This window comes from Ascaphus truei, unplaced genomic scaffold (genome assembly GCF_040206685.1).
Source record: "Ascaphus truei isolate aAscTru1 unplaced genomic scaffold, aAscTru1.hap1 HAP1_SCAFFOLD_941, whole genome shotgun sequence".
Taxonomy (NCBI): Eukaryota; Metazoa; Chordata; class Amphibia; order Anura; family Ascaphidae; genus Ascaphus; species Ascaphus truei.
The window spans coordinates 1-143682 of record NW_027457280.1 but is presented as its reverse complement, the minus strand read 5'-3'; the positions used below and the strand labels follow the sequence as shown (position 1 = coordinate 143682).

The 143682-nt window shown below is 41.7% G+C and overlaps 1 protein-coding gene across 1 annotated transcript; it reads left to right on the top strand.

The window, feature by feature from the left end:
* Positions 1 to 47769: 47769 nt before the first annotated feature.
* Positions 47770 to 142935, top strand: LOC142486543 (uncharacterized). Its single transcript, XM_075585127.1, has 33 exons — positions 47770 to 47886; positions 48143 to 48216; positions 50341 to 50418; positions 50556 to 50688; positions 59803 to 60199; positions 80397 to 80480; positions 81628 to 81648; positions 83630 to 83704; positions 84166 to 84201; positions 84309 to 84371; positions 91813 to 91866; positions 92096 to 92131; positions 93035 to 93058; positions 94298 to 94351; positions 104287 to 104340; positions 104989 to 105021; positions 105111 to 105167; positions 108173 to 108226; positions 108956 to 109009; positions 109599 to 109652; positions 113423 to 113476; positions 114784 to 114837; positions 115036 to 115089; positions 115519 to 115572; positions 116630 to 116683; positions 119599 to 119643; positions 122604 to 122657; positions 122872 to 122925; positions 129995 to 130048; positions 130779 to 130850; positions 140046 to 140081; positions 140181 to 140225; positions 142669 to 142935. Exons 1-33 carry the CDS (start codon positions 47873 to 47875, stop codon positions 142720 to 142722), a joined length of 2133 nt encoding a protein of 710 aa, XP_075441242.1. The 5' UTR covers positions 47770 to 47872; the 3' UTR covers positions 142723 to 142935.
* Positions 142936 to 143682: the final 747 nt, after the last annotated feature.

The following is a 143682-nucleotide window of genomic DNA, read 5'->3' as shown; positions in this document are numbered from 1 at the left end:
ATTGAAAGTCTGAGGCGGCAAAGCCCGTTGTTTTCAATGGGGATTTAGTGAAAAACCGTGATTTCTTGTAGCGGAGATTTTTGTATTAAAATGGAAAATGATTTAAGGTGCATTTGTGTAACTCCGGTTCCGAAGGTCGTAGCACATCGCCTTTTGGACCATACGGTGTCCCAGTTCCGACATTTAGAACTGGGAAATATGGACCTGCTGGACCCAGCGGATCCGGATATTTTAATACATTTATGTTTTATGTTTAATACTGTATCCCAGGTATGGATAGAACCCAGAGGAAATTCTTTTGCATGCCAGGATAGCAGATAGCCCTAGAGGAGACCCAATGTCTAGGACTTAAGTACTGTTCAAAGGGTTTTGTCACCCTCCCTGTTTATTTGAGGGCGGAGAAGGCTCAAACCAGAGCAGTTTTTAAGTGTCCCATTTAACACCTTCCAACAAAGGTTTTCCTGCCAGAGATCCAAATGGGTAGACTGGCTGGCATTCCATTTGCATATGTGGGGCTACAGAAATGAGACCCCAGAGTTCTACTGCGCCTGTGCCAGCTAGCAGGGGGGCATGTATCAAAATGTGTTCCCACATTAAAGATTGGCTGGAGGTAATTGAAAACCAATCACAGGTACTTAATGTTAAGAATAGAGGGACAAAAGGTTTATAAACTGCTGTCCACCCTATATCCTTTGTCTTCGTTTGCTGATATGGTTACCTGATATCACCTGAATGATTACCTGATTGCTGAGAGAAAGGCTACATCATACTTCTCATTCCCCAACCCCTAAGTAAGTGTACTTCTTGTCTGTTACTGTATTATTCGTGTGTTCACCTATCCAAAGGAATAAATATACTTTATTATATCTAAGACTCGTTTCAGTTCAGACCCAGTGATAAATATATATCTGTTATATATATTTATGTGACCTTATACAGCCTGCCATAATCTCACCGTGACAATCATACACACACATACACATATACATATACAGTATACAAACACGTGCTTTATGGCTAGGGACAACCGTAACCATATGGCCCCTATTCTTAGAGAAAAAAAAAAAACTTATCAACACAAAATACAGAATACGCAGTAAATGTGGACGCTGTGCTGCTGTTCCTTTTAGCTCTATTTTTCTGCACTGTATTTGTAATTATACCGGGATGTATAACAACAATTGATAACAATATGTTTTTTTTTTTTATCATCCCTAATATTGGAAGTTTGTTAACTGGGTGTTAGCCTGACACATGAATACGTCATTTCGATACAGACTCCCTCTGAGAGGATATCATTATATGCATCTCATTTATATATGTTGTGAGATACAACATAAATATAATTTGGGTGTAATTTCAAAAAAAACAATTGGGATACCAAATAAAATGCCACTTTGTTTCAGGCAGATCAATCTAATTTGCCTTTAGAGTACAATTTCAAGGTGATATTGTAATGTTATTTCCCCATGGCAGTGTAATGAAGGGACGTGTCCAAGTTGAACCCAAGTTCAAGGTTCTAGCTATTTCCTCTGTTTCCTTATTTAAGTTAAAGAGGCAATTCAAGTGGCGCTTAAAATATATATTTTTGTTTTAATATATGTAGCCTTTGATTACCTTTATTGAAAACGAATTAGCTAAGCTGCCGGTCGATTCGTTCTCCTGTGATCGATCAGCTAAGATCCTGCTTCCCAGGGTTCACTAAATGGCTGCCTTTCAGTTTCAATTCAATCCTTCAGCCTAACTCAGCAGCTACAATGTATTCTTATATTACTAAGGTAAAATGTATTGTTACAGTTTGCAGCTCAAACTGCTGGGAATATTGGCAGCAAATGATCACAAACAGGAAAGTGTTGCAAATGTCTTGCACTGCTGGGGAGGTGGTATAAAACCTGCTATAGAAATCAAAAGATGCTCATTATATTAAAACTTATATATATAAAAAAAAATGGCATTAAGAGTTGAATTTAAAAAAATAAATGAATGTACTGTAGTAAGTATTATTTAATACTACAGAACTAATTTATTTAAAAAACACACGTATGGTATTGCTTGGATTGCCCCTTTAAAAGCAAGTGCATGTGAAATATTTAGCTAAAATGTAGTATCTATCAGATTTTTAGGAAGATAAAGCACAATTTAGGCTTTGTTAATGACAAAGCCCCAGGAGGTTTTCATAGCAAAATCGTTATTTTATTGTTGCACAAATATTACAATATTATATAACAGGCATAGACAAATGTTTTGCATATATTGGTTACATAGCAATGTTTTTCTTTAATAGACACCTCCTGGGGCTTTGTCATTAAATCAGGGATTGTACATCAAACTAGTTGACTTGAGGATTTCATATGTGCAGTATTTGTTAGCGAGAGGCATTCGTTAACAAAAATTATGTCTTCGTGACTTTAATGGAATTTAATATTAAATACATATTACTTGCCAGTATTTAAAATGCGCTATCTGCCTTTTTTGTAATGCTTTAATTATCAAAGCTTGAACAATGTGGAAACAATGAATAACGATGTATAGAAAACATCAGTGGTCTGCACGACAAGAGCATTACTTCGGTGTTCCATTAGAATCTATATATCTATTTTTGAAAACATTGTATGTCCCTGTGTCTAGGGGCAATCACATTGGACCTTTGGCCCGTCACTCCACCTCAGTCCAATGAGATGGCTCCCTTGGCCCGCCCGCCCCCGCACACCTCTCATTGGCCGGTGTGGTCTAGCACACACACACACACAGGCTACCACACGATGTGCACCAGCGCCACCTCCCGCCCAGGTAAGTAACTAAACCGCCGCCTCACACCCCTGCGCCTACAGCCTCCCCTCCCAGCTCACACCCCTGCACCTACAGCCCCAGCTCCGTTTTTGACCCCCCCAGCTCAGTTTTTGACGCCCCCCAGCTCCGTTTTTGACCACCCCCAGCTCCGTTTTTGACCACCACCCAGCTCCGTTTTTGACTACCCCCCCACCCCAGCTCCGTTTTTTACCCCCCCCCAGCTCCGTTTTTTACCCCCCCAGCTCTGTTTTTTACCCCCCCAGCTCTGTTTTTTACCCCTCCCCCCAGGTCAGCTTTTTACCTCCACCCCTGCTCCGTTTTTTACCCCCTCGCTCCGTTTTTTACCCCCATAGCTCCGTTTTTGACCCCCCCCAGCTCCTTTTTGACCCCCCCCCAGCTCCGTTTTTGACCCCCCAGCTCCATTTTGACCCCCCCGACACACACAGTGATGGACACACTGACACACACATACATGGACAGACATAATGACACACACAGGGACCGACATAATGACATACACAGGGACAGACACACTGACACACACAGTGACACCACCCCTTGCCCCCCGCCCCTGCCTTCCCTCCTCTCCCGTGCCTTCCCCCCACCTTCCCACCCCATGCCCCTGCCTTCCCCCCCTCTGACCCTGCCTTCCCCCCTCTGACCCTGCCTTTCCCCCCGCCCCCCACCCGCCTTTCCCCCCCGCCCCCCACCCTTCCCCCGCCTTTCCCCCCCACCCCCTCACCCTTCCCCCCACCCCTGCCTTTCCCCCCCCTCCCGCCTTTGCCTTTCCCCCCTCCCGCCCCTGCCTTTCCCCTGCTCCTCCCGCCCCTGCCTTTTCCCCCTCCTCCCGCCCCTGCCTTCCCCCCCCCTCCCGCCCCTGCCTTTTCCCCCTCCTCCCGCCCCTGCCTTCCCCCCCCCTCCCGCCCCTGCCTTTTCCCCCTCCTCCTGCCCCTGCCTTTCCCCCCCCCTCCCGCCCCTGCCTTTCCAACCCCTCCCACCCCTGCCTTTTCCATTCCCTCCCGCCCCTGCCTTCCCCCCCTCCCGCCCTGCCTTCCCCCCTCTCCCGCCCCTGACTTTCCCCCCCTCCCGCCCCTGACTTTCCCCCCCTTCCCGCGCCTGACTTCCCCCCCCTCCCGCCCATGACTTCCCCCCCCTCCCGCCCCTGACTTCCCCTCCCGCCCCTGACTTCCCCCCCCTCCCGCCCCTGACTTCCCCCCCCCTCCCGCCCCTGAATTCCCCCCCCCCTCCCGCCCCTGACTTCCCCCCCCCTCCCGCCCCTGACTTTCCCCACCACACCCGCCCCTGCCTTTCATGCACCCGCCGCCCATACTCCCGCCACCTCCCGCCTCTCCCCCGCCTCCGTCCCCTCCCCCCCTCCCGCCTCTCCCCCCTCCCGCCTCTGCCTTTCACCCACTCGCCGCCCACACTCCCGCCTTTCACCCACCCGCCGCCCGCACTCCCGCTGCCTCTGTCTTTCAGCCACCTGCCGCCTCACACCCCTGTGCCCCACAGCCGCCACTCTCACTCAACAGACACCTGCCACCTCTCACCCACCCGCCACACTCGATACACACCCGCCGCCTCCCACCCCTACGCACCCACATCACATGCCGCCGCACCCACTCACCACCCACCCGGCGCCTCCCGCCTCACACCCACCCACCGCACTCACACCCCTATGCACCGACATCACTGACCAGCCGCCGCCCGCACTCGCCAGACACCCGCTGCCTCACACCCTAGCGGGACCCCCACCCACAAACAGCACTCACTACCCACCCGCCACCCGTACTGAACACCCAGTCGACGCCTCACACCTCACATTTTTACATCACTTATGTCACCAAAATATACATTGTACTGTATACTGTTTTGTACTGTGTTTACAGTAAACCATTTTTAAACAACATCGTATTACATTTTCTTCCATGTTTCTTTTCAACATTATTATTCAACCATTCCACCAAATAGTCATCCTATAGTTACCCTATTTATAAATAATACTACCTATTATGGATTTACATCCCGGGCAACGCCGGGTATATCAGCTGGTGTCACTATAAAAAGGAGACTTCTACTTCAGCCTCTGGTCCCTAAAGCTAGAGATGTGTGTTTCATTGTAAAGAAAGTCACTCTACCTGCTTCCATAAGGGCCATTTTTATCCTTGGCAAAAATCACTTTTATTTGAATGGGTTAGTCACTTTATAGATGTAGTAAGTTTAATTGTACCTACTGATCATGCAGAATATCGCATTATAACACAGAATGTCACAGAGTTTCCATAGGATTCAATTGCAGGAATAACACAGAATATCACAACATATCTCAACACAATGCACCAGTTTGAGCAGTAACCCTAGCTACATCTGTATTTCTCTGTCTTCAATCATTCAACATTCAAATGACATTTTTAGGGGGTTACGGAGTTAGTGTGCGTATTTTGTGCTATTTACAGTGTGCTCTTGCAGTGTTGTATAAAAATACTCTATGCTTTGACTACCATATCCAGAATTGAAGCTCTACAACAGTGGTTTTCAACTTTTTTTGGTTAAGGAATCCTAGAATCATATTGTGAAATTCTGCGGAACCCCAACCCTCTCTAATAGCACACCTGAGATCAGATGCATTGCAAGGAACCCCAACCCTCTCTAATAGCGCGTCTGAGATCAGATGCATTGCAAGGAACCCCAACCCTCTCTAATAGCGCGTCTGAGATCAGATGCATTGTAAGGAACCCCAACCCTCTCTAATAGCACACCTGAGATCAGATGCATTGCAAGGAACCCCAACCCTCTCTAATAGCACACCTGAGATCAGATGCATTGCAAGGAACCCCAACGCTCTCTAATAGCGCATCTGAGATCAGATGCATTGTAAGGAACCCCAACCCTCTCTAATAGTGCATCTGAGATCAATCCTTGTAAGGAACCCCAACAGTATACTCCTTGAGAAAGAATACTAGCTGTTCGAAACGCGTGGGAGGAGGTTTTTCTTGTCTTGTCTATGGACCGTATCTGTTTTTATGTAGTTTAATAAAAGTTTTTTTTACTTTAACCTACTGGTGAGTACTTTACCCTTAAGGAGCGGCTGCCTTTTTTGATCCTTCACTTTGTTGCTACCACTTCCGGATCTGAGAGACGCCACGGAGGGAGGGTGCACCACGCAGGTGCACCTGAAGCCAGGAGGACGCAGGGGAACAGTGGCTGATCGGGAGTACGTTTGGTGCTCCACACTGGCATTGCTGGGGAGTTTTATTGCCGCTCTTCAAGGCTATAAACGCCCGCTACCCCGTCGCTTACCCCCAATATCAGGCTGACCTTAACTCCATTATGCTCCGTATTACTTACCTAATTCCTACTGTGTTATGGTTAAGCAGGTTTCCTGTAGATCTCCTTTCTACATTACTCTCTAACAACGTGTCTGAGATCAGATGCATTGTAAGGAACCCCAACCCTCTCGAATAACGTGTCTGAGATCAGATGCATTGTAAGGGAGCGCAATCCTGTCTAATAGTGTGCCTGAGATCAGATGCACTGTAAAGAACCCCAACGCTCTCTAATAGCGCATCTGAGATCAGACGCAATGTAAATTCCTCTGTATTTGGTAGTTCAAAGTAAATGAGTACTTCAGTATTAGGTGAAATCTTTTTTTATTTAGACTACAATTTGATATTATAAGACAAGCTTTCCAGCGTTCTCTCTCTTTCTCAGGTCAAGCAATAATGATATATGAAAGATTCCACTTGTTTAACACAGATGTAAAATCTAAGATATTGTTATCTTGGATTTTACATCTGTGTTAAACTCATGGAATCTTTGTAAATCAGAATGACTGACCTAAGGAAGAGAGAGAGGGAACTCTGGAAAGCTTGTCCTATTATATCAATTGTTATTCCATATACAAAAAAGGTATCATCTAATACGGAGGTACTCATTTACTCTGCAATCGCAATTGGACTCATTTTCAAATTACCTAAAATTGCAGGGAACCCTTTAGGGATGCCCACAGAACCCAAAGGGTCCTAGGAACCCCTGTTGAAACACATTGATCTACACAATGTGTGACGTATGGTAGGAGGCAGCTGCCTGATTAAATCCCTTGGATGGGATTCTTTGGAGCCTAAAAGTCACTTTATTCACACCCATAATCAGCTGTATTTGTAATATGTCTTACAATAATTTATGTAATTTGTAGCCAAATGGAGCCTTTGTTCTGCAATGAATCTACAGGGGGATTAGGCATTCTGTCAATCATACTTTAAACTGCTTTGCAGAGTGAATGCTGCCTAAATAATTATATAATCATACACATGCGTGATGTAAATGAAACGAGCTTTTAAACAACTAATGAAAAAACTAAAACTTTTGGTGGCTGCGGGGTCATGTAACACTTTGCTCTGCAGAAACATGAAGGATTAACTTGTTTCCTAACTAGACACGGCCTTGCATTGAAGTGTGAGTAAAGTAAGAGAATATATGTACATTTGAAGAGCTGCAACCTTTTCTTCAGGTCAAACGTTTCTCTTTGGTGAATGAGTGTGTGTAGCTACTATGCTCAATATCGGCCTAACTTTTTTATTAACTTCTTAAGTATGCATTGTTATACTAGAGTTGGTATACTGTGTATATTACTGGATGTAGCTCCAGAATTGCATACTGTACATAAAAAAACATGTCGCCAACAAACATAACGTTACTTAGAAACAGGTCTGCAACCCTATTTTTCACCATTATCTCTTAGATACTGCAGCCAGGGATACTGGGAAATTACATGCATATAAGCACAATGTGTCACCTTTTTCTTCAAATCCATTTTAGCATGGACCCCTATGTTAGGAGGGGGGTCACCTTTTTTAGTTTTTTTTTGTTGTAATTTTTTCCCCACCGTACCCTATGTACAGTAATGTGTGGTTGAAACCTAGATTTTCACGATCTTATTTTAATTCCATTACTTTCCTTTACATGCCCCCTAGTGGCTGAAATAAATAACAGAAACATTCATGGAACTTCACAGGAAGTCGGACAATCGATAAAAACAAAATGCATTGGCATAGTTTGTGTAATATTTTTGTCAGCAATCACTTAAAATGTGAATACTTAGCACAACAACATGAAACCGCATGTTTCATGTCATCCAGATGACCTATGTTTCCATTACATTGTAATATTACAGAACTGAAAATAATACAAATACTGTTTAAATGTACAGTTCCATTTTGTTTCATAAAACTTATTGATTGCATCAAAAATATTGTATTGCATCATTATTCAGGATTTTCTTTTACAAAACCCCACACTGGATGCTGAAAAAATATTGGTTCTTTTTTGACATGTGACTCTTAAAAATCAGTACAGCTTTTTGGAAGAAAAAAAGTTCTCTTTGTCATGGCATAAACATGAAAGAAAGGCAAAAGCTGCTGTTTTCTCGTCTGAATTAACACACACTTTCCCAGCAAGCTCATACCCCAACACCCATCACATTATATAAATATATATATATATATATATATATATATATATATATATATATATATATATATATATATATATATATATATATATATATATATATATATATATATATATATATATATATATATATATATATATATGTGTCAAAAGGAGTGCTACTGAGCGTGGCAAATGTATACAACAAAAGACAGGGGTGACCAATGCTACATCCAATTGACAAACCATAATGTGTATAGTAATGAGTATAAAGTTAATACCTCAATAATAATATTTTCTTGGTTATTTAGTTAAACCCTTTGGCCAAAGCGTCATAAGCCTGCATACCAACGCCATGGTATAACCAAATCTGCAGGTCCTAACACTACACTGTGAACCTTTCCTTTAACTCCGTATGAGGGGGAACAAACATAGTAGGTCGCTTCCATACAGCAAAATGGGAAAACCTCCCAAGTTAAAAAGGTTTTTAACTTGGGAGGTTTTCTCCCCCTCCCACATTTTTAACTTGGGAGGTTTTCTCATTTTGCTGTATGGACAGGACCTACTACGGTTGTTAATTCAATTTCTAACTGGCAACAGTTGTTTGGAGGTGGGTGGCCCATCCTCCAAGAGCTAATAATAATGATAAAGACCAAACCTTTACTAGGTCTTCTTTGAATCTGTTGGGATCTTAAGTGTATTGTTGTTTAAAGATTATACAACTATTGTGGTATAGGCTTGGTAAGAAACTATTTGAACTATATGAACAATATGCCCTTTATAAAACACATGGGGTCATGAACAATATGTTGCAAAATTACGGCGACTGAATTTTTAATGATTTAATTATATTGCTTTGGATTCATGATTTGCACAAGCCTCATAGCTGTCAGACTGATACATTGACCGTATAGTTTTATTAAAGCAGCATTTCATTCTAAATCCTATGTTTTTTTAAATAATCAGTTGTGTAGTATTAGATAGTACTGCATTTACACTGCGCCCCCCCCCCTATTTATGCCCTTGTTAATGATTTGAATGTATTAAGCGTCCTTCAGTTGCTATAGCAACTATTTTGGAAACTACACCACTTCCTCTTTTGAAATAGGCAGCCGTATAGCCATATTGTGTGCCCAGGGAAGCAGCATCTTCACTGATCAGCAGCTTAGATAATTGCATTGCCATAAAGGCAAGAGGCTGCTGCACGTATTGAAACAAAAAAACACATACAAAATTGGAAAAGAGGGAATGTCCCTTTAACTAACATAAGTCCAACCGGGACTGTGAGGGGGTCATAGCCGTCCTTACTATATGCAGATGCTATAACATAAGACTCTGAAGAGCTGAGCTTCACTGCTCATGGAGCCTGCACAGGATCTGCCAACAAGAGGTTCTATAGCAGCTAGGATTTTAAAAAGACAGCTGGCTTCTCTAAGACGGGCAGCTGATCAGGTGCGCTGTACTGGGCAAGCATCAGAGAGGAGGAGTACAACTAAATAAATGATAACAAATATTTATGATGAGGGAAGAAATGGACAAACTAAAACTTATCTATTTAATAATAAGGAGTGCAAATGTGAAGGAGAGAGAAAGATAGAGAGATGGAGAGAGCGAGAGAGAGACCGACATGCAAACCTGTGCACTGAGACAGATTAAAAGGATGTAGTGTAACGCTTGCGCTACCCACAAACAAGACACGATCCCGGTACTGAGGTGGGAAAGTAGGAAACCACGCACCGACAGCAGTGGAGCGTGCCTGGAATGCGGATTGTCAGCGTAGCCGGGTCTGGGTAGGAGAGAGTGGGTGAGTCCGTATACTCGCCGGAGTCTTGGGTTATAAAGAGCAGTGTAGTTGAAGTCCGTTAAGCCGTGTTCTGGATTGGAGAGTTGAGAATCGTCGAAGTCTGTGTAGCCGTGGTCTTGGGTTAGAGAGGTAATCGTAGTCCAGGGTAAGCCGAGATCGATATTCAGAGGAGTTCCAATAACAAGCCGGGTCGGTACACGAGGAGACAAACTGCAAGACAAGACTGGACAAGAGCTAGGCACAACTGAACTGTGAGGCACACAAGGCTACAATAGATTATGCTGAGCAATGCAAGAGAGTGTGAGCAGGAGATAGAGAGACAGAGCGCTCTCTCTCTCTCTCTCTCTCTCGATGGAGAGATGGAGAGATGGAGAGATAGAACAACATTAACATTCTCACGTCCGGTAAAGGAAGACTGCACTCTGATCAGTAAAGGCAAAAAAAAGTTTGTATTAAGCATCAGTACAAAATGAACAGGCCGCCCAATCCGACGTTTCGGTTCCGGAGTGGAACCTTTCCGAAACATCGGATTGGGTGGCATGTTCATTTTGTACTGATGCCTAATACAGACTTTTTTTTGCCTTTACGGATCTAAGTGCAGTCTTCCTTTACCGGACGTGAGAATGATAATGTTGTTCTATTATTATTATTAGAGACTGACACCTGTTAATGTTTTTGAGTGCAAGCTGAAATTTGTTTCTTTTTATATATATAATATATATTTGCCATTGGTTAACTTTAAGTCTTGGAAGAACTGCACCTTGAAGCATTCAACAGCCATCATTGTATTAACAAAAACTGAAGCAGCTCTAGTCAAGCATACAGATTGTCTGGGCATTGCAGGCACTTTCTGTCCTTAGGGTGTAATAACTTCCTGTGTTGTTTCCATCTGTCGTGCTTTTAGTTCAACTGAAGCAAAATTTCTGTTTCCATACCAGACAACTGCAAACAACCCACTAAGAACAAGCGTCAGCCCCTGAGAGGAGTCAGTTTCATGTAACTGTTCAACACAGTAACAATTATGCAAAACATAGAAATGTAGTGTTAGCAGAAATGACTGTCACAATAATAAGCCACAGGTAATAAGACTCAGATATTTGTTTACTGTCCAGTTTCATTTATGTAGTACAGTAGTCTGTCAAATAAATCATATTTACATAATTACATTTCCTCTACCTATTGTGATGTCTCAGTCACACTGCAGGGTCTTTTGTCCCATATTAAAGGCAGGAAAATGTAGGTTTCGCTTAACAGGGTTTATTCACAGGGCAAAACAAGGACACATAACAACAAATGGATCTAACTCCACTTTGGAGCTCTAACTAACGCATCTTAGTTACTCACTATAACTGGGAGAACTAAACTCTTGCCCCACTCAGAATGCTGCTCCTGGGCATGAACTGCAGTCCTCCTGCAGTCTCTCACTCAGGCTGTCAGCGTGTGAGCTTCCAGATCAGAACAGCAGCAGCACAGGGAGGTGTCGGGACTGCCTTTAATACTGCAGTCCATTAATTGGTGTCCGCTGAGGGGGAAGGATATACACCCAGGAAAGTGTTAGGTACTATATACCTCCCTTCAAACACTTCTCACTGAGTACAGCACACTAATATATATATATATATATATATATATATCTCCCACAGGGCACCTAATTATTACTCCTAGGACAAACAAACTTCTCTCACAACATGATTTCTATGTGAGGTAAACTACAAGCGGGTGGATATTTTCAAATCAATACCATCTTGAACATCAGTAAGCAACACACTACTAAAGATGTTTACTGACCAAAAAAAGTTTATATATATATATAAATAATAAAAAAAATAAATATATATATAAACCATACGATACCGTTTGTAGCACGAGATCAGGAGACAGCACTCTGGTAAGTTTGATCACAAGTTTTTGTATTGAAAAGACACATAAACCGACGTTTCGGTCCCCCAGTGGGACCTTTCTCAAGGTGGTGCTTTGCATCTCATCCCAGCCTCTGTCTAAAAGCTGTGTTTAAAACAGTATGCATTGGCTTGAGGATTTGCTTGTGTAATACGAGCTTGAGACAAAAGGTGGCACTGTGTGCTCATTTGCATGTCATTTCCCAGAATCCCTTGCTGCAGTGGAAGCGCTGTGTGCTGGGCGATAATGGGGAAAGATAGGTCTGCAAACCTGTCTAAGACATGCAAATGAACATACAGTAATATTTACAGTTGATATATATATATATAATCAAAAAATAAATAGATGATACCGTTCTGTGGCTAACGAAATGCTTTTATTTGTGTGAGCTTTCGAGATACACTGATCTCTTCTTCCGGTGATGTTACAATGAATGAAGCAAGCAAAAGGGTATACTTAAAAACAGTGTCTATTGGAATGTTATCTGTGCTGATCCTTCCACACCGGGGTATTTAATATTATTATATATATATTACGTATTTAATATTATTATATATAGAAAAAAAGAAAATACAATAAAAAAAAAGGGTGCTCAGGGAAATAAAATCTTACCTACAGCAGACACTGCGACTATTCTAACACAAACCTGTGGCAGTCGCCAAAAAGACCCAGGTACATTCTGAATACATACCTTAAAATTGCCTTAAACTAGCCCCAGCATTTCTGCATTGACTAATGGCCCATCAGATTAACAGCGGGGGTCCCCGGCAGTCCCATTCAAACTGAACTGAACTGGACCCCTGCCGTGTTAATCCTATGGGTCATTAGTCAATGCAGAAATGCCTTAAACTTGCCTTAAACTAGCCAGGTTACACCCAGCACATACCCAGAATGTAACCAGGCTAGTTTAAGGCAAGCTTTAGAATAGCCGTGGTCTCGTCTGTAGGTAATAGTAAATTAAGTGAAGTCCTCCAGCACTGACAGATTACTCAAAAACAGGCATACTTGCAAAAAAAATATTGTTTATTTTATAATATAATTATGGAAGGGAAGGGGAGGGTTAATTCCCACTTGTGATGCTAACCAGGAGTAGGCAATGTTTGATCATGATATAAAAATATAAACATCTTCATAGCATAGGACAGTTCATAAGACTCAGGATTCCAGATAGTCCAATGTTAAACACACTCTCATAGATTATGCCACTAGCCATATAAGTAAGTCTTATGTGGTGGTCTAGGTTACCGTGTGTGGGACTGATCACATAAATGAAGTAAATGGATTACTCACTGCTGACCTTGGGGATATCCTGGTCCTGTCCTGCATGCTCCTACCAAGGAACAATTGAAGAGAGTACAGGGAAAACGGCGGTGCATCTGCTGCTGCCGCTGAAGATTGGAAACCACAAACTGCAAACCACAAAATATCCTAGATGCAAAAATTTATTTTAGGGCATAGTAACAGCCAAAAAGAACACTGACGCGTTTCCCGTGGTATCCCACGCTTTATCAAAGAGTAAAATCACTTACAACGATCACATACTTAAATACCCACAATTCCCTCTTCTCTCCTATGACGCTGTGTAATTTGGGCCAATCGGAAGCGTGGGAGGCGTCACTCCCCTCTAGCTGGTGTAAGGAACATTAGCCTGAAGCAAACCCAGCTGTGCTTCACAGTGCAATTGCATGGGAGGTGAATGTATCCTCCCCTTGATGACGCATAATATAATTATGTAAACCACAAATAACAATAAAGAGATTCAGTTCCCCAATATAAGTATAAGTTGATAATAAGTAGTGAGAGAAAAGCACCTACTGCACTTCAACAAAATGCACACTAGTGATCTGTATGAGATAGTTGATTGTGTAAAAAATATACCTTTGTTATATACCAGGGGGGTGCAAACTTTTTTCCCTGCGCCCCCCTACCGGCGGTCCCCTCACTCCCGCGCCCCCCCTAACCCCCACTCTCCTGCGCTCCGGCGTCATGACGTCACGTTGCCATAGCAACGTGACGTCACATGACCTCGCGGCGTCATTTTGACGCCGCATTGCCATGGCGACGCAGGAAGGAAGCCGCCGGAGCCTAGGTAAGTGAAGGTTTACAGAGGCCCTGCAGCTCCCCCGGCACTTAATTTAAGTGCCTTCGGGAAGCGCGCGGGGCCTCTGTAAACCCCGCGCCACCCCGCTGGCAGTCTCGCGCCACAGCGCTGGCAGTCTCGCGCCCCCCGCCGGCAATCTCGCGCCCCCCGCCTGCAGTCTCGCGCCCCCCCTGGGGGTCGCGTCCCCCAGTTTGCGCAGCGCTGTTATATACAATTTAAAATAATATGCACGTTTAATAGAAGAAAATAAATATACAATTAAAAAGTCTTCTATATAAATCTAAATGAAGTGGGGGATTGTGTGTGTGGGTAATTGGGGAAGATTAGTTATCTTGGTAGTAATTAAGTAGTTGTTACTCAGGGTAATGTGGTGTATTTCTATTAATGATACAATTAATCCTCATATTTCCCTTTAGTGGGCTGTAGCAATATACTAGTACTACTTGTGCAGTTGTAACACTTGAAATACTTTTAAACCACTGCGTCAATTCTGTGTCTTTATTAATAGTATCTCATCTCCCGGCCAGCATTATTCTAAAGCTTTATTCTAAAGCCTGCCGGGTGTATAGCGGGCTAACCGCGGGGCTTCTCTCCGTTTAAAACGGAGTTTCCCGCGCGGCGGCCGCTTCAAAAGATAAGCGCTAATGGCGCTTACTATTGAAAGCGCCCGAGGCGCGGGAAAACCGGCCGAAGATAGCCGCGCGCCGGCCGCAGCTGTTTTTAAACTGCGGCGGCAGACGCATTAGATTTAAGCTGGCCGGGACAGTAATTGGTTAAAGTGAAATTGCTGCAGTGGCACTGTGTACCCTTTGATATATACAGTATGTATACTATGCTGTCTATTAGCATGTGTGCAAATTACTTACACTATATTGAGGTCGTTGGTGGTCTGGAGCAGGGGAGTGCAAATTTTTGAAGCTGCGCCCCCCTGTCTTCCCTTCCCCGGCTCTCGCCTCCCCCTACCTTGTATCCGCATCAAATGACGCAGCGCGGTCATGTGACGTCATTTGACGCGTGTGATGTCACGTCTCATGGCCCCGTGGCGTCATTTGATGCCGTGTTCCCATGGCGATGCATCACACAGCCGGCTAAATACCGGTAAGTGGAGTGTTGCAGGGGCCTCACGCGATCTCTCGGCATTAAACCGCCAGCGCCCCCCCAGATAAATCTCCCGCCCCCCCTTGGGGGTGCGCCCCCCAGTTTACGCACCCTGGTCTAGAGCATGGGTGTTCAACTCCAGTCTTCATGCCCCCCCACCCCTCAACAGGTTAGGTTTTCAGCATATCCCTGTTTCAGCACAGGTGGCTCAATCGGTCCCTGCTTCAGCACAGGTGGCTGAATCAAAGGTTCAATCTTTGACTGAGCCTCTGATTGAGCCACCTGTGCTGATGCTGGGATATTCTGAAAACCTGACCTGTTGAGGGGCTTGAGGACTTGAGTTGAGCACCCCTGGTCTAGAGTATCCGAGCGTGGTGATGCCAATGGACATGCATCACAGAGTGCTCTGGGGAAATGAGCTCCCACACGGGTTGCTGCACGATGTGTGAAACATTTGAGTGGATTTGCAAACTTGTCAACATTTAGACATGATCGAACAACCAGTGAAAACGTTGCAAACCAAGCATGTCTAGAGCATTGAAGAGTGCCACTATCTCAGGGCTTCCAGTAATACTACCGGAGCCTACTTACTTTAGCAATAGTTGGCAGCTTTCATAAAGAAATTGGCGAGATTGGATCACGTCGCGAGATAAATCACGTCGCGAGATAGGATCACGTCGCGAGATAGGATCACGTCGCGAGATAGGATCACGTCGCGAGATTTACCTGAAATTATTTTGCAGTAACATTTGTGAAGTTAACTGGGAAAACTCTGCAGCTCTCTCCATACTCCACTAATGTCCCATTTCTATATATTTGCTTGCATTGAGAGTCACAGAAGCTGATTGGAGAAAACAGCCAACTACAAGGAAATAATAATTACATATGTATACGGTTATATTTTTCTCTTTGAATATATCATAATCATTTTCTTGTATAGTGCTGCCATTGTACACTGCAGTGTGTATTTTTCTAGAGTTTCTGATACCCCCCATAGAGCTTAAGATCTATTTTGTTCTTCATGAGGCACAGGGAGATAAAGTGACTTGCCAAAGGTCACAAGGAGCGGGTTCTGTAATTTGAGCCAGGCTTCCCTGCTTCAAACTCCATGTCATTATTTGCAGAGGCAGTGTATTTAGTCACTGAGTCACTGTTCCATAAAAGTAACTTGGGACATGCCTCTATGCTGTGGTGTGTACCTTGTATATTGCTTGGATTGTGCATTGTTGGAGATCCCTCAATCCATTTTTTTTTTTTTAGGAAGTCAGTTGATACTCACAAATAACTGTACATCTGTATTTTCTCATTGACTATGATAATGCTGCCTTTTCAAACCAGCTTTTCATACTGTAGCTAAAATATTTTTGTACTGTGTCTCACAGCATCTAGCACAGAATGTGCATTGTGCAACATAGTATGAGCTGGAAAGTCTGGATGTGAGCAAAATTCAGAAAACAAAGTTTCATTCTGATGTTCTGCCCTGTTTACATTGGAATCCTACAAGCAGCTTTCCAGGCTTTAGACACTTCAGCTACTGTTTGCTTTTCTCTTCAAATAGAACTCTGGGACATGTTTACCACCTTCAAATGTAAAGAAGTATTTGTTGCAATCCGCCAGCAAAGGAATGGGCGGCAGTAAAAAAAATGTTTCTAACTAGGTACATTCAAAACAGGTTATGTATGAAACATTTTCTGTGATGACACACTGCCGTATCACGATTGAAAATACCTACATGTATATTTTTCTTTAAACCGTATAGTTTTACTGAGACTTGAAACACATTTCTTCATTGCTGGTCCGTCTGGCAGTGAAGGTTTACAACAACAGCGCTACCATTTCTAAATGTAAAAAAAACGGTGCCCTTCAGGCCTTATTTCGATGATGAGGATGTTGCCTATGTCAGTGAGGGAGGCCCACGGCTGGAGGAACGAGAGGAACGGCAGCCATCCAAAGTAGTTGGGCCCGACCTCTGGTTGCCTTGTCTGGCCACCGGGCTCCCCACAACCACCAGGCCCAGGACACTTGTCCCGGCTCTCCCCCCTCCTGTCGGCGACCCTGCACAAATCTAACACCACCATAACCACTTGTATTATATTCCATGGGGTTCCATTCCGTATAGCCATGGGGTGAACATACTTAGTTTTCATTTGAAAGGACTCCCTGACAGTTATCTGCCGGTGTGATGGACTTGAGCAAGTCTTTCTGTTTACCATATCTGGAGTGTAAGAGATGTGTGCAAAGGTATGCAATGGAGATCGTTTTTAAGGTGAATTTAAAATAAGGCTTTATTGCGCCTGTCCCTTTTAACTCAGCAAAACATATGAAAACAACAAACGCCTATCCCTGTTTAAGGGCTCATTTACTTCCCCAGTCCCTTTCTCCAGGGCTGGAGGGATAATCCCATTACCAGCCTATTTCCAAAAGTCTCAAGAGATACCTTAAAGCAGGTGGCCCTTCATGTCAGTCTCTGGTAGGTTCTTGGGTCCCCTTTGTCCAGGAATATAGGTCTTTGGGTGTCTTGATCTCAGCAGAGCCTTTCTGCTCAAGACCTCTTTCCTCTTGTCAGCACCCTTGTGTACTGAGGAAAATCTCCCTTCCTGTCTCTGAGGCAGGCTTTTTTGATAACTGTAATCAGCCAGGTGTGTTGGTTAATTGTCTACCAGCAGTTAACCACAACACACTGCTGCATTAGAGGCACATTTCTGAACAGGGATAAGTCCCCTGTTACATGGAGATTAATCTTAATAAGGAGAGTATATCAAATTAGATGAGCAGGAACTCTGTGAGAGTATTGCATTTACTAAAGAAGCAGTGGGTCTGGCACTAAAAGAGGATTGAGATAATGACAAATAATTTGAAATCCCACTATTTCCTCCTCTATTCATTGAGGGCTCTTTTTGGTCTGACTGGCTATCAACGGGATGACATCTCTACATGTGGAGTAGCATTGCTAAATGTGATCAAGTTTCCTGCCTCTGTGGACTTTGCACTTGCATACGCTGCATTTATTGTCAGGGAAGACTATGCTCCATCTATGTTTTTTTCGCTTTACTCCCTGGCATACAAATGCACAGCATTACTGGTGGTTGCCACCTTGCTTTAGCAGTAGTATCCCAACCACCTTGCCCTTCCTCTTCCTTAAGGCCAGGGCCATGGTCTAAAAGACCGTGCTGAGCCGCGCTGAGGGGAAACATCATCCCTATTGAGCACGGCTTTAGATGGCGCTTCCGGACACTTGCGCAGGCGTGCGGAGGCATGTGGAATTGCAGCCGACAGCACCATTTAATTTTTCCCGCTGAGGGAAGCGCAGGTCCGGTCACGTGACCGCCAAAAGCCAACGCAGTCCATGACGTCGGCGCCATGACGTGGTGCACTACCCCCGCCTGGCTCCCACCCGGCTCACAAGCGCGCTCGCAGACGCTCATGCAGGGGCACAAAAAAGCTCCTGCTTGAGCAGGAGAGCATGAGCGTCAGCGCTGCGAATGTCACCATGTCCGAGGCCTAAGAAGTGATGGTGATTTCTAGCTCCACAGGTTCAGAGTATTCACAATGCTTTACAGTGTCAGAGAGTTCCATTGTCATGGATATCCCTGTTGGGCCCAGGTTTACTACCACTACTACTAACTACAGAAACAAGTACATGCCGCTGCTCTTATTCTTGGTAATGGAACCCCCAACCTCTATAGGTGATAGTTCTCTGGTTTGATTTTGTGGGTTACCTTAGTAAACCCATATTTCTGATTATCCCAAGGAATGCCCCTGCACTGCACTAAGCATACTATGTGCTGTAGGAGGGGGCTACTCTATTGTCACTCTTTGTGATGACCTTGCAAAGATGATCTAGATTTTGCAAAGGCTTTTGATACAGTTCCACAGGTTGGTGTACAAAATAAAGCAAATTGGACTCAGTAATAATATATGCATCTGTATTGAAAACTGGTTGAAGGACAGACAACAGAGGGTTGTCATGAATGGAACTTTTTCAGGTTGGACTAAAGTCGTGAGTGGAGTACCTCAGGGATCGGTACTGGGACCCCTGCTTTTTAACTTGTTTATTTTTTTGTTTCAAATTTTTTTATTAGGCATTTATACATTATACATACATGTAAGCATATCTTAGCCTATTACAAGGTTTTTTTTTGTTTTACACATTAAGAGCCTCGCCATGTCTCCGATTCTTTTTAGTTGGTCCAAGAAGGATAGACGAGAGAGAGAGAGAAAGAGAAGAAGAAAAGAAAGAAAAGAAGGGGGGGGAGGTGGTGGTTGGAACCTGTTGTCCTTACTAAAGTCGTGAGTGGCGTACCTCAGGGATCGGTACTGGGACCCCTGCTTTTTAACTTGTTTATTAATGACTTTGAAGTTGGGATCGAGAGCAAAGTCTCCATCTTTGCTGATGATACTAAATTGTGTAAGGTAATAGAATCAGAGCAGGATGTAATTTCTCTTCAGAAGGACTTGGAGAGACTGGAAACGTGGGCAGGTAAATGGCAGATGAGGTTTAATACAGATAAATGTAAGGTTATACATTTGGGAAGCAAGAATAAACAGACGACTTACAAATTAAATGGGGATAAATTGGGAGAATCCTTGATAGAGAAGGATTTGGGAGTGCTTGTAGACAGCAGGCTTAGCAATAGTACCCAAAGTCATGCAGTAGCTGCAAAGGCAAACAGATCTTATTTTGTATTAAACGGGCAATGTATGGAAGGGAAGTAAACATAATGATGCCCCTTTACAAAGCATTGGTAAGACCACACCTTGAATATAGAGTACAATTTTGGGCGCCACTCCGTAGAAAATATATTATGGAACTAGAGAGAGTGCAGAGAAGATCCACCAAATTAATAAAGGGGATGGACAATCTAACTTACGAGGAGAGGCTAGCTAAATTAGATTTATTTACATTAGAAAAGAGGCGTCTAAGACGGGATATGATAACTATATACAAATATATTCAGAGACAGTACAGGGAGCTTTCAAGAAAACTATTCATCCCAAGGGCAGTACATAGGACTTGGGGCATCCCTTTAGGTTGGAGGAAAGGAGATTTCACCAGCAACAAAGAAAAGGGTTCTTTACAGTAAGGGCAGTTAAAATGTGGATTTCATTACCCATGGAGACTGTGATGGCAGATACAATGGATTTGTTTATAAAAAGTTGGACATCTTTTTAGAAGGGAAAGGTATACAGGGATATACCAAATAAGTATACATGCAAGGATGTTGATCCAGGGAGTAATCCGATTGCCAATTCTTGGAGTCGGAAAGGAATTTGTATTTCCCCTTATGAGATATCATTGGATGATATGACACTGGGGTTTTTGTTTGCCTTCCTCTGGATCAATAAGTAAGTATAGATATAGGATAAAGTATCTGTTGTCTAAATGTAGCATAGGTTGAACTTGATGGACATACGTCTTTTTTCAACCTCATCTACTATGTAACTATGTAACTATCTGAAGCTTGTAAGAGGGAGGCTTCCCCCCAATGTATATGAGGGATGTGTGCACTGTATATGAGGTCTTGTGATCAAATATGCTCATGGAACCAACACACAACTGAAAATTCAACTTTTGATATCATACAGTATATGGTTTTGTAGGATACATCGCAACACTGCCACAGAAATCCCAGCCTAAAAATGTTGTTGCAAAAAATGTGAAAATTACATTAGCCCCTTAGTAGTGAAAAGGTGATTCATGGAAAGTTATTCTTTTGAGAAAAGATAAAATACCTATGTCTACATTTCTTTGGGTGTATACAGGTACATTAAAAAAATACATACTTTAGTGGGGGGTATTTTTCATGCTATATGGGTGTTTGTCTTGCCATGGATGTCAAAATCTGAAGTTAGTGTGAATTTCTAAGAAAAAAATAGAACAGTTTTTTTTTTATAAAGATTCCTGGCTATAATTTATTTTTGGGAGAAACACTGTACCTATGTCTAAATTCCTTGTGGTGTGTACCTTCAGAAAATATATATACTTTCATGGGCTTGATGGTAGAAGGTAGTAATGTCTCGCCAATGATGTTGTGCACCATTTGCATTCCGCCCTGTAAAATTCATGTGTAAGCAGTCTTATGCAGTCTTATTAATGTGGTGAGAAAGAAGTGACCTGCGCTCATAAAATTGTGAATATTGTGCTCAAGTGAAAATATTACTCAGTGCAAAGTAAAACAGTGTTTGACTCAAAAATAGATTGTGATGAATCAAAATATAAAACCTGTTACTTCTGAAGCAGCTGTTAACATAAACAGCTATTTTCTTTTTTTTTAGTCAGTAATAGCAACAGTTTAGACGCTGCCTCCTGTGGATTTGAATGACACTGCACTGTCTATTTAGCAAAGTCTCCCAACCACAAAACTACAGTATAGGGGGAAAAAATCAAATGTATAGAGAAATAATATTTCAATAGAAAGCAATGGGATTTTTTCTTTCTTTGATAAGCCGTGTTTTTGCACCAGGTTTGACCTAGGTTCAGATGAGAAAACAAGGGAAGAAAAATTATTCCAAAACTATGCACTCAAAGATATACCATTTATTGACAAATATCATATACCAAATCAGAAAATTAAACACGTTATTATACTGTTTATATCATTTTAAATTATATAAATTAAAGTTAATTTTTTTTATTGAAGGAGAGAATAATTGTGAGCTTTCAACAAAACCTTATGTGATGCATTGTTTTCATATTTAATCAATTTTTACATTTTTTAAATCACAACTTTTTTATTTTATCAGTGATGTTGCATTTTGCTGTATAATTAGACTTTGCACATGTAATTTATTCGGGTAAGAAACCCCCCCAAAAAATATATATTAATTTTGGGTGGGGGGGAGGGGGGGTGGAAGGATATTTCTATTCAATACCCTCAACTTTTGGTAGGCTTGGTCTGCTTTTCATACTGTTTATGGAAATATTACAGTACACACACACAAACATGGTCTCTGGGATTGATAACTTTTATTACATTTTAAAACAATTTCTTACTAATCCTTCACGCTGTGAAAGCTGTAAAAATGTTACAGCAAAACATTCAGTTATCAAATGCTCTCCCCCGGGTAATATGGTATAAGATACATTTATACCCTAAAAACTAAAGCATACGCCCCTTGATGGGGTGTCTTGTATACATAATAATATATAATTGGATATATAATTCCAACTATTAAGAAAGATGTTTTCTTTAAGGGATGAATTGTATTAGAAATTCAGCGCTTGTACTACAGATGTCTATTGTTGCTGGAAGCACTAATCCCGTTGCAGCATTGATGTGGAGCGTCTCCCCAACTAACTCCTAAAGCAAGGTGACCCCTGAACCAGGGGTCACCTTGTGAAACAACAAGAAGAAAATGCACACAATGCGCACCAAGGATTAGAAATATTGTACAAAATCACAACCGTATGAATTTGAATTGCAAATATTTATTAAAAGGTAAATACCAAAATAAAAATGTGAAGGAAGCATAAACCGAAGGGATCCAACCCCACCTCAGTATAATGCTCACTATAGGGCTCAACACGAACGAACCCACACAATATTAAAAGAAAAAATCTCCCTAATATGCAGTGAAACTAAACAGACAACATAAAGGATAAAAAGACATAATTGCCCAGATCTAGGGATGTGGTATATACAGTACCCAAGAGACAATACTATTGCTGAGCAAATGCCTATCAAACTGAAGGGGGGGGGGGGGGGGGGGGAACTTACACAGGACGTGCGAGCGGGCTCCTGCTGTTTCACGTACAAGTGTCCGGACCACGCCAACTGCAGAGATGTTACCACCGCTCAGACTTCCTGCATGTCCCGTCTCAGCCTAACAGCATACGCGCAGAGTGACCTGTCGTAATCTCTACGCGTTTCGCACTACGTGCTTCGTCCTGACGGGGTCCTGTGTAAGTTCCAGGCTGTTATGAGGGGAAGCGAGACTGGACACAGCTGAGTTTTCTTGTAATCACAGGAGCTCTCTAATCCTGGGTTCCGCTCCTCTGATCACAAGAAAACGCCCAGAGTTAGAGAGACACACGCTGCACGTTTTGAAACATTTTTATGTTTCCGTTTCCGTCATCGTGTTGTGGATAGTTTATTCTTCTAAATAGTATATTCTGTGACATTATAGCTAGCAGTGGCATAGCAAGCCATGTGCGGGCCCCCGGGCAAAATTTCTGTATTGTTTGGCAACCGGCACTTACTACTGAGATCAACTGTTTCCTACCGCACATACGGGATCAGCTGTTTCCTACCGCGCATACGCGATCAGCTGTTTCCTACCGCGCATACGCGATCAGCTGTTTCCTACCACGCATAAGCGATCAGCTGTTTCCTACTGCGCATACGTGATCGGCTGTTTCCTATCGCGCAAACGTGATCAGCTGTTTCCTACTGCACATACGCGATCGGCTGTTTCTACCGCGCATACACGATCGTCTGTTTCCTACCGCGCATACGCGATCGGCTGTTTCCTAACGCGCATACGCGATTGGCTGTTTCCTACCGCGCATACGCGATCGTCTGTTTCCTACCGCGCATACGCGATCGTCTGTTTCCTACTGCGCATGTGCGATTGGCTTTTTCCTATTGTCCATACGCAATCAGCTGTTTCCTACTGCACATGCGCAATCGGCTGTTTCCTACTGCGCATGTGCGATTGGCTCTTTCCTTCTGCACATGCTGGCTTCTCGTATGCATGCGCGATCGGCAAGCTCTGATCACACATGAGCGACTGGCAACTGCCGATCACGCATGTGCAGTAGCCAAGTGACGGTTGCGCATGCACAACAGCACAAATATGCACTGTTAACACTAGAGAGCGGGCCCCCGAGAGTGCGTGTTTTAGGCTTAAAGAACTGAATGTGGAAAGGGCTCCAGGTTTGGTTGGATTGCCTTCCACCCACAAAGGATTACATGTCATCTTACATTGGACACCTAGTAGGGGAGATGCTATTACCCCTGGGTCGGCAGGAAGTGGTAAGGTGGAAATCATGGTCCTTGGGCTCGGGTTCAGCGTAACCTGGTATACCCCCTTTTTTCCCAATCTCCATGTATTGGTTAAGTTAGTGTTAATAAAAGCTGTGGCCAATTTCCCAAAACCACGTCATTATTTAAGGGGGTCAATTACGGGTATGTTTGGAGGGTTATTTTTCTTCCTCGGAACCCTTAGGAGGTCCAGAGTGAAGTACTGTACACCCCTACTGGTTTGCAACAAAAAATACAAAGTGAGGTTAGTTTTGATTGTTTTCTGCACTAAGAAAGACATGTTCTGTAGATTTCTTTCATCTAATAGATATTACTTTGGAGTTCATCATGGACTGTGCAAGAAGAAGTGGTGCTTTTCATTTATGACCAGGGCAGATGATGTAGAGAGTTTATCTCCTGCTTGGTTGTTAATACTAGAAGATTTGTTCCTTCATTTCATGTACTCAGTAGGATCTCACATAGTTTTTATTCTGTGACCTTTCACAGTAAAGCTTTTTCTGTTTTACAACCCAACACCTGAACAAATTGGTGAGATCTGTGGGGGGTAGTGTGTCTTTTTACTGCGTATGTGTTTTTCATTTTAACCCTTTGCAGTAATGAAGACTTGTTTTTTTTTTTGCAGGTAATTGTTGTTACTTAACCGTTTCAGTGTTAAAGGCCCTCCAAATCTGAAAGGGTTTACCCCATATTGAAGAATATTTACCAAGCCCCAAGAAGTATGTCTAGATGCATAACAGACATTTTTTTTTAAATCGCTGCCCAAAGATATTTAAAATCTGTAAAAAGTTTGATTCATGTGACACAAATCAATTAGCCAGGAAGATGTAAGGCCCTTGGTCAATATTCTTTGCAGCTACCTTATTATGCTGGAGAAGATTTCAGACCCATTCATTTGAATGGCGCTTAACTGTTCTTCAGCAGTGAGAAACAGCTTCACAGCATATTAAATAAGAGCCCAAAGTGCCAGCCACAGATGCAGAGGTTGACCCATCCCCTCATTATACAGCATGCTTATCATATATTATACTGTATCTACTTCTTTACTGCCCAACCTGCAAACTGTTGCAGCCACTGCAAGTTACATAATAAATAGCTTCACCTGTTATTGCACCTGTAACACAGGATAGCGTGATATTCATGGTGCCATATTTAACGTGAGATTTAATATTTTTGCAAGCGTAGAATGTGTGTAATAACGGTTGATACTTTTGTTTATTAATGATAAGAAGGGCATGTTTAATATCCTTGTATTAGCATCAACAATGGCAAAAACACGCATTTTGCCATTTGATAAGAACCCAATAAGTAAACAGATAATTGTGGTATGATTAACATTTTAAGGAAGCATATCCACCTAATCTATTTTGACATACAGATATTTTAGGCTTCATACAGTTATTTTATTTTTCATCCTTATGCAGTGGCACTTGGGGATGTCTGACTTAAGTCACCCAATAAGTTATATGTCTATGCATCCATGCGAAGAAAGGTACACTTTGACACACCAACTTTTTTTTCATATTTAAAATAACAATTGTTTGGTAGTTTACACCACCTCGAACCTCGCAGAGATCTCGACACAGACCAGAGAAAGAAAAATTGGTTTGCTAAATGTAATAGGGTAACTCCTCCATAACTCTTCCTACTGACAACCTGATGCAAATATTGCACAACTGAAACAAAGTACATTACATAAAGATACATGAACACACAATGAGACATGCCTCTCTGAGATTGCCTTGATACATGGAGCCCTTAAGCATTTCAGCTATTTTTCAAATACTTCTCATTCCCTCTATTTCCTGCTTTCATTTGTCTTAATGTACAAGCAATTTATATTGCACTAAAGAGCTCACATTCAAATATACACAGTTAGGGCCATCTTAACAACATTAGGGGCCCCCGGGCAGTGCACGAGGCACTGCCTACACTGTCGCTCCCAGCTCCCCACGCGCTCACTAGCAGCAGCAGGCACCGGAAGTGCTGCACTGCTAGGCTGCGAGCGGTTGTGACGCGGGCCGGGGTGCCGGGTGGGTGGAGAGTGAGCAGAGCCGGGGTGCCGGGCGGATGGAGAGCGAACGGAGCCGGGGTGCCGGGCGGGGGAGAGTGAGCAGAGCCGTGGTGCCGGGCGGGGGAGAGCGAGCGGAGCCGTGGTGCCGGGCGGGGGAGAGCGAGCGAGCCGTGGTGCCGGGCGGCGGGAGAGCGAGTAGGGTTGCCAGGTGGCTTGTCCAAAAATACTGGACACAACTGTGAATGGTGCGACACACTCGAGAATCGTTGGTGAGGATTGTTTTAGGAAATAGAATATGAAATAGTGCCAATTGGTGCTGTTGTGCAATGCTGCTGTGATGAGAGCTGAGTTATGGAGCCTTTCTGAGAATTTACAATGGTGGTTATTTTTAATAGATCTTGAAAATGGGAAGACTGTTAGTATAGTAAAAGAAAAGTGAGGGTGATTGAGCAATTAAAACAAAGTTGCCAGTACTGTATGTACTGCCTGTCACCACACACACACACACACACACACTGAGACATCCACTCACTCACACACTCACTCAAACACACACACACTGAGGCACACACATATACAGACAGGACATAGGACACAGACAGAAAGACACACACACTGAGACACACACTGAGACACACACACTGATACACACACACACACACACACACTGAGACACACACACACACTGAGACACACACATATAGACAGGACACAGATGACAGACACACACTGAGACCACACACACGGCCTCACCTCTCTGCTGCATGCTTTTCCTCTGCTCTTTAGCCCCACTCCTCAGGCTCCTGCCACCTCCCGATTGGCTGAATTACACAGCAACACCAATCAGAAGCTGCCCAGCCCCCTAGCAGCAGCAGCCCTGCTCTATCCCATGTCCGGTATTATCTCTCATATTTTACCGGACAGAGTAACCAAATACCGGACACCTGACAACCCTAAGAGCAAGCCGGGGTGCCGGGCGGGGGAGAGCGAGCGGAGCCAGGGTGCCGGGCGGGGGAGAGCGAGCGGAGCCAGGGTGCCGGGCGGGGGAGAGCGAGCGGAGCCGGGGTGCCGGGCGGGGGAGAGCGAGCGAGCCGGGGTGCCGGGCGGGGGGAATGTGAGCAGAGCTGGGGTGCTGGGCGGGGGAGAGCGAGCGGAGCCGGGGTGCCAGGCGGGGGAGAGCGAGCGGAGCCAGGGTGCCAGGTGGGGGAGAGCGAGTGGAGCCAGGGTGCCGGGCGGGGGAGTGCGAGCGGAGCCAGGGTGCCAGGCGGGGGAGAGCGGGCGGAGCCGGGGTGCCGGGCGGGGGAGAGCGAGCGGAGCCGGGGTGCCGGGCGGGGGAGAGCGAGCGAGCCGGGGTGCCGGGCGGGGGGAATGTGAGCAGAGCTGGGGTGCCGGGCGGGGGAGAGCGAGCGGAGCCGGGGTGCCAGGCGGGGGAGAGCGAGCGGAACCAGGGTGCCAGGCGGGGAGAGCGAGCGGAGCCAGGGTGCCGGGCGGGGGAGTGCGAGCGGAGCCAGGGTGCCGGGCGGGGGAGAGCGGGCAGAGCCGGGGTGCCGGGCGGGGTAGAGCGAGCAGAGCCAGGGTGCCAGGCGGGGGGAATGTGAGCAAAGCTGGGGTGCCGGGCGGGGGGAGTGCGAGCGGAGCCGGGGTGCCGGGCAGGGGGAGTGCGAGCGGAGCCGGGGTGCCGGGCGGGGGAGAGCGAGTGAGCCGGGGTGCCGGGCGGGGGAGAGCGAGCTAGCCGGGGTGCCGGGTGGGGGGAGTGCGAGCGGAGCCGGGGTGCCGGGCGGGGGAGAGCGAGCGAGCCGGGGTGCCGGGCGGGGGGAGTGCGAGCGGAGCCGGGGTGCCGGGCGGGGGAGAGCGAGTGGAGCCAGGGTGCCGGGCGGGGGGAGAGCGAGCGGAGCCGGGGTGCCAGGCGGGGGAGAGCGAGCGAGCCGGGGTGCCGGGCGGGGGGAGTGCGAGCGGAGCCGGGGTGCCGGGCGGGGGGAGTGCGAGCGGAGCCGTGGTGCCGGGCGGGAGAGAGCGAGCAGAGCCGGAGTGCCGGGCGGGGGAGAGCATTTGTGGCCACGCATGGGCCGGGAGCATGGGGCCCCCCGATGCTGTGGGGCCCCTGGGCAACTGCCCAGCTTGCCCATACATTAAGACGGCCCTGCACACAGTCTATAATATTCTATACTATTTGTGCATTTGTTTTATTTGTTTACATATATACCCAAATACCATGGAACACAAACGTTTTATAGACAGGCTCAAGCCTAACTGCAGAAAACATTACAGGGTTAGGTTATAAAGCAGCTCTGAGAAATGCCATAGTGGTGTCCATATTAATGAACCACACAAATATTATTTAATAAAACATGGGTTATTTATCAAAATCTCTTGGCTACAAAACTGGGTTAAAAAAAATGACCATACACAGTCTTAGCAAGCTCAAACCCATCTTTCTATTTAATCAGCAGGTCCTTGTACATACGTGAATGAGTAGTCTATTGAGATTCCTTCCCCCAGGAGAGAGGTGAAGATTTTTGCTGTAGTAACAAGCATTGGGAAGTGTGTATATATATTTTTTGCTTGCAGTTTATATTTTTGATTTTTTTCATTATTTATTAGGGCACTTCTGATTTGTAACCAGTTTTAACTCTACTTTCGCTCACACATACAGTAGCACATACAGTGCTCCTAAATGTTAACACCATTGACATGTCACGCATCCCATGCGATTGGTTATATTATTGGTTGTTTCATCTTTTCTGTATGCAGTGGAAGAAATACAAAAGACTCAGTATAACATTGGTCGTGTAGGAGCAGCAGATAGGGTGGCACCTTGATGTGGTTGCAGGATTCAAATGAATTGAACAACATGACCCATACTTATGTAAAGAAAAAACAAAGAAAAAAACAGATAGTAATGAGCTAAATCATTTTTCTCATTGGATGTGCATTGGGGGATTCTTTGTCTAAAAAAAAATTAAGCAAAAAAACTGCACATTGAAAACAATGGGACATTCTTGTTTGTTAAATCCTATGCAGTGTTTGCCACTGGTTTCGATCAATGACCCCCACCATTTCTCTGACCTATTAAACAGATAGATGATTACACAGTGAGCTACAGAACCAGGGTAGAAAATAAAAGTCAATTTGTGGAAATAAATGACAGTATGTAGTATAAGTGTGACTGGTATTTTAAAGAGGGCACTGTGTTAGGCCCAGGACATAGTGCACTCAGCGTCGCTGAGCCGGGCTGAGCCGCGCTGAACACAAAGCCCCTGCATCTGTAATCAGCGCGGCTATAGTTTCTCCCTCCGCATGCGCGCTGATGCGTGCGGAGGAGGAGAAACTTCCCCGAGAGCGGCAAGTTTGAAATTTGCCGCTCTGGGAAGCGGATTAGCGGTCACGTGACCGCTCCCATCCAATGGGGCTGCAGCCGGTTCCCTACAGAGCACTACAGAGCCGCCATTGTCTCTACAGAGCAGAAGGCAGCACCGATGTGAGTGTGTGTGTGTGTGTGTGTGTGGGGCTGGATCTGGTGCAGGGGTGCAGGGGGGTGGGGGGGGGGGAAAACGGACTGGGGCTGTGTGTGCATGTGTATGTGTGTGTGTGTGCATGTGTGTGTGCATGTGTGTGTGCATGTGTGTGTGCATGTACGTGTGTGTGTGTGTGTGCATGTGTGTGTGCATGTGTCTGTATGTGTGTGTATGCATGTATGTATGAGTGTGTGTGTGTGCGCGTGCGTAAATATATTTATCAAAGTTGCACAATGTTAATAAATAATTTATTCTCACAACATGTCTTTTTTTTTCATTTTTAAAATATTATATAACACACACACACACACACACACACACACACACACACACACACACACACACACACACGTTCCCCAGTGACACACAAACACACAGACCACTTCAAAGTGACACACACACATACTGACAGCTACCAAGTGACACACACACACACAGTGATACCCGCCTCCCAAGCGCGCTTGCTGTCTCCTCTGCTAGGACAGCAAAAAGCTCCTGGCAGAGCGAGCGGCAGCAAGCGAGAGCGAGCAGCAGCACCTAAGCGCTTACTATGTCCCAGGCCTTATGGTGTATTATACCATGTGTTTGTTCCAGTCCAAGTACTCTGAGTGAATGTCTTTTTCATGCAAGTCCATGGACAAAATGTTTTCCCTTGTGAATGATTGTTGGATTCCAGGCATTAGCAAGAATGTTCTCTTTGTGGCTCTTGTCCTACCCATGTAAAATATGTTTTCTTTAGGTTTACAGGAAGGAAAGGAAATTGGTCTTACACAGTACAACCATACTGTACCTCAAAGTAAAGAGAGACGCATTCACCAGCCTCAGGGGCGGAAATGTAGGGACATTAGTGATTTGCTGACCCCATGTAACTTCATGAAGGAGAGGTGGAAAATTAAAGAGAGGAGGATTGTGGGACTATTATTTTTTTCTACATATTATGTTTCACAGATACCTGCTCTGCTACAATATTTCACTATTTGTTCTTGCGCTTTTGTATGGTGCAAAGAAAGAACAAATTACACAATTACAATACATTTCTACCAACGATGTTTTTTTTTTTTTTTTTTTTAAGTTAGTGGCATATTGTATGCTTTCACTGGCTTGGGGAATAGTCCAGTGTTTACCTCCTACACAAATGAACGAGTCTCTGCCAAAAATGTAATTCATAATTAATTAATTAGACTCAGAATGGCCAACCTTTCAAGGCAAAACCATTGCAATTCCCAGACAAAAAAAAATCCATAATTAACAAATATTTTTTTTTTACATTTTTATCATCCTGGTGTTTTATTTTTGCACGAGAAATGCTCGAGCTTTGCTTCGATAAAAAAGCCCCTATTTAATATGCTGTGAAGGCATCTTCCTAGTGCTGGGGATGGGTACAATATCCCACCCATTCATTTTAATAGATCGGAACAATGAAGCTGAATTTATGGCAAATTGAACAGGGAAGATCTGTTAAAATTAATGTTATTAAAAAAAAATACCTTAGCCCTGATTACTGCAACTTGAAATTGCTGCAACACAGCACCACCATGTTGCATATTAACTATTTTGCTGCCAGACGAGCCTGCAAATCATGCACATCTGGCAGCAAAAAGGTTAAGTTGCAGGCCTGTATTTGTTGCTTGGAGTTGGGGGTTTGAGTCTGAAATGTAAAAGAATATTGAATACATGCGACAGAGTTGACATACACAATAATGAAACCAGAAGGTATAGGGGGTAGGAGACCACTCTCCCTATATTACAGTTCAAGTATATCTTTGTGTGTGGAAATATATTTTTTAAAGCCGCTGTAGGAGCTCTGCACAGAAGGCACATTTGTTGCATTATGTTGCAGACATGTTGGAATCATTCCACTTTCTGAGGTATGAAATGAACAACCATAAACCATACAAATTTACATTCCATTAATGTTCAGGCTAAGATATTTCTTTAAATATTCAGAACCCTCTTTTACCTTAAACAACTGTATAATGAATGGGAACGTTCAACAACAACCCAGCACTGTGTTTCACAGGAAGCCTCAAGAGAAAAGTGCTGTAAAGTATTGCCAGGTTTGGTTTGAGAGAAATTATGCAATTTAAGATGCATTTAGTCTCGGATACTCCTAATTTTTTCTCCACTTAGCCTCATACAATACCCTACTGGCAGAGCGTTTTGTCCTTCAATTACGCTAATGAACGCCTTTACTACATCTTAACAATTCACAAACGCAGTGTGTAGAATAGAAAGTTACAGACAGTCTTAAATGTGAGTTCGACTTTGTAAACTTATATTTTATTAAAGGTTTTATTGGGGGCGTGTATAGGGTACACAAATACAAAGGGGTTGGGAAGGGGTAATGATGGCATTCACGTATGATCGACATTTTTGACGTAAATACAATGAGGGATACAATCGAGCGTTTACAAAAAGGAGTACAGGTAAACCCCGTTATAGCGCGGTCCTCGGGGTCCACCCGAGACCACCGCGTTAGTAACTGGGTCGCAAAAAAAACAAAATGGCCGCCGCAAAATATAAATAAATAAATAAAAATGGCCGCCATGATCTGGGACTCCGCGCTGTCGAAGGGGGAGAGCTGAGATAATTCTCCCAGAGCCCAGCGTCGCAATGGCAGGCCCCGGACACCCCCCCCCACTCCCAGCAGCACTTACCCTTACCCAGCATCTGCAGCAGTTGATCTGTGCAGAGAAGCTGCGAGGGGGAGGAGAGCTCACGGGATGTCAGCTGTTTCTGAGTTCCCGGCCAGGGATCAGCTCCCTTCAATGCTCCCCCACAGCAGCACAGATTCAGGCCCGGCGTCGCAGCGCAGGCCAAAACAGCAGCAACCCCCCAAACCACAGCAGCGCCCCACAGCAGCGCCCCCCAGCAGCACCCCCCCCCCAAACCACAGCAGCACCCCCCCAAACCACAGCAGCAAAACAGCAGCACCTCACACCCCACAGCAGCACTTACCTAGCATCTGCAACAGTTTATCTGTTGCAGAGAAGCTGCGAGGGGGAGGAGAGCTCAGGGATGTCAGCTGTTTCTGAGTTCCCGGCCAGGGATCAGCTCCCTTCAATGCTCCCCCACAGCAGCACAGATTCAGGCCTGGCAAACAGCACCCACCCCCCAAACCACAGCAGTACCCCCCCCCCAAACCACAGCCGCACCCCCCCCCAAATCACAGCAGCACCCCCCCAAACCACAGCAGCAAAACAGCAGCACCCCACACCCCACAGCAGCACTTACCTAGCATCTGCAACAGTTGATCTGTGCAGAGAAGCTGCGAGGGGGAGGAGAGCTCAGGGGATGTCAGCTGTTTCTAAGTTCCGGCCAGGGATCAACTCCTTTCAATGCTCCCCCACAGCAACAGAGATACAGACAGGGAGAGGGGGGCTCTTTGAGCTGGTGTGTACTTTGAGCAAAGGGGGCTGTGAGCAGGGAAGGATACTGTGAGAGAGGGGGGGAATGTTTTGTCCCAATTTATGCCCACCCCAAAAAAAAAAATAATTAAAAAAAAACGGGAGCCACGTGAAAACCGCGTTATAACAGATTTCGCATTATAACGGGTCGCGCTATAACGGGGTTTACCTGTATCAATAAAAAGGAGGATGAGGTGATTTGCATAATTTGGTTAAGAACAATAATTTAGGAATAAGGATCATTGTTATCTATTATCAGAAAAAATATATCTGTATGTCTTATTCTACCACCTTATGTCCCTTCTCTTCTTCTCGTTAGCGTCAATCATTGTAATGCAGCCATGGTTCCCAAACACTAAGAATCTGTGAGTGTCGTGCAACCAACTAGTAAGCTTTTCCATAGTCATGATAGCCCAAATTTTAGATTGAATCATTTATAAACTTGGGGGTCTATCCTTCGTCTAGGATCTGGCGATCACAGATTTTGTAGCCCTTAATGGGTTTATGTCGGATAAGAACCCAAGGGTAGTAACATTCCTCTGATTATGGTTTATTAATCACTGGACTTTGTTCCACAGAGACATTACACTAAATATGTCCAAGAGTCCCGATGAGTTTGCAGTTTGTCCAACAGAACAAGGACTGTGTGGGGTAAGATGACATCCAGCTTGGAGGGTGTGAAATACCATCTGTACAAAAGTTTAATATGTATCTCTCTGACTGCTGAGCACCTGGAAGTTCTGTCTGTCCTATCAAATATCTCTCCCCAATCTTCAGGGTCTAAATCTGAGTTTAGTTCCTTCTCCCACTGAACCATAACATTATTCTTAGCTTCTTCAGTGCATCTGGCTAGGCCTTGGTGAAAATGTTCCCTTGTATGACGCCCTGCAATAAACAATTTGAAACTCTGATATCTATGAATATTTTCTTTCATCTCTGGGGAGGATAAGAAATATCTCAAGTGGATATATTGAAAAAAATTAGTGTGGGATATTACAATTTTCATGAATTGCTTCGATGACAGGATATATCATGTTCCCTATCAGATGCTTAGCTCTCCAAACCCCTGCCTTACACCAATCTGAGAAGGCACCAGAGTCCATGCCTGGGATGAAGTCTAGATTATGGAACACCAGCTTTAAAAGTGAATTAGTCGAGTGGAACCCAGTCTGGGCACAGTAGAGTCCCAGGCTCTCAATGAATGGGAAATTACCAGTTATTTAGATTTGAATTGGGGTCTTTTTAGTTTATGAAACCATTATAGGTTTGTTAGGTCTCCACATTCAACTTCCTTACTTTCAATATCAATCCATATTCTCACCCCATCTGCTAGTGACCAATTTATTGGGTGACTAGAAGTGTCTTTTGTGTTGCAGTCATGATTTTTCCTCCTAATTCTAGGTTTGTGGCCATTCCAAATAAAATCCCTCTTTTCCATCACACTAAATGGTACTACAATCTATCCTGTCGCCAAAGCACATTGCCTCCAACCCTACCTTGTCCATTCACATTCATGGCATATCTAAAATCTTTAACTTCTTCCTCCATAGTATTGCCAAGATCGTCCCTTTCCTCTGTCAAGCAACTGCTAAAACTCTAGTGCATGCGTTTATCCTCTCTTGTCTGTATTATTGTAACAAACTGCTAACAGGCCTCCTTGCCTCACAACTTTCTCCATTGCAATCTACCCCAAATTATGCTTCTAGAATTATTTCACTTTCTCCCAAAACTGTATTTGCTCATCTCCTCCTTAAATCCTTCTCCTAGATCCCATCAGGTTTCACATCACCTACAAAGTTCTCTTCCTTACCTTGAAGGTTCTCCACTCATTGGCTCCTTCCTACATATTAGCTTTCAGCTCTTGTTATGCCCCTGTCGTCTCCTGCGCTTCATCCATAACTGTCCCTTTTCACTTCTATGGCTTTCGTCACCTTAAACCTTTTCCCCTCCCTGTCCCTTACTTGTGGAACTCCCTCACACTCAGTATACGCCGAGCACCTTCTCTACCCACATATGACAAACCTTTATACTCACCTCTTAAATGAAATATTTCGATAGCCTGCAATCATGGCTACTGTCCCACACCCAATCCTACCAACCATTGTGGCCAAGCACTGCCATCTACTGCACTTATTCTCTCAACCGCATTCTCTGTAAAACTCCCAACATACCACTTAGTTTGAAAGCTCCCCGGGGCAGGAATTTCCTTTCCTATTGTCTGGCTTTGTTTGTTGCATTTATTGATTTATAATTCCCTATACTGTATTGTCTCTCTGGTAAAGCACTAAATACAGCAGTGGGCACTATATAAATAAAGATATATATACATACAACTATTCGGCGGATGTTATCTGCCGCTTGTCTTTCCAGGGCAAAGCCCACCTGATCTGGGGGTGGGGGAAGGGAAGGGGACAGGGGAAGGGGAAGCTCCCGCGTCAGCAAAATGAGGATAGTATATGAAATCAAATAACACACAAACTGGTGCAATAGAGGATAAACTATAATAACAACATAAACAGACAGACAAGTTCCTCCTTGAATGCACTCAGAAAGGTAAGTCAGAGCGATATGGTTGATAACATTAAAAACCTTTTAATCACCAAATAGTAAGAACATATTGTATAGAGGGAAATGGTAGAAGTAGTCCACGGCCAGTCCCTTAAAACAAACCAAGAAAAGATCTTCCTAAATAGGTGTATGGAAGATAGTGGGGACAATACACCACCTAGGTGTGGGCTACAGAAAACTGCAAAGTCTCGCCACAAAATAACTTCAGACTTGAGAACCTGTCCTGTTGGCAGGAATTCTATTATCAAAAACTAGCACACCTATAGAAAAAAGTATGCTGATACTAGATCTGAAGAAGGTGTGGGCTACAAAAAACGGCAAAGTCTCGCCACAAAGTAACTTCAGACTTGAAAACCTGTCCTGTTGGCAGGAATTCTATTATCAAAAAACCGGCACACCTATAGAAAAAAGTATGCTGATACTAAATCTGAAGAGGCGGTTCATATACAGTTCGTGAGTAATAAAGCCCTTACATCCGTATACATAGACCACAAGGAATGGGGGTGTATGTCAACTCCAGAACACAAAGGAAGTCAACGAATGATGTGGAGAGTAATACATATAACATAAATTAAACCACATACATAGCTATTAAGGGGTAACCCACACACACTTAGGGCAACATCACTCTGTGCAACACTCATTATGGACAACATCTTATGCACTGATTTATACTGCCAGGAGCACTCTGATTAAGTACAGTGCCTCTGTTGCCTGCTATCTGGGAGACTCCACTCAGTGAACCTCTGTATTTCCATCTAGCAGAGACCCAATTCAGTGACCTCTGCATTAACTGTGTTATATTATTCTGAGGCCATAACTGGATACGGTCACTGAACCGTGCCTCTGGGCACTAGCAGAGCACGCTTTGTGCTTGCCCTACGCAGAGGTTACTACTTACTAGCTACGTAGCTTTGTATGTGGTTTAATTTATGTTATATGTATTACTCTCCACATCATCTGTTGACTTCATTTGTGTTTTGGAGTTGACATACACCCCCATTCTTTGTGATCTATGTATACGGATGTAAGGGCTTTATGACTCACGAACTGTATATGAACCGCCTCTTCAGATCTAGTATCAGCATACTTTTTTCTATAGGTGTGCCGGTTTTTTGATATTAGAATTCCTGCCAACAGGACAGGTTTTCAAGTCTGAAGTTACTTTGTGGTGAGACTTTGCAGTTTTCTGTAGCCCACACCTTCTTCAGATCTAGTATCAGCATACTTTTTTCTATAGGTGTGCTGGTTTTTGATAATAGAATTCCTGCCAACAGGACAGGTTCTCAAGTCTGAAGTTATTTTGTGGCGAGACTTTGCAGTTTTCTGTAGCCCACACCTAGGTGGTGTATTGTCCCCACTATCGTCCATACACCTGTTTGGGCAGTGACCTCTGCATTAACTGTGTTATATTATTCTGAGGCCATAACTGGATACGGTCACTGAACCGTGCCTCTGGGCACTAGCAGAGCACGCTTTGTGCTTGCCCTACGCAGAGGTTACTACTCACTAGCCACGTAGTTAATAGCTATGTATGTGGTTTAATTTATGTTATATGTATTACTCTCCACATCATTCGTTGACTTCATTTGTGTTCTGGAGTTGACATACACCCCCATTCCTTGTGGTCTATGTATACGGATGTAAGGGCTTTATTACTCACGAACTGTATATGAACCGCCTCTTCAGATCTAGTATCAGCATACTTTTTTCTATAGAATTTGGAATTACCCAGTATACCGAGGCTGCTAACAGGTAGTGCACACACTTTTTGGCAACTTGATTGAAGAGAGACCCAGCAATGATTAATGAAACAATAAGCCTCCGGTATTGAGAACAGGGAGTTGGGTAATAGTAAGCCGGATAGAGGTACAGGGGGACACCTCCCTAGGGGGCGCCCCCAAGTAAATCACAGCCCGGCACTAACCACCTCAATAATCTCCCTGAAATACCGCGTGGAGGTTAGGAGTACTCACGAAAAAGCCGTCCCTGTTGGTGCAGGGAATTCTGCAGCGGCTTCCTCCTCTAGTGTAGCTGGCGTCAGCGTGCTCCTCCGGAAATGATGACACAGGAAGAAGGGGGTAGGATGGTCCGTGGTTCACAGCAACTTCAGCAGCCAACGCATGGATGTCTAAAAAAACTTTATTGATCGCTAGCAGCAAACATCAGGCAACCACTCTAACATGTTTCGTCCAGGCTATGGACTTTTTCAAAGAGTCAAAGACTCTTTGAAAAAGTCCATAGCCTGGACGAAACATGTTAGAGTGGTTGCCTGATGTTTGCTGCTAGCGATCAATAAAGTTTTTTTAGACATCCATGCGTTGGCTGCTGAAGTTCCTCTTACTTTTTTCTATAGGTGTGCCGGTTTTTTGATAATAGAATTCCTGCCAACAGGACAGGTTTTCAAGTCTGAAGTTACTTTGTGGCGAGACTTTGCAGTTTTTTGTAGCCCACACCTTCTTCAGATCTAGTATCAGCATACTTTTTTCTATAGGTGTGCTGGTTTTTGATAATAGAATTCCTGCCAACAGGACAGGTTCTCAAGTCTGAAGTTATTTTGTGGCGAGACTTTGCAGTTTTCTGTAGCCCACACCTAGGTGGTGTATTGTCCCCACTATCTTCCAAAGCCCACCTGGTCAGGCTGGGTTATTGTGCCTAAGTATTTACTTTATTGGCCATGATTCTAATGAAGATCTTGATATCCGTATTAATTAATGTAATGGAAATATAATTATGACAAAATGTATAATCTTTGCCCTCTTCTGGTATTACTGTAATTGCAGCTGTCGGCATATTTTTGGGTGGATGTGAGAACTAAAGCATTCTGTTAAAATCTTGCACTCGGTAAGGAATCGGGATTGGGACATATGTTTTAGCGTAAAATCTAGTGAACACATCAGGCCCTGAGTTTTTTAAGGACTTCAGGGATTTTATAACAGTTTTTAATTACTCTGGAGAGAAAGTTCCATTTCCAAAGTGGCTTTTACATCTAGTCTGTGCAGTTTGAAACTCTTCAGGTAATCTCCCACCCGTTCAGTCTTTCAAACTTTCCAAATTGTAAAGGGATGTATAATAATGAAGAAATTCCTCACTAATCTTGGTGGGGCTATAATTCAGAGCACCAGTCTTATCTTTTATTGCATAGATGGTAAGATTATTCCTTTTAGTTTGGAACTTTGTGGCCAGTAATCTATCAGCTTTCTTGCCCTTATCTTAGAACAGTTGCCTAGTCCATTTCATGGCTTTCTCTGTTTAAAAAAAAAAAAAATGTGATCTCTCAAATCTAACCTTTTGCAGAACTGTATATTTGTGCTCAAAGAGTCGTGGAAAGACTAGCGAAGTATGCAGCCCCTAGGTCAGTCTGCTTATTATTAAGATTGTTGAACATTTCCACTTTTCTCCATTTTATGTACTGAACGATGCAGTGTTCATAAAGTTCCCACACATTACTGCCTTATGGGCTGCCCATACTGTAGCTGGTGGTAGTTGATCTGTGTCATTTCCAGCAAAATATTGGGTAAGTGAGTCTTTGATTTTATCTCTGACCAAAAAGGAATTCATTCATATGCCACACTGGTCTTGCTATTTTTGTTTTAAGCCTTTACATTTTAGAACAGCAGGGGCGTTATCAGACCACGTCATGTTCTCGATTATACAGTAGCTACTTTTACTGAATGAACTCTTTAAGACCAGAGTTTGTGTATTGGCTATGACGAGCAGAGTAAAAGATGTAACTCTTGGAAACCGGATTCACCAACCTCCAAGAATCATTTAGGTCATGCTCTTTCATGTTTATTTTATAAGGTCTCGTGTGTTTCTCACAGATGATGGTCGAACCCTGGAAGAGGGATTTGATCTATCCCTGAGATGTTCTAGGACAGAGTTAAAATTGCCTCCAAGGATAATTGTGCGATGATAGGAAAGATCTTGTTAAGGAAGTGATTTTGATTATTGTTAGGGGTGTGTATAAATATATATATATTTATATATATTTACCAAAGTTATCGATAGTCCTCCCACGCTCCCCACTACTATCAATAGCCTACCATCTTTGTTGGGTTTGAAGTGGTCTAGCTGAAAGGAAAGCCTGGAATTCAGTAGTATAGCGACTCCCCCACTCTTCTTTTGGGCTGGGGAGAAAAAAAAAGAATGTGAATAATGTTTATCTTTAAGCCTGTCTATTAAGATGCATTTCTTTCAGCATTGTAATACCTATATATAGATATACAGTAAGAGAAAAAGTTTTGGTTAAAGACATTTATTTTTCTCTGTTTGGGATTAGTTAGATCAGGAAAGTGGGATGGGGGGGGGGGGGGCGGCGGAGGACAACTGGCCTGATTCATTTACATATTAAACCAATGCTGATACAAGTCCCTTATTTAGTCCAGCTATATAGACATTATAACAACATGGGTGTTAATGAGAGATGAGAGTGGACAATGAAAAGGGGGAAGGAAGGAAGAAATCACCATGTTGGTGAAATCTGAATCCAGTTTGGGTCGAAGATTCTGCTTCCCTCCTCTTTTCGGGGAGGGAGGAATTAGAGCGGAAGAGGCATATTTTGCTAAATCAAAACAGTCGTTCCAGAGGGCAAATTCTGACACACCTGAGTTTATCAACTTTATTTATACAACCATTTAGCTAACTTAAGAAATCATTCTAATATATTCAATTAAGCTGAATAACATTCAAATTAGTCAAGAACAGAAAACATAAACTTTGTCAAAGAACACATGGCAGGTTATCACACGCAAGTAGTGGGCTAGTAGTTCACATCTCATAAGTATATGTGGCTCTCTCAAAGAGATCGATGGGCCTTGAGTGAGAACATTCCCATGTGAGGTCCTCTCACAGGGTTCTCATTTTGGACGTTGTGACGGAGCGGCCTGTAGGTGAGGTCAGACAAGAGTCCACATGTGCATTTTTAGTGTAACCAAACATTGAATGGTTTTATTTCTCCACAAAACAGCAACCACAACATTGGGGCTACTGCACCTTTAAGGCAAAACACAAAATCATAAAAACAAACACCTACTCCACGTTAGGAGACTAAATAAACATTTCTATCTGACTGACTGGGTATGCCAGTTCCCAGTCCAAAAACATACGAGACAATATTAGGGAACAATATATAGTCTTATCTGACGGATGCTGGTCCGGCGTCTCTGATTTCTCCAGCTGCAGGCGTTGAATTCCTGCTGCTCCCAGGAAGTCTTTTGCTCTTTTTTGTGCGCAGGCTTCTCTGCTATGTGGAGCTTTGGGTTCCCCACTGTTGCCAGGCAAAATCCTTTGGTCAACAAGCCTGGTTCCCTGTGGGTGGGAGCTCTGTTGTCTGTGATCCTCTCACAAAGTCTCCTACAGGGACACTGACAAGTTCTAATTTCCTGTCTTTTATCCCCTGTTTAATCAGGAGTTTCCATATCACCTGCAGGAAACCCGACACCTAGTTCAGTCTCCTGCCCTGTAAAGGGAGTTTAACTCCTTGACTCCCTTACAGACGTCTACATTCATGAGGTTATATTTTAACATGTCCACAAAATCTGAGGCCATCATGCATTAAAGTAAAGTCCAGAAAATGGTGCTCGGCTAATCAACCCTCTGAAGCACAATAATGCAGTACAATGATTGCAGGTTGGACGGCTTTAACTTGGGTTTAAACAGGCACCTGATGCAGTAATGTATAACAGAAAAATCATGAAGTCCTTAGCCTAGTGAGACACCCAGCAGTACTCACAATGAAGGCTGTAAGCACTATAATAATGAATATCCAAGACAATCTAAAAGGACTTACATTAATATTATTAAGCCCAATACCAGTACCTTAATCCTCCTCAGTGCGTGCCTGCTAACCTTCATAAGTCCCTGCCATTCCCCGGTGTGCAATCCATAGCGTTGTATCCAGAAGATGAACGTGAAAAAAAAAAACGGAGCACTTACCAAAGCAGATATCAGAAGGTGGCCCCGTAAAAAATATTTCTTGAAGTCTCATGGACAAACAAATGTGCACACCAACATGTTTCACACTCAGAGTCAAGGTGTATACATACAACTTATGTACACATACATACTTATGTATACCGACAAAGTGAAAAAACTAAATTCTGCGCTCATATATAGTAGTAAGATAATTGGTGATGTGACCCTTAAAAAGTGAATACAACCTTATTATGATGAGGTTTTGTGCAGCTGTTCTGGTGGAAGGCTCAGCACTCCAAGCTAGTACAAAAAAGAAGAAAGAGAACAGCGCAAAAAAAACCTCATAGTGTAGTATATTTAAAAAAGCAATTTATAAGTAAGGGGTGAGTATTGCACGTACATCAAATTAGTATTTACACAGCATGACATGTTTGGGACATGTTACCCATCTGTAGACTGCAAGTCACGATCGCGATACAGGACTTTGAGATCTTTCCTCTGATGGCAGGGGCACAGGGTCGTGGAGGCCAGCTCGTTGTTGGAATTCCCTCTCGGTCCCTAGCGGTATCACTGCCGTCGCCGTCCGTTCAGAGGAGTTCCTCTACTTGGACTAATCCGGAAGTAGAGGAACTCCTCTGAACGGACGGCGACGGCAGTGATACCGCTAGGGACCGAGAGGGAATTCCAACAACGAGCTGGCCTCCACGAACGTGTGCCCCTGCCATCAGAGGAAAGATCTCCAAGTCCTGCATCGCGATCGTGACTTGCTGTCTACAGATGGGTAACATGTCCCAAACATGTCATGCTGTGTAAATACAAATTTGATGTACGTGCAATACTCACCCCTTACTTATAAATTGCTTTTTTAAATATACTACACTATGAGGTTTTTTTTGCGCTGTTCTCTTTCTTCTTTTATGTATACCGACACCTTATGTATACACCTTGACAAAGCGCACTCAGAGCGTGAAACATGTTGGTGTGTGCATTTGTTTGTCCATGCGATTTCAATAAATATTTTTTACGGGGCCACCTTATGATATCTGCTTTGGTTAGTGCTCCATTTTTTTCGCCATCAGGCATTAACCTGTGTCAATTTATTGCCTGCTCTCATTCTTTGACACTCCGTGTTTCTCTTGCTCAGGGATCTAGTCTGTAACGCCTGTATACCCGCCGACCTGGCCAGTCCCCAGTACTGAGGTGGGTAAGGGTATAACACGCACCCACAGCAGTGAGGGCGTGCCCGGAGTGTGGTAATTGCGTTTCTGGGCCTGGTGAGAAAGGGTTAATGTTATACTTGCTGAGTCCGGGGCGCCAGAGGTCGGAAGGTAGTTGTCCAATAGCCAGAATCCAGGGATAGGAGAGATCAGCGTAGTGATGTCCGAAAGCCAAGGTCCAAGGGCAGGAGAAGGCAGCGTAGTCAAAGTCCAAAGCAGAGTTCAAGTTCAAACCAAGGGAATCCAAACAAGGGCAGGGACAGGAAACAGAGCTGCCACAGAGAAGGGAGCTGGGCATAGACACTGCACACACAGGAGCTACAGGGAAGCTATGCAGAGCGAGGAAGCAGAGGGCAGACTGGGTTTATAAAGGATGGAGGACAAATAGCAGGAAGGGGAGGAGCAGGGGTTTGTCTGGGAGCTTGCAGAGATAGGTGAGTGAGAACAGGGGAGGAGACAGGGAGGTAATTTAGGGTAATGGCATGTAAGCTGTGAGGGGCGGAACCAGTATGAGGAGAGGGTTGGTAAATAGAGCGGGTGCGCTCGTCATCTGTAACGCGGTCACGTGCGCGCAACATGCGAGTGCCAGAGCATGGGGGAAGCATCGCGGAGGAGGTGCTCGGCAGAGGGACTGGAGAGGGGGGGGGGAGCGGAGGAAGCAGGTGAGGGAACGGAGGCACGCCGAGGGGCGCGAGTCCCCTGACGGGAGACCAGGGAGCGGGAACGCGCGCACACTGGAAGAACCGCGCGAGTGCGCGGACCGCGAACGGGAGCGCGCTGAGCGGGCCGCAAGGGAGTGGGGCAGGGAAGGTGGAGGCAGAGGAAAGGAAGGGCTGGCCGGAGGGAGCAAGGTGACGGGGACACGCTGGGAAGAGCGGGTCCCCCGATCCGTTACATAGTCTCTGCAGCTATAAAAAATCAGTTCTGAGCCTCCAGGCACAGTTTGTCAAGAAATTGAAGGCCCTCCTTCCATGTCGGTAGTGTGGCCGTTCAGCCATTGTTGCTAGCCAGAAGGTGAAATGAGAAGCCCCATTGATATTTAACTGTTTGTTGCCTTAAGAACTCAGTAAGGCCTTTGCGCTCTCCACACCTCGGGTAGTCTCTGATTTGACCAGGCTCTATATATTCTGGAACATTTCTTACCCTTATGTTTCGCCTGAAGCGGTTGTCTAACTTCTCTTGCACTTCTTGTAAAAAATACAGTAGTATTTGCAGGTGCTGTATGTCCCCAATTGCTTTAATCTGCAGTTCGATTACATCATACATTTTTGGTTCCAGATCTTGGGTTCTTTTATTGAGTGTTGTAAGCTCCTGGCTTTGCATAACGCACTCTGAAACATCTTCTTAAGCTCCTGCAGTCATCCCTGCAGATTTTTCCTTGTGGAGAGTCTGTGTTCAGACTGCCTCTGACTGAGTCAAAGCTGTCGAGACGATGTGGGGATGAGCTCTGCGCAGTTGGAGCTGACGATGCCCGAGAGACCTCACTTTTCTGGGATTTTTTCAATTTATGAGGCATCTCTGTATGACCAACTGTATAGGTCTGTTTCTTTGACTTCACAGTCGTGGTTTTTGCTGTATAATCTGCTGTCTGCTCATGTAGCACGCCAATCAAGTCAAATTGGGCAGCTTTGCGCATGTGCCCATAAATGTGAGTTTTTTTGTAATGGTACTTAGTTCTTATCTATGGAAATCACATACAATTAACAAAATAACCAAACACTAGATTATACATGATAATATAGTATCTATATAGTGAAACATATCAGCTGTGTCAGATACAAGCCTAGGTTTATACATAGCAACTTAATAATATGCGGACACAATTAACAATCTTTTTAAGATTTACACCAATTTGATCCTGGAGAATAATTTTGATCAATTTTGTGGTGCACAGTCCTGCGTCAAAACCAATGAAAATAAATACTTTTTGGCACAGCTTGTTTATGTTTGAAGTGAAAGTTGCAGTATTATTGTATGTTTCAGGGCAGCCATACACATCCATGAAGAGAAGCACCTTTTACTTCCAAGTCTTTGCTACTTCCCATACAAGTCACAAAGCATGCAACTCCGAAATGAAACATCGCGAGTGTAGCTATGTGACAATCGTGTTAGGTATAAACACAATTTACAACGATCTGCAAACATTTAAGGGCCTATGTACTCAGCATTGCAAATGATGTATTTTGGCTCAACATTGACATATTTGAAACTCAATTTCAATTGCGCTTCTGTGCACCTATCTAATAAGCTGAACTTTCTCCAATAGTGCCAGCTGCATAAAAAAAAAAATGTTTTCATTTGTTTCAGTGCTGGACTGGGCTTGACATACAGATGTTGATGGTATGTACAATCATTTTTAATTTCAGTGCACCACAAAATTGATTAAAAGTGTGTGAAAATTATCCAAAAGGTTCCACTTGGCGTAAACCCTAAAAAGACACTTAGGGGCCTATGCAGAGAGCAGCGCTATTTCGAAATTCGCCATTTTTTGGAGAAAATCGCGCAGAAAGCAGCAGAAAATGGCGAGTTCCGAAAAACGCGGCAATTTTTCTTTTCTATTTGTAAAACTCGCCTCGCGGCTGGCGAGAACCTCAATCTCGCCAGTTTTAAAAATATCCGTATGCAGAGAGGCGCGAACGGCATCTAGCGGCTGTTCGCGCCAATAAAATGGCGCGAATGTCTCCTTTTTGCCTCGCCAAAAAAAACTGGCAAGAAGCTGCCGCTCGCGGCCATTGCAAAGGGAAAAAAAAGGCGCGAATTTGTTTTTACACGTTTCTGAAGCGCGCATCTCGCCAATTTAAACTCGCCACACGCATCCATGTTAAACATAGCAGAATTCGCACTTTTCTGCATATGGAGAATAAAACTCTCCAAAAAAGCTACTTTTTAATAAATTCGCCAATTTTAAAATTCGCTGCTCTCTGCATAGGCCCCTTAGTAGTGTTAGCACAGAAATAAGTTGCCATGTCAGAACCCAGAAATGTATCTGATGCTGCAGAGATGTTTCATTATTTTCACAGTAGGGCTATTTTAAATAATATTACACTAATAATTGGAATTGACTAATACTAGTTCTAAATAAAAAAAAATACATTCTGTTTTCATTTAAATTAATATAATTGGGTATTCAACATTAAAAGAATATTTCAAACAACAAATGATGCATCAGATGTATGAAGACACATAATAAGCTTCATATATACGGCGTACATTTTATGAGTTGTTTGTATTACTTTTTAGTACTGACATTTTTTGACGCAACACAAAGCAGAAAAAATAAATGACCACATAGGTTCTTCAGTGTATCTTTCTTTCCCAGTAAGAATCCTCAGAGTTCACGAACCACAGAAGGTTTCCAGGAGACCACAAAACAGATCACACCAGATGTTCTTCTAAATGAGGTGAAACCATTCTTGGATGTGTTGAATAATATTTCTGGCTAGATTTACTAAATAGGAGTTGAAGTGAATGGTATTTATGGAGTGCAAAGTCATAGCACTGTTAAGTAAACATGGACCTTTGATAGCAGTTACATCAGTTAAATAACCCTGTCACTGCCAGAGAATCAAGCAACACATTGCAAGGCAGATTCCTCTTGCATAGCAAGTGTTACAACATAGTCATTCCTGCTGTTAATCTTTACTATATATAAATACTTATATGTTAACACAATGCGAATGGTATTCATTTTCAGAAATGATTCAGCCCTGCTAAATGTAAAGGCTAATACGGATTACAGTGTCAGAAGTAATAGCTGTGCTGACATGCATGGTTGTGCAAACATGTTGGTTTGCTCTTGTGTATACATTTTTAAATCCCAAATTCTCACTTGGAGCCCTCCAGAAGAAGATTGTCCTTGTGTGATTTGAATGTTATGTAACACAACTATTTGTTGGTCCCTTAAACAAATATGCATCAATATTTCATCAATCAGTTATGCATATTTGCTATGCAGGGCTTTTGCAACGCAAAACACTGATTTCAGTGGATCAAGAAAAACTTACTGGTGAAATTATTGTATGAACAATGGAAGCCAACCACTTCAGCCAATCAGTGATGGTAACATCCCATGTAATAGCAATGATCCTTCCATTCCTTTAAAACAGAATGTTTAGGCATTTGCAACATTTGAGCCATCAATGTGACCCCAGTGTGTGTAATTTGCCACATTTGTTGAACATTGGAGTGGCACATTTTGTGCATGAACATTGCCATTGCTTTCTTGAAAACAATGGGGGGAAAAATATTGTATGCAGGAAAATATCACTGGCCATAGTCTCCCCAAAACACGTGTTCTATTATAGGGTTTTGTTAACAAATATATACAGTAGCTGTTCTTGAGAGATCCAAACTCCGAACTCCCTTTGCTCAGTGCAGTGCAGTTCTTAGACAATATATAAAATATATAAAATGTAAATATGTTTAAAAGCCTGCAGTTTCTGAAATAAGAGTAAGAGGTCATGGAGCCCACCTTCACGTTTAGCTTCCCAAACTTCATTCCCCGTGTGAGTTCAAAATGGAAACACGGAAATTAATGAGATCAGCCATGTTAAAAGAGTGTTGTAGGCTGCAAATGCATAGCAATGGCTCTCTAATCCATAACCCTACCTTCCCGTTTGCAACATACTGATATTCTCTACTAGAGGGGTTTAGAGCAGTATTGTGCTATGATTTGAAATGTACTGTTGCACATAATGTAAGACATAAAAGACTACAACTTCACAGCTTCAAAACTGTTTTGTCTTAAACCAAATACGTTTTCTTATAGTTAAGGAATAGTTTTTTCGAATTAGCACCTATATGCACATGTACTGTAAATATGGTTTTGCTGAATCTGAAACATTTCTACAATCTGACTTCAATCCTGTATACAGTATCACCTTCTACTACATTACTTGCTAAGACCCCTCACTGAGCCTCTTTGAGAAGCAGCCCATACACACACACACACATATACACACATAGTTGAAAAGGTGGAGCCTCGGGAAAACCAAGCCTCTTCTCATTGGTAGGAGAAATGCTAAAGAATTATAGACCCTATAAATAATTAGTTATTTGCTCCAAATCCTAGTGCCTAAGGATATCGGGGATCTAATGCCAAGGAACAAGGAATCATGAAAAGCGTCTGGTAAGAATGTGAAATAGAATGTACTGTATAAGAACCCTAAATAGAATAAGCTAAATAGAATCCTTCTTTAAGCTGGATACTTAACTTTAATTAAGTTTTTCCAAAAGCTCTCACCTCTCGCAGTGTGAGGATGAGGAAGTGGAAAGAGACAAAGACAAGACAAGGGGAAATTAATTGCTGTAAATACAAGTGCTTCTTATCTGCTATTGCTCCTGAGACCTACAGTACAGTCTTATAAATGCCTTTTTTTCAACAGGAAAGCTCCATTTGCCTGGTACGTGTTTAGCTTGCTGGGACCTTTGATATCTGCCACCATAGAACATTATACAAGTAAGCAAAGAGCCTGCATTTTGCATTTTGTGATTACTCTTAAAACAACTCAATGAAGCCAACACTGTATGTCTGTTTTTTAATAATACGTTTTTGTATGATAGAGAGATGTGATAGATCCTTGATAAAATAGATACAATATACTGCAGGACAATAAATGCAAAGGAGCAATCCACGCAATATCCTACATGTGTTTTTTTTTTATTTGAAATAAATCAGTTCTGTAGAATTACTACTTTTTAAAAAAAAAAATCAACTCTTAATGCCATTTTTAATGAGTTTTAATATACTGAGCATCTTTTGATTTCTATTGCAGTTTTTAGCACACCTCCCCAGCACTGCAAGATATTTGCAACACTTTACTGTTTGTGATCATTTGTTGCCAATATTCCCAGCAGTTTGAGCTGCAAACTGTAACAAAAGATAATGTTACGGTAGTAATATAAGAATACATTGTAGCTGCTCAGTTTCACTGATTGTAGCAGTGATTGAAACTGAAAGGCAGCCATTTAGTGAACCCTGGGAAGCAGGATCTTTGCTGATCGATCATGGGAGAACTAAACGATCTGCAGTTTAGGTAACTAGTTTTCAATAAAGGTAATCAAACGCTGCATATAGTAAAACAAAAAAACAAAAAGTGTAAGTGCTGCTTGGATTGCCTCTGAATGGATTAATGTGGAAAACTGAACAGCAAAGGGAGAGAGCACATAAATATAGTCATTCACATAAAATAATGATTTATATTATGTTGATGAACAGATACATTATGTAGATAAAATCTGTATAATTTTGCAATATAGTGTTCTTAGTCTTACTACATTTAATTTTCGCTACAAGTTGTCTTGTGGTTCTATACATAGTTATCAGCCCAAATCAAATGCAGCCCAATACCTTTGGCATGAATTGCCCTTTGATCCTATATGGTTGGGTTGCAGCCAAATGGCGGTATCAGATTTAATTGCAAATACATGAAAACTCAAAGGTGTTTTTGCACAGCAAATGTTGTTTAAAGGAAAGGCCTTTTCAGACTGGGCCACTGGGCAAGAAGCATAAAAAGAGCCCTCTGTGTCAGAATGGGTGTTCTGCCCAGAGCCCAAAACTCAGGCCCCATCCTTACAAACCAGACCTGAGTAACAGTTTCCAGAATAACTCTGGGTCGTGTTGAACTCGTTTGTAAAGAAAAATGTTTATTTTTCCTGCTCACAGCGGCTGCTTTCAGAAAGGCGGGCTGGTGAGTGTTTGGATTAAGGTGGTCGTTTATTTGATCTCCCCTTCTCCTTCTTGTAAATGTCAACAAACCACAGCCTCCCTGCTGCAAAGCCTCAATCCCCAGAGGCTTTCACAGCAACACGCAGAGGCAGCAATCATGGGGGGCGTGGGTGAGGAAATGTGCCAACCCATCTTCCTGGATAAACTTCATCCACTGTCATTTCTATCCAACACTTCATTTTTTAGTTTTTGTTTTTCTTGCAGCGGAAAGTGAATATGTCTTCTGTAGTTGATATATCCATGTTTGGAAATGTAACATATTAAGTCAACTAACCTTTAGTGTTGGAAGAGCCTGTGAAACATTGCAGAGCACTTTCAGCACTGAATGGGAAAATGAGATGATATTTACTCATTGTTAGTTATACAGAATGATGTCTTATGACTTCAATGTGTAAGCTTATTTCCATTCCCAGAAATGTAATTGTTGCCATTTGCAGAAGCCCATATAAACCCAGTGATCTGGAAAGTTTGCTACATTTCATGGAAAGGATACAATTTGTATAGTTGTAATAGCAGTATCAAAAGCAAAAATATATTGTTTTAGTTTACTAATCCAGCAATAAAATCAGTAATACTGTATATGCTATTATTGGTGACATTGGAATACACAGGTGTCCCGTCTAACTGATGGACATCTTTGGTGACATACCGTATCAAGATGTGGGTATCTCACATTTTGTGAGACACATCACTTCTAACGTGTTTCTCGTGTCTACATTTGAAAGCCCATGCATTAGAAATATCTATATAGTCCAATAAGGCGTCAAAACGGCAATATGTATGTTTGTTTTAATTTTGAAAATTGAAAGTGAATTGAAAAATCTCCATAAATTGTGTTCTATTTCTATCTTTCAGGATTCCCATTTAGTTTGAAATTCAACCATGTGCAGCACAAGTGCCCACCCGTCCATGTTGGACAGGATGATCTGCCAGGCAAGTGGATTTTTCTGAATGAATTACCCCTACTACACAAGACACCAAATCAATATGCTATTTATAGACCGTCTCCCTAAAGAAGACATAGATGTAAATTGAGCACCAATTGACTTGTTTATTCTGTCTTATTCTAGGGTTTGACCTGATTTCTAAGTTCCAGATAGACAAAGCTGCTTCTGTGGGAGCTATTCAAACTGTGGTGGGTACATCTCCATACCAAGTGGCATATCAATTAGGAACAAAGGTTGACTTCAGGATTTTGACCAGGTGCAGTATTCCATTTTTTAATTCTAGAAGATCTAGCATATTTTTCATCTTTGTAAAACCCTCCTTCTCAATTGCTCAAATGGATTTGTTATAGCCTTGTTTTGTTGCATCTCCACTCTCTAATGTATTCAATGTTCTTCCTCCACTATAATCAGAAATGTTATTGCTTATTAATGTATGAACTCTGAACAAACAATCAGAAGCACACTGGGAAATATACAAACAATTCCCATGTGGCAATATATAACACCACGGGACAGCATGACTGCAGTGCAGTACTTATGTACCACCTCAACAGATGGATGGTAGAACAGGACTTGCAGTGTCTCATAGCCATTAGAGCTTAGTACGGTGGTCACGGATCATATGCAAATTGGTGGTAACAACATCCTGTGTTGATCCAGAAAGCTTTACATTTACTTACTAGAGTAAATCACGAAGACGCATTTGAAGTGGGGTATTAGTACTTTTCGTCATCGTGTGAAAGAGAAATGAATTAAATATTAGGCACTTGGAGATATAGTGATTTGCCAAGATGACTACTCTGAGTCACATTGGAAAAAAACATTTAAAATAACATTATGTAATATAATGTTTGTGATCAAACAAAAGTCGATGTTTTGTATTCCAGGCTTTAGTACCATGACTATATCAAGTATTGGGAAATAGCGCCACCCTGTGGCTTCTCACCAGATTTACAGGCGCTGTTCACATTTCGTGGTGCTGAAACAAAACGAGAATATTTTCATAAAATATTACCTTTCGCATATCCAACAAGTAATGCACATGTGAACCATTGAAGTGCAGCTAAACACCCCATTCCACTGGGAAGTAATGCATTTACTGTATGTCAGGCTATGCTGACAAATGCACATACTACGGTCAAATTTACCACTAGTACCGTTTTGTGTAGGTGAGGGTACCTACACTTGTACATACAGTAGAAAGGAAGCATTCCATTTTTTTCTCCAATATTATTACATTTAGATCACACACACACACACACACACACACACACACACACACACACACACACACACACACACACACACACACACACACACACACACACACACACACACACACACACACACACACACACACACACACACACACACACACACACACACACCTCTTGTGGGTCTCATCAGTGTTAGGTTTGGTTGTACAGGCTTTGCAACTTGAGACATGAGTAGGTCTTCACCACACATTATTTAAGTTATGGTGAATGGAAAGGTGACTAAAAACCCTCCACCATATAGCATATAAAAATATTACTTGTGCATGCATTGGCTTAAGGTTTTAACCATGTAATGTGGTCTTGAGACAAAAGGTGGCACTGTGTGCTCATTTGCATGTCATTTCCCAGAATCTCTTGCTGCAGTGGTAGCACTGTATGCTAAGAGATAATGGTGAAAAGCTGGGTTGCAGACCTGTCTAAAACATGTGAATGTGCTCACAAGTAATATTTTTATATGCTATACGGTGGAGGGTTTTTAGTCACCTTCTCGCCATAACTTAAATAATATATATATACAGTTATATTTCCATTTGCTATATATATATATACATATATATATGTATATGTATATTATATATATATATATATATATATATATATATATATATATATATATATATATATATATATAAAAACAAAATAAAGTAGCGCCAAGGTAATATATAATCTAATCCTAATAGTGAATAAAAAATGTATTTTTTCTTATTGGTAAGGTAAAACCCTATATAGGTGCATGTGTTTAACAATAAAAAAAAAAAGGTGATGAAGTGTGCATAAATATTGAATAATATATATGGACATAAAACACAGTGAATACCATCAACAATATATAGTGAAAAATGACAAATAGAACTGTGCAAAAGATAATCACAAGTAATATTTTTATATGCTATATGCTATACGGTGCATGTCATTTCCCAGAATCCCTTGCTGCAGTGGAAGCGCTGTGTGCTGGGCGATAATGGGGAAAGATAGGGTTGCAGACCTGTCTAAGACATGCAAATGAACATACAGTAATATTTACAGTTGCTATATATATATATATATATATGTATATGTATGTATGTGTGTATATACAGTATATGTATATGTGTGTGTGTCCAGAAAACCAGGCGTACATACAGGTGGTAATAGGGTGTCAGCAAGGCAGAACATCAGATTTAAGAAAACAGGACAGGCACTCCAAGATCCAAAGGTGAATCTTATTCATCAACGTTTTGTGGATCTCAACGGAGCTCTTGATAAAGGCTCTGTTGGGAGCTGAAACGTTGATGAATAAAATTCATCTTTGGATCCTGGAGTTCCTTTTCTGAGATATATATGTATATATACATATATACATATACACAAGTGTCAGCTGGCACTACACTGGTAAATCCATACAGGTAGGTGCTTGTTCCATAAATGATTGATAAACATACAATACCGTTTTTACGCAAAATCAGGGACAGCACTCAGGTAAGTCAGGTGAAAGAGTTTTGTATTGAAACAAAATGACACTGGAAACCAACATTTCGGTCCCACAAACGGGACCTTTCTTAAGATGGTGCAATGAATGAAAGACAGTGTAACACATACTTACCCTACATGTCTGGTGTGGCTAATGGCTCTTAATTGCAACCAATTATGTAATTAATTAAATGATTGATTGAACCTGTCAAACGCCAGCCCAACCTCTGTTCCTGCGACACTTTGGAATGCGTGTCTAGCCTCCTAGATTCCGATATGCAGACGATCCTGCTTCTGACATATAAGCTGCTTCTGAAGAGCCTGAAACAGTAATTCAGCTGCTGGAACTGATCTAGACATCGCTGTAAGCAGGAATACGCTGAAAACAACATGTTAAGACACCCAAATTGTGCTCAAAAAAAGCGGTGAAAGTACATATATATATACACAATGATGATGTAGCTGGAACGCCAATAAAGTAATGGTCACTGATATACAAAAATGCAGATACCTTAGGGCTGTTATATACAGCATGCGTCCGTGCGGCCGCGCGTTCCTATGCGAACACCCGTGCACGTGCCACATGCTTTTCCTGTCTATGGAGCCGGGAGCTGCAGGTAATGTATATGTGTGTATATGTGTGTGTATGTGTGTGTATGTGTGAGTATATGTGTGTGCATGGGTTGTGTGAGTGAAAGGAAGCCCTAAATAAGATTTTTTAACCAAAAAAAAAGTTTAATAAATATTTTTTTTTTAGTTCTGCAATCATTGACACACACACGCACACACACACACGCACACACGCACACACGCACACACGCACTCACGCACACGCGCACACGCGCACACGCGCACACGCGCACACACGCACACACGCATCCATACATACATATACACACACACACATACACACACATACATACATTTGAGCTCAGGCAGCGGCGCGGTAAGATGATTTTCCTCATCTTCGCCGCTGTCTGTCGGCTCCCCTCTCCCTGCCGTGCGCTCGTGCAGCTCTTGTATAGAAGAGCTGACTCACGTCAGCCAACTAAAATTCCGAGCACGCGAACGGCGTAGCACGCGCCCGGCACTATAGAACGTGCCTTAGACAGGATTTCTAAGCTCCCAGTCATATTATGGCAAGTTACCACAATCAATGTCCACCTATGATGCTAATAAGGAGATATAAACAATGAGATCACAGAATAGTCCACACAGTCATAAAAGAAAATAAACTGCTAAAGCCAATGTCCACCTGTACTGCCAGTGGAGTGATATGAAGCGTTGTTCTGAAGGACGCACATTGCAAAGGTACAAATCATATATTAAATAGTCATACTGTATAAATGCATGATGTATCAAACTATTGGTGACCATAAAGCCTGGGATGCAACTGGCCAATAAAATGTCAACTTATGGCCCCACCACTACTTATGGCCCCGCATCTATTAGGTCAAATTAACATGATCCCTGTATTCCACAAGATAGGTCCACTTTGCCAGATTGAAACAAACAAAAAAAACCTGTTGCTGTTTTTGGTGATTCTCTAGTTTTGTGGCAGAAAGGAAATATATATAATTATATGCATATTATATAAGACATATAATATGAACTATCCTCTTGACAAAAAAATCCCTGAACATAACAAATTATTTAACAGTCACTAAGACGTACTCCTGGTGGAAAGGTTACCATACTTTTATGTCTGAAACATTTATTCCCATGATCTGTTATTTATAATATCTGTTATTTATTTGATTACCACGTGTATTACTACTGTGAAGCGCTATGTACATTAATGGCGCTATATAAATAAAGACATACAATACAATACCATGACACAATGTGCCACGTGATACTCTGTACCCTGCATCATTTTGCTGCACGTTTGGTGCTTGTGCATTAAACATTATTAATACATGCAGACTTGGTGAGCATCTCAGACGCACACTAAAGGTCAGCTACTGTATGAAACTTTCAGCTTCGTTTGACCTGTCTGAGATGTAAATGTGCTCACAAGTGGTATTTTTATTTGCTATTCACACCTTCAGAAGAGTAGAAATTCCATGATGAGTCGCAGAGCGAGTGAAGATTTACTGAATCTCTCTTTTTTTTTCTACATTGCATTATCTTCATTTGGTTCATGTTCCCTCTTCTATAGCTTTCTTTAGCTACCGGAATCCAGTGTAGGTTGCTTATATGCATAGGCCATGCAGGGCCGCCAACAGGGTTGGCGTCCCGGGCCCGGTGAGTCAGGGGGCCGCCTGGACCCCCTGCGCGGCCGTGCCTGTGTAATAATAAAGTGTCAGAAACAAAAAATGTCGCGGGGTAAGCCGGCCGGTGATCCCCATGCGCATGCGCAGGGAGGCACGGTGGAATCGCTCCCCCCCAATCCCCACGTGGGATGGAGGGGAAGCGCAGTGGTGAGCCCGTTCCCACCAACCCAGCTCCCCTCGCACCAGCCTCCTTCCAACCCAGCTCTCCTTGCAGCAGCCATGGGGACCAGAGGCTGGGGAACGAAATGCTCCACAGGAATTAGCCTGCGAGTCTTGCCCCCCCCGAGCCTACCTTCCGCACCCCCCCAGCCTACCTCCCACGCACCACTAGCCTACCTCCCAGCCCCCCCCCCTCTGAGCCTACCTCCTGCCCCAGGCAGCAGCCGCAGGGATCGGGGGCAGAGGGGGGGGGGGGGGCAGAGGCAAAAACAATGAAAGAAAAACTTCATCTGAAGTGTCTGGCAGGCAGGGAAGCAGGAAGCAGTATCCAACCGGTCAAGGTCAGTCACCTACCCAGGCAGTCACTCACCCATTCACCCACCCCCAGGGCGATACTTAACCCCCCCCAGGCCCATGCTGAATCCCCCAGGCCTTTTGTCACATTGGATATCTTTGTCTTTTGTTGAAAATATTAAAATAAACAGATTGCATTGTAATCTTTTTTTCCGTATTACAATAAGAAGAAAACAGTGAAGTAAAAGTTGAGCGCTAAAATATTTTATGCGCGGTAGGTGCGCTATGGGTTGGGGGGGGGCCTGCTCCTTTCATTTGTCCTGGGCCCCATGATTTCTGTTGGCGGCCCCGAGGCCATAGGTGCACAAAATGGGGGGCCCAACATTTTCAGGGGGGGGGGGCAAAGCTCTTACAGAGGCCCCGCACTCTTCCCCACAACATTTAAATTCAAAGGCCGGGGGAGCACGCGAGACCTCTGTATATCCCTTACCTTGCCTCCGGCGGCTTCTAGCGATGTGTCGCCATGGCAATTCAGAGTCCAAAGACGCCACGTGGTCAAATGAAAATGCGACGTCACATGATGCCAGAGAAAATGTATGGGGGGAGTGGGGGGGCACGAGCAGGGGAGGAGAGCAGGCAGGGGGGCGCAGAAAAAAAAGTTTGCGCACACCTAGCTTAGGCAAATACTTACTACCATAAGCATTTCCAGGATACGCACAGTTAAACATATTTTTAACATTGTATATTCCAACATTTTTATTAGTTTGTATCTTTTAATTAGTTACACAATAGTTTGATTAATTGTGTGCTGGCCGGGTCTGCAATGCATTTTGTGCAATATAAAATATCCCTTTATTATACAGTATTTTCCCAGGTGAGTGTTCACAGCCATAAAGTATTTATTTATGTATCACTTCTGCTTTCCGAATGTTCAGTATGTACACCGCACCTTTGCTTAGTACCGAGAGAACAAGGTTAGGCTGTTGAGAAATTACAACATCCTTCATGCATGCAAAATGCAGTGACCCAGAGCCCAAAATGTACTATGTCTCTGAAAAACCATGCGCACAGCTTTCACTCATTCATCAAACTGACAAGTAAGATGCACTTTGGAAAGCACACAATAGTGCTCAGGATGAGAAGAACCATCAAGAGAGGCCTCGTGCTTACTCAGCATCTTAACGCAGAAACATTTGGAGAGGCAGGAGCTGATGTGGCTAGAACAGTGCTATGCAGCATGCTTCCATTGAGTCCTCAAAAGGGACTCCCACACATATACACAGGCACACACGCACGCACACACAGGCACACATACACACAGGCACACACGCATGCACACACAGGCACACATACACACAGGCACACACGCATGCACACACAGGCACACATACACACAGGCACACACACACACAGGCACACATACACACAGGCACACACACACACATACACACAGGCACACATGCACACATACACACAGGCACACACGCCGACACACAGCCACACACTGTTGCAGCTGTGGGTAGGAACTTCTCCCGTTCTCCTCCAGTCAGCTGCTTAATTTAGGATAGCTGATGAATACTGTCCCAGTCCTCTTCTTCATTTTAATAAGCAACCTAAAAGGCCCATATAACACTAAAACTTTAACATTTGTTTTATAATTTATGTTTACAAAGTTTTGCCCAAAGGCTCACCCTAAAAAGACAAGAGACATCACGCCCTAAACAAGACTTTCATTGGGGAATTGTTAGTAGCTCTTTTCTAGCAGAGGAAACAACACAGCAATTATTCCCCATTTCTAATGTCAAAATCACAATGGTGGCATCGTCAAAATATTTTACATCACAATGTATGTAACACTTAGCTCCCTTCATGACAAAACACAAATCAACAGAAGATTTTCACAATGAAAAATATAAAACAAAAAAAGAAAAAGGAAGGTCCAGATATGTGGGACCTTAGTTATAGGATTATCAGTCACTGTATCTCCAAGGAAAGGACAGGGATTAGGGAATGATCAACTAAATCATACTAATTGTAATTATGAAAAATAATAATAATAATATCTTTAATCGATAATTCTCAATACAGGTAGGTGCAACTGTGAATTGAAGTGAATCAGAGAAAATAAGAGATACTATGTGTTTATATCCCTGAAGAAAATTCACTTATATGCACACTCCTGGGAATAAAATTGAACTTTTAATATACAGTACTTAAAACATATATTACCGAAAAAGATGGTATAATAAACACTAAAAATAGATTAAATAAGGTAAATACATACACCCCTGTTTGGCTCTCCAAGGAATATATAAATACTCCAGTTATTAATGTTACTGGAGTACTGGAGGCTCAAGAGGGTGCAACCAGTCAACATGAGCCCAAAAGAGCTCACTACTAGCAATCACTAGTGCAAAAAATGCATTAACTCACACAGCAGCAGGGAATAATCTAAGCCTATTTGTAAATAGTCGTTGCAACACTAAATAAATGAGATGATACCCTAGCTGCTACACTGTTTTTATATATATGTCTGCACTAATGAATACCTGGGAAAGACACTATGTTAAAAACAGCCCCATAACGGGGACTGATGACATAATCACGCGTCCAACGCGCGTTTCCCTCCTACTATGGAGCTTCGCCAGGTATTCATTAGTGCAGACATATATATAAAAACAGTGTAGCAGCCAGGGTATCATCTCATTTATTGAGTGTTGCAACGACTATTTACAAATAGGCTTAGATTATTCCCTGCTGCTGTGTGAGTTAATGCATTTTTTGCACTAGTGATTGCAAGTAGTGAGCTCTTTTGGGCTCATCTTGACTGGTTGCACCCTCTTGAGCCTCCAGTACTCCAGTAACATTAATAACTGGAGTATTTATATATTCCTTGGAGAGCCAAACAGGGGTGTATGTATTTACCTTAATGAATCTATTTTTAGTGTTTATTATACCATCTTTTTTGGTAATATATGTTTTAAGTCACTGTATCTCCACTGGAAGCGAAGCTGCTGCATGTTACCCCTGGTGAGCTCTGTTTAGAAATTAATCCATGTTGTAGCCTTGCCTCTTCCTACAATGAGGAGCTTAACCTTCAGGGAAAACTGGGAGCTGCTGCACAGTTCCGAACTTCCTCACTTTTGACATTTTTAGCTCTTTTTAAACTTCTCATGTTGCTATCTATAGCTGCGTGGGTACCAGAGGGGATCGCTTTGTACTAATCCACCAAATCTAGAGAGTGTGGTTCCTCATAGCTATGGAAAATACTTATACCATGTTGTGATGTTTTCTTAGCATCACAAAACTATATTGAGCTTTAAAGTATTAGTACATTCCTCATTTCCCCCTTTTCGTCTTTGTACATGTAAAGCATGTGACCATGTATAATTCTACATTATTAACTAAGATGGCAATTGTTTGGTGCTCCTGTTATAAATCTCTAAAAATCTTCATTGTGTGCCAATTAAATGGCCACCTTTTAATTTTGTGTTGCAGTCTGTGAAATGCTGCAGGGGATATGTAACATTATATTACTTACACATTATTGTTACAGTTTGCAGAGTAATCTGCTGTTTGGAGCACAGAAAAAGATTTGTTTGTGATGCTTTGTTGCCAAAGGGCAGAGCTCAAAAAGGTGTGTTTGTGTGAGAGCCTGTTTCAAAAGACGTGGATATGACTTTCTAAATGGCTGTTGTAGCAACCAAAGGCTGATCAGCACATTAAGTAAAATCATTAAAAATGTCATTAGGTGTTTAAAAAAAATGCAGACAGTATTATCTAATACTACAGAACATTTTTTTTTTTAAATATAGGACTTTTCACATTTTGCTGCTTTAAAGTTTAAACATGCATGTAGTTGTGACGAATTCATGCCACCTGGAAAACTGTCATGTTCTATAATCCACCTCCCAGGTACATATATGCCAGTGGGTTACCAGAGGAATACTCCTTTATGTTCACCTTCCGAATGAATGAGAGCACACGGCACAAATACTGGAGCATCTGGCAAATTGTAGACTCGGATGGAAAGCAGCAGGTTGCAATCAACTTCAATGGCCCTAAAAAGGCCCTTGAATTTTCCTACAAAGGGACGGATGGGCGACATCACACCGTCAGCTTCTTGCAACTTCCCTTCCTGTTTGACACCAAGTGGCACAAGGTTCTGTTGAGTGTTGAAAAGACCAAACTCACCCTTTTTATTGATTGCATCAAAGTGGATTCCTTCGATACGGTTCCTAGAGGCAAGATTTCCTTGGATGGCTATACCATATTGGGGAAGCTAAAGAATAACCATGAGATATCTGTGCCGGTAAGTGTCTAGATTTTCTATGTTATGTTTTGCATATAGCTATCACTGGAAATACATTCTGGGATTGCAACAGAATTTAATGAATTATTATTCATATCCATTGAAGGTGTTACTAAAAGGGACCATTAAATACACAACTCATGTTAAATGTCGACACAAGTAACATAGCTCCCTTCTCACTCAAACTATATTAACAGGTCAAGCAGATCTGCTCACACCTCCTGCAAACTTTTGTACAAATGCTCAAGGGCTGTATGCATGACATAATTTAAATGTACTGGGCATTTCAATGGGAGCTCAAAATTCCTGTGGCACTCTGCTATAGAGGAGGAGCCATACAAGAATCTATATGCTATTGATTGTGTTGATTAGAGATTCACTGAGGAAGCCTCAAGAGTTCACAACGTGTCAGGGTCATTTGATGGTGTCAGGTAATGAGGGAGCCATGCTACTTAAATGTTCTGTGAGCACATCTCACTGAAGTAGAAGATATTAAAAGTCTGGCTATGCACATATTTTAATGGCTTTTAGCAAGTATCGGATGGCTTTCAAAAAAGTTTTTAAAAAAAATAGTAAAGGAAGACATTTAAGTGGATTAGACAAGTCATGTCTACACATTTATTGTATTGTATTGTATTGTATGTTTATCTATCTATCTATCTATCTATCTATCTATCTATCTATCTATCTATCTATCTATCTATCTATCTATCTATCTATCTATCTATCTATCTATCTATCTACTGTATCTATCTATCTATCTATCTATCTATCTATCTATCTATCTATCTATCTATCTATCTATCTATCTATCTATCTATCTTTCATGTTGGACACGACCAAATAAGAATGCTTATTCAATGTTTTTATTTAAGGTGCAAACAAAGAAGAGTAGCTCTCCAGAAAATGGTGAATAAATTGCTGACTGTAACATTACTAATGTTTAGGTCCAAAACAGTATACCTTTTTCGGGAAAACTACTCGTCTTTATAAACAATATCAGATTTTTTATAGAGTTGAGTTGAGTTACATCACCCTCGCATTTTATTTTGAGTGCACATATTATGTCTATCAACATTTGGACTTATTTAAGGTGCAACCACACAATTGTATTGGAAAGGACTTAGGGAGAGATGAATGTAGGGCAACAGCAGGTATTTGTTGAAGATTTCCCTTTGTTGCAAAATGGGTCCGAAAATCTGCATTTTACAACATCATACTGCTTATATTTTTCACAATTTAGAGCCTGGTTGATGCTGTAAATGACCAGTGGTTTTTTAAAGCAGCAATACTACCTGCCAATGGTTTTTATTATTTTTATATGTAAACCATGTGACAATGTATAAATCTACATTCTTACCTAGGCTGGCAATCTTTTGGTGCTCCTGTTATAAATCTGTCAAAATTGTGTGCCTAACATAATGGCTGCGTCAGTCAGTGTAACTCAGCAGCTACAATGTTTCCTTATATTACTAAGGTAACATTATATAATGTTACAGTCTACAGCTCAAACTGCTGGGAACATTGGCAACAAATAATCACAAACAGGAAAGTGTGACAAAGATCTTGTACTGCACAGGAAGTGGGTTAAAACCTGCTATAGAAATCAAAGGATGCTTTAAAACTCATTAAAATGGCAATAAGAGTTGAATTATAACATAAGATTTAACATGTTTTGCTGCTTTAAGTTGAATTAGCATAAGTTGATATTTACCATAGCCTATGTTTAATAAATCTGTTCATTATTTTTACATTTACCCTTATTTCGTTCCTACTTCATTTACATGGTGATTATGAGAAACAAAACCAGCTGATTGCTTTGCTTTTACCTCTAGCTACAGTATCATATAATATTAAAACTCCAAGGCAAATATCTTTAATAACCAATGTGTAACCATTTTTGTTTAACTTTCAATATCTTAATGTGAAATACTCTACAAACTTGGGCATGCGCGATTTTTCTGGGGGGTGCGCGGGCAGTTGCAGAGGCCCCGCACTCTTCCGCAAGGCTTTAAAATGAAATGCCAGGGGATGGCGTGAGGCCTCTGCAACCTCAACTTACCGAGATTCAGCCGGAGTCTGGACACGTCTCCATGGCAACGTGGTGTAAAATGATGCCAGGGGGGTAATTCGGCGTGATGTCACACGCGCGGTGCCATAGCAACGCGACGTCAATTGACGCAGCGGGTCACGAAATCTTAAGAAACAACTCATGTTTTTATTTCCATGTAATTAAGAACCTGTGAATAGACATATCAGAACCCGGTATTTCTTTCTTTATATTACCATCTCCTGAATGCAAAACTGAAACAAGAATCTACATCCGGTATCTCAGGTTTTGCCCTGTTTTTTCAGACAGAAATCTTTGATATGTCATACTCTAAGGGAATTGCTCTAATTTCTCCTCTACCACCTTTGGCAGATATTATACTGTATTTACCTGTAAAATGTCCCATTGCAGGTATATTATATAGTAAACTATTGGCAAGCTATACATTATTCAAATAAAAGTCACATCGATTTAAAAATAAAACATTAAATATATTTGTTGTTTTTAAAAAATGTAAGGCTTGTACAAAACCTAAAAGAGGCATTCACAAAACTCCAATATGTACAATGTGTCTATTCAAATCAATACAAGGAAAGGATAGAGGGAAAGGAAGGGAAAATGATTGTCCTTGTGTTAAATGTGTTGATCCAAATGCCGATATGTACAGTACAGTAGCCCTTTCAATAAAGTTGGTACAGTTTTCAATTTAACAGCAACACAGTAAGTAATACTTACTGTGCATTGAAGAAATGCAAAACGTCAACATCTTAAGCTCAACCACCTTCTGAGCTCCGGGGCAGATAATAACGCAATATCCCAGCTGTTTATAAAGAAAGAAAATGATATGAGCCACAGAATTCGCGGTGGCCCATGTATTGGAATACAGAAAAGTGCTCGTTGGTGTACAGCAATATACATTCACTTTATGACTGCAGCAAATGTTAGAAACTTGTCAATCTGTATCTTACATTTGACACAGTTAATTAACCAAAGATCTGTACACCACTTTAGACTCTAGACTAAGAATATTGATGCAAATGAACAGGAAACAAATGAGATGAAGAATTATATATATCTCAAAATAATGTGCATAGTTTAGCTACTCATGTTGATACACTCCAAGTTTCAGGCAAATGGACATGGGGAACGCTTGGAACAAAGGTAACATAGACCCAAAAGGAAAATGTCTCTGTGTTGCAGTAATTTAGCTGCTAACTTGTATTGAAACAGACACCCCACACAGTGTGAATTCACCATTAAGTAACTGATGGTAAGCCTGTATCCTTTTTTCTTTCTTTGTTTTTGAGCAGCACCTTGAAAACATCCCTTTCTCTCCCTTGTTGTCTTCTGTAATCCTGACCTTTTTTTTTTTGTACTTGCACACCAAAGATATCAGTTTCTCAAAATTTCTAAAGATGACTGCGTTGGGATTTTAAAATGGCCACTTGCATGTATGCATTATTGAGCCGACAGTAGTTGCTTGTGTTTTGGTAAATCCCTAAAACATACAGTACGCAATCAGAAATAGCAAACATGAGCAGAGTATTATCCAAAGTGTGTTTTGTTTCTGGGATTGCTGCTGTAAAAAGTTTGGCGAAGGGTAATGTGAGTTATCAGATTCCTCAGCTAAAATATCATACTCCTCAGACTTCATGTAATCTGTTATACCATTACTGGTAAAAAGCTTTTTGCTCCATTTATGCCCTTTAAATTGATGTATTTATTTTACACGTCTATTGATTTATTCTTACAATTTTACTGAAGTTTGCTCTGTGGTTGACTGAATATATTAGAAAATGGGTGCTCAACTCCAGTCCTCAACCCCCCCAACAGGTCAGGTTTTCAGGATATCCCTGCTTCAGCACAAGTGGCTCAATCAGAGGCTTAGTTAAAGATTGAGCCACCTGTGCTGATGCAGGGACTGATTGAGCCACCTGGGCTGAAACAGAGAGGTATTGAGTCACCTGTGCTGAAGCAGGGACTGATTGAGAAACCTGCGCTGCACCCTGCTCGGCCGGGCGATTCCTGGCTGGCTGTGTGCGCGTGTCTGGGGGCGCAGCCACGACATCACGGAGCTGGTTCGTCCTCATTAGGCGAACCGCTCACTTGAAACGCTTGCGAGCAGCAAAATCAATTTTGCTTGCTCAGCAAGCGGCTGAGCGCTGAGCAGGCGCGGACATCCGCTCACGCAGGCCACGTGCATTGTCGCAACATGTCCAGCGTGAGCGCGCGCGCCCGCTCAGCACCACTCTGGACGAGGCCTAAGGTTCATTAGGTGTGTAGCCCTGGTAGGTTTGGGCTATTATTCTTTCCTCCTCCTGGCAGTAATCCCTGCATAAGGGCAGGTTGCCAGGAGAAATCATGGGTTTTCCCAAGTTCAGGCAGTACACTGAGGCAGTGAAAGCAGGTCACCATGCTCTGTGTCTAATCAGAAGACACAGGGGTGGTGCCTGTTGGAGCTACTTAGGGTAATGCCACTTTCTATTTATTGTCTTTGAGAGTCTGTCCTTGCAGTGGAAGGGACAAGGGTGACACAAACCGAGCTGCCAGGACTGGCCGGCTTGAGGCCTCCCTCCAGGGGAGGGAGAGTGTACACCCCATACCTCCTACCCTGCTTAGGGGGTAGGGGAAGAGCTAGACCCACTCTTGGTGCCCTAGGCTGGAGTGAGGTCAGGACATCCTGAGGGAAGAGAGCCTGCAGTGTAACCTGTCTAAGAGAAGAGACAATAAAGATCTTGCATTTTAATCTAAACTCCTGCCTGAGAGTGAAGTGTATCGGAAGAAGGGGAAGAGAACTCTCTTGTGGGTACTTCACCCCATACAGCTGGAGGCTGCAGGAGATGGATGTGCTGCACCAGTAGAGAAGATGGAGGCACAACCCCAGAAGCCTGTCCTGTTCTCTCCCATGTCATCGCGGAAGACTCAGGGTCCCCTGTTGCCAGCAGATACGCACCACACAGAGACATGTAGCCAGAGCATTAGACTCCCTAGGAGACCCTATCTGGGATTGGGTGGGGGTAGGAGGGTTACAAGTAGAACCAAGTGAGGTAGACAGAGCATACCTGTACCATATCACCTTTAAAAGAAAATTATAAAATGTTATTAAGTGTATCTGAAGCAAATATCGCCGAAAAACGTGAGACAGTATATACAGTGAATTAATTGACAAACAAAAAAATGGAATAAAGTCCCCAAAGCTAGGATGACTAGAAAGCTGCCCTGGGTAGCTGTACCCTAAAGGTAAGATAGGTATACCTAGACCCTAGAAAATAATCAAACATAAATATGCTTAGTTATTTAGAGAACACCGTTATGGCAATAAGAGAATAGACGATATGAGATGGTAGCTGCCTACTTAGGTACTTCAATATGCTTAAACATAGTATTCACTCATTAATGCACATATAGGATAGAGTTAACTACCATGCAAAATAGACCCAGGGTTTAGTAGCCACAGATCATGGTGTACGTAAATGTATCATTCATAATTAGCATTTAAACAAGATGACCCAAATTGAAGCGAATCTGCCTGGAAGCAAAAACTGAGCTATATTTGTTCATACATATCATACATATAAAGATCGCCCATGCCTGGCCGTAATGGCCAAAAAACAGCCCAGAAGTAAAGGTACTAATACAACCGTGTCTCTCAGAAGATTGTCAGGTAGCCATTAGACGTCCCACTTGTGAGCGCCATAGGTGTGACGTCACTAAGCCCCGGGGCTACTAAACTCTAGATCTATTTAACATTATATGGTATGCTCTGTTTACCTCTTCTGGTTCTACCTAATGAACCTTAGATGGTGCTCAACCAATTCCGGGGATATTTGTATCTCAATACTTAAATTTTCCTCTCTAATTGTGACATAGAGTGCAATAAAAGGGACTATTGTGGCTTCTGGCCACTACCAATGCTTCTTTATATGTATCATTTCCCTTGCACCCAGTTATTTTATTATAGTCACGTCTTATGGTTTGAGCAGTGTGTCGCCATATAGTAGTCCAAATACTGGCCATCAGATTTCTCCCTGAATCAACATCCTTCCCATTTATACTTATTTGGTATATCTCTGTATACCTTTCCTTGCTAAAAAGATGTCCAATCTTTTTTGAACATGTCTATTGTATCTGCCATCACAGTCTCCATGGGTAATGAATTCCACATTTTAACTGCCCTTACTGTAAATAACCTTTTCCTTTGTTGCAGGTGAAATCTATTTTCCTCTAAGGATGACCCCGTTTTGTTTGTACTGCCCTTGGGATGAATAGTTCTTTTGAAAGGTCCTTTATTGACCCTGTATATATTTGTATATAGTTATCATATCCCCTCTTAGACACCTCTTTTCTTTTTAATACTCATATTTTATTGGTTTTATAAAATAATCTGTCCACATACAGAGATGAGTACACATATAGCAAAAATAAAACAATTGTGTGGAGGGGGGAGGCGAGGGTATGCAGAAATTAGAAAAAATTAAGGAGGGGAGGGTAGGGGCGCTTAGGGAATCTCAAATCAGGTTAATATACAGATACGATGGTGCAAATAAATAAAAATAAAGGTTCAAATGTACCAACTTCAGGTCAGTACAAAATAGATGAGACAGCATCTAAGTTCCTTCACTCCAGTTGAAAACAAGAGTCCTGTGGTCAGAGACAAACTCTGACTTAAGGACCTTATGTTTTAGATTAGCTGCTTCTGGCGGTACTCTCTAGACATGGCAGTACTAATGAGTCATCCAAAGACTGGACAGGAGAACCTTGCATGCTGTGATATATAAGCCACGGTTGATAAATAAGCTCTCTGGAACCTGTCACAAGTATCCCTCATGAAACTTGTCATTCTCTCCATTTGGAGAGTAGACCACATTTTATTTGTAATATATCTCATTGAGGGGAGGTTATGATCTTTCCAGTGTAGGGCTATGGCGAATCTAGTCATCGTCACTATATTCGGGATTCGTTTGTTTACATTTTGGTCCTTGTCCTGAGAAGACAAATTTAGTAGACATGCCCAAGGGCATAGTCTCCATGTGAAACCTAGAACATTTTGAATTAGTCTGTGCACCTTTGCCCAAAGTCGAGCTACCTCTGAACAAGACCACCACAAGTGCAAAAAATCCACTCGATGACCATATCCTCTTGGACACATGAACATCCCAGAGAGCCGCGCTGGAGTCAGATACCATCGATATAGGACCTTATAAGCGTTTCTTTGATGGTCATGCAAATTGAGATTTTTGAGTCGGCCTCGAAGATGTCCTCTCATTCCTCAGGATCTAATGTCCTATCAAGGTCTGTTTCCCACTTCTGTAAACTCACAACTCTCTTGAGTGCTGGTGAGGAAAATGGATGAGTAAAGCAAAGACATGGGGATTAAGACATATCTCCTCAAATACACCAAGGGTTTTATATTGAAAGCATTTAAGACTAACTATTTAAAGGCTATTTAGGGTACCTTAAGTCACTGGTATAATAAATGGACATAATCAAAATACCAGTAGCACACCTTGTTTCCCATCAATTCCTCGTACAGTATAGTCTGTTGGATTGACCATTTCCTCCTGTTATTCTGTTTTTCATTTCATCTATATTCTGTTCTTCGGCATTTGCAAAAACAACAACCAGGCATGATAACAAAAAAACACCAAAAAGGGATTTTTTTGTAAAATATATAATGGCCAACATTAGAAAGGAGACACAATAAAGGTGTGGCATGTAAAGAAGTGACAAAAATCCTCCTCCTTAAACTCGATTTCAGTTGCCCTTGTGTGCACCTAGGTACTAAGCTCAAATTTCTCATCTGTGCCAGCTGCATCTAAAAAATATATTTTCCATAGATTTTGGCACACAGAAATGGCCCGCTCTTAGCGTACAGATTTAAAGCTTATGTACTAAAACATAATATTTCTGTGCACCACAAAATTGACTAAAAGTGCGTAAAAATCATCTGCCATGTTCAATTTGGCGTACGTAGACCCTGAAAAGAGTTTTAGCGCAGAATTAAGCTGCTCTGTATCGGTCCGAACATGTATTTGGCACAGCGTTAAAATGTCATTTTATAGGATCACAAAATTTTATTATTTTCACCACATGGCTATTATCAATAATATTACCCAAATAAGTGATATTCACTAAAAAAGACTGCATTTTTTGAAGGCTAGTATTACTTTTTAGCATTGATAATTGGATGGACCAAAATATATAAAATACAATTATAGGGGTCAAAGCAAACATGGGACTATTTCAGGGCAAAATATGTGCACCATTCTGTATGTATCACAGAAAAAAGTCCTATTGAAATCATTCACATTTTTTATTTGATACATACAGTATGGTTAAGCTCCCCCCCCCCCATAATTGCTCTACTTTTGTCTTGGTACATAAACCCCTTATTGCATGGGCCCCTTCCTGCAGAACAAGTGCTGGAACAACAGAAATATTCCCATGTATAATGACATAGTAGATAACGTTTGAAGAAAGACATTCTCCCAGTTGATTTGAATGTGGACATTTTTTATGGACACAGATATACATGTGCACTTGTGTCCTGCCTCTCAGCAGGTGTTCTGAAGTCCTCCCAATGTTAGTTATTGCTGGGCATCTGTCTCAACAAACTTTAAAACATTTTTTTGTTATATAAATGTCCACTAGATGGCGATAATAAACAAAGCAGCAACAAGTCACCTGCAGTAACTTTACAAGCATAGAAACGGGTTCTCTGAGCAAGGGTATATAGATAGATTATGCCAATGTTTGCGAATAATAGTAAATACATGTACTGTAGCTACACGAAAATGACACAGTTTGTAGGATGAAAATGTGTATGATTTTATGCCAGCTCTCACATATATAGACAGTTATAATATTAAAGCATTTGGAAATATGTGGCATTTTGAAAAATGACCTTGAAATGCTAGTATGCCACATTGCTATGTCATTGTTAATAAAGGGGGCACGGTTTTACATGGTACTCATATCAATACTCTGTATCTAGGCTATTGCTCAATGCTTTCATTTACACCTAAATAGTTGACATCTTGTACTGGGCTGAATTACAGCATAACACACACAGATTGTATATGATATTGTCTACAACACCACTGTCATTTGCCTTAATCATTGACACATTCTCTTAAATATTTTCAACTTTTTTAATGTTTATACAAGTAACATGTCTTTAGAACTGCAGTTTGTTACCTTCCAGACTTTAATTTTAAAGCAGCTTTTTTTTGCATTAATTTTTTAAGAGACCTCTTCTTGCCCTTTCCAAAGCAGTTTTAAATTATTATTTTAATCCGATGCTCTGTTCAGGAGATATAACTGTTTGAAATATTAAGTGTCCTGCATGCAGCTCTTCCCAGGGCCCAGTGCAGTCTAAATGTTATTTATTTTCTTTTACCTACGGAGTACATTGATACATTCCACCCAGTTATTATCTTGTGGGCCAACCACTACTTACTCTGGTCCTTAGGGATATTGGTATCTCATTTAAATTGATAGCTCCCCCTTTCTTTCCCATTGAGTGCATGTTGTAGGGACTATTTGTGATCATTCTGGTGACATTCTTGTGTTATGTTTTGCTATTGATTTCCCTCTTGTACCTTTGTTGTTCTAGTTATGACTTTATACATAGTATACTGTACAATGTGGTTCAGCGGTTTGTCAAAGTGTAGTAGCAATCTACGTGTTACCATGGCAACCTCAGAAGCTGGAAATGTAGGAAATCATGCTATTTAAACTTTTTATTTAAACAGCAGGACATGCTCTGGCAGCAATATACTAACAGCATATTAGTTAATCTCAGGTAGGCTTCTGGGGGATGGAGATGTGCTGCTTTAAAATGGCAATAGGCAGGGCCACTGACAGCTTTCCCAGGGCCCAGGACTAGAGTTTGCATCAGGACCCTCCATGTCGGCGACCTTGTGAGCCCCCTCTTCTTTCTCTTACACTCCCCTTTCTCATACCCCATCACTCTCATTCACTTTCCCTCCTCTCTCTCACTCTCCCTTTACTCTCCTCCTTCCTCTCTTAGGCTGCGTCCCCACTGGCGCTGACTGCGAAGAAGTGGAAGCGGCAAGCGCAGAGCGCACAGCACGCTCAGCACCAGTGGGGACACAGCCTTAGACCCCCTTATCCCCCTCCTCTCTCTCATTCTCCTCCTCTTCCACCCCTTTCCCCCTCCCTATTTACAGCCCCTCTCTCTCTTACACCCTCTCTCCCTTTCTTACATTCCTCTCCCTCACTTAAAACCCCGCTGCCTCACTTACACCCCCTCTCATCTCTCCCTCCTCATCCCCCCTCACTCTCATAAACCACAATTATCTCTCCCCCTCACTCTCTTACACACCTCACGCTCCCCCTCCTCCTATTTCACCCTCTCATCTCTCACTCAATGCCCCCCTCATCTCACTCAATCCCACTGTCTCTCAAATCCCCCTCCCTCTCTCAAATCGCCCCTCTTCTCTTCACACTCAATTCCCCTTGCCTCCTCCCACTCAATCCCCCACTCCTCACGCTCAATTCCCCCTACCCCCTTCAAACTCAATTACACCCTTTCTCGCCTCACATTCAATTACACTCTTTCTCCTAACTCAATTACACCCCTATCCTCATTCAATTATATCCCTTCCCTTACTCAAGTACCCTCCACCTCCTCATACTCTTTCCACCCCCCCCTACATACAGTACATATATATATATATATATACACACACACACATACACACACACACAGACACATCCAATAATTTCCCCTTACCATGGGGGAGGTCTCAAGTGCCACACCACTCCCAGATCCGGATGAGCCCAACTTCCAGTGCTGACTGGGGGGGTTTGAGTTGATGGCAGAAACTGGGGAGAGATGGGGCCTGGCAGCCCACAGAATCCCGACACCCAAACGCAGAAGTTGGGTCCGACCTGTGGCCGGGCCCAACTTCCAGTGCCGGCTGACTGGGCCCCTTACAGGTATCATGGCCAGGGCAGTTGTCCCAGCTCTCCCTGTTGGCAGCCCTGAGAATAGAGAGCATGCCTAATCAATTATAGGTTTCATTAAGAAATATGTGCTCTTGTTTGAGATTTTGTTTATCTTGAGGTGAAATATCTATGTAGAGATTCCCCTAAAAGTAAAACAGTCTGACGGTGAAGGTTACACTTTCTTGTAATGGTTCCCCAGACATTTTTGTAAATTACAAACCACACTAATTCTATGTATCAACCCAAAGACAACGGGCTTTACTTCTACAAAGTTTTACATCACCTTGGACCTAATGGATTTTTAAAAAAGAGTATAAAGGGAAAAAGGATGATGCACAATGATGCAGAATTTGATCATCTAATATCATGGCTCATATAACTCCTGCCTTTCATCTAATTGACACTCCCTAACCACAAGATGGTACACAGGGGGTGAAAATAGGCGCTAAATACCTTGATGCAAGATAAGAATGACATCAGTTCTGCTGCAAAGTTGCACTTGTCTGTCTCCCTTACTATCCCTATGTCTGTCTCCCTTACTATCCCTGTGTCCGTCTCCCTTACTATCTCTGTGTCTGTCTCCATCTCCCATACTATCCCTGTGTCTGTCTCCCTTACTATCCCTGTTTCTGTCTCCCTTACTATCCCTGTGTCCGTCTCCCTTACTATCCCTTTGTGTGTTTCCCTTACTATACCTGTGTCCCTCTCCCTTACTATCCCTTTGTCCGTCTCCCTTATTATCACTGTGTCCCTTACTATCCCTGTGTCTGTCTCCCTTACTATCCCTGTGTACCCGTCTCCCTTACTATCCCCATGTCTGTCTCCCTTACTATCCCCGTGTCTGTCTCCCTTACTATCCCCGTGTCTGTCTCCCTTACTATCCCCGTGTCTGTCTCCCTTACTATCCCCGTGTCTGTCTCCCTTACTATCCCCGTGTCTGTCTCCCTTACTATCCCCGTGTCTGTCTCCCTTACTATCCCCGTGTCTGTCTCCCTTACTATCCCCGTGTCTGTCTCCCTTACTATCCCCGTGTGTGTCTCCCTTACTATTCCTGTGTCTGTCTCCCTTACTATTCCTGTGTCTGCCTCCCTTACTATCCCTGTGTCTGCCTCCCTTACTATTCCTGTGTCTGTCTCCCTTACTATTCCTGTGTCTGCCTCCCTTACTATCCCTGTGTCTGCCTCCCTTACTATCCCCGTGTCTGCCTCCCTTACTTTCCCCGTGTCTGCCTCCCTTACTATCCCCGTGTCTGCCTCCCTTACTATCCCCTTGTCTGTCTCCCTTACTATCCTGGTGTCTGCCTCCCTTACTATCCCGTGTCTGTCTCCCTTACTATCCCCGTGTCTGTCTCCCTTACTATCCCCGTGTCTGCCTCCCTTACTATCCCCGTGTCTGTCTCCCTTACTATCCCCGTGTCTGTCTCCCTTACTATCCCCGTGTCTGCCTCCTTACTATCCCCGTGTCTGCCTCCCTTACTATCCCCGTGTCTGTCTCCCTTACTATCCCCGTGTCTGTCTCCCTTACTATCCCCGTGTCTGCCTCCCTTACTATCCCCGTGTCTGCCTCCCATACTATCCCCGTGTCTGCCTCCCTTACTATCCCCGTGTCTGCCTCCCTTACTATCCCCGTGTCTGCCTCCCTTACTATCCCCGTGTCTGCCTCCCTTACTATCCCCGTGTCTGCCTCCCTTACTATCCACGTGTCTGTCTCCCTTACTATCCCCGTGTCTGCCTCCCTTACTAACCCCGTGTCTGCCTCCCTTACTATCCCCGTGTCTGTCTCCCTTACTATCCCGTGTCTGCCTCCCTTATTATCCCCGTGTCTGTCTCCCTTACTATCCCCGTGTCTGTCTCCCTTACTATCCCCGTGTCTGCCTCCCTTACTATCCCCGTGTCTGCCTCCCTTACTATCCCCGTGTCTGCCTCCCTTACTATCCCCGTGTCTGCCTCCCTTACTTTCCCCGTGTCTGGCTCCCTTACTATCCCCGTGTCTGCCTCCCTTACTATCCCCGTGTCTGCCTCCCTTACTATCCCCGTGTCTGCCTCCCTTACTATCCCCGTGTCTGCCTCCCTTACTATCCCCGTGTCTGCCTCCCTTACTATCCCCGTGTCTGCCTCCCTTACTTTCCCCGTGTCTGCCTCCCTTACTATCCCCGTGTCTGCCTCCCTTACTATCCCCTTGTCTGTCTCCCTTACTATCCCCGTGTCTGTCTCCCTTACTATCCCGGTGTCTGCCTCCCTTACTATCCCGTGTCTGTCTCCCTTACTATCCCCGTGTCTGCCTCCCTTACTATCCCCGTGTCTGCCTCCCTTACTATCCCCGTGTCTGTCTCCCTTACTATCCCCGTGTCTGTCTCCCTTACTATCCCCGTGTCTGCCTCCTTACTATCCCCGTGTCTGCCTCCCTTACTATCCCCGTGTCTGTCTCCCTTACTATCCCCGTGTCTGTCTCCCTTACTATCCCCGTGTCTGCCTCCCTTACTATACCCGTGTCTGCCTCCCGTACTATCCCCGTGTCTGCCTCCCTTACTATCCCCGTGTCTGCCTCCCTTACTATCCCCGTGTCTGCCTCCCTTACTATCCCCGTGTCTGCCTCCCTTACTATCCCCGTGTCTGCCTCCCTTACTATCCCCGTGTCTGCCTCCCTTACTATCCACGTGTCTGCCTCCCTTACTATCCCCGTGTCTGCCTCCCTTACTATCCCCGTGTCTGCCTCCCTTACTATCCCGGTGTCTGGCTCCCTTACTATCCCGGTGTCTGCCTCCCTTACTATCATCGTGTCTGCCTCCCTTACTATCCCCGTGTCTGTCTCCCTTACTATCCCCGTGTCTGCCTCCCTTACTATCCCCGTGTCTGCCTCCCTTACTTTCCCCGTGTCTGCCTCCCTTACTATCCCCTTGTCTGCCTCCCTTACTATCCCCGTGTCTGCCTCCCTTACTATCCCCGTGTCTGCCTCCCTTACTATCCCGTGTCTGCCTCCCTTACTATCCCCGTGTCTGCCTCCCTTACTATCCCCGTGTCTGCCTCCCTTACTATCCCCGTGTCTGTCTCCCTTACTATCCCCGTGTCTGTCTCCCTTACTATCCCCGTGTCTGTCTCCCTTACTAACCCCGTGTCTGCCTCCCTTACTATCCCCGTGTCTGTCTCCCTTACTATCCCGTGTCTGCCTCCCTTACTATCCCCGTGTCTGTCTCCCTTACTATCCCCGTGTCTGTCTCCCTTACTATCCCAGTGTCTGCCTCCCTTACTATCCCCGTGTCTGCCTCCCTTACTATCCCGTGTCTGTCTCCCTTACTATCCCCGTGTCTGCCTCCCTTACTATCCCCGTGTCTGCCTCCCTTACTATCCCCGTGTCTGTCTCCCTTACTATCCCGTGTCTGTCTCCCTTACTATCCCCGTGTCTGCCTCCCTTACTATCCCCGTGTCTGCCTCCCTTACTATCCCCGTGTCTGTCTCCCTTACTAACCCCGTGTCTGCCTCCCTTACTATCCCCGTGTCTGTCTCCCTTACTATCCCGTGTCTGCCTCCTTACTATCCCCGTGTCTGCCTCCCTTACTATCCCCGTGTCTGTCTCCCTTACTTTCCCCGTGTCTGTCTCCCTTACTATCCCCGTGTCTGCCTCCCTTACTATCCCCTTGTCTGTCTCCCTTACTATCCCCGTGTCTGTCTCCCTTACTATCCCGGTGTCTGCCTCCCTTACTATCCTGTGTCTGTCTCCCTTACTTTCCCCGTGTCTGTCTCCCTTACTATCCCCGTGTCTGTCTCCCTTACTATCCCCGTGTCTGTCGCCCTTACTATCCCTGTGTCTGTCTCCCTTACTATCCCCGTGTGTGTCTGTCTCCCTTACTATCCCCGTGTCTGTCTCCCTTACTATCCCCGTGTCTGCCTCCCTTACTATCCCCGTGTCTGCCTCCCGTACTATCCCCGTGTCTGCCTCCCTTACTATCCCCGTGTCTGCCTCCCTTACTATCCCCGTGTCTGCCTCCCTTACTATCCCCGTGTCTGCCTTACTATCCCCGTGTCTGCCTTACTATCCCCGTGTCTGCCTCCCTTACTTTCCCCGTGTCTGTCTCCCTTACTATCCCCGTGTCTGCCTCCCTTACTATCCCCTTGTCTGTCTCCCTTACTATCCCCGTGTCTGTCTCCCTTACTATCCCGGTGTCTGCCTCCCTTACTATCCTGTGTCTGCCTCCCTTACTATCCCCGTGTCTGCCTCCCTTACTATCCCCGTGTCTGCCTCCCTTACTATCCTGTGTCTGTCTCCCTTACTTTCCCCGTGTCTGTCTCCCTTACTATCCCCGTGTCTGTCTCCCTTACTATCCCCGTGTCTGTCGCCCTTACTATCCCTGTGTCTGTCTCCCTTACTATCCCCGTGTGTGTCTGTCTCCCTTACTATCCCCGTGTCTGTCTCCCTTACTATCCCCGTGTCTGCCTCCCTTACTATCCCCGTGTCTGCCTCCCGTACTATCCCCGTGTCTGCCTCCCTTACTATCCCCGTGTCTGCCTCCCTTACTATCCCCGTGTCTGCCTCCCTTACTATCCCCGTGTCTGCCTTACTATCCCCGTGTCTGCCTCCCTTACTTTCCCCGTGTCTGTCTCCCTTACTATCCCCGTGTCTGCCTCCCTTACTATCCCCTTGTCTGTCTCCCTTACTATCCCCGTGTCTGCCTCCCTTACTATCCCGGTGTCTGCCTCCCTTACTATCCCGTGTCTGTCTCCCTTACTATCCCCGTGTCTGTCTCCCTTACTATCCCCGTGTCTGTCTCCCTTACTATCCCCGTGTCTGCCTCCCTTACTATCCCCGTGTCTGCCTCCCTTACTATCCCCGTGTCTGCCTTACTATCCCCGTGTCTGCCTTACTATCCCCGTGTCTGCCTCCCTTACTTTCCCCGTGTCTGTCTCCCTTACTATCCCCGTGTCTGCCTCCCTTACTATCCCCTTGTCTGTCTCCCTTACTATCCCCGTGTCTGTCTCCCTTACTATCCCGGTGTCTGCCTCCCTTACTATCCTGTGTCTGCCTCCCTTACTATCCCCGTGTCTGCCTCCCTTACTATCCCCGTGTCTGCCTCCCTTACTATCCTGTGTCTGTCTCCCTTACTTTCCCCGTGTCTGTCTCCCTTACTATCCCCGTGTCTGTCTCCCTTACTATCCCCGTGTCTGTCGCCCTTACTATCCCTGTGTCTGTCTCCCTTACTATCCCCGTGTGTGTCTGTCTCCCTTACTATCCCCGTGTCTGTCTCCCTTACTATCCCCGTGTCTGCCTCCCTTACTATCCCCGTGTCTGCCTCCCGTACTATCCCCGTGTCTGCCTCCCTTACTATCCCCGTGTCTGCCTCCCTTACTATCCCCGTGTCTGCCTCCCTTACTATCCCCGTGTCTGCCTCCCTTACTATCCTGTGTCTGTCTCCCTTACTTTCCCCGTGTCTGTCTCCCTTACTATCCCCGTGTCTGTCTCCCTTACTATCCCCGTGTCTGTCGCCCTTACTATCCCTGTGTCTGTCTCCCTTACTATCCCCGTGTGTGTCTGTCTCCCTTACTATCCCCGTGTCTGTCTCCCTTACTATCCCCGTGTCTGCCTCCCTTACTATCCCCGTGTCTGCCTCCCGTACTATCCCGGTGTCTGCCTCCCTTACTATCCTGTGTCTGTCTCCCTTACTTTCCCCGTGTCTGTCTCCCTTACTATCCCCGTGTCTGTCTCCCTTACTATCCCCGTGTCTGTCGCCCTTACTATCCCTGTGTCTGTCTCCCTTACTATCCCCGTGTGTGTCTGTCTCCCTTACTATCCCCGTGTCTGTCTCCCTTACTATCCCCGTGTCTGCCTCCCTTACTATCCCCGTGTCTGCCTCCCGTACTATCCCCGTGTCTGCCTCCCTTACTATCCCCGTGTCTGCCTCCCTTACTATCCCCGTGTCTGCCTCCCTTACTATCCCCGTGTCTGCCTTACTATCCCCGTGTCTGCCTTACTATCCCCGTGTCTGCCTCCCTTACTTTCCCCGTGTCTGTCTCCCTTACTATCCCCGTGTCTGCCTCCCTTACTATCCCCTTGTCTGTCTCCCTTACTATCCCCGTGTCTGTCTCCCTTACTATCCCGGTGTCTGCCTCCCTTACTATCCTGTGTCTGCCTCCCTTACTATCCCCGTGTCTGCCTCCCTTACTATCCCCGTGTCTGCCTCCCTTACTATCCTGTGTCTGTCTCCCTTACTTTCCCCGTGTCTGTCTCCCTTACTATCCCCGTGTCTGTCTCCCTTACTATCCCCGTGTCTGTCGCCCTTACTATCCCTGTGTCTGTCTCCCTTACTATCCCCGTGTGTGTCTGTCTCCCTTACTATCCCCGTGTCTGTCTCCCTTACTATCCCCGTGTCTGCCTCCCTTACTATCCCCGTGTCTGCCTCCCGTACTATCCCCGTGTCTGCCTCCCTTACTATCCCCGTGTCTGCCTCCCTTACTATCCCCGTGTCTGCCTCCCTTACTATCCCCGTGTCTGCCTTACTATCCCCGTGTCTGCCTCCCTTACTTTCCCCGTGTCTGTCTCCCTTACTATCCCCGTGTCTGCCTCCCTTACTATCCCCTTGTCTGTCTCCCTTACTATCCCCGTGTCTGCCTCCCTTACTATCCCGGTGTCTGCCTCCCTTACTATCCCGTGTCTGTCTCCCTTACTATCCCCGTGTCTGTCTCCCTTACTATCCCCGTGTCTGTCTCCCTTACTATCCCCGTGTCTGCCTCCCTTACTATCCCCGTGTCTGTCTCCTGTGTCTGTCTCCCTTACTATCCCCGTGTCTGTCTCCCTTACTATCCCTCTGTGTCTGTCTCCCTTACTATCCCCGTGTCTGTCTCCCTTACTATCCCCGTGTCTGCCTCCCTTACTATCCCGTGTCTGTCTCCCTTACTATCCCCGTGTCTGTCTCCCTTACTATCCCCGTGTCTGTCTCCCTTACTATCCCCGTGTCTGCCTCCCTTACTATCCCCGTGTCTGTCTCCTGTGTCTGTCTCCCTTACTATCCCCGTGTCTGTCTCCCTTACTATCCCTCTGTGTCTGTCTCCCTTACTATCCCCGTGTCTGTCTCCCTTACTATCCTTGTGTCTGTCTCCCTTACTATCCCCGTGTGTGTCTGTGATCTGAGTATAGTACATTTGGAGGACTTATGGAGACAGAATACAGGGCACATGCATTATGTTGTTGTTGAGATGCAGGGCAGACATCAGTATGTGTTACACAAGTGGAGCTGGGTGGGAAGTGGTGCAGATGAGAAGTTTAAGAAAATGTCTAATTTTCCCGTGATCTTGTCTCGTCCAGGATGTTGCTGTGTAATTTTGATTTCATTGAGGCTTGAAAATGTGAAAACATCGAAGCTGTCTCTATAATTCTCTTTGTTTCTTTAAAGTACTTTGCATAAGATTTGAAAGCATAACTTTATTTTCTTCACACTGCCAAGAGAGACTGGAATTGTAAGTGTGTCCATTATAGCAGATCAAGTGGAAATCAATGGACCATAGATTCATACATTGAACAACTCTGGAGCTTCACATTATTGTAGAGCAGTGATTTCCTATACTGGAGATGTGAGAATCCTAATACACATTGCTGAATGCAAAGCCTCTATTAAATGAACATGATTTGCAAAATACTGGTTTATAGCTTCCCTTTTATTTTTTTTTTATTTTTACAGTATTTCATACTGTGTATAAATAATTATACAGTATTTATAGCTCCAATATGTTAGACCATCTAGTTTCCATAGCAATAATCATTGATCTATGAAAGGAATGAATTATCTTACATACAAGATACCCTATAGGCAGCATGAGACATCAGCTCTTCATTATTGGTCACACTACAGTATGTAGGCAGTACAGAAATGTTTCACAGCGGTGTAACATTTCACAGAATCATAACAGTCAGTCACATAAAGCCTCTTGTGTGCCTGCTTCCCTTCAACACATTCCATCGCCCATCAGTTTGCAGCTTGGCTTGGATTGAGTATTTCGTTATTTATTTCTGCTAATTTTGACTTCGTGATTAAAAAAATCTCTTGTATACTCATAGTTTGGTTATCCTGAGTCTTTTATTTGTGTTATATTAAATTACACAGTGTAATATGACATGTTAAAGTAATTGATCCCATTAAAAACAAACAAACAAACAAATACAATTAAACATATTAAAATTGAATGGCAAGTCACATGCAGTATCACATGGCTGCCAAGTAATGTATTTTCTTGATGGATTTTAAATTGTGAATATGTCAATGTAATTGTTGTTGAAAATATGACTGATTGGATTGCTGCAACTTGTTTAGTTGTAATATTTAGTTTAAAGAATATAGGGTGTATACATCATGTAATGCAACACATTGATATTATCACCTCAGTTTACACTAGTTTTTAATGTAGTGTAAGAAATGATGTCACCTTCTGTGTGGGCAGTTTGGAAAACAACTCTTGGATTTATCAGGGAACAATAGAGTGGTGATTAATATTACACAGATTATTAGTGTGCAGACAGTGGAGGCCTCACAGTGAAGGGTTCTTTGCTATGGTCCAGTCTGAGACCTTTTTGGTCTATTAGTTAACCAACAATATGGTGTATGTTTGTTGGACCTGCTTGGTTTGTCCACAGTTTTAAAAATCATTTGGTATAAAAACTTGTTCTATTAAAAACAGTTCTGATAAATGCAGAGAGCACTCATAGAATTGGAAATAGGACACATTTAAAATTGTTAGTTATTTAAAACCGAGCAAGTGTACTTATTATGATGTGATATTGTTCTATAAGACTTTGAAGGCTTTATACACACACTTGTATGTCAATTTAAACCATAGCACATACTGTACTTGCTTAACATATTATAGGTCATCGGTCCATTTTTAACATTGCTTAACATTCAAACTAAAGAAATGCATTTGTTCCCATTCCTTTCATCCGCATCTATGTTCCTAAAGTGACTTTATTCATCTGTTCAGCTCATGCTCATACTTTAGGGCCCTTTGCACATACTGTACAGTACTGATCTTCCCACGTAGATCTTCCCTGGTTAGGCTGGCGCTGGTCTGTTATGACATGGTGTCTCCGGGTGTACATACATATAAAGGGCATCTTCATGTTATACTGCATTTGATTTGTACAGAAAATGTCAATTGGGACACACATTGATTCAATTCCATGTTTTATACACAGTTTGATCTGCAGTGGATGCTAATTCACTGCGATCCTCTGCGACCTCTGAGAGAATCCTGCACTGAGCTGGAAGCCAGGAGAGCGGTAAGAACACCACCCTTCCCCCATATTGCAGGTAGGGAGGCCACCTGCAGGGGTCAATAGATACATGCAGGGGAAATAACACTTCTGAAGGCAGCCAGGGGATAATTATTATTCCTTTAGGAAGTTTGACACATTTTATGGGAGCAACATGAATTATCATCATAGATGTTGTTATAATTGACCATTCAACACTAAAAGTATATCTTCTTGAAAAGCAATAGGTTCATGGCCGTCTGCAGAAGAGATTAATGAATTCCTGAAGTACCACAATATAAGCCTCAAATCAGAACCGACAAAAACACATTTTCAAATAGGGGAAACAACATATACAGTATACTTTACACCAATAACAACGCAAGTCCGGAAATATAGTAATAATTAACGGAATTTCAGTTATAATAAAGGGGAGTCCCAAAGCCCCCAATAATAAATCCCCCATATGCCACTTGGAAATGGAACTACAGCTGCTTTTATTGGATCAAACATAAAACTTGAAATGATTAATTAACTTCAATTAAAATATATTTTGGCTTAACATCCTCATTCACTAATATGTACAAAAGGGATCTGAGTGCAAAACCCATATACCTAATCATAATTGTTTCTTAATATAACAATCACGGTAATATAAATGTAGGTAGGAATAATACCAGTAAATACCCGTGAGCACAAGGAACAAAACCAAGAGCATACAAGTAAAAATTGGGGCGAATTGATCAGTTTCCCAAAGCTTTCAGATCATCAAAGGTGAGATGAGATCATGGAAGTAGCTGGTGTAGAGTCTGTAGGGCATTAGCCTCCAGTTGTAGGGTTAAAGAACCTCGGTCATTCTATCCTCCCATCGTCAAGACATCCTCCAATCATCACTGCCCTCCTCCATGGATATTAAAAAAACATCAGTATACGCCTTCTCCAGGGCTTACCGTCCTGCTACTGTTAGCAGATTCAGTAGGGGGATTTGCCTTGTGGGTCCTAAAATCGGACAGGGGGAAGGATACTGCGTTTTCTTGCCTGGCCATAGGTTTTACCATGGCTAAGACTGCCAGGGATAGCGGACCCCTACTGCTGGTGCTATGCCTACAGATAGTCAGCATTTGCTTGGCTCAAGTAAGTTGCAACTAACTCTTATTTCATTCACCTTTTCCAGGTCAGCCAGGCACTGATAGAGGTAAGAATTAAATGAAGGCTATTTTTATGCAAAGAGTTTCTTGTGTAATTCAATTGATCACCACGATACTGTATATACTATCCCTGGTTGGGTAATCATTCCCCATTGTTCTTCTTATCTCTGGAGTACAGAATATATAATATCTCTCACAAGTCATTGTATGTGTTGTGCAACTATGCATTCATCTCTCTATAGTAAAGAAGGTGTTAACCCATATTTACAACACGGTTACACTTTGGCTGAAGAGAATACATTGTAATTACTGACTCCTGAATTGTAAGTAATTCAGACAGCTGCACACGAGAGCTTTAAATCCACAGCTATAACAAGTTACTAAAGTAACTTTTCAGCAATACAGTGTAATCAACACGTTTAACACCCCATTCAATTCAAATAAAACACCGTACACTAGTTAAGAGATTATTTATATTCATGCTACTTGGTACATAGTTTATAGAGGAAATTAACATATTTGTTGATTTCTACAGCATGTTTCTATCCAATATTGTCTACTGAAATAGGCTGGCTGCAACTATCGTCTCTTCTGCAACACATGGGCTAAACACACGATAATATGCTTACATTGATAATCTTGATATACTCTGCATTTTAAGAAAATGATTGATTGAAAATGTTCATAGCCTAATTGAGTATAATATTAAAATATGATCCGTTTGTATAGAGTTAAAGAGGCAGCATAAGACGTGGGGAGTTCACACTAGTTCAGTCACAGTAGGGAGGCAGCATCTAGTCACCTCCCTCCACTCTATTTCTTCCCATCACTGAAGAAGAAAGAGGAGGAGTGCAAGGAAGAGGTGATCTCCAGCTCACAATGTTCTCTTTGTAAAGGCCCCCTACTTGCCAATGTAAAAATAGAAAGAAAAAACAGAACAGTATATTCATTTTACCCGGCTCCAGTGCCTGAGCTGGTGAAGTTTCAAAAGTTTTTTTTTTACATGTTTGAGTGACACCAAGGTAGAAGTTTTAGTCAATCACAATTCAAAACGTTTTCTTATTCCTTCATTTTTCCCTTTCAAGTTAATTATAATAAAACAACATTTTTGAAGGAAAAGATAACAATATATATATATTTCAAAAGATTATCTCCACTAATATATGCATCTGATTAAATGTATTTCTTAACCCCATCGGTGCTGAGAAGGCCGGAAACGCAACACAGAGATAGGAGGAGTGAAATGAATGGTCCATATAGTTCATTATTTTATTATTGAAAAAATGTTTGATGTGATCATAATCATTAAACATTAATAACAGTTTTTAGCACTAATGTTTGACAATATAGGTTGTTCCTTTTAAACTGCTGTCTCTAATTTGTCATGTTATTTACTTAATGCATAATGGCTGTTCCTAGTTACCTGATTCTATATGTAGGACAGAAGCCCATATTGTTCATGTGACATGCAATGATGTCTATATAATTCATGTAACCTACTGTATACTACTTAAGTCAGAAGTAGTAGTGAGAGACCAGTACTCATATATATGGAGCCATCACTGTATCTACAGCATCCTTGCAAGGAATAAAGTATTATGGTCAGAGCCATTTATTTTAGGAAAACATACAAAATAGGACACATAAGGCTGAAGAAAGGTCGTTTTTTTTGGTATGTTTTCCTGATTGAAATGGCTTGATGAGAAAGAAGCTTTGACCATGATACTGTGCTATATTCCTGGCAAGGATGCCGTAGACAGTGATGGATATATATATATATATATATATATATATATATATATATATATAAAAAAAATACATACATACATATACACACACACATATATACACACACACTGTTCTCTTATTACTATTTATTGACTTATACAGCCAATGTGGCTACACTGATGGGAATTAGCACCTGGGGTTTTTTTCAGTGTTTTTTTCATTGTTTGTCCATTTGCATCCCGATTTATATTTTTGATTGGCATTATGGTACCTAATGCTTCCTATTGTTTTTTTGGCCAGAGAGGACCACCCGGACCCGCTGGACCAGTGGGTCCACCCGGAACTTCAGGAGTTCCTGGCATTGATGGTATAGATGTAAGTGAGTCTATCTCTTATTATATGTAAGCCCTTCTGTCTCTTATCCGCATGTTTAGTCACTCCCTGTTGTAATGAGGCTCTCCACCTTGCAGTCTTTACACATGCAATTTAGAGTACTTTACTGGATCATATACTGTATCCTCAATATATTATACACACACGTAGCTTTATACAGTATGTACAGTACTTCTGCAGTGACAACGAAAAGATTGCAAAGGGACTCGTTACACCATAGAAATATACAGCAGGGTAGATCCTCAACTCTGAAAATTAGGTCCTAAAAGGGTGTAACTATGTATACATATTTAACCTGAGACTGTACTTTGATTCGTTGTTTCAACTCCTTACATGTATCATTGCTCGATTAGTACAGCATTACTCTGGCGAATGACTGCAGGTAGCTGGATACTATCTGGATTTGGATAATGATTGACTATAAAATTATGCTTCTTTAACAGGGAGACAGGGGTCCTGACGGTCCTCCCGGCCCAGGGGTAAGTGCACCAACTCTCTCTGCATGCTACATGTCTTCTCCTCCTTCCCATGGTGAGAGCTTCCTTCTCATTGGTGCTATTGTTGTATTTTCTCCTTTGAACATCAGGGTCTGGATGGGGAATCAGGCAAACCCGGATCTCCAGGATTACCAGGCGAGCCAGGGGCTGATGTGAGTAGATGAGCAGGAGTGTAAATGCTCCTCTGTGTGCCAGTTTTTGTAGACAGCGGAGAAGGTGTATGAATAGATGCTGTATCCATATAAGGAGGTGGGAGGGGCCTAACTTACACACCCCTTTTTGGTCTGGGACTGCAAACGTGCAATGTGCACATGAATATATGTATTGAGAAGGTTGTCTAAAGCTGGACTCAAGGAGGCAGCTCAGCTCCTGATGCTCAAGTTCTCCCTTTCCAGCACTGAGAGCCCAGTGTGTGAGCTCTATTCATTGTATGAATAAACCATGCTCTGCTCAACTAGCCACCTGATTTGTTTCTCCCGGTTTTAGATGAATGATCAAAACTGGAGAGATCTTCTGTAAGAGCCTGAGCAGGTTGCAAATGGGCTGTGGTCTGGGTGTTTTTTTCTTCCTATTTACCCGGCAGCAATCTCTATAACCTGCTCAGTCTCATTTATCTGCAACGCTTTACTCCCAGATTATTAGGGCTCAGACAGTGCTGGTTATTTATCCTGCTGCCTGTTCAATATGTCTGAACAAGTCACTTAGTGTTATTACCTGGCTCCCAGAATAACAACAGTTTGTTGAGCTGCTTCAAGCAAATGGTGGCATTTTAGCAACGTTATTCCAGACGTTTTAATGCACATTTGTTTCTTTAAAGCATCAACAGGGAAAAGCTCAATCCTGATGTTGCAGCCTAATTCAAACACTCACCCTCCCCCAAGAAAAAAACGGCAGTATTTTGTTAAGAGGTGTAATGACTGGCTACATACATAATATGCAAGAAATGCAATAACCTCCAGGTGAAATATGATGCACAGGCCAGTGCTTCAGTACAGAGTCAGATATGTAGCATAAAGACATTATTAGCCATTGACCAATGAGTCCTACCTACTATTATCACTTTTATCCTGTTAACATTTGTATATTTTCCTTTGGATTGCATCTATATATATTATTTGAATACTATAGGGCTTACATAAAGTATATTCCAGGGGTAGGGAGGAAGTTGTTTTCCTCTATAGGTCTATTTCACTTATTTAATGTGAGGTCTATTTCACTTATTTAATGTGAGGTCTATTTCACTTATTAAATTCCTCTATAGAGGCAAGAATTGACTCCTCCACTTTTTCATTGATATAATCACATCTACCTCGCTTTTCTGGAGGGGAAAATAATTGGGATGTACACCATAATACTTTTTGGGGCAAATAGCCTTGTTTGAAATCTGGTCTATTTTCTTCTGAAATGATGGTCTGCAATAATTCCTTAGTTTCATTAGTTGAGATAAAACAGTAACAATCTCACTGGAGTAACTAAGACCCCCCTAAAGGATGAAATAGTAGTATTCAAAATAAAAAAAGCATTTAATAAACAGCGCATCTAGACTAAAGATGTACAATGATAAAAGCTGGAAAGTACAACACATCCAGTATACAATCATACTACATATTTTCTTTGTGCCTTTCTCTTCATGTTCTGGTTTTTAGGTGGTGGATGTGCCCTGTATTTCTGTTGGTATATGTTATAGCTTTCAGCTGCCATAGTATACTTTGATTTATTTTAGTGTTCCTTTAAACAGTCTCACCAGCATGCTCCTGTATGCTCTGGGTAGTTACACTTGCAGCAGTTACAGTTGGTTCATTATAGCTAGTTCTTCTGTGTCTAATTTAGATTTATAACTATTCTGTGTACTACAGATTGTGTGCTGATGGCTCTCTTTGTGTGCATTGTAGGCATTATGCATTAAGGTTTATACCACAGATTGTATACTGGATGTGTTGTACTTTCCACCTTTTATTATTGCACAGATTTATTCAAGATCTGCTGTTTATTAAACTCTTTTTAATTTTGAATACTAGTATTTCATACTTTAGGTGGTCTTGGTTACCCCAGTGAGATTATTACTGTTTGAGTGCTGTGGACAATTGGTTTAATTAAGAATTGATTGGATGATGTTCCACTGGTAGTTGTGCTAGTTTGTGGCTAAGGAGATTATTTTCAGTCTAGTGATTGCCTAGGATGATGATGTTAAGAAAAGTGCATAATATTTGTAGTGCAATATAAATATTAAACAGAAACTGCTAGTATACTTATCCCAACTTGATCAATCTCCCACTTGTTGGGCTGGAGATACCAGTATGTTATTGCCTTGAGGAAATGAACCTATTTGGCCACTAGTTTAAACTGCTGTTTGTTTTTGAGGGGGGACTGGTGTGTATACAGTTACTGTCCAGTCTGTAGGGAAATACAAATGAAGAAAATGATGGCAGTGTTTATTAGGTGTCATAGTAATCAACATACAGTATTTCTGCCACATACTGCAGAAAATATGCATTCTTGCACCATTGTGCATCTGAGAGCTACATAGCATAGTAAGTTCAGATTTGTCCTCAGAGTATTTATTTATTTTAAAGTAGGTTTCATCGTGCCTGAGAAACATGAACTACAAACACCAGAATGGGCCTTGTATAATGGAGTAGAATTATATTCATTATTTTAGTTTATTATTTTACATGGCCTTAATTGTTATATTACAGATCCTAAATTAAATCTAAACTAAGTGAGGTTAAGATAGTATTATGTCCCAAGATTTTATTAAGGGGGTAGGCATGATTAAACTATGATTGGCTCTGCCCATTTTGATAGTTCACAAACTGCTTTGAAATTGAGCCTTGATCCCCTGAAAATGCTGTTTGCATCATGCCCCTTCATATGTTGACACTTTGTCGTGGATGTCTATCTAAAATAAAACAGACAAGGATAAGTATTGGAAATAAAAATTACATTTTTTTAACATGATAACCTGAAGGTTTAGGTAGAGTTTACTTGTAAATAAATATTCTCTCTTCTACTTGGTCCTCATATATGAAAGAGATGTTCATACGTCTGAACACCTGATCACAATCATTCATTCTGGCTGAACTCTATAGTGATATGATATTAAGATTTCGGAATGAAACCCTGTTGTAACTGCAAACACAGAAACATGTTCCGTCTTTCAGACAGACATAATTTTAAAGGTTTTAATTGCTTAGTTTAATCTTTGAAACGAATCATTGCCAATAGTTCCCTTTGGCCCAAATTGAAGCGGCACCCTTAATCGTTAGCAACTTGACCGAAAAACAAAACAAAAAAAACAATTGAACCGAGACGTTTGTTTGGTAATGACATTTACTCACATGATTTACTGGGAAACAATAAAATAATATGTCCATGTTATCTCATATAACTAAGCATTGCAAGCCCAGGGAAAAGTTAAAACCCCACCCTCTTCAACAACCCCTAACATTATCGCATAGAAACTCCCATTGACCCCCAGAATCTGGGCTCTTTGATCCTGCAGGTTTACAAATTTCTTGTCTACAACGCTCTCACCTGGAGCTCAAAAGTAATTTCTTAAGCTTTGAGCTTAAGAAAAAAACAACATATCATAGCTAATTTGTATTACTTAACTTGTTGTGTTATTGTCACAATATATTTACATGTGAATCAACATCCTGTTGAATTATGGTTTGAGTCAGTACCATAGAATATTACTTTACATTACATGCAATTTAATTTACATCTAAATTGCACAGCTGTAAACATAATAATAAACTATTACTTTGAGTATGAATTCCCTGTCTCATTAGATAAGATATGTGAGAACCTGATATGAACATGATTATTAAACCTGGCATTAGATGTTGACAGCCTAGGAGGATGAGATTTTTAGTAGTGGGATCAAAGGCAGACTATTACAGTATGCAATAAAAAATATACTGCCAGTTATCTAATAAAGGCAGGAAAGGTGTTGCTTCTGCTTTAAACACACCATGTACAGAATACACTGTGATGCATTGCATAGACGTCAGGAACAGCTCCTGGTACTCTAGCTATAGAGTGAAAGTACTCAACCATATAACACATTCTGCATTTCTATTATCTGCTTGAGAGATGTGGTTCTATTCAATATGCTGCGAGTGACTTCTTACTGCTCCCCTGCCTATCAATGCTGCATGAAATCACGTATTCCATAAACATTAATATTCCCTTCTTATCTTAAGATTCATTATGAGAAGGCCTTTTTTGGTTGCAACCTAAACTATATGCATAGTGGGCCAAATTTAGTAAGCATTGCTAAGGCATCTTATAGCCCATGCAAATTAATTGTGCCACATGACTAAGCACCTGTTAGTAAACAGGTACCTCAATAATGAATTATTTGCATTACTAACAGGTATGTATATAAAGCATTGTGACCACTTTTGGATTATTAGCTAGTGGTGTTACCTGTTTTGTGGTCAGAGATTGGATGCCTTAAAAGGGCAATACCCAATTTTTCTTCCCTTTTTAACACATTGACTCCCAATTTGTTCTTCTTCATGAAAATATGGCTTACTTTTTGTTTACTTGTCTCTGATGTTGCCACTGTTGGTTTGAGTGCTTCAATGGAACCAGTTTGAAAAACCCAGGTTAATGGGCTGGTTTTCATTATAAATAACTATAGATTGCACCCTATGTAGGCCATACACTATATTAATAGAGCACACATAATATTCCTGAAGTGAGAAGGGCAATGTTGATTACATGGGACTTTACTCCACTACATTATTAAGTTACAATATATAAAGTGTCAGTTCCAAAATTCACATTTCAAAACAAAAGGCCATATTTACTAGACTATTCTATATTAAGGGTGCTTTCTTGCCCATTTAATAAGGTGCCCTATAGATTTGTACTGCTTAGTAAATATGGTCTGATATGTGTTTGTCTCACATTATACCATTAAAAAAAACAACTGATGAATAAGTTGCAGATGAAAAATCTGTTTTGCCAGATGGGCACAGTGAGTCCATGATATTAGCCAGAGCAAACGTCTTCCCATTACTGAAAGTACTTTGGATTAGTTACTGTACCTGTAGTGGTGAAATGTAATGGTCTGGATGGACTACTATACAGTTAATTTCACTGCTACTGATTTATAGCTTTCTATCATGAGCCTTAAACTTGATGTAGGTTTCCAGGCCACGTTAGTATAGAACTGTCAAATAGTTTGTTCTGATATCTGAGGCTCACACATCATGGATTATGAGACTCCTGATCCCTTTTGGTTGGAGCTCACCATGGTTTCATTTTGCTTTTTTTCACCCAGGTTTCCTCCTCAATTTTTCTGTACCTTAATATGGTGTTAGGTGTGCCACTGGTAATAGATATTGTAGAAGCAGTGATGAATGGAAGGGATATTCTTCCAAAGTTTCTCGGAAGACATCCTTCATAGATCACTTGTGATTTCCTAACATCATGTTGGGCTATGAATGAGCTTAAGAATGGCGTGGTGGAGGAAGGCTTTTGTGTCATCGAACTCTCATTTCAATCATCATACATGCTAATAATAATTCCCACTGTTACTCAAAGGCCTACCACTGACCTTATGCCAGCTATTACATCACAAACTAAAAACTGTTACCCCTCCCCACACCCCAGAATCACCAACTTAAAACTCCTATCTTGGTTAGGTCCAAATGATAAAGTTTATGACTTAAGTTGTGTTATTTCTTGGTCAGTATTTTAGACAGTGATGTTGATATTTAGAGATTCTTCTTCTTCAATGTCATTGACATTTTCTTTGTTATATCTCACCCATTCACTGATGGTTGTGTTTGCAACACATTACTATATACTTTGTATACACTGTATCTCTACTACAGTAAACATGTGTAATATATAGAGATGTGCCAAACGTTCTTAGTTTGCTTTGTTAAAGTACGGAAACTTCCCAAATCATTAATCATAAACCATACATTTTTTTAAATTACAACCCATGTCCCAGGTTGTAACATACTTACAGTAACACATATTTGTAGTAATGAGAATAGAACACATGCTGTTTTCCCACAGTTTTCTTAATCTTTTTAGTCATTTCCAATGACCTTTTTTTTGTTTTTATAATTATGTAGTTAGCTGAATTCAGTGTTATGGTGAAGTCAAACTATGAGAAGGTGCATGAACTTAACACAATGGCGCACAACCTAAACAATAGAAAATGTCTAATTGGAGATCTTCCAATTATTCTTACCAATTAACAGTTCAGATGTCAGTATAAATCTCATCTCAAACTACTATGGTTTATTAAACGAACATGACAGTTCTTCACAGACGTAAATTCATTTAAAGACTTTACAAATCTGTACAGATTTAAATTATTCCTGACATTTAAAAATCCATATCAAGATAGAATCTGTGAAAACCCTTCTTTTTTTTCATAAACTTTGGCAGACATCTATAATCTGTAACATTCTACAAGTCTGCAGCACCAGTATAGCTGCAAATCTCTAAGGCAGATCAGAAGCAGAAGAAAGTCACTTCTTGAAAAATACTAGCTTAACTAATGTTCTGTTTAAGATATCTGCTCAAAATTGAATTGCTATCATCAAATTCAGCTTGAATACCAGATAGCACACCTAGAGTTCTGAGCAAAAAAGTAAGGGGAGTGGAAAAAAAGTGTGCACAGAGTAGTGGAAAACCCCTAACTGGGCTAAAGTCAGTACTGCTGATTGATGGTGTGTGGCCTTAAAAATGGTTATTCAGACCATATTTCATTTTAACCTTGATTCATTTTTATAATAGAATGCTAATATGCAGCACTATACATTGTAAAGTTTACACGCACAGTGAACCTATATCCGAGTTTACACTCTACTTTTGGAACTTGAAGAAAGCAGGTGACTTGCTTATTGACACAAGATGCTGGCACTGGATCTTAAACCAATATATACAGTCGCTTTTGTCAATAGGCCAGTTTTACAATGTTAGCACTGTATCTAATGTACCAACCACTTGGTATTGCCAGTAACTCTGTACATTGAACTAGTACTTCCTAGACTAGGGTTGGGCCCCTCCAGTCCTCAAGGACCACCATCAGGTCAGGTTTCAACCTGACCTGTTGGTGGCCCTTGAGGACTAGAGTTGCACATCCCTGTCCTAGACCAATACCTTATACAGTATTACCAGTGATAAACTGTCAACAGTTTGACATTCAACGCAAGATATCAGAGTGGTGATAGCTTAAATGTGTTGCATGCATACATCTTGTTCATACAGATGCAGCCACCAGTATTAGAATACTTACCTGGGAAATTCTGGGACAGTCTCAGAGTAAATGCCTCAACAGGCCTCACCATTTCTGTGAGATTCTTAATGGCCCATCGGATTAAGACAGCGGGGGATCCCATTCAAACTGAATGAAACTGCAGGGACCCCCTGCTGTGTTAATCCGATGGGCCATTAAGAATCTCACAGAAATGGTGAGGCATTTTACTGGGAGACTGCCCCAGAATCTCCCAGGCAAGAGTTCTAATACTCGTGGCTGCATCTGTATTTGTCATTCTCATGTTTAATTTGTCCATGTTATTTTTTTCTGCTAATTTTCTTATGGTATTACCATTACTACAGGGACTGACGGGACCTGATGGCACCCCCGGCCCAGGTGGACCAAGAGGGCAAAAAGTAAGTATGATTTAAGTTTTAGATCCTCATTCATTACGTTGTAAGTAGTTTAGCACACGGTAACATCACTGAAGGTTATGCCTTTACTGCTCTGTGCTAAATCAGTGCCATGTACTTAACAGGTCACCAGGTCTGTATTTTCTCTGAATGTAAATATTCTATAATACTACAAAATTATCCATGCAGCAATTTATATAGTGTATTAAAATTTTAATTTTGCATTTTTCAGGGTGAACCTGGACTGTCTGGCTCTCGTGGACTATCAGTGAGTAACACCTTATACTTCTCACCTTCAGAAGAGATTAAAGCAACAATTCCTCTGTTCATTTGTATTATTTTTTTTATCATACCCTAAGGGGAGTCCCAGTGTCTTATCACTCATCTTAAATCTTCCTCCCCCTGTTAAGAACACATCTCTGCTGTTTGTTTGCCATCTGAGAAAATGTAATTAATTGCCAACAAAGCAAGAATCTTGCAAGGGCATTGCATATAATGGAATATTGAGTGTCATAATGGGAACCTTGCAAAAGAGGAACATTTTGTGTAATAGCCAATGTAGAAATAGAATGTTCAATTTCATATGCAGAATGCTATGCATAACTAATGAACATGGGGGAATTAAATGTCATAGCTAATGAATATGCAGAATATTGCGTAACCAGAGCTTAATGAGAACATTCCATGTCACAGTCAATATATACTATCGCATTTAAACCATTGCATTGCCAAAACACTGTAATAAAAACATTGCATGTCATGTTCAACACATAAGGGCACCATTGCATAACCAATACAGAGTGCAAATGTTGCATGTCATGACTCATGAATAAGGGAACGTGAGACAGGTTTTCCATCAGGACAAATGAACTAAAGGTATCCTTGTGGTAAGACCAGGGGGGATTTGTTATATAGCACATACTACCATTTTGAGGAAACTTTCAACACACAATAGTTAATAAATCTAATATATTGATTCAGCAGTATTAATAATGAAAATGATTATTTGCATAATGATGTTGGAATGTATTAGTGCTGCCATTTTAAAGTCTTTGCAAAACTGTGCATATTTATTTGTGAGGAAATTTAACCTAAAATCTGTGTACAGTGTTCAGTATATAGTACACTATCTAAAATATATAATAATATTTATTCATTTTCATTTTATTAGGGTGGCGGAGTTTCTGGACCAAGGGTATGTATGTTTTAAGATGATATATGATGACCTTGGAGCCTTGAGCCTCCCCTCACCATCCTTTTCCCCTCCCCAAACCAAACCTTGATCCCTTAATATGGAATAACCACAGACACCGAACTCGAGGACAAATGGCCACAGCTTTATTAATCATAATGTGATGCACAAAATTTTAACTCCCATTTTACTCTGTCAGAGTTCCCAAACCTTTGACAGACTAACAGAGCCCAGCTGTGGCTCTATAGCCCTTTTAAATTAATCAACCACACTGAGGCAGTGCCCTGTTCCCATCAGCTAGTAGATACCGCTCCCTCTCACCATCTGCCTCATATAGGCATCAAAATATCACACCACCCACTCTGACATGGTTTTGTTCCCCAAAATGAACCAACCTTGCCGTAGTGGTGACAATGACAATAATACCCACAGAAAATCCAACATGACATGTCCCCAACATCAAATTGCAAGTACATAACATACCCATGTCATAACCTTTAAATATAATATAATTAGAATGCCACCTACATGGCATCACATAATTCACAAGGGAGGGATAGGGTGGGAGATTTCTTCCCTCAGAGTGGTGCAGTACAGACTCTCTACACTTTCTCCTCATATAACCGCTCCGAGCCCCTCTCCTCCTATCTCAGTGTTCATCCTTCGACTGACCACTCCTCCAAGTTACCCACTCCCCCCCAACATCCGATAGCCTGAGTGCCTCTGACCAGCTTCCCCAGGAAAGGAGAAGGGAGGTTGGGGGAGGAAACCCAGTCCACTGACCACTAATAAGGAGGAACCTTTTGACCCCATCTATCCAACGGGGCATGGTGATGGGCTCAGTATCTTGGTCATGCCGCCCTTCCCTAACTGTCAGGCCTCTCTTTTCAATGAGATTGTGCACTGCATAAGAATGAATGGCTAGAGTCAACTGTACATGACAAAGTGGTTTTGTGGATCCTAAATAAGTTTAACGTGGCATTAGTCAGACAATGGAATTATTCTCTTGTAATATGGTTAACAAGAAAGGAGAACAAACTACTGTATTGAGGTGACAAGGGCCTATAGAAGCCAATGTATTATAAAACGAGACAACAGTAGTGAGTGAAGGACTACATTTTATAGGTACAACATACAGTTAAATATTATGGTTATAGTTATTTTAGTGTGTGAAAATATCATAATGTAAAATTGATACAATTATTATATATCCCTGATTTTTTTCTTAACGTTTTCTGGTAGGGGGCCCCAGGTTCTTCTGGACTCCCTGGAGAGTTAGGCCGCGGTGGGCCGATGGTAAGTACATTTCTGTAACTGTCTTGACTAATATTATGTTTGTTTCATTATATTTGGAAAAATGACAATTAAGATAAGCTATTACATTTAGTGAATGCTTTTGAGGTACAGTATTTAATTTAAAGATTACAATCAATGCCGTTTTTCACTGAGCTTGTATATACAGGCATACCCCGGTTTAAGGACACTCACTTTAAGTACACTCGCGAGTAAGGACATATCGCCCAATAGGCAAACGGCAGCTCGCGCATGCGCCTGTCAGCACGTCCTGAACAGCAATACCGGCTCCCTACCTGTACCAAAGGTGTGCGCAAGCGGGGAGAATATAGAGCCTGTTACAAATGCCTTATTTACATCAGTTATGCACGTATATGACGATTGCAGTACAGTACATGCATCGATAAGTGGGAAAAAGGTAGTGCTTCACTTTAAGTACATTTTAACTTTACATACATGCTCCGGTCCAATTGCGTACGTTAATGCGGGGTATGCCTGTATATGTTTGTGTGTGTGTGTGTTCTTGTGACGGTGCACAGGCACATTTTTTTTCTGAGTGCATCTTACCATCTCTTCCTGCACATCATCTCCGGCATCTTCGCCTTGTTGCGCCACGTTGTCATGATGCCGCAATGTCATGACAACGTGACGTAGCTGGAGGAGATGAAGAGCAGGAGAAGGTAGAGGTCCCGCGCTTTTCCCGGGTACCTATTTGTTTTACAAAATTAAGGAATATATATATATATATATATATATATATATATACATCTACATGTACATAATACCTTATGTGCATAGTACATTTTATAGTGATACAACTACTTGTCAAAGAATTTAAGTATGTGTCTGTAGAGTGGTTGACATGTATACAATTATGTATAATCATCTATGGGAACCAGTGTAATTTAATATATTTTCATATTTTTGTACATATTAATATGTCTAAATTGAATAGTATTTAAAATGGTTCGAAAAACAGAGAACTAATGTGTGTGAGATCTTTAATAAATTATTTTAATAATCACATTTGAAACCGGAGCCTGCGGTGCCTGACCCACAAGTAACTACATGGGTGCAATATAAAACTGCAGCACCAAACTACAGCAAAAAAGAGCACCAGATTTATAAATTAAAGGAATCATATTCATTTATTAGATTTTTCTCTTTGATAAGTCTGATGCAGTGTTTTTGGATTAGTTTTGTCCCAGGGAGATTTTAATAAATGGCGTCATAACGGCTATCAGAGAAGGTCAATAAAAGTATATCAAACTCCTGCACTGTTGGCAATTAAAACAATATAATCTTATATGTATGGAAATGTAGGCTGCCCTTACATTATTTGCTGAGCGTCACAAGAGCTAGCACTCTACAGGTCCTTGTGATGTTTAGGAAAGATCATGTGATATTTGCTCTTTGTCAAGGATTGCCAAGTGTCCAGTATTGAACAAGACAGTCCTGTATTTGGACACTTTGTCCAGTAAAAAATGAGAGGTAATACTGGACATGTGCAGTATGTGCATACCGATATTACCTCTCTGGATATGTATGTGTCCGGTACTACCTCTCTGGACATGGTGACCTGATCGGCTTGGGTGGCCGCGGGATGTCACTGAGCAGAGATAGTGCAGGGCTGTTGCTTGGGGGTGGGGCAGCTTCCTTCATCCCGTTTGGCTGCTGCTGGGTAATGCAGCCAATCAGGAGGAGGTGTCAGGAGCCCTCTGGGTGGGGCCAAAGAGAGGAGGAAACAGCATGAAGCAGAGAGAGTTGTGGGTGGCGAGCGCGTCATACCTTTCACTATTGTGTCCAGTATTCTTAGAGAAGCTGCCTGTCAATCCTAGTCAAGGGGGAGATGACGTTCACTGCTGCGTTTCTGTTCACATCACTGGGAGCCTGGCAGTGATCACTACTTCAAGCGTTCACGTGGTCGCGATCCCAGAAGTGCAGTGATCCAGAAGTCCGGTGACACTGTAGTGCGGCCGGGCTTCCAGCAGGGATAGGGTCCACAAAAATCAGCAATGGCAAGAGAGCTTTTTGGTTGCCTACTAATAGGGTTGACATTTGAACAGGCGACTGCATTAACAGTATTGGGATTTTGAAATGGTAAATAGGTTTTTTTTAACACATGAAACAATATTACAGGATATTCATAGGCTGACCACTAAAAACATTAGCAGTCAGCAGCTTCTATGTGTGATGAAAATAATGAGGGAATATAGGAAAAAAACATGTTGAAACTTTGTTCACATCTTGAGGCTAGGAATGCCATATCTGGATTTAAATGAAAAGGACAACTTCAGCCAGCGTTTTTTGTTTTTTTAAATGAACAAAAAGCAATTTAAAATGTATAGAAGCAAAGTACAGTATAGGGTGTAGATTTATATAATGGATTACACAAAAAAAAATGAAACTTCATCACAAAACTAGAAGTAGTCTGGTAAAATAAATAATGAATTCATATAAGGCCATATTTACTAAGATGTGCTATTCCATAAGGTATCTTCCATGTTTGAAGACAGCCTATAGCTCCACTCAAGTGAATAGACCATAGATAGACATCTTTATTAAGCATTGTTACTCCACAAGACACTTTCTGGGCTGGAAGGGCCCATTCACTTAAATAGGCCTTACAGGGTCATCTTTTCTAAGCTGTGTTATGGAGTAGCACTGCTTGGTAAATATGGCCATGGTGTATGAAACAGACTATAAATGTTATGGGGAGAAAGAGGTGCGAAACTTGGATTACAAGAAAGTAGAAAATAAATAACAATAATAACTGCAGGGGCGAGTAAATTATTATAGTATGTTAAACAGTCAGTGCTGTCTTTTAATACATCTTGGATAGAAGATTTCACACATAGACTGAAGCTATTAATGTTATCACTTGTATATTACAATTCCTGATTCTACCCACGTTCTTGTGTAGCTATTATTTTATATCTAGACCCGTGCCTACCGTTTCTCTTTTTAGATGTCCCACCACTAACTTCATAGCTTCCTACCCTACAATTCCAACACCAGTATGCCCAGGTTTTCAATTACTGTATCATTAAAAACTCCAGCTATTCTCTCTTTCATCCAACACATCCAGTTATTTAACAAGTCCTTCTGCTTCTACCTCCACAATCTTGCTAAAATCTAACCTCTCCTACCTTAGAGTTAATCTACATTCTAACGTACGCCTTTGTGATGTTCTGTTTTGACCATATAATCATAGCTAACTCTCCACTGTCTCTGTAGTCCATTCAAAATGCTGCGTTTAGGCTCATTTATCTCATATCTCATATACCTCTCCTCCCACTTTTTCTCGGCCTGTCCCTTTGTGATTCCGTGCGTTGGTTACCATTATGCATCAGAACCAAATGTAACATCCTACTTATTCAATGCAGAACTTTTCATGAAGGTGGGTTGAATGTATATTTATTTAGGGAAGCCTTTCTTACACTTTACTGATATCCTCATACTTCCTCAACATTATTTTGTGGTGAGCTCCATTGTGATATATTTTGTATGCGATTGTAACAGGGACTTATCACTGTTTGAGAGACACTGCCTCTAAATCCAGCAGCGAGCTAGTTAATTGCACACAGGCAATCAACCAGACTCCACCTGGCTGATTAGGACTCTGAGAAAAGCCTGATGTGAGAAACAAGAGAGAGATTCCTTAGCTCCCATTTGGGCTGACTGAAGGAGAGCAGAGAAGCCTGGACACAGATGCTGTCTTGAGCTCAAAGGCTGTGCTGAGATCAAGAAATCCAGACACCTGAGACCTATATTTCCTGGACACAGAGGACCCAGGAACCTGCCAGAGACTGACAGGGAGGGCCACCTGCTTAAGGTACTTCATGGGACTTTGGGGCGATAGGCTAGTAATGGGAATATCCCTCCAGTCCTGCAGATAGGTCTGGGAAAGTAAGTTAGCCTAAGGGATAGGCGTTTGTTATTTTGTTGTTTTTGTATGTTTTGCCTGGAGAAAGGAACAGGCTCAATAAAGTCAAGATATAATTGCACCCAAATCAGTCTCCATTATATGTACAGTACCTCTCACACATCTCTTACAGCGGTATTGTTATATTATCTTTCTGATCCAGTGTGCTTTTCTGCAGAATGTGTTGGTGCCTTTTAAATAAATGCTAACATGAACTGAATAAGCTAGAATTCATGTCATAAAAATTATCTGAAATCCTGGGATGGCAGAGATTTGCATATTTTACTACGTTAAGCATTCAAGTTCCACGTAATAGTATGAAACGTTGCGAAAAACCCCTCATAACTTCTGTTTTTATGGAAAGTAGTTTTATTTCGTAGATGAGCAAAAGTATCAATTTTATCTGATTTTTTTATTCAAGCTTTAAGCATCTGAAAAGGAGTATTCCATTAAAATACCAGGTCACACGTGACTATTTATGCACAAAATGTATGTTTTTGTGGTGACACATCAAATTGTTAAAATAAGTGTATGCGACATTTTAGAAGCTATTTACAGGCATACCCCGCTTTAAGTACACTCACTTTAAGTACACTCGCGAGTAAGTACATGTCGCCCAATAGGCAAACGGCAGCTCACGCATGCGCCTGTCAGCACATCCTGAACAGCAATACCGGCTCCCTACCTGTACCGAAGATGTGCGCAAGCGGGGAGACTATAGAGCCTGTTACAAATGCCTTATTTACATCAGTTATGCACGTATATGACATTTGCAGTACAGTACATGCATCGATAAGTGGAAAAAAGGTAGTGCTTCACTTTAAGTACATTTTCGCTTTACATACATGCTCCGGTCCCATTGCGTACGTTAATGCGGGGTATGCCTGTATTTGCCTTGGTAGTCATCATGTTATTGACCATCTCTTGGTACCTGGAAAAAAAAACCCTTCCAAAAGTGAGGCTCGCTGTGGCTCTACGTGTCCCTAATAGAAAGAGTTTCTGATTTGATAACATTGACACATACCCCTTTGATGTACAGTGGTGGGAACCCACCATTTATTTCATTTTAAATTGTATTGTATGTCTTTATTTATATAGCGCCATTAATGTACATAGCGCTTCACAGTAGTAATACATGTGGTAATCGAATAAATAACAGATAATATAAATAACAGATCATGGGAATAAGTGCTTTAGACATAAACATAACATTAAGGAAGAGGAGTCCCTGCCCCGAGGAGCTTACAATCTAATTGGTAGGTAGGGAGAACGTACAGAGACAGTAGGAGGGAGTTCTCGTAAGTGCGTCTGCAGGGGGCCAAGCTTTATGTATCATGTGTTCAGAATATCCACAGTGCTATTCATATGCTTCTTTAAGCAAGTGTGTCTTAAGGTGGGTCTTAAAGGTGGATAGAGAGGGTGCTAGTCGGGTACTGAGGGCGACCGCCGACCACCCCTCCTGGAAGGACCGGTGGACGGCCGCCCACCAGGCACGCGAGCCGCGCACTCCACATACCAGGGCCCCGCGCGCCGCACAATATAAAAAAAAAACATATTAAAACCAGTGTTAGTAAGTAATGGTCTTAAGTCTAGAAATATATTAGCAGTAATTAATGTGCATTAGACTACCTGCATTACACTTCAATGTGTTATCAAATTTGAAGAATATTTAACAAGTTTAACATTTTTAAAAGAAGTTATGAATTACAATTTTTTTTTAATGCCAACATCATTCTATAAATATGTTCTCAATCGATTTAGATTCACTTATACATGACGTGATAATCCATCACAAAGCAGAAAAGATACAATTGACATGCTTAGTACAGTAGTTGGTACAGTACAACAAAAATCACTAAAGCAGACACTTGGCTACATGTATCAAAAACACCCCTATGTCAAAACCTTTTATACCACAAGAAATCTTACAAGTGACAAAAGAAAAAAAGTCAAAAGGTGACCTGCATTAGTCTAAAGTGAAATCTCACACAATGTAATGGTAACACTGCTTGTTTGCGCTATTTCTGGAAGGAAGAAATGGTATCACATCTTAAACCAACTTTTTATGCATAGAACTACAACCTGATAATGAATAGGCTGCTGAATAAAGCAAAACCGAGTGTAATTACAAATATCAAATCTTTCAAAACCTTCTCTTTTGAGAATAAAGACACACAAATTCCAGTGCCACCTACTAATAATTATAGCAGCTCATTAATTACCTCCTGCCCTAGAATCATTTTAAGTCTAAAAAATAGGAACGTAGAACTTTCTATTATTTAATATTGTATTGCATTAAGCAACCAGATGGAAAGGCCTGATATAAAATGTCAATTTTACACATGTTGGCACTTTATAAATAAATAGTAATAATAACAATAATGCAGGGGATTAAGACTTGTGCGTAATCTCATCGCACGCAAAGTATTTGCCAATATTTTACATTTACAGATATAGTCAACATTATTACTTCCACTGGGACATACACAATGCACCCGCGAGAGAAGCAGAGCGCGATAAAGGGACGGGACATGTGCAGTTACATTGGTGACATCTGTACATTAAAACTTGCCAGAAGAACATCTAGATGTTATTTTTTTATTCTATTCATAAATATCCATGATTCTATGACAATATCTGGTTAAAGATAAACGTAACTTCAACTGTAAAACAAACAATAGCCTCTTATTTAACCAGCACCGTGTTTTCTGCAACTTACTTTACAACATCTTTCTTATTTGTCAGTCAAGACTTTAAATATCAATTTAGCTCATTAAGGGTGTCATTGATTAACCAAGCAGATAAGCCAATGGAAAAAGTATGCAAATTATATCTAGTACAGTATGTGTGTGATGAAGCCATAGCCTCATGGAATGCAATATAATTAGTGGTAGCTTTGCTTCTTGTCCAAAATGAATCTGTGCTGTTAGGAACCGCATAGAGTCCTTGGTTCTACAAATGATGGTGTTATCGATATTCTGAACACTGAACGCAATATACAATAACCTGTTTATTACATTACACAGGCCGTTTAAAAATTGCTGAGCATGTTCTTCACAAATGGAGTTTTGCTGCTAATGTTATTTCTTAGAAGCTTAATGCAGCGAAGGTGCTTAGAGCTGCCGCTACTAAACATTCTTAGGATGAACCTTATTTGTCTTACTTTGGCTTAATGTGCTTTACACTAGAGAGATTTTATACATTAGTTAAATAATAATCATCTCAGGACAGGGCACAGGGCAATTATACCTGAGGCCTTCGACTTATGCAGTCATGGCATTAATCATTAGGTTAAAAGTTCTGAGAGGGCCATCTTACTTAACTTACGTATAAAAGTAGTAGGATTTAAAGGAAGTGTGTAAGTAAAGGTCTGTAACCCATCCAGAGGATTGTCAGTTACTGATCTGTTCTTATAGGATTATTACTGGTGTAGGCTAAATTAGCTTTAATATTTTTTTTACATTTATTCTGATGCTTGTAGTGTGTTTAACATTTTTACAGTGATGTAAGTGTATCTCTCACCCATGTCTGTCCCGGGGGAATCTTGCTGAGAATGTCACACTACAGGGAATCAACTGCATCTTTCCACAGCTTTTTGTTTTTGCTTCTTCTAAGAAGCATTTTTGAACATGCTCCTTTTTATTTTAAGTGGCATACTCAAAATACACTTCACATGCATCGTGGTTCTCAGCTTTTCCCAATAGAGGCAGTAACAGAGAGATGCATGTCCGTATTTACTCAGTAGTGCTACTAGGTAAGAGACCTTGGGGGTTATTTGATAAAGTCCCCTGCCTGCAAAACTGGGGCAAAGTCTGTGCCAAAGAATTGCCCAGATTTATTAAAGGAAAAACTCCCATTGCTTTCAATGGGATTCCTTTTCTTTGATGAACATGTTCACTGGGTTTGCCCTACTTTTGCACCCGAGAGACTTTTGTAAAGAGGCCACCTTCTGTGCTGGAGACTACTTGCTGTCTCATGCAGATGAATGTGGTCAGTAAAAGGTCATATTTACGAAGCTTTGCTGAAAGGGTTCTTATGGAGTAGCACTGCTTAGAAAACATGGTCCTCAATATTTTGACGATTTTTTTTCAAGGATTTTCTGGACATTCAGAGGCCAACAACTTAATGTTCAGATCAACAAGGAACCTAGGTTTTCACAATTCTAAATTATTAATCAATACCATTCAAGTACATGGAATTCATTTTGAACACAATCTGCGGAATTATGCTTGATAAATGTAAACAAATTGGGGAATGTATACAAACCCATTTTAGGGAATTAATTTTATTATATAAACAATCTCTCTCTCTCATATATATATGTGTGTGTGTGAGTGACCAAGGCGCAGGGGGAGGGGGAAAAGACAGAGTAGTATGTCTCAATAAGCATCATATACAGATGAGAGATACACTCACCCTTTGATGGTGAATTTAAACCTTCATCCACATAAATGGGATCTGGAACTCTGTTATTTCCTCTGCTTGGATACAGATAGATGTTTTTCTTTTTTCACACTTTTCGTAGTTTACCTTGTTGATTGGATTTGTTCTCAATTCAAGATGAATACCATGTAGGGGTTGGAGATAGATAAGAGACATATATAGTGTGACACAGTTTTATTAAAATATAAAAGTCCTATAAACATATAGGTAATATACTCACACTTTGTGAGTATTAAAACGGGTAGTTGGAGAGATTATAATCAAACTGAGTCTCTCGCACTCAGTTCGTGCCCCAACCTGCTATTGTCCAGTTATATGAACCTGATACTGGGGATTCGTTGTAGACCATCCTGTTCTGTGTACCGGCATCTGATCTCCTGACCGCCGCACACTTCCACGTCACGTGTTCTACTTCCAATCTCGCAAGATCTCGCTCACTCCGTTCACTCACTCGGGAGCTATTCTGCTTCCAAGTGCTCCTTAGTCAGGACTCTCTCCACCTCTAGCCTCTGGCTGCGTTACCGCCTATCAATAATCACCAAACGTTTCACCAATGCGGCTTCTTCAGCGGTCTCATATATATATATATATATATATATATATATATATATATATATATATATATATATATATATATATATTTATTTATTTAAATTCTTCAATACACTTTGAGCTTTAATAGAAATGTAAAAAAATAATAAATATATATATATATATATATATATATATATATATATATATATATATACAGTATATATATATATATATATATATATAATAATTATTATTTTTTTACATTTCTATTAAGGCCTCGGCCATGGTTTTTGCTGGCGTGTGGAGGCGCGCTGAGGCTGAGGGATCGCGGGTGCTTTCCCTGGCCTTAGACAGAGCGCCATCCCGGGGCGTGTCGTGGGCGTGTCAGCGGACGGGCCAGTGACGTCACGGAGCTGGTTCAGCCCTCATTGGGCGAACAACTCACATGACCAGCCCTGCGCTCCGGCAAGCGCGAAGATTTTAAATTTCCCTAAGACCTACGGTTCCGCGCGCTTTGCGGAAGCGTATGTGAGCCCCTACTAAAGCCGCTCTCATTGAGGCTGTAGGGGCTCAGTGCCGAGCGGAAGCGCGCCTCCGCCCGCAATCACTATCTATGGACGCAGCCTAAAGCTCAAAGTGTATTGAAGAATTTTCAAGGTTATGGGTTACAGAAGTAAAACTGGAACAGGAGTTATGAAACAACAAATTGCTATTTCAGATGTACAGTAATAAACAAAATATACACGGCAGTGTCGATCATGGAAGTGTCCTTTCCCTGTTAGCCCAAGAGATCTGAGGGGAAGAAGACAGATGGGAGCGGGGGAGAGGAGAAATAGAGTGGGGAGGAAGAGCGAGGTGGTACAGGGGAGAGGACTAATTGGATGGTGGGGGGAATGTGGAGACAAATATATTTTAACGCTATGTGGATGGGCCCAATGTTTCACAAACAAATCTTTAAATGTGTACTTTTAAATATTTGCAGTCAGTATTATGATTGAACTAAGATACAAATTTTTTCCAATGTTACCATGTTTAGGGTGATGTCGGTGTGAGAGGAGTCACAGGCCCTCCAGGACCCCCGGGACCAAGAGTAAGTGATCTCATCATGTATGGCACGACAGTGAATACACTGGTGTTTCTACTTGACTCTTCCTTAGTTCCAGGTGATGAATTTATTGGAAATGTGACCGCTTCACTCACAAAGGGTCTGCAAGAAATTAAGAGGCTCCTCTAGCAGTGACTTGTAGTAAAACTATGAAAACAAAGAAAAATAAATAAATGCACAAAAGCTCATAAAAAAGTAGCAGACTAAATGAGCTTTCAATATGCATGCACCTGGAGTTGTGATATGTGCAATTTAAATACTACTGTATATTACCGGGGTATCCAACTCCAGTTCTCAAGAGCCAATAACAGGTCAGATTTTCAGAATATTCCTGCTTCAGCACAGATGGCTTAATGAGTGGCACAGCTGAAGGTGGAAAACCTGACCATTCAGTAGCTCTTGAGGACTGGAGTTGGCTACCCCTGCTATATATTTGAGAAACAGAACACGACTTTTGGAGCACGTGGGACGTATCCTTGTGCAGTTCTGATATCTTGATAGTAGCGTAGGAATAAACCCTGTGTTTTCTATGTTTGCTTGATGAAACGATAATGTGTTTAGTTCATACCATGTTTTAAGTTCAAGTTAATGCACATACTATATACCAAAATTTTCTACCTTTGATTTCTATAGGGTGCTGTTGCGCTACCTGATGGAGATCCACTGGTGAGTTTCCTGCTATATGGTTGAACAGTAGCAGCAGGTTCCAGTTTTCTTCCAATTTGTTTATATTAATACTATTATTTATTTTTCAGTGCCCTACTTCATGTCCGCCAGGCCGTCCAGGATATCCAGGTTTGGCAGGAATGAAGGTAGATATATACAGATACATTTTTATCCCAATAGAGTTTGTTTACATATTCACATAAATGGGTCCATGTTAAAATGGACAAGAAGCAAAAGGTGATACACTATGTGCTCATTTGTATGTAATTACCCAAGAGATAATGGAGAAAGGCAGGGTTGCAGACCTATCTGAGATGTGAATGTGGTCCCAAGTTTATTTATTTATTTATATTATTTATTTATAAAATGTTTTATCAGGAAGTAATAAATTGAGAGTTACTGTACCTCTCGTTTTCAAGTATGTCCTGGGCATAGAGTTAAAATTACACATAATACGTTGTTACAAATACAGTTACATAAATGAACAGGGTATACATTATATAAAATACATTTCATGCACAGTTAAAGAAGATGTATATTATAGGCTTATGAAACAGTTACAGACCAGATTAAATTGTGAGACAGCCTTAGTTTTGAAAGAACTTAAACTGGTGGTGGATGTGAGAGTCTCCGGTAGGTTGTTCCAGTTTTGGGGTGCACGGTAAGAGAAGGAAGAGCGGCCGGATACTTTGTTTAGCCTTGGGACCATGAATAGTCTTTTGAAGTCTGATCACAGATGATAAGTGCTGCATGTGGTAGGGGTGAGAAGCTTGTTCAGATAGATGGGTAGCTTGCCCAGAAAGTATTTGAAGGCAAGACAGGAAAGGTGAACTTTGCGCCTAGACTCGAGTGATGACCAATTTAGTTCTTTGAGCATTTCGCAGTGATGTGTGTTGTAGTTGCATTGGAGAACAAAACGACAAATTGAATTGTAGAGGGTGTCAAGTTTGCCAAGGTGGGTTTGGGGTGCCGAGCCATATACTATGTCTCCATAGTCGATAATTGGCATTAGCATCTGTTGTGCGATACACTTTCTGACCAGCAGGCTTAGGGAGGATTTTTTCCTGTAAAGTACACCTAGTTTGGCATAGGTTTTGGCTGTCAGGGTATCAAGTGCATTCCGAATGTTAAGTGGGAGTCAAACCATATGCCCAGGTATTTAAAACTAGTAACAGGAGTTAGGGTGGTGTTAGCGTTGGTTCTGATCTGGAGCTCAGTCACTGGAAGCTTTAAAAATTTAGTCTTGGTCCCAAAAACCATTATTACAGTCTTGTCATTGTTTAAAAACAGTTTGTTTTGGGAAATCCAGTTTTCAAGTCTCAAAAAGTCAGACTGAAGTATGTGTTGAAGGTCGGAGAGGCTATGGCTGTGTGCATATAGGATTGTGTCATCTGCATACATGTGTATTGAAGCTTCCTTACAAGCTGTGGAAAGATCATTGATGAACACTGAGAAGAGTAGGGCCCCCCAGAACAGAGCCTTGCGGGACGCCACAGGTGATATCAAGGGGGTTGGAGTTAGAGCCTGAGATGGACACATGTTGGGATCTACCTGATAGGTAGGACTGAAACCAGTTTAAAGCATGCTTCCCTATTCCAGAGCTCTGGAGTTTGTTAAGCAGGATAGCATGATCAACAGTATCAAAAGCCTTTGCAAAATCTAGGAATATTGCACCAGTGAGTTGTCCCTGTATCATTCCACTCTGGATTTAATTGCAAACTTTTAGCAGGGTAGTTACCATGGTATTTTTATTTGCAATACACATGAAGTGGAAAATGTTAAAGATTGTGAAACACTGTTACTGACTAACAATCAGATCTTTCTCCTTCCTCAAAGCTCTGTTTATCATTTCAATATTCAGGAAAACATCTTACCAATACCCTATAAGTGCCATAAAAGGTTATGAGAGTCACTATAAAATCTAACTTGGCAACCCTTGAAGCATAATTGCAGCTTATATACAAGGAGAAATAAGCATTTCACAAACTCTATCCATGACTATCTTTCTATCTTGATTTTTTTTTTACTCTTCTTTTGTTAAAACCTCTTTCTCTGAAAACACACGTCATCCCCGTGTTACTTCTTCTGCACACAAAGCGGGGTTTTTATTACCTCTGTCTCTCTACCTTTTTTTCTGTATTGTCTATTTCTTTATGTCTGTCCCCTCACCCCATTTCTTACTAACCCTTCTGTCTAACTGACTATTATTTCCCCCAGATTCTTCAAGCTCTGTTATTATTTATTTATTTATTAATTAAATATTTTACTAGGACGTAATACATTGAGAGTCACCTCTCGTTTTCAAGTATGTCCTGTTATGGGTCTTACTCCTATTGACTTGAATGGGAGTTAACGCTAGTTGTGATGAGTAAAGCCAGGGGTGTTCAACTCCAGTCCTCAAGCTGCTCCCCCTCCCCCAATAGGTCAGATTTTTAGGATATCCCTGTTTAAGCACAGGTGGCTCAATCAGTCCCTGCATCAGCACAAGTGGCTCAATCAGTGGCTCAGTCTTTGGTTGACCCACCTGTGCTGAAGCTGATATATATTCTTAAAACCTGACCTGTTGGGTTGGGGGGGGGGGGGTGTTACTAAAATGCTACCAGTGCTGCTTTGGGACTTTGATTGGAGGTGTTTTAAATGAGTAGAAAAGGGAGATATCTGTGCCGTATCCCATAATCATGTGATTGCAATAACTATTGTACAAATCTATTAAAGAATATGAGTATGTGAGAACAGTGGCGGATTTAGAAAACTGCCGCCCTTTGGTACTTGCCTGGTGCCGCCCTCTTCCTTCAGCGTCAAATGACACTACAATGTCACATGGCGTCGCGTTGGCACAGCAACGTGACACAGCGTCACATTGCCATGGCAACGAGACGCTGTGTGACATCACACGATGCCATGTGACGTTGCAGCATAGTTTGACGCTGAAGGAGGAGGAGGAGCGCGACACGAAGGAGAAGGTAAGAACTGTACAGAGCCCCCAGCAATCAGTGGGGCCGAGGGTGGAGCCTCTATATATGGGGAATAAAAGGGAAATTTGCCACCAAGGCCTATCAGGCCTAATTGGAAATCCGCCACTGTGTTTGAAAGTATTATGGTGCAAGAATTGTCAAGTCATGTAAATCCATCTATCTCATTACTATTTTAGGGTCACAAAGGTGTAAAAGGAGAAGCAGGAGAACCAGGAAAACAAGGCCATAAGGTACAAAGTAATTCCTCTACATTTCATATAAAATAACTCTACCACAAGATCGTTTTCAGGGCAAAATACAAATGATCTTCATTTCTATTGATTTTTATAATAGATAGAGGGAGTAACACTAAGGCCCAGTATGCCTGACCCGCCGATCCGGTGCGTTAACCCACTGCGGACATTAGTGAATTTCCCCCATTGTATTTTTACTGCACTTCAAATTAAAAAGTAGCTGAATGGCAAAACCCTTTCTGCTAGAAAAAAATCCCCCTTTACATCTGTTTCAGAGGATATATTTTGGTCTCCCTGACCGTGATAGTATGTATGTATATATATCTTTATTTATATAGCGCCATCCAGGTACATAGCGCTTTACAGCGGTAACACACGGGAAATAATAATATAACACAATGGGAATAAGTGCTTCGGGCATTAAACGGTAGAAAAAGGAGTCCCTGCCCCGAAGAGCTTACAATCTATTTGGTAAGTAGGGAGAACGTACTGAGACAGTAGGAGTGCGTTCTGGTGAATGCGTCTGCAGGGGACCAAGGTCAGTGCATATGAGATGTATAGTATCAGCCAGCTGAGCTACCCATGTCCTTCGTTAAAGAGGCGTGTTTTAAGATGGGTCTTGCCAGTGGAGAGAGAGTGAGCTAGTGTTAAAGAGAGTGTTAAACCTTTCTTTTAACTTTTTGGGGAGAATTCATTTTTTAATGTTATTTGTTTGTGTCTTTCTAGGGAGAAGAAGGTGAACAAGGAGGTATTGGTGATCTTGGCACGCAAGGCCCTCCAGTAAAGTGTTTTTTCTTTCTTTTGGAAAACAATATTGATTTGTTAAATTTAATTGTATTATGACTCTGGGGCTCGTCAGGATTCAGGAAGGGTAATAAACGTTCTTTGCTGTGCAGGTGAACCTTACAGGTAGTGATATTTAGCAGAGTACGGAGTGGGAAGTGGAAAGGGAGAAATAAACATATTTATTGTTATACTGTGGAATTAATAAAGTTGTCTTTTATTAGCATTTTTTAATAGATATAATACTGAGATACCGTGTATATTCCATGAGTTTTACCATTGCACCAGGAGGGAAATGGCATGCGTTAAGCATCATGATTTTTTCCAACCACAATGAACATTGAATATATATTGTTCCCCGAGAAGCAATACTGTAAAATGTATTTGATTTTACGTACTCAATTTTATTATATTGTTATAATTGTACAAATAGATTTTTCATACAAGCTATCATTGCAAATGACGTTTAAAGAAGATATAGATTGCCTGATTGTATCTTTCCTTCTGCAAATATATTACAGGTGACATATATTTTTTATATATATGCTTCTATATTGTTTTTACAACTTTATTTTGATGTTTTTAGGGCCCACAAGGCCTAAGGGGGATCACAGGTGTAATGGGCGGCAAAGGCAACAAGGTACGTTTATCTGCCGTGTGAAGAATTAGTGCATTTATATATGAATTATATCTGTCTAGCTCTTGGATTATTCCAATTATGGGGTTTAGTAATTACTTTATGGAAACAAAATCGCACACAGTCCAGTGAAGTCATACTAAGAACAAAATGTATTGGCTATAGATAGCTCTGATTTTGTAACGTTGTAATATTTACCCACCGTAGGCGTTAGTGCACAACATATTATTTCAGTGAAGCTTTGTCAGATTTACAGTATTCTATGGCTGTTGCCCAAGATCACTACTTCCTATAATCATAAGATGGCTTTGACTGTTAATTGTTTTAACATTCTTGTAGAAAGCCTTGTTCCCCATATCAATTTCATGGTTGATTCGACACTCCCAGTCACTATAAGAATGGGAAGCATATAGTAATTATTCTTTATGTAAACAAATCCATCAGTTAATCAAGGAGAAAAGTATACATCTCATTATGGGGAAATCAGAACCTCTGTGGACAAAATGATTAAAAAAAAGACACATTTGAAACCAAAACTTCTTCTAATTAAAGAATACAATTAACACACATTCCCAGCTAGCTCACACTCCCACACCCACCACATCATGAATATATATTTATGTCAACAAGAGAGCTACTGAGCGTGGCAATTGTATATAACAAGAGACAGGGGAGCCCAATGCTACATCCCATTGACAAAATATATATGGTAAAAATTATAAAGTAAAATACTTCAATGATAATATTAAATACTTGGTTATTAATTAACCCTTTGTTTTGTCAATGGGATGAAGCATTGGGCACCCCTGTCTGTTGTAATTAAAGAATACAGCCTGGGTTGTCGGAAGAATATAAAAAACATGGTGACTATTCTTAGCTGCCTCAACAGAGGAATCTGATTTTTAAACTAAGTTTTTATTAGGACACCAGTAAATGATCATTCTCAGTACAGATGTATGGTACACTGCAGCTTCTTAACGTAAAAGAACAAGTGCACTCTTACATCTGTTTGTAAGGGAAAGTGGCCATTCTTCCTACCTGATGTATGAGTTTTTTCTTTCAGGTCCCAGTTATGTTTTATAACTAATTCCTCCTGCTATGAATATTAAATACTTTTTGCCTTTCCATTAGCCAGGTTCTAAATTAAAGTGGCAATCTCACCAGATTAACCACTCTTTATTAAGGTCAGGGGACCATTCCACTGGTTTCTAAAAAAATTCCAGTTTAGTTACCATTATTTCCTCAGGGCATTTAAATGGCCGTCCAATAGAAAGCTGCCAACAATAACATTGTGGCTTCCTATTGGCCAGCGGCATCTGTGAAATTTGGGAGCTATTTTTATTTCTTTATAAAAATGTTTTACCAGGAAGTAAGACATTGAGAGTTACCTCACGTTTTCAGGTATGTCCTGGGTATAGAGTTAAGATGACAAATAATACATGGTTACAAATACAGTTACATAAGTGAACAGGGTATACATTATATACATGACATTGAATGCACAGTTAGAGATAATATATATTGTAGGCTTATGTAACAGTTACCGACCAGCTTAAAATGTGAGACAGCTTTAGTTTTGAAAGAATTTAGACTGGTGGTGGATTTGAGAGTCTCCGGTAGATTGTTCCAGTTTTGGGGTGCACGGTAAGAGAAGGAGGAACGGCCGGATACTTTGTTGAGCCTTGGGACCATGAACAGTCTTTTGGAGTCTGATCTCAGATAAGTGCTGCATGTGGTAGGCGTGAGGAGCTTGTTCAGATAGGCAGATAGCTTGCCCAGAAAGTATTTGAAGGCAAGACAGGAAAGATGAACTTTGCGCCTGGACTCAAGTGATGACCAATCTATTTCTTTGAGCATTTCACAGTGATGTGTCTTGTAGTTGCATTGGAGAACAAAATGTCATATTGAATTGTAGAGGGTGTCAAGTTTGCTAAGGTGGGTTTGGGGTGCAGAGCCATATACTATGTCCCCATAGTCGATAATTGGCATTACATCTGCTGTGCGATACGTTTTCTGACCAGCAGATTAACGGAGGATTTGTTCCTGTAAAGTACACCTAGTTTGGCATAGGTTTTGGATGTCAGGGTATCAATGTGCATCCCGAATGTTAAATGGGAGTCAAACCATATGGCCAAGTATTTAAAACTAGTAAGGCGTTAGGGTGGTTTTAGCGTTGGTTCTGATCTGGAGCTCAGTCATTGGAAGCTTTATAAATTTAGCCTTGTTCCCAAATACCATTGTTACAGTCTTGTTAGTGTTTAAAAATAGTTTGTTTTGGGAAATCCAATTTTCAAGTCTCAAAAAGTCAGATTTAAGTATGTGTTCAAGATCGGAGAGGCTATGGCTGTGTGCATATAAGATTGTGTCATCTGCATAGATGTGTATTGAAGCTCCCTTACAAGCTGTAGGAAGGTCATTGATGAACACTGAGAAGAGTAAGGGCCCCAGAACAGAGCCTTGCGTGACACCACAGGTGATATGCAAGGGGTTGGAGTTAGAGATGGACACATGTTGGGATCTACCTGATAGGTAGGAATGAAACCAGTTTAAAGCATTCTTCCCTATTCCAGACCACTGGAGTTTGTTAAGCAAGATAACATAATCAACAGTATCAAAAGCCTTTGCAAAATCTAGGAATATTGCACCAGTGAGTTGTCCCCATTCCATTCCACACTGGATCTCATTGCAAACTTTTAGCAGGGTAGTTACTGTGGAGTGTTTGGGGTGAAAGCCAGATTGGAATTGGCTTGGGAAATTTGTCTTGGTATTGTATTCACTTACTTGGGAGTGAACACATTTTTTCCATGACCTTGGATAGTATTGGTAGACGAGAGATTGGCCTGTAGTTTGAGACAGTGCTTTTGTCCCCACTTTTGAAGATTGGGACAACTCTGGCAGTTTTCTAGGTCTTAGGGATGTGGCCTGCTGACAGGATGGAGTTGACTATGGAAGCAATTGGTTTGGCAATGGCTGGGGCACCAAGCCTTAGTAACTTAGATTGCAGTAAATCAGGTCCATATTTTGGCTGAAAGAGGAAGATAACTAAGCGTTAAGTATCTCGGGAACTGAAGGTTAGGTTCTAGAGGACGTTCCAATGCTGTAGAAAAAAAATGAAATAGAAGATTGTGGAGGCAGGATTGCTGCTTTAAATAGGTTGATACCCAAATTTACAACCCTGCAAAGTCCTAACAATTGTTGCTCAGCAGTACTCAAGGTACTCTTTGCTTATTCAGTCTGCATTTATGTGGCCATTAACTGGTCCAACAAACACACAATCCCAGCGCTCCTTGCAACTTGGATTGCAATTTGTTAGCGAGATATGTACATTTTGATCAAGCCTAATCACAAAGGAGCCATTTAATTGAATCTTTCAATCAAATTTTTTTCAAGCCTGCTAACCCCGTCCATGTTTTTGTTTTCCATTAACTGTGCCAGCCTTGATTAATATAATATTTAACTGGCTTTCCATGGCAAGTCCTCTTAAACACAGTATATTCCAATGCTGCAGCAAGAATGGTCTCCAGAGAACAGAATTTCTCCTGCATTGCAACACATTTTGTTCTCTTACATTCCTCTGTTACTATATATTGATATATGTGCGCCTGGCTTACGGTTAGTATGCCTCCATGACCCTTATATATTAAGGCATTTTGTTCCTCTACACCTACCATAGTAGAAATGAGTCCCAAACACCATACTGTGCTGCTCAGTCTGTTAATAGTAAATGAGTCTTCAATAATGTTAATAGATGATTATTTATCTTGGTTTATTAGGGCGGTCGTGGAACTGATGGAGTACCTGGTCCTCAGGGAGTTGCTGGAGCATCTGTAAGTAAACTTGGGATACAAAATCAGAAGGAATGGAGATTTCTTCTTAGATAGTTGGGTGCTGTGATGTATTTTTTTTGTATTGTAACTTTTTCTGCAATCATTACAGGCTTCACAGTGCAGAATCTGTAACTAAATAGCTGTCTTTGACTGGGTTCACTGAATCTATACTTCCTTGTCCATGGCTTAGCTATACAAGCTATATAATGAAGCAGGCAACAAATATAGGGAGTTCATGTAAACCTGTATAGGAAGCTAAAAGTGACCCAGCCATTGCACTTATTTTTTTTTATGCATGTTAGTGTCACATGTTTATTTGCATGTTAGTGTCACTACTCAGAGTTCTCGTCTGCCATGTAACCGCTCTATAACAGGAGACAATGGGGGAATTATGTAAGAGTGAGGGGCCTGCTGTAAATTATACATACACAACCTTAGCAAGTGCGAAATCCAGACACACACTATATATATATATATATATATATATATATATATATATATATATATATATATATATATATTGTTTGTGTCAATTGGAGAGCTACTGTGAAAGTGACATCAAGTATACAACAATAAACAAAGAAGCCCCAATGCACATCCAATATGACCAATTATTTACTACATTACTATATGTTTTTTTCCATATTTTTTTATTCATGGGTCATTGAGATCAATTCTTTGGCCAGAACATTTGAAGCCTGCGACAACCTGCTGTAAATTAAGCCATGATATTCCACCAAACTATTTTTTGTTGTTAATTTAAACTGTTATAAGTTGTGCTTATGTTAATGAGGAAAAAATATTTGCTCAACTAATCATGTTGAGATCTTCTTTATCTATGATAGTATACTGAGCTTTTCCGTCAGTTCTTATTCACATAGAACACACATAATGAAGCCACTGAAGTCACTCACAGATACGGAGTAGCTTACAGGCAACAATGTTGTCAGCGCTGACAATAGTAACCAGGTTTTAACCAATATATATACCCGTTTATCAATGATTACAGCATATGTAGTTCTAAAGCAGGGTGTCACAGAGTTTGTGTGTTCATTCTGCCTATAGAAATCTCTTTCAGATAAGGTTTATGCAAAGTTATAACCGTGGTTGCAATTCTTCTCGTCACTGGTACTGTGTCACTGCTACTGTGTCACTGGTATGGTTATTGCTTTAGTTTTTTCTGCAAGTCAATGACAGAAGAGATGCAGATGCTGCCTGCCGTTAGGCTTTGGAAGATACATTACAGAAGCTATTAAACATAACTTTGGTAGCATGCAAATAATTTCTTTAATTTCCTTTTGTTTAAGGGCGATCAAGGTCAAAGAGGGGGAATAGGAGAAGCTGGGCCAAAAGGTGACAATGTGAGTATATTCTGCTCATATTTGTTTGTTTGGGCAGTTTATGGACATTTTATATGTCTCAATATTATAAAGGACAATTGTGAGTATTTCCATTCATAAACACTTTTTTTACCCTTTGGATAAGCTTAGAAATAAAGTTTCACAATATCAACAATTCTGTTGTTCCTGTAATGTCCTGATACATTGTCTTCCTTTCAGGGTACTCAAGGTGCAAGAGGCATAACGGGAATGCCAGGGTCTAAAGGAGAGTCGGTATGTGTACACTTTCTCTGATCTTCATTACAACTGTTTAGACATTTTGCATTAATGAGACCTTGGAGGCTTTAATATCAACTTAGTTGCTGGGTAAACACCTTTTAAAGCGATTTCATTCTTTGAGCTTTGAAAAAATATATATATTTCAAAGTGTTTTCTGATAGGCTTTTTGATGTACATTTGAAAAGCTATGAACTTCTGCTACCTGATAAAAATGACAATAGTGTAGCAAAGAAAGGGGGCTGATTCTGTCATCCTTCCCATCTCTTCTAATACTTCAAATGGTAGTTACACCTTCTATCAGTCTTAAATGTTTTACTGGTAGCTTAATACATACTTAAACATATTGTAATATTGCATAGAATTGACTATAGCTTATATATGTATATGTGCAGAATCCTCTAATATTTAAACTTTTTTCTCTAGGGATTGTCAGGCGTTGATGGCCGTGATGGAATCCCTGGAATGCCAGGAGGCAAGGTAACATAAATAAGAATTTCCCTTATTCCTGAGGTAGCAGTGGTCATATGACATATGTCACTAATACTATAATCTATGTATCAGAAGGCAGCACTAATACCATCGGTTATTTAGAGTTTGCTTAATATACATTTGTTTCCAAAATAATTGATGGGGGGATAGAAAAAGAAATATTAGTAGGGTGAAAACAACACTATAAATATAGGGGTGGGGGGAGCATTACATATGTGTGTCACATATCTCCCTCTCACCCGCTCATATTGCTTCATATTGAAGCCCCAGAGGCTGCATTACTGCCATGAATCACATCACTTGTTGTTACATATTCTTTCATTGAGTGTCTGTGTCATATATAATGAGGTGTTGTAAAGTCTGAACAGTATTCTAAAGCAGACAAGGTTAATGACATCTTAGAGGTGGCACTTAAATATATGCATAAAACATGATTGATACATCCCATTATTATACTATTAGAACTAATCCTGGTATTACTTGCTGATGCTAATGAACTAAAAGAAGAACAAAGCACCTCAATACAATGACATTAAAGGACGCATATACAACATGACACATTTAAAGTAATTGAAATGACTAAACGCTGCCGTTTTTCTGCTTTGATACATGTTAATTAGTTCTTGGTTCATCAGATATTTTACACACCTAATATTTCAGCTGCTTATTACAGTTGACATTATCTTAAATGTTTTAACTGTGATATATATAGACATATATATATATATATATATATATATATATATATATATATATATATATATATATATATATATATATATATATATATATATATATATATATATATATATATATATATATATATATATATATATATATATATATACCACCACTATTAAGGTTATGGTGGGAAAAAAAAGTGACTAAAACCCTCCACAGTAAAGCAAATGAATATACAGGAATATTTACAGTTGCTATATATATATATATATATATATATATATATATATATATATATATATATATATATATATATATATATATATATATATATATATATATATTAAGAACATATTTTTTCTAGGGTGAATCTGGAGAACCTGGCGCTCCGGGGGAAGCTGGACTTCAGGGATTACCAGTAAGTTAACATTGTTTTAGGTTACTTTGTGGTGAGGATACTGCTTAAGTAGGATTTTTCATTATGTGGTAACAAGTTGGGTTTTTAATCTTAAAACAGAAATCCCCTTTACTTCCTTTTTTATTTTTTTAACCTTATTTATTTTTCTTACAGAATCGGATCCAGAGCTGCATAATGCTATTTTTAGCTCTGGGAACGAACTCCTGGTAACTGAGATATTTACCTCTCTGTGTTGGTGTTTCTGGTACCTTTTGGAGACATCAATATGGGTGCCCTCCAAGCCACACTCCCATGGACCAATAGGAAGCTGTAATGTCATCAATGTATGACACTGCAGCTTCCTGTTGGATCCTGGTGGCTATCTTTGAGTTGACTTCCATTTGACCAGAATATAAAAGGTAAACATCTCGGAACCGGAGGGATCCCAAGAGATAATAATAGCGCAGTTCAACTCATAATGATCCCCAGTTATAATTATGTTAAAAGGAATACATTTCAAAAATGGGGCGATCGCTGCTTAAAATCTATACAGTACCACATTTTCTGTTTTCCTTTCTATCTTCTCTCTTGAAATCCAATACATACAGTAGAACAATCTACACCACCCGTCTATCTTTTTTTCCTTCTCCATTCCCGTCACATTCCATGTTTTGGGGTGTTTTCCTCTTGATATTTGAACGTTTTTTAAATTAGATTTTGAGTTGTTGGGTACAGAACAGGAAAAGGGGATGGGGAGGGGGGAGGGTGGGATAGGGGATGGGGAGGGGGAGGGTGGGATAGGGGATGGGGAGGGTGGGATAGGGGATGGGGAGGGGGAGGGTGGGATAGGGGAAAAAAGCCATCATATTACAAACATTACCGACATACCGATAGTTTAATATTTCTTCTGTCTATTCTTGTGTTTGTCTACATTCAGATTTCTAGGTCAGTGTCAATGATGAAAAGATAATGAATAATCCATGGTCCACGGCAGGGACGGCTAACTCCAGTCCTCACGTGCCACCAACAGGTCAGGTTTTAAAGAAATCCCTGCTTCAGCACAGGTGGCTCAATCAGTGGCTCACTCAATGACTGATTGAGCCACCTGTGCTGAAGCACGGATATCTTTACAACCTGACCTGTTGGGGGCCCTTTAGCCACCCCTGGTCTACAGCCTTTCAAGGTTGATCACTCCTCTAGCTTTTCATCAAGCTGTGACATTTTTGTGTTCAATACAAAATAAAAAATATGTAGGACACAACATGTTGGAAATATCTAGCGCAGTGCAAAGGTGCAGATGACACATGAACTTTGACATTGTTTAATTTTCAATCAATAAAACTCAATTTATATTATTGGTAATATCGTGTACAGATTCAAGTCTATTCGGGACTAGGGTTTTTAAATGTGTGGAATGTTCGAATATACTAAGACAATAGATAGATGTATTATTGTACCATAGCTGTATTAGTATCATATATCAGAACCAAGTATATTACAGCCAAGAGAGAAGAGCATTATCAGTTTTCAGAACCCATTAGCACTAATTTTTGGAAGCATTAGTAGACTATTATTTTGATGTATCTGTCCATTATTAATATTTAATCATCTGAACAAATCAAAATTGTGCAGACTGCACTGGCAGCAACATAAAGTACATGTAGCAGTACTAAAAACAAGCTGTAATATCCACACTACATGAGGGCCAAGAGATTTAGTTTGATATATGCAGCAAGAATCACACCTATTGTTACGATGTTGCCACTACTATAAAAATGGAGACATCTTCTATCCTGCTGTTTTCTATTACAAACATTATATGTTAATATATGCAATTACAATAATTATGCCTAATACATATTTCAGTTTAAAATCTATTATATGTTAGAGAACTGTACATTCAACTCTAGGGTAAAATGCTAGTAATATATATATTCCAGCCCTGCATACACAGTGTATGGAATAATTAATGCTGATTACAATACCAAGAACAATTTCGATTAGTCTTCACTTTGCATACAGAGGGGTTGATGTACAGTGTTGGACTTGGACATCTAGGGCCCACCAGGGACACTGAATGCCGTCCGTCCTAAACTAGCAAACACTGTCTGCCGGGCATAGACTTCCATCCCAACCTTGTGACCCACTGGGCCCATCAACACAACCTCGCTAATGCAGCCAACTAACGCAGAGGGAAAGAAATGATGTGGGGAGCTGGGCTACAGACATTCCCAGGGCCCAGAACTAGGGTGTGCACTGCCCCTCCCTCCCTGTGTTGGCGGCGCCTCTCTCTCACCCCCCACCTCTCTCCGCCCTCTCATCCTCTCACTCCCCTCTCTTACACCCCCACCTCTTTCTCTCCCTCACTTTTATGCCTCTCTCCCCATTATTTTTTGTATTTTGAAGTAGAAATGATAATTTAACGAAAAAATATAATATTAAATATACATGCATTGCAATCTACTGTTGAATATCCATAATAATTGTGTTCTGTAAACCAGTTACATATTTAATACATGAAATTCTTAGTCACACTCATTTGGGAGAGGCAAGGAGGTGAGGTACTGCAGGCCTATGTGTTGGGCAACATTGTTGATGGAATACCTAGCTTTGACATGGAAACTTGGGCTCAAATAGGTACATTTGGGGTATATTTGTAGTAGATATGTAAATATGTTTTATAATATAATATATACTGTAGTACATTTTGATTGAACATCAAATATTACTTTGTATATATTGATTTTCTGTGGTCTATATTCAAAATGAGAGGAATTAATCCCAATAATTGAGTTTTAGCAGCTAAATGAACTGAAGCCACACAGGCATCTTTATGGTTATTCTGCCATGTCAATCTATAATGTTTTATTGTTTTGGTGCAGTTTTGGTTGTATAACAACACATAATAATTTATATTTTTCATGTGATAATTTTAGGGTATGCCGGGCAATCCAGGTGCAAAAGGAACAGGTGGAGAGAAGGTAATCCTGTTTATTACATTCAGAATATTGTTTAATGGTGACACTGTGACCACCATGAATGATATATATATATATATATATATATATATATATATATATATATATATATATATATTTATATTCATCTGCAATATGAATATAAATGTATTTCTTGTTGAGATGGTTTTAACAGTTCTCTTAAGGTGGCTTTTGAATAAGTATGACAAACACTTAGGGGCTTATTCTCGTAGCTCCAAAGTTGTAAGTGCCAAAGCGCGCGGTTTGGCATGTTCAGAAGTAGCGGCATGAAATGTGAGAAAAATGCTGTTCTCTATGGAAAATCACAGCTTCTAAACCGCGTCTTTAAAAAGTGACAAACTGCATGGTTTAATAACCAAACCGCCCGGATTGACCAGAGTTGGTGCTAACTCTATCCCCAGTCTGAAATATGGTTTTTGCCGTCTTGGCGAAACCCATGTTTCAAGCTCTGGATGTAACCCTCAATACCAATCTTGGCACCCGTGAGGTGGCCTGAAAATAACTGTGAGTTTTTAGAAGCGGTTTGCATAACGGACAGTGGCAGATTTTTCATTAGGCCCGATAGGCCCGGGCCTAGGGCGGCAAAATTTGGGGGCAGCATAGATTGGCGCTTGCTGCCCGCGCATATGCACTAGCGACTGGTAATTACCAATCACGCATGCGCACGACCTGCTAATAAGTACCAATCAAACATACGCACAAGTGGCTGGCAAGCGGCAATCACGCATGCGCTGCAGGCAACGTGACATCACATGACTTCATGTTGCCATGACGTCAAATGACACTGGAGGAGGAGGGCGGCACCAGGTAAGTGCCTAAGTGCGGTATATTTTTAAATCCGCCACTGATTTTAACAGAGCTACGAGAATTGCAGTTTTTGTACAAAAAAAAAAAAAAGGCGATTTGGAGACTTTTTTTGACAAACCGATCAGATTGGCAGAGCTCGAGTGAAACCGCTTCTAAAAAGCATTTTAGACAAGGATTGGACATGCGAGAAGGGCTTACAGAATAGCAAAGCATGCCAATCTGAGCTATGAGAATAGGCCCCTTATCGCCTTATCCGATTTTCTTACATTGCGAGGCACAGCCATGCTTTTATTAATTAATCTGCAGGCCACCTTTGAAGTAAATGGGCTGTAAGAATCCTGACCTCTTAGGCCCATGCTGTACTGCTGTTTCAATAGAATGGGCAGTAATCAGTCTTACAGAAGTGTATTGTATTGTATGTCTTTATTTATATAGCGCCAAAAGTGTACTCAGCGCTTCTCAAAGAAAACAGTACAGGGAATTTTAAAAATACAATAAGTGCAGCAAAAATCAAACAATGGGAAAGTAAATCCCTGCCCCGAAGAGCTTACAATCTAAAAGGTTTGAGGGGAAATTTACAGAGACAACAGGTGAGGGAATAAGTGCTGTAGATGGCAGTGCTTGGCCACAATGGGTGGTATAAGTGACTGTGGGACAATAGCCATGAGTGCAGGCTATTGTGATGCTTGATTTGTGGGGCAAGTTGTCAGGTTAGTCAGTGTTAAATGAAAAGGTTAACACCATTTACAGGGGAAGAGATGTGCAACGTGTCTTATGACTTAGCGCCGCTTAGTAAATATGGCCCTATATGTCTTAACTCTAAACATTCTTAACAGGTGTAACAAGTATCTCAGGTGACAAGTATCTCTTCACACGAAAATGTAAACCAACCGAAAGATATGCAGTTCCTTACTTTGTTATGTTGCCATCTAATGGAAAAATCTTACTCGCCTGAATAGTTTTCATAATTAGTAACTTGAGAGCACCCGAGGGTCAAATTTAGAGGGCATTTGAGGCACACAGTGTGGTAAGACCATGTTGACGTCTCTCAACTTTTACTAGAAGATGCTATCAATGTAACTTCAATGTGTAGCTATGATAACTATCGCTACATCCCAGAATGCTAAATTGCAAAATGTGAGCCCACACATGAACAATTGCTTTGATACATACAGGAATTGTAAAACATACAGGACACCTGCAAGCTCATATTGAACCCCCAAAATAACCACAACATATATATAAGCATATAAGTGTCACAGAGGCGTGCTACTGAACATGGCAATATATATTTAAAACCAGAGACAGAACATGAAACACAGACAGAGCTCAGTGCACATCCAGTGAAACTTATACACTTATAACCGTGTATAAGTTTCACTGGATGTGCACTGAGCTCTGTCTGTGTTTCATGTTCTGTCTCTGGTTTTAAATTGATACATACAGGCAAGAATATTATCACTGGGTTCTGGAAGGCAGATGAGGGAGATGTGACGTATGAGGGAGAAATATCTAACAATAATGATACATTTCTATGTCCTGAGTGTTATATTTAAAATTTTTTTTACAGTGAGTGAAATTCAAACTATTGCACAAGCACATCGGTGTTACCTAGAGTAACTAGCTATTCATCACAGACCTGAATTAAATACCTACTTAAACTGACTCTGTTTTCAGTAAAATTTAGTATGCTTCCAAAATGATCAAGAATCTGCTATTACAGCAGCTGTAAAAAATGTTTTCCCCTTACTTTATATTAAGAGGCATTTTTGTAATTGTACTGCCTGCTGTGATCTTAATTTCCAAAGAAACAAGATGTTTTTCTATTTTATCTCCTAGTTTACATTCCCGCTTTTCTATATGTAGAAAAATAAGCACATTTAGGTCAAACAACCTAATACAAAACTAACTAATAAGAAATAGACAATGCAGCAATAATCCTTTGAGTTTTCTTCTTCCTAGGAAAGATATTCTACAGAAGGGACGACACTTCTTTACCCCTGAAAGCTTCACTGGCATAAAGAAGTGCACTAAAGTGAAATATGTTTTAAATGTAGCCCCTGCATTGCTTGAGGGACCTGCGATACACTGAAAAGTATTATTACTCATATGTTCTTTCCTTTTCTCTCCAACAGGGTAATTCCGGTGGTCCAGGTGTAGCAGGACTAATGGGAAACTCTGGTAAACCTGTAAGATGTCATTTATTTTTTTTGTAATGTATTGTATTTTTTTTAAATTTCTTTCGTAATGGAAGGAATGCAAATGCTTTGAAAACCAATGCTTCCCTTCCTATGGAATTGATTCATTCTCATTAATACTCAACCTGGAATCAGCAATGCTATCTGCCCAATAGTCAAACTCAGAAACAACCTAATGTATTTTGTTCTGTTTTTACAAAAACAGGGTGATCAGGGACTTCAGGGAGAAGTTGGCCCATTTGGACCCAATGGCCCTCCGGTAAGTGACTGACCTACATTATCCACAATCTGGATATTTTTTCCCATTTACGATGATATAAAATGTACTATTTGAATGTAGTAAAACCTTGACGTGTGAAAATGTAGCACTATAAATTATAGATATAAAGAAAAAAAATAATGCGTTGTGCAGGAAATAAATGTGCAAAGCAACTAATCATAAACTGTTAGAGAAGTGACTTGTATGTACGGTATGAACAAAGATTTTGCCTGATATTTACTAGAATTATGCTGGCAGGCACCCCCACTGCTGGCAGACCCCCCCACTGCTGGCAGTCACCCCCACTGCTGGCAGACCCCCCCACTGCTGGCAGTCACCCCCACTGCTGGCAGTCACCCCCACTGCTGGCATACACCCCCACTGCTGGCAGACACCCCCACTGCTGGCAGGCACCTTCAGGGCTGGAAGACACCTGGCAGCATGTTGAATTGGGCTGTAAGGTGTGTTCCAAGCATCAGAATGTACCTTATGGCAGGAGACTCCTTTATTAATATATGGCTTTTAATCGATGACATGCCTGTTCTTGGTATTTAGCGGTGGAAATTGTATTCTTATAATGTCTTGCCTGTCTTTGGCCAGACACACTTCTACAAATGTTTCACAAAACTTGCACGAGCCTTGTTATTATTTGTATAATTTATTTACATGTTCCAACACATCAGTCAGTGCATGCAGTTGATTGTGATTGGATTACAAATGGTGAATTGCAATATCCAATTGCAATCCCACTTTCACACTAAATGAATGACTTCTAGAGGCCTTTCATGTAATTTCATAAAAAGTCGAGTTGAACGTACATAGTATTTTCCTGGTTAGCATATGGGTCACGCCTCATTTCAGAAAGAGTACCCTCGGCTTATTAAGTTTATTTTGACCCATGCTAAAGTTGACTTAAAAAGTACCTTTCTGCGTTCTCCTTGCTCTAGTTTAGTACAATATTTTATTCTAGGGTGGGGTTTTACTAAATTCTATTGCGGGGTAACACACCCAACCCATCGTTAACTGCTATTGACTTGCATGGCAGTTAATGCACAATCAGGTGTATTAACCCGCAACGGGCCTTTGTGAATCTACACCTACGTGTTTGCTCATGTGCTAATAGGGTCATGTTTTTGTTCCTTGAACCTGAAACACAGAGAGGGCAGATATTTTTACTGTTGGGTAAAACCTGTCAAACTAGTAAATGCCATTGTCCTTAATTCGTGATGATGATTATGAGAACAGCAGGGTCTAGACTTTTATGCAGACTTGTGGTAATTGGATGGCTATGAATACTTTGATGTTTATTTGAGATAAGTTTTGCTCCTTGGATGCACCTGACCCTTTAATTGTACTCAAATTCTTCCCTGGTAAGGAATGAACTGCTAAATATTCCAGCCCATTTATATTTTCTTTTTAGAAAAAGCCACTGCAAAAATAAATAAATGAATAAGATGAATGTGCTATTGGTATTTTCAATCTTTATTCCAGTTTGACATAATTTTGTTATGTAGCCAGGACTGGTTTTTGGCTACCAGTCTACCCTCCCTGGCAGTAAGTTATAAGGTACGCTTCCACAGCAGGTGCTGATGAAAGAGTGGGACTAGGTGTAGTTGCCAGGGGTCTCCGGCATACTATAACCGGGGCCCATTTTCCCTGCCACGGAACTACAGCCTAGGCTAGCCAAATCGGGTGAGCTGTGTGGAGACAGAGAGGCGATTGCTGGGTCTAAGTCATCCTGAGGCTGATACTGTAGGTGTCTGATGCCTAAAGGGAGTGTTCTGGTTGACGTGTCCCAGGAACCCTTGGAGAGGGTCTGCGATTCTAGTGCCAAGCAGGACGGTGTAAGGTACCGGATAGGTAGTGTCTGAGGAGGGGGACTGATCCGTAGGTACCACTGAACCTCTGTTGGAGGAGCTACCACGGTATCGCTAGCCGTCACCAGACCGTGAACCACAGAGTACTTGTGATGGACCGTGAATGAGTGCAGCGTAACCGAGGGAGCTTTGCTAGTCCGGGGTATTACTTACTCTCAGTAGACAGCTAACAATGTACTGTGGAGACCTGCGAGGAATGGATTCCAACCGGTGCTGAATACCCCTACCGGTGCTGCAGACGAACAGACCCTTACCAGTGGCTCTGAGCGACTGCGGAGTCCGGTGGTTATGATGCCGACATCATAATGATGATGATGGAGGACACTGCCGATAGTGGAGGTTCCCAGCGGCCTTGCCAGTGATGTCACTACCACACGACTGCTGGGGTAGACGAGGAATGGCCGATTCCCGCTCCACTGAGTACCACTTCCAATAACATTGTGGGGTACCAATTTATGAGCTCTTTCAGGGCACGCCTGGACCGCAGGATGGCTGTGACTCCGGTGAGTGTTGAGGCTCTTACCACGGAATATTTGGCCACATACTGGGAACATTGAATGGCTCTTAGGCCTAAGCCAAACACAGACACAGAACCCCATATAGTCAGCATAGCACTGGTATCCAGTCAGGGTGGGCTCAAAGCCAAGGACTCTGACTGAGACTCTAAGGACTGTAAAGCCCCTTGCCCCTCGACTAGTACCGCTGCTCCTGCTGTATTGTCCAGACAATCCTTTTTGAAGAGCCCCAAGTGGTGGGTCCGGAGCCTGTTGAAACCATCTGTTCCTTCTCAGAACTGGAAGTATTGGGACTTTGGGGATGGGTTTCCAGGTGATGAGGATGAGAAGATGGCATGCAGTGTCACTTCTGGGGGAAGTCAGTATGTGATGTCGGTGAATTCTGACAACTCAGGTTTCTCTTCCCATACTACTTCCGGGTCTGGATCTACTAAGGCTGCTCCAGTTAAGACCCTACCATGGTGGGATCCCAGGTTCCAGGGGTATGTCATCTTGGAAGAGGGTGACATAGTAGATTTCTGGTGGGTGGAGGGAGAGTTTGGCCAAGAGGAGACGTGGAAGCAATTAGGCGTCGGGAGCATGAGATCAGGCTTGGGATAGGGCAGCATAAGGGATGGTCTTATGGTACTGTAAACCACCCAAATAGGAACCCTTATTCTGGGTCCTGCCAGGCCAAACTGAAGGCTGTAGACTCACTAAGATCAGTAGAGCAGAGCGGTATGTAATGCAGCGTCATAGGCAGTCCCACAGATTTGAATACCCGTATGTGCCAGAACCATGCGGGAAATTGATGAGAACAGGGAACAGAGGTTGATTGATGTAATCTGGGCCTACATTACTGCTCATACTATGAGTTCTTTCTACCATGTAGTGGAAAGGGTTGCTTACTTGGTAGGGGTGTGGAAAGTAGGAATATTCATATACATGGACTGGATAGAATAAGTATCCGAATGGCACCCTAAGAGGGTATTTTCTGTAACTGTGCCTGATAGTTCTGAGGCTCTTGTCAACAAACCAGACCTGGAGCATTACTACTGAGTAATTACGTTCTCCATGTTGGGAGGGACCTGGGTTTTTCATGGGATGCTGTGATGTAATTAAAGTTATATGCACTCTGCTACAGAAAAGTATGTATCTTTTGCATTGTGATTCTCATACTGTTGTTATTGATTCACCTGTTCTGTTTAGGATATGCATCTGAAGGATGTTACCCGCAAATTTTGGTCCCAGTGAGGACATGGGAGTTTCCACCAGATGGAGAGTGTAGCCAGGACTGGTTCTTAGCTACCAGTCTGCCCTCCCTTGCAGTAAGCCCTTTAAGATCAGGCCTGCCAATACTTATCATGGGTTTCCCCCACTCCTAGGAGTGCCATTGAGTGACAAGGGAGGAGTTGGACCTGGCCTGGGTTGACCCAATCCTGGGTCAGACTTGGTGCCCTCTTCCTGGCTGTACTTAAGGGGATTGCCACCCAAATTTAGTCGTAACCTCTCCCCACTTGAGAGAGGCAGGTCACACACAGGTTGCATGAATATTGGCCTTCCTTGTTCCTCTTCCCCTAGGGGGAGAGTGAGGGTGCACCTTTCCCCTGAGCATTGAGTGTAGCAAATGTATCAGAGACAGGGGAATGTGCGTGCTGGCTCTTGGCTATGGCAGAGTCATGAGTATCACTTTTAACTGGGATCAATATTTCAGAAGTAGTCTCAGGGAACTTAGTACCAGGAACTTTAGTTAGGACGGGGGAAGTAAAGCAAAGGTCCTCAACAGGCTCAGAGACTTGAACCTCAGGAGATGCATAATGTGCAAGGTCTGCCTTTAAACCTAGGGTTTGAGAACTATCAAGGGTTAAAGCAGGCAGTGCATGAGAGTCTGGAAGAAGAGGATTTGACTTGGAAACTGGGGGCATAGAAGGTTCATGTTCAGGCTCTAGGAAGGTGACATTGGCTTGGGATTACAAGAATGCTCAAAGGGTGTCTCAAAGGGTTTACAAGCAGGGGTTAAAGAAGGCAAAACATCAGAGTCAGAGAAATGAGAGGTTGAATCAGAACCAGGGATCGGGGCAAACTCTTCTTTAGGCTTCAGAGACTCAAAATCAGTTTGGTAAAATTTTTAGGAGAAGGTGGCACCCCCAAAGGTTTAGCAACAGGACTAGTATCACGGGGGAACCGTCCAGTAACAGCGTAGCTGGCGAGGAGAGGGTCATGCAGTTTTAAGAGGTGATCAAAAGCTAGGGACACTTCATGGAACGCACTTTGAGCCTTCGCCAGTTGTACAGGATCCACGTTTCCCCCGGTCACAGGGGAACCAGGAGAAGGGACATAGAAGACCAGGGTCTGTTTTAACTCTCTAAGGTGCTGGGAACTCTAAGGAGTTCTTTACGGAGCAGTCTTTCAGATGGAGTTAAACCTTTAAACAGGCACTGGGTTTCAGGCGGGGGCATTATTTCAAACAGGAACAGGTCTGCAGACTGTATTTCAGACATGAGCATTCCTACCCTCACCACAGGGCGGTCCGAGTTTGTGGGGCTGAGCATACTGTAACGGACGTGCTCGCCACAAACCGGGACTGGACCGCAGGGCTGAGGTGGGGATGTGAATGCACCGACCTTAGACCACGAAGCTGGTTCAGGATTGCGCAGTCCGTAGTCAATCGTAGCAGGGTCAGGGTTGGAGAGGCCAGGGTAATCCATTGACACGCCAGGGTCAGGGTTGGAGACGGTAGAGTAGTCGTTGCCCAGGCTGGAATTTGGCAACAGGAAGTCAGGAGCACACCGCTTCAGCGTAGCAGCTGAAGCACGGGAATGGCCTCTGCGCAAGGAGCGGGAGCGACCCATGATAAGGTCTCTGCAAGGGTAGAATACAGGTCTCAGGAGTAAGGTAAGGCTGGCACTGGGGATCAAGTGCTTCAGCACAGGTACCAGGAAGCAGACCTCTGCTTGGGGTGAATGCAACAGGTCACAGGAACAGGGTAAGGCTGACACGGGGAATCCAGCGCTTCAGCACAGGAACCAGATAGCAGACCTCTGCTTGGGGTGAATGCAGCAGGTCTCTTGAACAAGGCAAGACTAGCACTGGGGATCCAGTGCTTCAGTACAGGAGCCAGGAAGCAGAACTCTGCCTGGGGTGAATGCAGCAGGTCTCTGGAACTAGGCTAAGGCAAAATAGCTTGTGGCAAACACAGTTACATCCAAGTGAACCTTGGGTTATGCTCAGCAATGAGTCCAAGGGCGTGGCCAGTATAAGAAGGGCAGATAGCCAATCCAAGACAGGTGTGTGTGTGGGAATTCCTCCAATGCCAGAGCAGAGAGACAGAGCTGCAGTGATTGCAAGCACAGGTGATAGTGCTTGCAAAACCATGGGAAGGTCTGTGTAAGAGCTCCCCAACTCTGCAAGAGTGAGCTCCAGCCAAAACCAGGAACGGATTCCTTACACTCTCACTCCTACTCTCTAACTTTCTCTCTCCCTAATCACTAACTTCCACTCTCCCCCTCCTCTATCTCTCTCTCCCTCCCACCTCTCAAGCTCTCTCACTCTACCTTCTTCTCACTAACTCTCTCACTCTTCCCCTTTACTCTAATTCTCTCACTCTTCCCCTTACTCTCTTACTTTTCTCCCCCCTCTCTAACTCTCACACTCAATTCCCCCTCCTCTCACACTCAATTGCTTCTTCCCTACTCACACTCAAACCCTCCTCTCTTTCACTCAATCCTCCCCTTACCTTGTGGGCAATGTGGCATGGGGGTGAGGTCTCTGGTCCCGTGTCAGTGGGAAGTTGGAGCCACGCTGGTTGATACAGAAGTTGGGTGCGATTTCTAGGCAGGCCTAACTTCTGGCGCCGACCGGAACATGGGTACACCAGCAGTGGGAGGGCTTGGCGTGAGGGCTCAGCAGCAAACAAAGGCCCCGGCAGCAGGACACAGAGGTTGGGCCGGACCTCTAGCCCTGCCCACCTTCAGTTCCGGCCAGCCTCTCGGCGCCCACCCTCCTGTTCTCAGGCCCCCCTACATTGCAGGGCTTTGCAGTAGTGTAGTTACGTCCCTGCATACTCCACTAACTGTTGAAAGACCTTTGAACATATTAATAGCAGGAATTCATCTGGTGCTTCTTCATGGTGCAGCGGGTGTAGGGGGGGGGGGACCGGGATGGCAGTAATCCTGTCACACTGAACGTTTATACCAACACCCCTTTCCCAAAAGCTCAGATATAGACGGGCCAAGAGCGGCAGACCAGAAGAAATGACAGCAATACCAAAGTTATTGCAATAACAAATTATTCATTTGCTTATTGTATATTTACCTACAAGAACACATATTTCATAATGAGGTACTGTACAACTAGCTAATTTCACATAAAGCATGTGTGTGTGTACTGTGTATATATATATATATATATATATATATATATATATATATATATACATACATACATACATACATACATACATACATACATACATACATACATACATACATACATTTATTTATTTATTTATTCCCCCCCCCCCCCAGTTTGGGTATGTATGGCTATATATAGTGAGAATAATGTAGCCATTTGTAGACATGTGGTAAGTCAGTAACAATATTTGAATGTAAGGAAATGCACGAGTAAATAATTTATATAAAACTACAGTATATTCAGAGCAGATTGTTTATTTTAACGTGTCTCTGTCTTTTCCTAAAGGGTGGCAGGGGAGAAACAGGTCCTGTTGGTCCTCCAGGGCCACCTGGGAAACTGGTGAGTAGAAAATTGTAATCTGAACAGGAACTATCTGATGGTTAAATAGCCAGCTACATAATAACTGATAGAATTCTTGTGTCTGTTATTTATTTATCATTATCACCAGCGTATATCGCTGAGCATAGAATACAAAGACTAATGTGAATGAAGCTCATTGGATCAATATGAATGAGTGTATAAGACATCCACTTTGTTAAAAAAAAAAACTAGTAGCAGCAGTGAGAAAGAGGTGCTCTGTCTGGACCTAATGAACACTAACTAGTATGAATACCCCCTTTCAGTGCTGCCTGGGCACTATTTATACAGTACTAGCAGAGACTATATGCAAGGCCCTGCCTGAAAGAGCTCACTGTTAAACAGGAATGTAAACCTGGGAATTGCAGCTCACACAGGAACCGGAGAATAAATGCTAGACAGGGCAGATTGCTGATATTTGCTTCCTTTAAAATAACACAATCTGCATTTCAACATAGAGTTTAACTTCATCTGTTTCCTTATTACTTTCAGAACACACACACACACACACACACACACACACACACACACACACACACACACACACACACACACACACACACACACACACACACACACACACACACACACACACACACACACACACCATACACACACCATACACACACCATACACATAACACACACACACACAACATACACACAACACACACACACTCCATTAACGTCAAGTATTTGTTTATTTTTTGAAGGGTTCTCTAGGAGATCCTGGGTTTATCGGTCTGCCGGGTCCTCCTGGTCTCCCTGGACTTAGTGGTGACAGGGTAAGAACGTACGATGTGTGTGTATACTGTACATCGTTTTTCACAGTCTTGTATTTAGAAGCAAAGAATAAGATAGTTAAGCGGCTTTTATCGAGAGGTCTCATATGTAAATTAGGTTTTTAATGAGACACATTACACAACAATGAGTTAGTTAATGAATATCCTGCAAATAGAACCGCAAGGAACTGGTCCATTTGAACGTGTTGCTCAGCTCTCCCACATTAAAAGGTTAAGCAATTGATAAACTGTGGTATTTACATCTAAAAATGTGTCATTTTCACAATCTTAATCGCAAACGTTATCCATTGTTACAAAGCATTGTTTAAGCATCCTGTATCTTTCTGCCGGCTAAAATGCAAGAAGCAACAAGGGCAAGTCATTAACAAATGGAATAGAAACAGGCTCGCACAGCAAATACATAAAGTAGGATAAACTTGAACAGTCATAAAACATGCCAAGATGATGCCAATGATGAGCATAACCACTAACCTCCAATGAAACAGTTTAATGTATGTATATATATATATATATATATATATATATATATATATATATATATATATATATATATATATTTGTGTGTGTATTTGGAACAAGGAAGGTGTAAGAAACCTTCAAGGACGGGTGTCAAATGTTGTAGAATTATTTATGTTCAGGAAAATCCCTACTAAAAAGGAATTTGGCAACGAAACGGACACATTCTGGCTTAGATTTACTAAAGTGTGTAAAAAGTATTGCTACAAGAAAAACATTGCTTCATTAATTTTTTTTTTTTTTAAATAAAACGTGAAATAATGAATTGAATATATTAATTATTTAACGGATATTGCTAAGTTAAGAAGCTTTACAATGTTGTTGTTAGTAATAGGATGTATGTGGAAACCTTTACAGATTTTTAACCCTCTTATCGCCCCACATATCAACAATATAAATGTATTACAGTGCAGTGCTCTTTCATATATAAGAGGTTAACTCGTATTCTGCAGACCTTAAAACCATCTTATTAAGAGAACTGCATAAATCAGCGGAACCCATTAAAAAAAACGTTTACTTCTCTAGGAGAGAGGACAAACTCTATTGAAAAGCACTTGGAAGAAGTATTTCAATTCCAATCAGTTGCGGACAATGAGCTCCAAGACCTCAATTGCCAAGTAAACATGAAAAATATGAATTTAGAGGATAGCTCTCGGCGGAACAATGTTAGAGTTAGAAACATATCAGAAGAGATCAAGTAAAAGCAGTTGGAAGCATACCTGATTAAACTCTGTACAAGCATGTAACCCACACAGACATGTCTCCTACCCTATGCAGAACGAGTTCCCCGGTTTCGCAGACCCAAACAAGGTGCAAGACACAGTAGTATGACTACATCATTTTCAGAGCTAAGAGCAGGTTCTTAAAGCTTCTTGAAACACTTCTGAAATCAGGGTAAATGACAAAGAGCGGCAGATTTTCTCTCACCTAACACCACCTGGCTAAGTGTAAGTGATGCTCCCTCAAGCCAATTACATGATGCAAAAAGACCAAATATGTTACTGAAGGGGTACTCCATGCAAGATCCAGATTATAAGAAATGGTTCCCTAAAGTCAGCATCTTTGAGAGCGGACCAATTCGCTTTGCTCTGAAGCCTTGGCATCCCGATGTAAAGTGAAATGTCTAAGAACAACTTTCCAGAAGTAGATTACAATGGTCTTCAGATGTCAAGCAAAAAAGATGCATCAAGCAAAATAAATTTGAATACATCTTCGAAAGAAGTACATTTTTGTTTGCAAGTACCTATTAAAATGGGGGTTAAATACGTCTATCTATAAATATGCAAAATTGGATACGTTCCTACAAGTTTTGCCTAGTCTGTTTTACTATTTCAATGTTTTGTTGTTGTTAACTGTAAACATATTGATGAAATGCTTCTTGTAATGGGCATTCTTGTCCAAGCAAATTAATATTAGCTAAATCTGAAACATGAATTCAAGGAAGGAGAAATTGTTACGTTCCAGGAAACTCATATCAAGAAAAGCGATTAGCATATCCTATGCCATAAAAATGACCCACCACCCTCCTCTGTCTTTAAAAAGTCTAAATGGGGGCGTGGCCAACGGCTGATCGGGGAAGACGTCTATCTCCAGAGCTCCGGGCTTTAGAACCACTATAATCTTATTTTCCCCCTACAAATAAAGTAGAGAAATATCCCCAAATACAGTAGTGGGGGGCCCGGGCGCTGTAGACCACCTGGGGAGCACAAACCCCCCCAAAACACCCACTGACTTGCCTGCAGAGGGGATGTAGGGGCCGAGAGTAGAGGTACGGTGGCCATCTTATCCTGACAGGCTGCCTTACTGTGACCGAGGCCTGCTTGCCTTAAGGGTCTGGAGACCGGGATCTCCTTGGAACTGTGAGAGAGCTGAGCATGGTCCCGGGAGACTGGTGGGCAGCGGTAAGAGAGGCTGCCTGAAGAGATTCCTGGTGCTGCGGCAAGAGAGCCTGGGTAGGGTGCGGAGGAACCGGCAGAAGCGGAGCGGCCATGTTGTTTCGGTGCCAGAGTAGTACCGGAGTTCGGACCCGCTCCTTTCCCCCTCTCGAGTCGGTGGAGGGGCCACGGTCATTGGGAGGTGAGTTGCGGAGACCATCCTGCCCAGACGCACTGCTGGATTGTGTGCCGGGGGCTGCCTGCTTCCCGATCTGGTCCACCGTTCCTGGGTGGGGGTGGGGGAGGAGGGAAATCTGAAACCCGTAAGAAATTAAAAGATTCCAAAATTGAGTTAAATTTGCTCCTAACCTCCCAGGCGGAAATGCACTGAGTTGGTCAAAGAGGAAATTTTATGAAAAAGCGAACAAGCCAGATACCTTATTAGCAACAATACTCAGGATTAGTCATCTAAATTTCAATATCCAAACTATTCGTTGTACACGGGGAGATCTAACCTCCAACCCCAAATTAATAGTAGAAGAATTAAAAAAGTTTTTTACGAACAACTGTATGATGGGGAAAAAGTTACCCACAATGCTAAAACAAACATAGCCTTAGAAGCATTTTTGGCGGAGACGGGCCTGCTGAAACTAGGGGAGGAGAAGAGGAATATCCTGGCAGGGGAGTTCACACTGGAGGAAGTCACCCAAGCGATCAAAGAACTGAAGCCATCAAAGGCCAGATGGCTTCTCAAATTTGTATTAAATGTTTTTTACCGACCTTTTAGCCCCACATCTACTCCGCATGTCTAACACAATTTTAGAAGGGGCGTCCTTTCTGAACAAATGCTCCAAGCATCAATATCCCTGATCCATAAAAAAGGAAAAAATCTGACTAGTTGTTAGAGCTATCAATCAATCTCCTTCATTAACTCGGACATTAAAATGTACTCAAAATCATTAGCCAAAAGAATGGGCAGGATCCTGCCCAGATTGGTTCACCCGGATCAGGTGGGCTTCATAGCAGGGCGGCAAGCAGCAGATAACACTAGACGCATGATAGACCTGATTGAATTGGCAAATAACGCTATTAAGTATTTAGGAGTTTCCCTCACTAAAGATTATAAATCCCTATACCAGGCAAGCTACCCCGAATTAATTTGAGTCCTACGGTAGGACATGAAAACCTGGGCCACATACAACATCTCCTGTATACGTAGAATTCACTGTATTAAGATGAATCTCCTTCCACGTATATTGTATGTTTTCCAGACGCTCCCAGTCCCACTTCGGTCAAAGGATATTCTTTCTCTACAATCTCTAATTGCTAAATTCATTTGGAAATACAAAAAAACAAGAATTAAGAGGGGGATTATCAAAAGACCAACATTAGCGGGAGATCTAGCGGCACCTTGCTTGATATCGTATTATAAGGCGGCCTAATTATGCCAAATTTCGCAATGGCACTCCGAGCCCATTCGTAAAAGATGGGTTTAACTGGAAAAGGAGATATGTGCTCCGTATGACATACTGTAGTAAATGTAATCTGGTAAAAAAAAAGCAGTATTCAAATCCATTAAAGCAAGGCTTTCCTCAATGATAAACTCATGGAGGTATGGGAAACCACTAAATTCAAGTGTGGGTTAACCTCTAGGGGGACACTGATGACACCCATATTCGATAACACCGACTTTGCTCCTGGTCTGAACGGAAAGGACTTCACAATTTGGAAGCACAAAAGAATATTGAGACTTAGAGACAGGAAAAATATAACAACTTTTGAGCAAATCAGATCTGAAAAAGAAATTCCCCACTCTGAATTCTTTAGATACCTCCAAATTAGAGCTTTTTACTACAAATTATCACCATTCTCCCCATTAACAAAATTTGAACAACTCTGTTTACTTGAGACAGATACACGTGGACTGATGTCTCAAATGTATTGGGAAGTGATCTGTTCCTGCCCAGGATATGCTCAGAAGCTGCTATTTACATCTCAATGGGAGGCAGATTTAGGGGAAACATTAGAAGATAAGCAGTGGGATCAAATATTTCTAGCAGTCGCAAAGAGTTCAATATGTACCTCACTGAAGGTGAATGTATATAAGGTAATGATGAGGTGGTATCTCAGACCTTTAAAACTGTCAAAATGCTTGGAAGTGTGACTCCCCATTGTGTTCTAAACAATGTGGAGAGCAAGCGGACCTGCTGCACATGCTGTGGTCTTGCCCTCGAATATCCCCCATTTGGGTGGGAATTCAGGATTGCCTACAGAGAATATTGGACATCGAAATTCCACTGGACCAATGGCTGCCTTTTGAACAGACCCACGCAAGAGCTATCCAGAGATGACAATAAACTTGCCGCTAACATTGCGACAGCAACGAGCTGTGAGATCGCAGTATTATGGAAACAGAAGGATTCTCCATCGTTATCCAAAATCAGGAATAAAATGTGGTTTGTCTGTCAGATGTAGAAGCTCACAAGCCTGGTAAATGATAGACACTAAATTGCAAAATGTTTGGCTACCATGGTTAGCACATTCTGACATCCCAGGGGTGAGCATAGCCACAATATTGCTTTTATAGGAATAGGTGCATTCTCATTTGGCAGGGTTTAGTATCTGGATTCAGGCTTTAGGGTGATCAAGACCTGCTCTCAGGGGGGACTGACATTGGACCACACGGAAAAGAGATAAAAGGACAGAGAGAGAGAGTAGGGTTGCAAACTACACGAGGTTAAAACTGAAACTGAGAGTACTCCCACTCTCCCCTCCCTCACCCCCCTCCCTCACTCCCCCCTCCCTCCTTCCCCCCCATCACTCCCCCCCCTCACTCCCCCCCTCCCCCTGACTCCCCCCCTCCCCCTCACTCCCCCCCTCCCCCCACTCCTCCCCTCACTCCTCCCCTCCCTCCTCCTCCCCCCATGTCTTTTGCTACTCCAAACTCTTAAGTTCTGTTAATGTCTATACTTACGAACATTGTGAATGATATGTACATGTATTTCAAATGTTGTTTGGACCATTGTTCATGATGTGTAAATTGAAAATAACATTTAAGTTGAAAAAAAGTCTAAATATTTAGAAAACGGAATTTCCAGGTAGAAAAGGTGATGTCTGATGTTTCTGGAAGGTATTTAGTTGTGTTTTTTAAGATTGGCCACTACAGTAGGTCACTTATAGGTCCCTGTATAATATGCAGACTGTATGCTCCAAATGAGAGTCACCATAACTATTTTTAACCTTTCTCTAAAGTATTGGAAAGGCCCAGTTATCATCAGGGGTGATCTTAAAAAGAGTGAAAAGGCTAATAAAAATAACACTGTGGTAGACTTGTGGAGATGCTTAAATCCTAATGAGAAAGATTGCACTTTTGATCAAACTAGCCATAATGGTTATTTACGCATTGACTAGATTTTGGTTGATTCTTGTTTGTGCTCCTATTTACTGTTGCCAAAAATATATCCTACCCCCTGGTTGTACCAGAGTGCAGTATTGCTAGCTTTGGAAAGACAAACCCAATTATAAATACTTCATATTGAATTAATTTCTCGTATGCAACCTGGAAAATGCTGAAGAAAAATAAAGGGAGATAGAATCTGATTTTTAACTCCATGGCCTAGATCACTTAACACACAATTGTAATCAATATTGACCTTATCTCCCCCACAAAATGGCATTAAATGTATTGCCATATTCACAAAAGCATTAACACTTTACAAGTGCAATGGTACAACTTATTGTATTGCAGTGATAAGTGTGGGCTAAATGTAACGCCAGTATTTCTAATGAACATTCAAATGAGTATGCATTGCTTAATAACATATGCAATGGTGTTAATTTAATGACATTCAGGAGCATGCAAATACTTAATCACATGCTATTCTCTAAACACTTACCTGGAGATATCGAACTACCGCCCAAAAATATTGCCAATTTTTATCATTTACCCCAAGCTGGTGTTAAGCCTGTCTTGCCTTTGCACATAATGGCCAATACATACATACAGATGCAGCCACCAGTATTAGAACACTTACCTGGGCGATTCTGGGGCAGATTCAAACTGAATGGCACTGCAGGGACCCCCGCTGTGTTAATCCAATGAGCCATTAAGAATCTCACTGACATTTTGAGGCAATGTTGAGGCCTTTACTGTGTGACTGCCCCAGAATTTAAAAGGCAAGAGATCTAATACTCGTGGCTGCATCTGTAGACAAGATAAGACTAACTAACCAATAGGTGATACAAATACATATATTAACATTTTAGAAAATATTAATAAATTAACCGTTGGTGACGTGGGCATCTAAAGGGCTTAATATTTGCACAGTGTAATGAATATTTTTGCCATATGGTTTTGTAGAAATCCTATTACATAAACCTGTGGCAGAAAAGGCTCCACAATTACATTTTTAGCCCATATTAGCTCTGATCTGTATGAATTATCGCTTATTTGTATTGCTATTTAACACTGAGTTAATGCATTTATTAATAAAAACAAATAATATAAAAAAGCAACAAGGCGGATAAAATACTGGCAAATAAATTACGTAGAAAATGCACCTCAAATTCACAGAATACGTGTCTGATAACAAAACTTCTCTAACCTCCACAAAAAACTCAAGTTTCCCTCCTAAAATGTGATTGTTCTTTCTGAAATAGATAGGTGTCTATAACCCTCAATTTTAAGTGAAGATGTCTCTTAAGCTAGACGAGTGTTTCCCAACTCCAGTCCTCAGGGAACCCCAACAGGTCAGGTCTTAAGGATATCCCTGCTCCAGCACAGGTGGCTCAGTCAAAATGACTGAGCCGCTGATTGACCCACCTGTGCTGGAGCAGGGATATCCTTAAGACCTGACCTGCTGGGGTTCCCTGAGGACCGGAGTTGGGAAACACTGATGTAAGACACAACAAAGTGTTACACTGATACTTTTTTGAATACACTCTTTCCCTATCCTCCCATCAATATTTCACCCAAAACCAAGTGAGTGTTACTCAGGGGTGCTAGGAGTTGCATACTGTATGTACTTCTGTAAATTTTTATTTATTTATTAAAATGTTTTACCAGGAAGTAATACATTGAGAGATACCTCTCGTTTTCAAGTAAGTCCTGGGCACAGAGTTATAAAAAATACATGGTTACGATAAAAGAACAGGGTTATACAGGTAATTCATAGACATTTCATGGACAGATAAAGTTGGAAAATTGGGTACAGGGGATAAAGGGCTTATGTGTTTCAGATAGAAATAGAGCAGCTTCAACATCACTTTAACATCAACTAACATCAGCGAACGGCAGCAAACGGCTCACGCCCTTTGGCTGCCCTTCGGCTGCGCCAAAGGCTGTGCGCCTTTGGAGCAACGCAGATGTACGCTGGGTGGGTGAGGTTGAATCTTGTGCGTCTGTGAGCAAAAATATCTTTGGAAAATACTTATAATTTGTTATGCATGTGGTACTATATACCTTTAATATTTCATGCTAGAAAGCCCATCATCTTTCTATTATGTTTGGAGACAATGTGGACAAAGAGGCTCTTTGTCCCATATTATGCTATTCTGTGCTAAGCTAAAGACACTATGGGACAACATGATGCAATTAGTCAAGTCTCTGACTGGTGTAGACCTGGACTAGAACCCTTGGAATATAATACCGGGGACTAACGATTCAGGCTATAAGTAAATGGAATGCAAGACTTCTTGCACAAATGTTGCCAGATGCACTATATTGAGAAACAAATACCCGCGCTTCATACACACAAGTCTGTAATAAAATATGGGATATATAGTATATGGAAAAATTGACAAGTTTCTTAAATGATACTAGGAGTATTTTTTAAAAGGTTTGGGGACATTGGTTGGAATAATATAGAGATTACAGTTTACTCCATGTCAGGTCAGAAAACAGTGTATGCATCTGATCTGACAGATAATTCCTCGCCTTAGTTCTCCTAATTATCCATTTCGTTTTCAAAATTTGCTTCTGCAAAATATTCAGCTGCTAGGGAAAGTGGAACTTGCAACAAAACGATGTCTTTGTTTTACAGAATTCAGATTTTTGATATAGCTTTAATCTAGCATTGCCTGTTATTACTGTGTTTTAAAGATGCACACCAACTAGAAGTAGTATGTAAATATATGCTTATAACATCTTCATATAATGTCATTATTCGTTCAGCTGCACATTCTCAAAAGTACATTTGTTCCCTGACTATAGATCAGGCATCTCAATAAATATGTACAATCGCATCACCCTCTTCTTCTTTTCCAATATGTTTTGCTTATTTGCACACACACAGTAACCGGAGCAGTTGCCCTAAAAGAATTAGCCCTAAAAGTGACTCACATAAAGTGAATGCTGCATGTGCAGCACACTCATTAAATGATGCAGTACAGTCACTACAATGATTGATATCATAGCAATAACATGATCCCAGAGCAGGAATATTCAATGTTTACAATACTTTTTAAAGGTCCCCATAAATTTTTTTTCAATCAATCAGGCTGTTTGCAAGAGCTGTCATGTTATTTTCTTTTTAAAATAAAGGTTTTGTATTATTTTAATTTTTTTAACAGAAAAAGGCCAATGTGTCTAGTTAAGAATCGGGAGACAATAATACCTAAAGAAAGTGCCAAAATGGCCCCATGAAAAATGTACATTTTAAAAATGAGTAAGGAGTATGGTGAAAGTTTTGTCTGAATGCACACGTTTGCTAAATGTATCAATGTCATATTGCAGTTAATCTACAATTCATTTGCTTCATTTTTCTATTGTTTTTTATTTTATACTTAGGGTGGTGTTGGAGAGAATGGACCTAAAGGTGAGCAGGTGAGTGACATTTACTACGTTTTAATGATGGGCGTGTACATATTTATGTATTCAATCTACAACTGTTCCATAAACTTTATATGCCTCGATACATTACAGGGTGTCCCTGGAGAAGAGGGCTTTGGTGGCGAAAGAGGGGACCTGGTAAGGGATTTTAATTACTACACATGACCTTTTCTACGACATTACTTATCTTGAGAATTATAATACCTTCAGTGCTTTACGTAAAGCTACGACACTTCGAATGGCCAGTAAAGTTACAACGCTTTGGTACGCAGGGTTACATGTATCAAGATGCGCAATTTGCTCCAATACATCTGCGTCAATTTGCGCCAGCAGTATATATTATATAGAAAGCGTGTTGTTTCTTGATCTGTCAGGAGCAATGTTTAATGACACCACAGATGAGGTGGATTTCTTTGATGCAAACAAAAAGCAAAATGGCCCCAGTTAGATGCACATTTTGGTATATTTCCTTACATAATTGTACTAACTAGCCCCTCCCTTTATGCCTTTTATAGCCCCTCCCCAAAAAGCTCACTGGTGCAAGTAGACCAAATGTTCCTTGATACATTGACACAAGATCAAATTTGAAGCAATTTGCACATGTTTTTGGAGCAATGTTCCAGTTTGCAACCCTTAATATACAGTAGTACATGCCACCCCTAGTATTTTAACTGTTGGTTATTACCAAATGTTGCCAAATATGCTAAGACAGAATTCTTTTTTATGAATGTATCACATTTCATTGCACAACTTGCTTCTAGACAAATTAGTATTTGACCCCTACATTAAAGGAAATCATCCTTGTTTAGGAATACTAAAAATATATACATTTGGTGTGAAAATTACAGGTGTGCTGTCCTTTTGGTACATAGAGCGCTACATTATTAATCATTCCATCTTTTGTCCTCATACTGTACTTTATTTTCTTGACAACTATGGCATGGCCCTTTCCTGGTTTTCCTTATACTTCGAGCACTGCTCCCTCTGCTTTTTCCTCTAGCTACAGTAGTTCTTCATTTTTCATTTCACCGTCTGTTTGCATTAAGCCTTAGTTTTTATCACGATACCATCTCCCCATGTGTTTTAATTAACTAATTTGCCGTTAAGTATCAACTCAATGCAGATGATACTCCATTATCTCTCTCTGTACCATATCTGTCTTCACCTATCCTATGCCTCTTAAAACTATCTTCCTGGATCTCACACCACTACTTAAAACTCAAGCTTACTGCCTTCATGTAACATTTGACACAACCTCTCTCTCCCCCCCCCCACAACACCTGTCATTTATAGTTCACACTCTTACGAAATCCTGTACGACATAGACAATACACTCCTCTCTCACTCTACTTCCAAAACCCTTTCTCTCCTGGCTTACAATCATTTCCTAATAACGGACCTTCCTGCTTCTCATACCTCCCTCCTTTAATGTGTTCTGAATGCTGCAGCTAGGATCACCTCCTCCCAAATTCACTTCAACCACTCCTCCCCTAAAATCCCTCATCTCGCTCTCAATTAAATCTCGCATTTCCCTTAAACTTCTTCTCCTCTCTTAGAAAACAATACATACCTCATTTCTTCTCTAAGGGATAGACACACAAAGCACAGTTAAATCGGGATCCATAACGTGACGTTACCAAAAACAGTAGCGGATGTTATTAGTTTAAGTTGTATCTTCAAAGCTACTTAAATGCAAAACCAAGAACAGTAATAAATCTTATTAGCATAAGTTTAATGTCACATTATTATTGCATAACTTTGCGTTATGTTACATTAAGTTTGTCATGGCGTTACACCTATGCAGGGCCCTGAATAAGGGCTTTTAGAGCAGAGGCGAAAGTCTAATTTTGTAGTGTACCCATTGACTTGTATATCTTACAAAACACTCCTCTATACAACACGTGGAGAGATATCTTTGAACTCACCAGAGATATCTGGGAAATAACCCCATTTGGATATGCAAAGTATATACAAATAATTTAAATGAGCATATTTCCCAGGTACTGCAGGTATGTCTACAGGTATTTCTCCAGGTGTTAAGGAATGTTTTGGGAGGTATATATGTCAATGGGTACTCTACAAAATTAGTACTACCGGGTACATCTGTATGTAATAAAGCAATTGTTAAGTCATATTGCACCTTTTTGTGTTGCATCTCTTTGTGCCAGAGTAGCGAGGACTTTGCTACAGTTTTTGTGTTGTGTGCATCTGCTTGCTATTTAGGGAGTGGAGTTTAGGAGGAGTTAGGTGACGCACATAATATAAGGTGTAGCAAATACTGCGCCTTTGTGTTTCACTTTGTCTCCTTTCAATCAATGCTAGAAGTCCGCCAGTTCTGAGGTGGTGATAACTTTCTTGCTTAAACATCTGCGCCTTATGTGAGAAACAGCATCATGTTTGGTGCAATAGGCCACTTACACGGTTATACCATATTCAGTGCTATGTGAGAATGCAAAAACATATATTTTGTTTCAAAATAAACAGGTGAAAACAATATTCATATGGATATTTTTGTGTATTACTGGCAAATTAATATGCCAGTACCCAATAGCAAATCTAATATGTATTTTCTTTTATTTAGGGTGATATAGGAAATGCTGGTGCTAAGGGATCTGTAAGTATGAATAATGAGTAAGAATTTCAATTATTTCAAGGAAAATCAGGAACATTACCTAAAACAATCCCATGAAATTGCCTTACAACACGGAGCAAATATATCCTGAATATGATAAAGGGCATGCTCCAATCCTCCAGCAGTAATTAACTATTAATTCCCAAAGGACAGGCCATTACCTGGCCATTAATGCCTAGGATGGAGGAGTTGAAGGCCCAAGGCTTCACTTCCCCCTTGCTTTCCCCCACTGCCCCCACAGTGCACAACTAAAGGTCAACATCCCCCTCTATCACTCCCTTCCACTTTCCCTGCCAGAGTCCTTGCAGTGAGTGGCTGGGACTGCAGATATACAGAACCCCTTGTGGTTGTAACACCTGCCATCGGTCCCACAGCCTCACATCCCTTGTCTCATACTGACGGCCACAAATTTAACACCTTGTATAGCCATTCTTATAGCACTTGTATGAACAAATTGCTCAAACTGTTTTTTTTATTTTTTATGTTCCAATATATAAAACTTTGTCTGTTTTTAAAGAGACAGTAGTCTGCTTTAGTTTAATATGGAAAGGTGGCACAGAGATGTGCCAACTTTTTGCCCAAATTCACGAACCTTGCAAAACGTGCAATTTTTTCTCCCAAAATTGAACTTTTCAAAATCTTTGCAAATTAAAATCTCCACAGCCTGAAATATAGGTTTTAGTGAAAGGGATAGAGGAGGAGAAGAGGAGCTGTGTGTTATGTATTAAAGTGCTTGAGCTTGGATACATACAGTACAGTATCCTCTATGTTTTTAATTCATTACTTACAGCCAAGACTGTAGTGTAGTGTAACAGTAATCTTACAGCAACAGTTAACTAATCCTTACACGTTTTGTGCAATTGAGGAAGGAGCGCTATGCTACAAACCTTATTTCAGGCTTAGTTTTAATTATTGATTTCATAAAGAAAACTTGACATTTAAATGAAAGTTTCTCTTGTGAAC

Coding starts and splice junctions, on each gene's coding strand:
- LOC142486543 (XM_075585127.1), top strand. Junction 108,227..108,955: donor CAGGAAAACAAGGCCATAAG/GTACAAAGTAAT, acceptor GTGTCTTTCTAG/GGAGAAGAAGGTGAACAAGG. Junction 140,226..142,668: donor GTGGCGAAAGAGGGGACCTG/GTAAGGGATTTT, acceptor TCTTTTATTTAG/GGTGATATAGGAAATGCTGG.